At 49.9% G+C, this 124,308-nt stretch overlaps 1 protein-coding gene and 1 long non-coding RNA gene across 5 annotated transcripts; one reads left to right on the top strand and one right to left on the bottom strand.

Moving 5' to 3' along the window:
• The first annotated feature begins 271 nt into the window (after positions 1–271).
• LOC142836710 (uncharacterized) lies at positions 272–1,374 on the top strand. Its single transcript, XR_012908160.1, has 3 exons — positions 272–314; positions 505–717; positions 1,061–1,374. It is a non-coding gene; the product is annotated as an uncharacterized LOC142836710 (long non-coding RNA).
• A 28,759-nt stretch (positions 1,375–30,133) lies between these two features.
• Sh3bp4 (SH3 domain binding protein 4) lies at positions 30,134–112,300 on the bottom strand. 4 transcript variants are annotated; one of them, XM_075951239.1, is made up of 6 exons: positions 112,036–112,300; positions 79,129–79,207; positions 48,707–48,954; positions 39,631–41,984; positions 32,800–32,988; positions 30,134–32,073 (listed from the first exon to the last, which is right to left on the bottom strand). In XM_075951239.1, the coding sequence occupies exons 3-6, from the start codon at positions 48,822–48,824 to the stop codon at positions 31,849–31,851; spliced, it is 2,886 nt and encodes a 961-aa protein (XP_075807354.1). In that variant the 5' UTR covers positions 48,825–48,954; positions 79,129–79,207; positions 112,036–112,300; the 3' UTR covers positions 30,134–31,848. The 4 variants fall into 4 exon arrangements, with proteins under 4 accessions (XP_075807354.1, XP_075807356.1, XP_075807357.1 ...); XM_075951241.1 differs by lacking the exons at positions 79,129–79,207; positions 112,036–112,300 and adding an exon at positions 73,072–73,334; XM_075951242.1 differs by lacking the exons at positions 79,129–79,207; positions 112,036–112,300 and adding an exon at positions 68,251–68,337.
• Positions 112,301–124,308: the final 12,008 nt, after the last annotated feature.

Genomic DNA, 124,308 nt, shown 5'->3' on the forward strand with positions numbered 1-124,308 from the left:
TAGGGTCTCACAGCTCTGAGCCATCCCTCTTCCAGACAGGAGGCAGACTCCTCTTTGAACCTGGCTTTGCTAAGCATATTTACCGTCCTTCAGGAATGGCATGCTTGGAATGTGATTTCATCTTATCAGCCTCCTCCCCAGCTGCCAAGGTAGCAGGAAGGCAGGAGGGTGCCAGAAACTTCTCTTCAAAGCCCTTCACACTTGCCAGTAGCCTGTCCACTGCCCTTCTGGTCTCAACCTGTTGCTGTGGGTCCCTCCTTCCTCCAATGACCTCTGGCCTCCTTCAATGCTGAATGCCTTGGGCGCGGGAGGAGGTAAGAATCAAAGCAATTCTAGAAACTTCTTTGTGTACTTTGATGTTTTGAAAATTCTCTGGTTAAAAGAATATGAAGTTGGGCTTTTAATTAATGAAAACCCACTCCAGGGGACCAAACTGTGGGATTCAGTCAATAATAAGTTCCAAATCCAGGAAGCAGATGTTCTGAGACTCGTTTATTTATTTAGCATGGACACATACTTGTGGTGCTGCGATCTGGCTACGTAAGTGCTCTGACAAGACCGGAAATCCGTCCCGAGGAATTTTATACAAGAGAAGACTCCTTTTCTGCCTCCTGGTTTCCAAGGTTGTACTTTGAAGCTTAACACCTGGCTGGCTTAGCTCCCTCTGCAAGGCAAAGACTCAGTCACCTGACCTGGAGCCCCTACCTCACTTGTTAGGCAAGCCTCCCTAATAGTAGGGAGGGTGATGACGGTTGCCTTGACTCTTGTCTGGTCTTTAAGAAGAACCAGTACTTTATTCTAAGAAAATGACCATGCACTGAGGTACTTACCGTTCTCCTGTGAACTAGCCCCAGGTAAATTATTTTATCAGTATAATAATGATTTTAGAGAGCTTAAGGGATTGGGAGGGAGTCCCAGGGCTCAATTCACAAAGTGTGCTTTTTGCTTTTGGAGATCTGGAGTTATAAAATGAAACTGATTCTCCGGCTGCCTCAGGGACCAGTGCTGTGGTTCATTTAATTTCCTGGATACGTAAAGCTAATCCAGAGGTTTGTTTCAGCTCCTGCACTTGACAAACCTTGGTTCAATTGTGACGGCTGGAAACGTGGACTACTCCCTTTCTGAGAGAGAATGTGTGGCTAGCCCTGACACTTGACCGTTCCTGAAGCTGGTCACGAGGGACTGAAGGACTTGTGTGGTGGAGGCACGTTAGGGGGTCTCCGTGGCCAACAATGAACTTCTTAACCTGCCTGTTACAGTAAGGTCAGTGCTGGCTTCTCCTACAAAGTGATCCAGTCCTCTGGCTCTGGTAGTGATATCATCTGACCCCACAGAGCTGGAGAACAGACTTTCTTCTAGCTGCTGGGGATTAAATACAAGACTTCAATTTCTCCCAAGGGCTGGGTCATAAACACGTAAATTTGGGATCTTGCATTGGCTTCTTCTTATTTCATTTTCTATATTTATTTATATTTTGTATTCTTTGCAGTATTAGGGATTGAACCTAGGGCACAGAGAATTTGAGGCAAGTGCTTTGTTATTGAGCTGTGTCCCCAGCTCTCTGTCTTAGTTAGGGTTCATTTATTGCTATGACCGAAAACAACCTGGCGAGGAAAAGAAAGGTTTACTCCAGTTTACACCTTGTAGTTCTTCATCCAGGAATATGGGGCAGGATCTCAAAGCAGGAACCTGGAGGCAGGAGCTGAAGCAGAGCCATGGAAGAAGGCTACTTACTGGCTTGCTCCTGGTGACTTGCTCAGCCTGCTTAGATAACTCTGCGTCACCTGCCCAAGGCTGGCACTGCCCACAGTGAGCTGGGCCTTCTCACTTCAATTGTCAATCAAAAATATACATCAGAGGCTTGCCAACAGACTAACGTGGTGGAGGCATTGTTCAGTGGCTCTTCCCTCTTCCAAAATGACTCTAGCTTGTGTCGAGTTGACATAAAACTAACCGCACACTCTATTTCCCTTTTTTAAAAATCTTAAGATGAGGTCTCTAGAAGCTGTCTAAGGCTGGCCTTGAACTCACCCTGAAACCTGGACTGGTTTTGAACTTAGGTTCCTTCTTCTGTCTCAGCCTTCCAATCTTGGGGTGAAAGGCCGGAACGGCCTGGCTGGCAGCCACATTCTGTGTACTGGAAAGAGAATGGAGCAGAAAACGCCTGTCTGGAAGGAGACTTAAGAAAAAAAGAATTCAAAATGGAGGTACTTAACAGGTGTTGGGAGGCTATTATAGGGCAGGCGCTCTCACCCGGAAGCAAACTCACCACTGAAGCATTGCTGGCATCCCCCTCCCCCTCCCACAGTACTCTCCCACCTACCAAGTGAGCAGCGGGAGGCTAAGCCATCCCCAAGCCCTTCTTAACTGCACAGCTTCAAATTCCTGACTAGTGGATGATGTCATTGCCAACCCCTTTGAGGTTCAAAGATAAACACAGAGCATCTCTGTCGAGGCTGCTGGAGCCTGTGTTTTTCTAGACTGCAATCCAAATTATCCCCAGATGAAGGCAAGGCTCTTTGTTTCAAGCGGGTTGATTTTCTCTTTTCTGAATCTGCTTTGGGTGTCAAGTCTAAGAAAACATCTTCGAGCAGGCCTCTACCCTAAAACTTCTCTCCTTCTTCCTTCATCTGGAAGATTCCTGTTTTGGATTCAGGTCCATAATCTGCCCTGCTCAATTGGTTGTATGTGATGTGAGGCACAGGTCTGAGTCCATTTGAATTATTTATTTATTTATTTATTTATTTAGTCCCTAGATGATGCTCACGGTTGCTCTGTGCTAACTTTTGAGAATCAATCCTGCCCTCCCTGTGATTTATTCTGTTTTTGTATTTTGCTTCCACAGGAGCCCCAGGCTAGCTTGGAGGTTTACCTGAACAGAGCAAAAGCGTCTTTGGATCCTGTAAGTCAGTACAGCATCCCCACCGTGCTTCCGGCCTCACTTCACTTGCAGGGTTGTGAGGATGAAGTGAAGGCATGTTTGAGGAAGACACTCACAGCTGCACACCCACAGGGCAGACGTGGGAGGCATTTTGGAACAAGCTATGTTTTCGTGTGTCCAGTGTCAGACAGCATGAGACCACGTCCCACACAGGGAGAGCACAGCCCCTTTATAGCTCTATCATATTATCTGCTGAGGTGCTCTCCGGCACAGGCTGACTTCTCCCACAAAACTACTGATCTGGTTAGTCATGTATCCCTTACCACATAAATCATCCAACATTGTATTTATGCTCAAAGGGATAGGTAACAAAGTAAAACTAACGATATTAAATTTCATGATTTTCTTTATATTTATTTTGAGACACAAAATATGTAGCCCTGGCTGGTATGGAACTCACTATACAGACTAGACTGCCCTTGAATTCAGAGAAATTCGCCTGCCTCCATTTCCCAAGTGCTGAGATTAAAGGCGGGCACCACCACGCTCAGATACTAAATTCTTTATGATACATTATTAATAAGTGTATGGTTGTACAACTATGCATATATATGTATGTGTATGTGCACACACACACACACACACACACACACACACACACACACACACACATATATATATATATATATATATATTCACACAAAAACTTCCTGGGTGGAGAAGTAGATTGGGAAGGGTGATGAGCAGAAAGACCAGAAGCCTGATGAAGCCTGCTCTGGGTTGGGCAGCTTAACTCCATATAATTATTGTAAATACCAGGAGCTCTGGCAAGTCTTGAAGCAGAAGCAACACACACCAGATCACCCTGACTTTCTCCGGGATGCACGGACAAGCCTCTTATTTCATGTGGTGCTCAGGACCATCCCAGAAGGCCAGCAGCCATGTCTGAATGGCACAAGAAGCAAAAGCCAGCAATTAAGAAAGTTGCTGCAGAGGTCTTGAGGTTACATATGACTCCTTCCTCCAGGGCCAGCAGCCTCCCTGTGGTCTGGGGGAGGAGGAAGGGACACTGGGGTGACATCAAGCAACCCACTTGGGAAGTCTCCATGGGTGGATCTTAAGCCAGAAGAGAGTAGCAAAGAGCCTGAGAGATAGGTGCCGGGCTCCCCTGGGCTTGGAGGACACTTGCCATGGACAAATGAGGGTTCATGCCCTCAGTGGTGACACTGGTAGTGGTAACAAAGGTAGCCTTCCCCAGTGAGCAATCAAAAGTGCTCCCAGCAGCTTTCAATCTTCATCTGAGTAGTGGCTGCCCTGCCATGAGTCAACTGACTGGCCTTCATGGGAGGGCTCTCCTTTTTGTTAACTGGTGCCATTTCATAAGGAGAGCCTGCCTCTCCATCCTTTTCTAAGGTATTTCTTTAGACTCGTGCATACATTTGAACTGCCCCACGTTTGGCCAGCAGGAGCCCTTCTTGCCAGACATTCTTACACGCTTCCACACCATCTATTCTGAGACTGGAAGTCACTTCAAGCTGACTTAGTCACATCTCTCATGTTGATTTGGATCTGTCAAGTCTCTTTTGGTAGAGATTGGTGTTTAGAGCTCAAACTTGGGGTATCCAGTGTTCTCATTACTGCACGGTGTCACGGAGAGACAAAAGAGGCATTTTATTTTTGCCATGTGTCTACCTGGTGAAGCCTTTACCTCCAGTCCAGTACCTGCTGGATCTTTCTCACATCCCCACCCTGCCACTAGTTTTTTTCCCTTCTCCCATCCTGACACTTCCCAACGCATACCCAAGTTCACAGTTGTAGTACGAGCTGCGGGCCTCTTCTCACAGCCTGGCTCCTGGCCGCCTGGCTAGCTTATGCCCCAAAATAACAACACACAAATTGTATTCATCTAAACACTGCCTGGCCCATTAGCTCTATCTTCTTACTGGCTACATCTTGATTACCCATTTCTATTAATGTGTGTAGCACCCCAAGGTGCACTTACCCGGAAGATTCTAGCCTACGTCCATCCTTGGTCGGAGCTTCATCGTGTCTGCCCCAGAGAGGGGAGCTATTGAGTCTGAGCTCACTTCCTCTTTCTCCCAGCATTCTGTTTTGTTTACTCCTATCAGATGGGCCAAGGCAGTTTCTTTATTAGCTAATGACCTTCCTCCATCACACAGTCTCCTGCTTTTACAGCAGGCAAACTAGGTTTGTAAGGGCCACCCTACTATTGCTTCTGAAGACAAAGACATCGAGCCATGTTCTGCATGCCTTTGCAGCTTCCTTGTCTTAAGATCTACCTCTCTGGGGGCTGGAGAGATGGCTCAGAGGTTAAGAGCACTGGCTGCTCTTCCAGAGGTCCTGAGTTCAATTCCCAGCAACCACATGGTGGCTCACAGCCATCTATAATGAGATCTGGTGCCCTCTTCTGGCATGCAAGCATACATGGAAGGAATGTTGTATATATAATAAATAAATAAATCTTTAAAAAAAAAAAGATCTATCTCTCTGGGAAGAGTCCAGAGGGAACCTCAAAAGCCCACTGAAGTGTGATGTGCTTGTGGGGTGACAGCAATATGATAGGAGGCTTCCTCTCCCCCACCCCATCTGCTTCAGATCAAAAGCAAATAAGAAAACTCGAGTTTACAAATAAATAAAAATGGACAAGAACATCTTGTAGAAAATACATGGAGAGCTTCAGAAAGATGGGGATGACTTCCCAGGGTATTAGAATGGAATTTTTTAATTTCGGACGAAGAGATGGATTCAACATAAATTGGACCAGACTTCCAGAGTGTGAGTGTCAAGTTGGGAGTGTAGGCCCCTGCCCCTCGCACCTATCCCAGCCCCCAGGCCTGGTCTGGACTCCCTGGGGGTGGGGTCAGGACCACTCCCCAAGGCATTTAAGTGACCCCCCAAAAGAGGAACACGTGGTCTCCCTTTCTTCCTCCCGGTGGTTGCGTTCCTGCGGCTTTTCGGTTTCCCCGAGAGCCACCCCAGAGCGCAGATCTCCCATTAAACCTGGATATTTCTTAATTTGGCTTGTTTTAATTTGGCTTGATTGAGAATTTTTGCGTCGTCAGGGAGCTCGTGTTAAGAAATATTTCTAACAGTGAGTTCTTGGACTTTTCTAAACAGTCTTAAATAGAGTAGAGATGAACCCTGAGATAGGTTCTGGGCAAAGTGAGAAAGTAAAAATGTTGTCTGGTGAGGAGTCAGTGGGATACCTCTGCAGTTCAGCAGATCAAAGCCTGAAAGGAACGCTGATTGTCCCCTTGGCTTGTGTGTTGAGAGCTGAGGCCTTGCTTGCCAGACGGTGGGATTCTGAGGAAGTGAAGGACTACTGGAGCTCCGTGTGTGTGTATGTGTGTGTGTGTGTGTTGTGTGTGTGTGTGGTGTGTAACTGTTGCCCATGTGTGCACACGTATGGCCTCACTTTGATGTTGAGAGTCTCCCTTCATCACTCTCAACCTTACTCTTTGAAATGAAACTCTGAAATGACCCCAGCACTTGGCTTTCCATCCAATCTAGCTGGCCAACTTCTCCAGGTATCCCTTGCCCCTGACTTCCAAGTTCTGGAATTACAAGTGGCAACCATTGCATTGACATGGGGTTCTGGAGATCCAAACTCTGGTCCTCACACTATGACACAAGTACCTTATTCACTGAGTCACCTCTCCAGCTCTACTTTCTTTTTTTTTCTCCTTAGAGAGTCTCCTACTGGCCTAGAACTCTTCGAGGAGCTGAGGCCAACTGATCAGCAAGACCCTGGGGTCTGCCTGTCTCCACCTCTCCAATCCGGTATCCTTGAGCACTTCAGTGGGTGAGCATTTCCCCAGCCTGTGGGTCCTGAGATCCTAACTTCTTCAGCGAATTGCCCCTTGGTAGACTTACAACTTGATGCTAAACTTTGGTTACAACAGTGTGTGGGTGAGTGTGTGTGTGTGTGTGTGTGTGTGTGTGTGTGTGTACCCTCAGAGGCATCCAGAAGAGGGTGTTAGGTCACCCTTGAGCAGAAGTTTGGTGAGCCCACCAACATGAGTGCTGATATATGAATTTGGGTCCTCTGCATGGAGTGATGGAAAGTAGGAGGTGGCTTTGGTCAGAGGTACTGGGTCACTGGGATAGTTCTTAGGGATGTGCCTTACCTTGGCCCCTTCCTATCACTCTCTGTCTCCAGTCTACCATAAGCTGAGTTGTTTTTCTCTGTCATGGACCTTGGTCCGTGGAGCTCTGCCCCACCATGGTGGGTTGAGAAGCAAAAGCAAGAGACCATGGATTGACACCTTTGAGACCATAAATCAAAACAAATCCTCACCCCCAAGTAGGTTCCCATATATTTTATCACAGTAATGGGAAGCTCTATACTCCTGGTATGTTTTCTGTTACTATAACCAAGTCCCTGAGCCTACAGATGTTATGCAGAAAACAGGTTTATTTGGCTCACTGCTCTGAAGTTTCTAGAGTTCAGCAACAGCATCTGGTTGGCGATGGCAGGACCGAAGCAGATGGCCTCTTGACAGATGGTCTCATGGTTGCAGGAATGCGTTTGGAAAAGGGATTCAGGGCAGGTGCCAGACTTGATTATATCAACCCATTTTCTCCAGAACTAATCCAGTCCAACAGACAGACTTAATCCATTCATGAGGCGCGAGAGACCATGACCTAATTATCTTTCCCTGGTCCCCATGTCTTAAGGGTTTCACGACGGTAGCACCCACACAGGAACAAACCTGAAGCAGCTACCCTCTCAGGGACATATATCCAAATGATGCCAAAGCCAGCATCTGCTGGGTGTTCAGACTTACTGAGCATTTAAACTGGTGGATACAGGACTGGGCCTATTGAAGGCAGCCAGCAGAAGCTTCTAGGCTTTGGCATGAAGACTCTGCAGCTGTGTTTGGTTGACAAACTATTGTGACCAAAGTTTGGCAGCTGGGTTGCCACCTTAATCTTTTTTTCCCTAGAGGTAATAACATACAAGATCAATTAATGTTATGCAAATCCCACTATTGTAAATATATTTTTCAATTATGTGAAGGTGTGACTGTGTGTGTATATGCGTGTAAATGCCAGTGTCTATGGAGGTCAGAAGCATAGGATCCCCTGGAGCTAAAGTGGCAGGTGGTTTGAGCCACCCGACATGGGTCCTATGTTGGAGCAATATACGCTCTTAACTCCCGATGAGCCATCTCTCCAGACCCAAGTTCCACCATTTTCAGACACTCTAAGATTTCCTTAATCGAGGTTCAAACAATGCAACCTCCTCCCTGAGGAGCGACTGTGTGGGAAACTGAATGGGCAGCAAAATTAAAACATCCGAGCCGAAGTGTCTCTCCAGCTGTAAACAACCAGATGCCTGTGTGCTGTTAATTCAGCCTGTTGCCCCCGCACCCCCCTGCTTCTTGAACCTACCTAGCGAGACCACTATCCATCATCTCGTGTTTCCTTGGAAACCATTGATAAGATTTCAAAACACTTCAAAACAATCTAACTGTTCTCTGGAGATGTTTCCATGGTTGCGGAGAAAACATGGTTCTTTTTCTGGGTGCAGGAGAGGAAAGAATGGAGACTCCCACGCCACAAGCATAAATGGATCTCCAAGACAAGCTCACCTCAAGAGATGTGGACCCTCAGGAGGTCCAGCCTTGCAAGGAGGAGTCCTTCCTCTGCCTTTTTATTGCTTACTGTACAGGGCCAGAGACTGTGCGATCATTCTCCACTTCCTCCAATATAACTAGAGACAGAAACTCTGGGGAAATGTGGCCTCAAAGTGTTTCTTCTCTGTTTCAGTCTCTCTCTCTCTCTCTCTCTCTCTCTCTCTCTCTCTCTCTCTCTCTCTCTCTCTCTCTCTTTCTCTGACTCTCTGTCTGTCTCTCTGTCTCTCCCTGTCTGTTTCTCTGTCTCTGTCTCTCTTACTCCAGTCTGTGTTCTGTCTTCATCCAAAATCAAGGAGAAAAGGAGCAAAGATTTGAAGAACCGCTGGTCCAGGATTTTGAATCTGGCCTCCCTAATTCCTCTGACTTAGGGTAACTATTGCTGTGAGGAAACACCGTGATCAAAACAGCAAGTTGAGGAGAAAAGGGTCTGTTTGGCTTACACTTCAACATTGTAGTCCATCACTGAAGGAAGTCAGGACAGGAACTAAAACAAGGGCAGGAATCTGGAGGCAGGAGCTGATGCAGAGGCTGGGGAGTGCTGCTTACTAGTTTGCCCCCCCCCCCCGCCGCCTCGTAACTTTCCCAGTCTGCTTTCTTATATAGTCCAGGACCACTAGGCCAGCGATGGCACCACCCACAATGGGCTGAGCATTCTCCCATCAATCACTAATTATAAAAATGTCTCACAGGTTTCACGACAGCCCAATCTTATGGAGACATCTTCTCAATTGAGATTCCCTCCTCTCAGATGACTTTAGCTTGTCTCAAATTGACATAAAGCTAGCCCTCACACCCTCCAAACAACCTGTGCGCACACGTGCGGGTTTGAAAGGTGAGCAGGCACACAGCTGGTGTCTCAGGTTACACCTGGAACCCACGCTTCTCTTATTTGATATGTTGTCTTTCGAAGCCGAGCCACATAGAAATATGGCACCCGAGCAGAGAGTGAGGCTTCTCTGCATGGGGAAGAAGGGCCATTGTCCCTCCAAGGAGGGACATTTGTGTGACATTCCACCATCTTCCCTCTGTCTGTCCCGAAATTCTCTTTCCTGTGCCAACCCCTACCCCATCAGACTGTTTTCATGGAGCCAACTCAAGACCAAGATACAGCACAGAGGCCTCATAAGGAAGAAGCTGGGTCATGGAGGAATCCCCTGGGATGATGGAAGGATGCCAAGAAACACCAACCAGCTAGCAGCTGATGAACAAGCCAGCCAATAAACAAATGATGGGACTTCTCAGCCAGGACGTATCAGCAAAGATGTATTAGTGTTATCATTCCGAGGAAATTAGATGGAAACTGATGGGAAACTAAGTAATAGATGGGTAAGGCTGGCTGCCTCTCATTTATCTTAGTGCCACCGCTGCTGTGCGTGGATATGGCTTACCCCCCCCCCAGGGTCTGCTCTGACTAAGGCTTGGTCTCCAGAGTGGTACTGTGGGGAGGTGGCGTGCACCCAAATCTTTAGGTCATTGGGGGTATGAAAACTCACTTGTGCAACCCCAAGGGCAGTTCTTCGAGGAAGCATTTTATATAAGCTTCTTCTCCCATCCCCTGTAACCACACCCCGCCCCAAACTCCTGTTGCAGAAGTGACCACTTGCTTCCGCCATGATGTAAATGCACCAGGGGACAGACCAATAGAACCTCCAGTCTTGGGCTTCAAAGCTCTAAAGCCATGGGCTAAATAAATCCCATTTCTTTGTAATCAGCCCGAGTCGGGGGATTTTTTAACAGGGACAGAAAGCTGGCTAACACACTGCAGGGTAAAGGGTGGAACACCCAGAATTCCTGGCTCCTGACAATTCACAGCACTGTGAAGCACAGCCTGAGCCCTCTTGTCTCTCTAGATCCAGCCCTCTGCCACAGGACACAGAGGGCCGAGACAAACCTGAGATTGCCCCCAGCCACTCAACAAGCCAAATCCAATAGTGAGACAAAGGACCCGGAAATCTTCAAGTTGTTTCCAGCAACTGACGGGCACAGAAAAGTCGGAGGTGGGGCGCCCGCTGTCGTAGTCACTGGAGAATTAGGAGGGCCAACAGCTGAGAGCAGAATAACTGGGGACAACGAGGGAAAAAATTAACAGAAGCGGCTCATTAGAGAGTATTAAGGAATTACCACTAATCTTTCAGCTGTGACAATAGCATTGTGTGTGGTTAAACTCAAATCGCTTATTGATTAGAAGTAAATCCTTAGGGTATTTTTTTTTTTGAAAGATGAATTGACAGCATTTGTCTTAAATGTTTCAAACAAATAGAAATCACTTTTAGGGAACCAGATGAGCTGGAAAGAGCAGAATGAGGGTGGCTGTTGGAATGGGGGTTGGGTAGTAGGAATTCTTTCTATTCTATATTTTGAGTCTATGTTGTTTCTGTGGGTTTTTTTTTTCCCTATCGAAAGGTAAAAACAATAGTCCTCCTAAGCAAGGGTCAGCTTTATCTGACATTCCACCAGCTTTTTATTTTTGATATAATGTCATCCTCGGTTTATTCCTAGTGTCTTATGCTGTTTGTGGTACCATAGACCGGATCTGTTTTTTTACTTTCTGACTTCTTGCCACTACCCATAAGATGATAGGAATTCCAGCAAATTAACCTAATACCGAGTGGCTTGGATAAACTCACACATGAGGCCTAATGATGGGTTTGATAAATTCCCTGGGATTTGCCACATGAAGAAGTCTGTCGGTGAGAATAAGAGCAGCTTGTCCGCTGCCTACCTGCTTCTTTCCCTTCTCTGATTTTTCTTTCCTATAAAGTTTTGTTTTGATTTTTAATTCTGTTACTATTATTATGTGAGAATGCATGTGTGCCGTGTGTGTGTGTGTGTGTGTGTGTGTGTGTGTGTGTGTGTGTGTGTGTGCAAACACATGCTCATGCTATGACATTTGTGTGGAGGTCAGAGGACAGCTTTGTGGCTTTGCCTTTCTCTTCTACCATGAATTCTGGAGACTAAACTCAGGTCATCAAGCTTGTACAGTACGGGTTTTCTCCACAGATATCTCTGGTTCTCCTTCTCACCTTACTAGACTCTCTGTTGTTGTTGTTGTTGTTGTGTGTGTCCCCTTACCTCTTTCCCAATCCCAGGAGGATAACTAAGTCCATTCTTTAAGTTTAATCCTCATTTTCACAGGAACCTTTGCCTTTGATTTGAAGAATTTTCCACTGTTCCCAGTATCGAGCATTCCCCTGGGCAATCAACATCAGATTTTGTCAGATTTTTTTTTTTGTGGTGGTTGTTGACACTCTCCCTTATTTTGCAAATATGATACATTATTTTGCAGATCTCCAAACATTATGGCAACTGTATCTTCCTTTTTAAATATTTTGAACTTTATTTTTATACCCATGAGTGTTTTGCTTGTGTGTATGTCTGTGTATTGTGTGCATAGCTGGTGCGTGAGGAGACCAGAGGAAAGAATTTGGATGACGTGGTACTGGAGTTAGAGATGGTTGTGAGCTGCCATGTGGGTGCTGAGTATAATCCTCTGCTAGAGCAACAAGTGTTTTTCTGTTGTTTTGTTTTTTCCAGATAGGGTTTCTCTGTAGCCTTGGAGCCTGTCCTGGAACTCACTCTGTAGATCAGGCTGGCCTCAAATTCACAGAGATCTGCCTGTCTCTGCCTCCTGAGTGCTGGGATTAAAGGTGTGCGTCACCACTGCCCGCCTCTGGCCCACCTCTCCAGTCCCCAGCTGTATATTTTAGACATAACTCCTACCTGAATGGTGGTTGTCTTAATTTCCCTGCTCAGTTTTAAGCTCCCATCCTTCCCACCTTGACAGGGTCTCACTATATACAGCCCTGGCTGTCCTGGAACTCACAGACATCTGTCCGCTTCTGCCTCCTGAGTGTGGGGATTAAAGGCAAGCACCACCTTACCTGGATGTGTTTAAGGTTTATTTTTTTTTAATCACCCACTTTTAGTAATGCCATATAAACACAGATAGAGACATGTGGGTTTGATGTAAGTGTAGCTACAGAGGCAAGAGTGGTCCAGATGCAGTTGGCAATTGTGGGATTTGTTACTATTTTTTTTAAAAAAATATTTATTCATTTATTATGTATACAATATTCTGTGTGTATGCCTGAAGGCCAGAAGAGGGCACCAGACCTCTTTACAGATGGTTGTGAGCCACCATGTGGTTGCTGGGAATTGAACTCAGGACCTTTGGAAGAGCAGGCAATGCTCTTAACCACTGAGCCATCTCTCCAGCCCCTTGTTACTATTTTTGTTGTTCTTCATGACTGAGAGCCATTGTGCTTCTTGGCTGACTTTCATTTGCGAGCCTCTGAGCCATGATTTCCTCAGAGACGTCCTGCCCACCTCCCAGAGTCCTTTGGCTGGGGCTTTGTATGCTCACTGGACTGCTTGATCCTGGTCGCTAGCTCACTAACACACTTCGCCTGACGCCGAGTCTCCAATTTGGTCAGTCTTCTCTATCTGTAAGCTCAATGATCTTTTCCTCCCAGGCATCTACTCTGACTATAGAGCCACCAGTGTCTGTTTCAAGCACTGTACTTTCTAGCTCCCACAATTCTTTGGGTCTGTTTCCTGTTCTAATTCTATTCTCCCCTCCTATTACTTTTCAGTTCATTTCTCATCACGTTATTGTTCTCCACGGACTTCTTTTGTGAAAGATTTATTCATTGTGTTTTATGTATGTGTGGGTGTTTTGTGTGCGTGTCTGTGTGTATCATGTGACTGCAGTCACAGAGGAGGCCAGAAGAGAGTGTCTTGTCCTCTGTACCTGGAGTTCCAGACAGCTGTGAGCCTGATGCGGGTGTTGAGAACTGAACCCAGGTCCACTAGAAAAACAAGTGCTCTTAACCATCGAGTCATCTCTCCAGCCCCGTAAAAGCTGATTGTAAAGTCTTTCTCTGCTAAATCCACACTTGCCCCACCACACTTAGTGTTAACTATCAACTTGACAGACTCTAGAATCACCTGGAAGACAGGCCTCAGGGCATGCCCGTAGGCGATCTTCTTGATCACATCCATTGAGGTGGGAAGACCTGCCCACTGTGGGCGGCGCCACCATTCCCTAGGCTTGGGACCCTCAACTGTATAAAATAGAGAAACCAAGATGGACACTAGCAAGCTTTATTGCTCTCTTCTAAGAGCTGATTTAGTGTGAACAGCTGCTTCCCCACGCTCTTCCCAGCTGGACCTCCCTCAAATTCCCTTTTAACAGTGAAGTAACACCAACCCTTTCTTAGGTGGCTCGTGACTGGTCATCCTATCACAGCATCAGGGAAAGAAAACGAGGCAGTCTGTTCCTGTAACCCTGCACCGCCTTCTCTCCCCTCCTCAGGTCGGATGCCGGGCATAGCGAATTGGACATTGCCAAGGGACTACCTTCTCTTGTCTTCCTTTAGGGAGTGACTCAGCATTTGGGGCTGGCATGAAAGTATTTTTGAGTCAGGCTGATCTAGTTGAGACGCGTCTTAACATCTTTTAGGGCAGGTGTAGCACAGCCTTGGCCCCTGGCAGGGCTCTTGCCTGTGACTAACGTAGAACCTTTTGAATGGTTTACTGAATGCCCTGCCTGCTTGGTTAAGTCTTCTGCCTGACTGGGCAGAACCATGTGTTCCAGTAACTTTCTAACATAGGGACTGCCACAGCTCTCCCCTCCCCAGGTAGATCCAGCACAGTGACAGAGTGGTCCAAGTACCTGGGCCCATAAAACCCTTCACTCTGACAAAGCTGGGCCACAGAGCTGCAGGTAATGATGTCAGATTCCTGCCATTTTCCATGCCACACCAGATATTCAGTGCTGGGTTATGGGATGGTTTATTTTTAATAAAATATGATGGCAGTTTTGGTCCTTTGAGCAGCTCTAAGCATTGCTGTTGCTGCTGCTTTAAGGAACGTTAATAACGAAGGTAGTGGGCGAAAGAGACAGCTCAGCGGGTAAGAGCGCTGACTGCTCTTCCAGGCTCAGGTGCCACCCGGCAGCCCACAGCCATCTCTAACTTCAGTTCCGGTGCTTCAGACGCCCCCTTCTGGCCTCTGTAGACACTGCACACATGTGGCGCCTAGATATACAGGCAGGCGAAACACCCATACACATCACAATTCAAAATGATAAAAGAGGTGAAGAGGCAGCAGATGGCTGTCTGAATTCTCTGGAAGAAGAAACTCTCTGGCCATTCAGGGCTTTGCATTAGAACAGTGGTTCTCAACCTGTGGGTCACAACCCTGTTAGATAGGAGTTGACCCTTTTACTGGGGCCAGAAGACACAGATACTTACAATTATAACAGTAGTAAAATTGCAGTCATGAAGTAGCAATGAAATTATTTTAAGGTTGAGGATCGCCACATCATGAGGAACTGTATTAAAGAGACACAGCATTAGGAAGGCTGAGAACCACCGCCTTAGATCATAACCACCACCGTTTGGGTCCCTCAGCGTAGACAACCCAGCCATATGCTCTGCCCATCCTCTCTCACTCCCCTCTCCTTTCCTCCCTTCCACTTCCTTTTCCTTCTAGTCACACCCTGCCCAATGCCATGCTTAGTGTGCCCACGCTGCCCCTCTGACTGGCCACTGAGGATGTGATGGGTAGTAGAGTCAGACAGAGCCTCCTCCTGGAGGCTCCTGGGGAGACAATGTGAGGTGACAGTTCTTGTGAAAAAGGCAAAAATCAGAAAGGGAGGTGTGGTGGAGTAATCTTTTTGTACACTGTGAAGGTATGTCTTTGACAAGGTGCCTTCTTATTAGTTTAATAAAAAGTTAAATGACCATTAGCTAGGCAAGAGCTGTAGGTGGGACAGCTAGGCCCAGAGGATGCTGGGAAGGAGAAAGGTAGGGTCGCCAGGAGACATGGAGCAAGACATGCTGGAGGACGGGTAAAGCCACAAGCCATGTGGCAATACGTAGAGTAATAGAAATGGGTAATTTAAGTTGTAAGAGCTAGTCAGTAACAAAACTAAGCTATGGCCGACCTTTTATAATTAATAATAAGTCTGTGTCATAGCTGGGGAGCTGGCAGACATATTGAAAAGGTCCAACTACAGAGAAGTCATGAAGCTAGGAGGGGTTTACAAGCAGAGCTGACCAAGGCCGAGACCAGTGAGGTACCCTAGGGTGCTGTAGGAGATGTCACCTAAAGGAGGGGTGGGAGTAGATGTAAGAAGAGCCATCTCCGTGGAGGCGACTACCTCCTTCTACCCTCAGGGTGGAGCCTGAGGCCAGAGAACAGCTTCTGGTCTATGCCTTCTCAGATCTCCAATGTGACCCTTGTGGCTTCATCTGGTCCCAAGGAGGCCCTGCTTTGGAAGAGGCATGCAGGATAGCAGACATGCTTTTGGTCCCTGCGTTGTTTGATAACAAGACTCGGGCCACTTGTTACTGAGTGAGTGGAATCACTCCAGGCACCACCAAAATTGACGATCAACTCCCACAGAGGCGCTAGGACCCCAACACAGCCCATCTCACTCTGATGCAGCCCACCAGACACTTTTTCACAAGTCATTGGTAAGAAGCCTAGCATATGCTAAAGACGCACACTGCATGAAACATACCTCCTCTAAGACAGGTTAGAGTTGCGATAAGCAAAGAGGATTTGTGTGAAAGAGACCCAGATTCCAATTCACGCTCAGAGCCTAATCAAAGGGCTGATAAGCCCCAGAATTACAGCTCTTCAAACATGCACAACCATTTCCCTGTGTGTGTAGAAAACATAGATCAAAGGCACTTTGGATTATTTAAAAAAAATACTGTCTTGTGAGGTCCCGAAAGGGATGCTGGACCTGAAACTATTCTCTAATAATTTCTAATGAAAGTCCGAGCCAGGAGCTGTGCATTTTGAGTTTCTTCTCGCAGAAACAGAGGGAATTTTACTTTTTCTTAGACTGCATTTTTCTAAAGATAGAGCCAATAAACTTTCCCTCCTACATTATAGTCCAGCCTAGATGAAGCCCAGCGTGGTCAGGAGGGCCATTATGTCTTAATAAGGGGATATTTGAAGACTGCAGTTTCCAGCTACATCTCTTTAAGACTAAATATTTTCCAATTAAGTTTCCATAGTTAATATAAAGGACATGAGCAGGAGGCGGGGAGAATGCTTTTAAGTTTGTGTTTTAAAGAGTTTAGCAGGGCCCGCTGGCACGTGATTGTAATCCCAGCCCTCGAGAAGCTGAGGCAGAAGGATGACTGTGAGATAAAGGTTACCTGGGGCTATCAAAATAGAAAATTAAATTTCTGTTGAAATGTTTATTAGTTAATGGGTTCTTGGTCTTCAGGATTAGACAAATTTCCCTGGGAAATATCCCTAGAACCTTCTTCAGAGAGCGGGCCAGCCAAGAAGTTCACTGGCAGTTTGACGGGCGCAGCAGGACTGTGGGCTGAGGTGTTTGAAGTGCCTTGACCTCAAGAGGCTGGCTGCTGTCACGGACGGGGGGGGGGGGGGGGGGGGGGGGAGCCTGCAATGGGAACTTGAGACTATCACGGGGAAAGGAAGCAGCCTACCTTATGGATTTAGCTGTGTGTTAATGGAGGCGGTTGACTGACAGTCCTGTGTGTCCTGGACACCTGCTTAGTCACTTGAAGATTTTCCTCTCCACTTTAGCTGTGCCTGCTGCCTTCTGGCTGTCTCACTGCGAGGAAGGCGTCCTCCTTGCCTGAGTACCTAGTTAGAAGACAATCCAACCTGCGTTCTCAGACCATGAAGGTACCCAGCAGAGGACTCAAGAAAGATCTTCTGGCCAGGAAGAACAGAAGCAGAGTGAGGTCGGCCTGGGGCCAGGTTTATGGAACTGTTTGCTGATAACAAAAGCAGACAAAGACAGGCTGTGCCTGCAAATGAATCAAGAACATTCAGTTATTGTAAATATTTTTTCTTGTGTCTTGAGTTTTGTTTTGTCTTAAATACATTTGGGGGCTGGCAAGATGACAAGTGAAGAAGGCACTTGCCAGCAAACCTGACAACCTGGGTTTGACCCCTGGGCTCCCCATGCTGGAGAAAAGACTCCTGCAAACTGTCCTGTGATCCCCGTATGTATGACACGGCAGAGCTCTCTAGAAAAATAAATAACTTAAAAATTTTAAAGATCTATTTATATATAAAAGTCTCCCCTCCCCCATCTGTGTACTAGGCAGGGTGGAGCTTGCCTATAGATGCAGCACTCAGGGAAGTTGAGACAGGAGGATTGCTTAAGCCCAGAAGATGGAAACCAGCCTGGGTAACACAGTGATATGTCATCTCAAATAAATAAATGAACAAAGAAACAAGTAAATAGACACGGAATAAAATAAAAGCAAGAGAAAACACGTTCTGCTTTCATCATGAATGTATCAGGATGTCTCAGAAGCATCTTTCAGTCTGTGTAGGGCCCAGCCATGACAAGCTCAATAAAGGCCCGAGTTTCAGATTATCTGGTTCCAGAAAAGACCACAAACTGAGACCACCCAGGCACCACCCAGGAATGGACCATCTAAGAGAAAGTGCCTAATGGTTCAAAGGAATTTCCTAATGTTCCAGCCTTTGTAGATAGGTTCACCTGATGGCCCTTAGCCCAGCACACACCCATCCCCTTTCACTAAGACACCCCTAGACAAATGTCAGCCAGTCAGGGGTCCTGAGCCTTAGAAATCCCTCAGTCCAACCTCTGCTATGATAAAACCTCACCTCAACTGAGCTCGAGGCTCTCTGATCGTGCCAATGCCTTGGACACATGGAGAGTCCAAGTTCAAACTTGAATAAATGCTCTTTGCTTTTACATATGGTATTCAGTCTCTGCGGTGATCTTTTGGGGGTCCCTGCGATCTGGGCATAACAGACAGGAACGTAAAAAGTCAGATATTGTTTTCAACAGTCATGGAACTGCGAATTCTGACCTCTGGCCACAACTGGATGTCAATTTCCAGGCCTAGTTCATCTTCTGGTTCCTGCTTCCCAAACATGGGATCTCTTCTCTCCTGGTTGGCCAGGGAAGCCAGTTTGTCCTGCTTTCCTCCCCGGGCCTTCTCTTCCATATGTGCAGAATCCCTAGTGGTTTGTGGTTACACCCTAAACCTATGCTCCTGGCTGAGAGCTGCCCTGCTGCAGAGCCCTGCCAGCAGAGATGCCATGGGGCTTTGGCAAAACCTCTGTGGCAGAGCCCTTGCTTCCTTGGGAAGGACAGATGGGGCTCCTGTGCCCAGGCACCTCCACCATGGAAGGAAGCCATACCCTGTGGGTGAGTGAGCATGTGGGGAGAAACAGGAGGCAGGTCCCTTAACCCAGACCACTCACCCACAGAGACAATCAGTTAGTGGAGAAAAATGAGTCCTTTCATTCACACAGCTGCTCTGGGTACCAGTGCCATCCTGACAGCTGGCAGAGGGTGCTCTCCACGGGCAGGGGCACAGATGTATTGCTGGCAGGTCTGGGGTGCAGGTGGGTTCAGTCATCATGAACCTTAGATCCTTCCAACTGCTTCTAACTTCAGCTAACAAGCTCCCTTTTAGTTGGCAGATCATAACCTTTCTCCCAACATCTCTTCCTCATTTTCCCCAGCCCTTGGCTAGCAGTTAAGTTTTTGTGGATGATGATTCTGTTTGAGTCTCTAAAAAAATTGTATTGTCAGAAGACAGAGACCAATTTAACACAAAATGTATGCACCATTTGGGGTTTTGCAGACCTCTAAAAGCCACGCATGGGCCCTGGATGGAGGCATAAAGAACCTTGTTCTACGCGTGTACACTCCATTTTGATTATCTGTGGATAGCTGCCTACTCCGTTGATTAACAGCATGTAAATTAGGTGCTTTGATCTTTAATTTTGCAAATTGGGGTATTCTGTGTATTTCTTGGGCACTTACAGCCAATTCCAAATTGCTGTCATTTCATAAATTACGATCTATCATATCTGTAGGATTAGGAAAATAGCATTGGCTCAGGGTAAGAAACTAAGAGCACAAAGGGGTACAACTGCAGCTGGCTTCCCTCAACATGCTAGTCTCTCCCCAGGCCAAGTATCTCAGGGGTCTAGGGTATATCTGTGTTCCCCTTAGTGTAAGCAGGAGTTCTATACTTACCGTCGGATTTGCTCCCCTACTGTATCTTAGAGAACGTTTACTTAACCCACTCATAAGAGCTTAGCCCTTTGCTTGTCATGGCCAAATTGTTCTTTTGCATAGACATGCTACTATCAATTTTCTTACCCAGCTATCAGTGGATGGCATACTCCCCCACGTCATAGGAAATACCCTCAGTTCAGGGAACCACATGGCTGTCTCCTTGTCAGCCATCAGAGTGTGTGGACAGGCGTTAAATTTACCCCACCAGAGGAAATTAAAGTCAAAACTTTGGGGGCCTGGAGAGATGACTGAGCAATTAAGAGTGCTTGCTGCTCTTGCAGAGGACTGATGTTTGGTTCTCAGCACCAACATGATGGCCCACAGCTGCCTGAAACTCCAGTTTCAGGGGATCTGTTGCCCTCTTTTGCCCTCCCTCCCAGCACGTGGTGCACAGACACACGTGCAGGCAAAAACATTCATGTATAAAATGAAATTAAAAAATGTTAAAGCCAGGGCTGGAGAGATGGCTCAGAGGTTAAGAGCACTGACTTTCCTTCCAGAGGTCCTGAGTTCAATTCCCAGCAACCACATGGTGGCTCACAACCATCTGTAATGAGATCTGGTGCCCTCTTCTGGCCTGCAGGCAGACATGCAGACAGAACATTGTATACATAATAAATAAATCTGTAAAAAAAAAAATGTTAAAGCCAAAAGTCCATGGTAAACCCTTCTTTTGGGCTGAGCTAGATGATTCAGTTAAGTAAAGGTGCTTTCTGTGTAAGTCTAGAAATCTGGGTTTGATTCCCAGGAGCCCACATAATGGTGGTGCATGTGTGTGTGCCTGCATGCATAAGCATGTGTGTACGCATGCATGCGCTCACACACACACACACACACACACACACACACACACACACACACACACACCAATGATAAATAAAAACTTAAAAAACCCTTCTCTGCTTACCCCTTCACATAAAGCATACCCAAGCTGGATATGGCCATTTGAGGTTTACCTTTGTACAAAGTTCTTTTTTGTTTGATTTTGTAACTGTGTATGTATCTGTTTGCATGTGTATGTGCCTATGTGTATACATGTCTGTGTGTGCATGAATGTGCTTGTGTGCATGTATGCCTACGTGCATATATGTCTGTGTGTGCATGCATGTGCTTGTGTGCATGTATGTCTACGTGCACATATGTCTCTGTGTGTGCATGTGTCTGTGTGTGCATGTGTGCGCGCACATGTGTGTATGTATATTGAGGTTGATCAGGTGTTTTCATCTGTCATTTTCACCTTCCATATTGAGTCCGGGCTTTCAGCTGAGCCCAGAGCTCGCTCTTGCAGCCATTCCTGCTAGCCAGCTTGCTCCAGACATTCCCTGGCCCCCCATCCTTTGAAGAGAGAGGACAGGTGGGCAGCCATGCCCTCCCAGCCTTTTATGGGAATATTGGAAAACCAAACACCAGCCTTCCTGCTTGTGTGGCAATCGCTTTGTTCCATGAGCAATTTCTTTAAGCCAGAGGCTTCCACTACCTGAGCGAGCAGGCTGTGAGGGTTTGAAGAAGAATGGCCCCTGTAGGCTCAGATATTCAAATACCTAGTCAGTCACCAGGGAGGGGAACTGTTTGAAAGGATTACAAGGATTAGGAGGTGTGGCCTTGTTTGAGGAAGCTGATCTGAGGTAGGCTTTGAGGTTTCAAAAGCCTAAGGAAGCCCAGTATCATTCTCTCTTTCTCTCTCTCCCTCCCTCCCTCTCCCTCTCCCTCTCCCTCTCCCTCTCCCTCTCCCTCTCCCTCTCCCTCTCCCTCTCCCTCTCCCTCTCCCTCTCTCTCTCTCTCTCTCTCTCCTGCAGATCCGGATGTAGGACTCTCAGCTTCTTCTCCAGCACTGTGTCTGCCTGTGTGCCCTGCCATGATGACAATGAACTAAGCCTCTGAAGCTATAAGCAAGCTCCCAATTCAATGCCTTCTTTCCTTGTGGCCATGGTCATGGCGTCTCTTCATAGCAATAGAACAGTCTCTAAGACACCGAGAAAGGGACACGGCATGCTGTGGGAGACAGGCTGTCCACGTCTGAACTTCAACATCATATTTTCTAGCTATGTGAGCTTGGGAAAATCCCTTAGCCTCTCTGTTTCCTTTCTTATTCATGACACATGGACAATAATTGTGCGTACCACATAGGACATTGCTAGGATCCAATCAGCTAATGTCTCTTAAGTGCCATGACCAAGGATGGACATCAAGTGTTAGAGGGTTTATTATTAGTCAGGGTGCCCGTGAAGAAAACTCAGAGGGGAATGGGGAAGGATGTGGGAGAAAATGCAGGCATGACCTGGCAGCCAGCCTACTTGGCACATTGCACATCCAAGAAGCACAGCACACCATGCCCCAGAAGCCAGAACACTGACTTCTGAAGTGGCCAGGAGCTGGCCTGAGGATGTCTGCACGCTCCATGTCTCTCTAATGAGCTTCTCCCACATAGAGACCCTGGGGTGTGAGCGCTCACTGTCCAAGTCGAGGTAATGTGCCCACCAATCACAGTGGTTGGGCGTCTACCATAAAGCTGATTGTTCACGTGCAACAAAGCAGATGCTGTTCCCTGAAACCATCTCCTCACTCTTAACCAACCCATGGGCATTGCTGTCATGTCAGGGGATGCTCACAGCAAGAAGCCAGCTTGCCTTGATACATCCTGCAGAGATGCAGAGACCTGTCTCTTCCTGAAACTGCAGGCCTGCTGAGCCTGGCCCGCTGTGGGGAAGTCACTCCACAGAGTGCTAACTACAGACTGGTCTACATCTAGACCTGGAGAACTGCTCACACTGGAAGCCTACTGAGAGGCCACTGTTCCCCGAAAACAGCCTGCCCGTTAGTCCTGCGTTCACACCCTGAGGTGGCCTCTCTCTTCCCCTGGCCTGACTGGGAACTCACTGTGCTCCTGGGAGTCACCAAGACAGGCGATAAAGACCCCGTTGCCAAGCACTGGGGCCATCTCTCCCTCGTGCGGGGGCGGTCCTGAATCGCAGTTATGTAGTTCCTATCAGAGAAAACTCCCAGAAAACAACGCCCTAGGTCTAATTAAAGCTCAGAGGACATAGGCTGTAAGTGGGGCATGGGGGCAGGGATGGGGCGGGTGTGGGACAGGGGCTGAGACTCTGGTGGGGTCTGCAAGGGCTCTGGATGGAACAGGAGTCACAAGAGAATGCATTCCCCACTCCAGTCTAGGAATGCCCTCTCTAGCCTGCTTTTCCAACCAGTGTCTTAGTACTGAGTTAAAATCAAGCCTGTCCTCATACCTCAGAGCTCCTAAGAATGCGATGGAAAGCTTGCCGTCAGATTCCCCCCACCCCCACTCCTACTCCCAGAATCCAATGTCCTTGGTTTTCTGTTATGCACCTCCTAGTGGGTCTAATGGCGTTCCCTGGTCTACATTGCTCCATTAAAAAAAAAATTATGACCTTGGTTGAAGTCCCTTTGCCTTCTCCACGTTACCTGGTTGGTGACCAAATCTGACTCCTCCCACACGCGGAAAGAAGGGACTATCATAATTATGTGTTATATTTAACCAGAGGTCTGTTGTTATCTGGATGTCTTGCAAAGTCAGATCAGATATTGTAAACGGTTTGTGCTTGCTTTTGAGATAGGGTCTCTGAGTGTAGCCCTGGCTGTTCTAGAACTCCTACCACACTAGCCTTGACCTCACAGCTATCCTCCTGCCTCCGCCTGCCAGAGTGCTGGGATTAAACACATGGGTCGCCATGTCTGGCCTTTGGTGAGCGTTTGAATGAAGCAAGGAGAGGTAGCATATGCTGACTATATCTTGAGAACAATCCTATCCATAACTACAGGGCAAGGCTGCCTGTTTGAAGGGCCACAGAGTGCAAGACAAAACTCACCACCGAGGGACGGGAACGGCTGACCACCTCAAACTCCTCCAGTCATATTTCAAGCAGAGTTCTGGAACACAGAACATGTGTGACAAAACAGAGTCGCTTTGATAAGTGTTAGCTACTGGCTTTGATTTTGAGACCTTTTATATCTGAAGTATTCATTCTCCACCAACAGGCCCCTCAGCGTGCTAAGGAGACATCTCCGCAGGAGACCCTCCCTCTTGCAAGCCTCAGGTTCTTGGTAAACTATGCATTCTCTTGATTTTCTTGAAAACCAATGAGACCTGAGGAGCAGCTGCCTGCACACACTCTGTCTGTGGTCTCCACTGTCCCTAAGGCTTCACAGCCATGGTCACCATCACGCCTCCTTTAGCATCAGAGAAAACCAGCTATGATTAATGTACTGGCTAGTTTTATGTCAACCTAACACAAGCTAGAGTCGTTTCAGAAGAAGGAACCTCACGTGAGAAAATACTTCTACCATACGGGCCTGTGGGGAATTTTCTTGATTGATCATTGTTGTGGGAGGGTCCAACCCACCATGGGCGGTGTCTTGCTCCATGAGGAGTAAACTAGAAGGCTTCACCCCTCCATGGCCTGTGCCTTAGCTCCTGCCTCTGGGTTGCTACCCTGCTTGAGTTCCTGCTCTGACTTTGGAATTGGAGACCTTTTTAAAAGAGTAATATTCATTCTCAATCAGCAGGTTCCTCAGAGTGCTGAGGGTATGTCTGTGCTGGAGACCCTCTGCCTCACAACTCTTGGGGTCCTGGTAAACTATCCACTCTCTTGGTTTTCTTGAAAAACAACGAAACCTAAAGAGCAGCTGCCTGCACACACGTGGTCTTTGATCTCCGTTGTGCCTGCCTTGATTCCCCTCAGTGGCGAACTGTTTGTTACCTGGATGTATAACAGGAACAAACGTTTTCCTCTCTAAGCGGCCCTTGGTCATGGTGTTTCGTCACAGCAATGGGAACCCTAACAAAAACAACTAACAAGGGAAGAAGTAACAAAAAGCCCGACTCCGTTCTGCAAAAGACGCCACAGGCTTCATGCAAAACACACTTACTCTTGTTCTCATAGCTCCAGATAGCATGCATGTAGCATAGCGCCTCTAGCCATCGGAACATCTCTGTGTATTTTGTACAAACCTAATATTTGAAAAACGATAGTGTCACCCGCCCCCATGTCCTGGGAATCGTACATAAATCCCCAGATCTGTGTGAATTATTTTCAACTAGGTCAAGTGCTCTGGAGTCTCTGGCACACATTCGTCACCTCTTCTGCCTTCAATTTCTCAAGTCACTGTCACATGGAGGATGTGATAATTAGGGTTATATACAGGTGCTGGGAAAATGCCTCAGAGAAGGGTAGTCTGATCGTCTTAAGTTTTGAAGGCATAATTACATTCCTAGGCGTTCACTGGCTGCACAAAGAATCTGCCTCCATAAAACACTTTGATTCTCGTGCGCAAGGGTTGGTGTGTAGACGTCAATGTCACAATCCGCTCTGCCGACTTCTCAGTGCCGACCTCACCACAATTCACCCTGTCTGCTTTCTTCCAGCTAGCCTGGGAATCAAACAAGAAAGGGTCTAAATTCTCTAGCCCTCTTCCTCGGAGACAGGAAGGCAGGCAGCCATGCTGGGGTTGCCAGGCAACTACCAGTACCCCCACCCCACTCCACCCCCACCTCCTGATTGTTTGGATATGAGAGAGGGTTTGGCCATTCAGAGTTGACCTGAGTCGCAGCGGCTCCCCACTGTAACCACACCTGCCTTTCACACCCGCGAAGGACGATCTGCACCCTGGGAGTGAGCTGACTTTACACCAGGCGTGCAGAAGAATATGTGGGTGTGTGAAAACTAAAGCGAGCACTTGCCATCCCAATGTGCGAACCTCAGCTGCACTGAGTATATATATGCAACATTACAGCGGAAAGAGCAGGGAACCAAGACAAGCAGACACAGAACTTTCTAGAAACTACCTAGACATCCCCCACACACAGTCCACAGAACTTACACCTGTTTAACAAAACAAAAAGCACCACCAGGTGCACCCAAATGTCTCTGGGAAAACCTAGCCACACTTCCCTCAGAGCCATGGCCTGCCTTGGCTGTTCGGTCATCCAAGAACTGAGCATGTGCGTGTTTAGATGTTCTGGGTGTACCACTCACAGTGCAGGACACACCAAGCGGCTGTGAAGCAGAGGCAGAGGGCTGTGGAAAACAAAGGAAGGACTTTAGCCTGGAAAGGGAACCAGGGAAGATGCCCTCACAGGAGCCTGGCTAGCGGGGCTGAGCTGGGAGCTGAGAATCCACGGGCGACCCAAATGGCAAGAGCTGACTCACATTGGAGCATCTGAAAGGGCACCTCCTCATCCGGTGTTCAATAGTGAAGCATCTATAATTGTCCTCGAGAGAAATAGGTTTCTGTAGCAGGCCTGCAAGCCCTGGGAAAAACTGCAAATTGCCGTGGTCTCGTGTGACCCCATGGTCGAGACACCTGACCCCTGTTGGAAAGTCGGACACTTCTGCCAATTCACTTGCCTGCTCCTACAATTTCTGGCTTTCAAATCAGAGCTCCACACAGTGGAAGCTGGCCAGGAGTATTATTTAGCTGCAACGGAAGCCGAGAATCTGTTTTGAGGGTTCCAGATATAACCAGAGTGTTTGTAAGTGACAGGCACTGTTCAACATGTGTGTGCTTCATCTACCCTCAGCTCACAGGACCACATGATGCATTCTGAGAAGTCTTGGGTTGCCTTCTGAGGTGAAAAATACACGCAACACTACTCATACACACACATATATGTATATATACACACATATATGTATATACACATATATGTATACACACATATGAGTGCACAGATATCTTTAAGCAAACCAATTAAGATGGAAAATTAAGAAAAATGACTTTAGATACTTAAAATGCCAACTCACACACCAATTAATTTCTTCAGGTCTTCCTCTCTCTCCCATTAGGCAGAATATGAAATCAAAAATTTAAAACCACCACCTTCCTAGTCTAGAACAAACATTTCTCTCGAGGACAAAAAAATACTAATATTTTATTTTAAAAATAGGAGATTTTAAAATAACGGGATAGCTGGATAGCTAGTGTGTGGGAGACTGGGGTTTTTAGAACAAGTGGTAGTTTTTGGTTGTTTGTTTATTTATGAGGGGAAAACTGCATTTTTAATTTTCATTATCGTCTGCATTTCTGTCAAGAGTTTATATAGGCAAGGCACTAATGTTTTAGACACTCCAGGGAATTCTCAGATGTTTATGTCTGTGGATGTTTTTGTAGATGTTTAAACGCTTATCACTGCCCTGAGAGTCTGGTGGGATAAGACCTCCGTTATTTTGTGTCTGATTGGATAAAGCCTCCATCAGTGTGCCGTCTAGCATGGGTGAGACCTCCTATTACTGTTTTGAATGTCTGACTGGGTGAGACCTTCATCCGTGTGTTACGTGTCTGGTTAGGTAAAAACAACCATTGTGTGCTGTTGGGTGTGGTTCTGAGACCTCCAATCACTAAGGCTAGTGTCTGGTGCAAATGTGTGCTCTCACTAGGTGGTGCTATTCAACGGACAAAGAAGCATGCTTAAATTTCCAATCGCAAGCTTTGGTACTTAGGTGTAAAGAACGCCTTTCTTTGTTCTCCCAGGTTTTATTTCATGCATTTATATAATAAATAAGGTGTATCTTACCTTCATCAAATCATCAAGGGTTCCATGACACAAAGAGCCAGTTGAGTTCCTTTCAAACTAGTTTACAAAACACCGAATTTTGTGACAGCAACAGGTACCAAATGAAAATGTTTGCCTTTGTGTTCTTGGGGCGCACCGTGCCGAGTTCCATGCCTGCAAGGTTCTTTGACCCCTGCGGATCTGAGCTGGTTCTGATGCATTCAGTTTCCACTTTCTTTTACGCTGGTGGTAAACGTAGCACGAAGCCCGTTATCCATCCCAACAGCCACATCTGTCTCAGCTTCAAATGCATTTCTATTGTGGATAGGAGCGTCTCCCTCATGCAACAAACAACAAGAGACAGACGGGCTGTTTCCATTGAGAGTCCAGTGTGTAACCCGGCCAGGTGGAAGGGAAGGGAAAGCCTAGGCAGCAAGGACTTCTGATGCCAGTCCTGGAATCCCAGCTACTTGGGAGGCGGAGACAGAGGAAGGCAGGCTGTGCAAAGCCTTGGCTCCACAGGGAATTCAAGGATGATGGGCAAGTTAGATTGACTCTATCTTAAAAAGCGAAACGAGAGCCAAGATGTTAGCTCAGTGGTAGAAGGCTTGCCTAGCATGTGCAAGGGTCTAGTTTGAGCTCCAGTAACTGCTCTCAAACAAGGAAGACTTCCGTGTTCCATCCAGGGAGGACAGAGGTCGTAGGAAGTGTACAGGAAGCAGGGTTCGGAACATCTGGAGGAGAGGGAAATGGGGACTGGTGGTGAGAGCTGGTGAGAACTGCTCAGGAAGGTTCTATGACCAAGTCTGAGTTTGGGAGTTGCGGCCAGGTGGTAAATACTTGAGACAGGTGAGAAAAAAATTACAGGAGGAATTACTCAGTGAGCATCCCACTGGAGGTGACAGAGTGGCAATCAGGCGGAGGTCACAGAAGGAATTTACCATGAGCCTGTGGTGGAGCATGCATTTAAGGCAGAGGCAGGCAGATTTCTGAGTTCGAGGCCAGCCTGGTCTACAGAGTGAGGTCCAGGACAGCCAGAGCTGTTAGACAGAGAAACCCTGTCTCAAAAACCACCCCACCACCAAAAGAAACAAATTCACCACAAGTAAAAATCTTTTTTCCCTTGGAATCAGAGCCTATTTTTAAAAAGCTTTATTATTTTATTTATAACTGTGCATGTGTTTGCGTGTGCGAGCTCAGAGGCCAGAAGTGTCAGATCCCCCAGAGCTGGAGTTACAGGTAGCTGTGAGCTACCCAATTTGGGTCCTGGGAAGGGAACCCTGGCCTTCCGCAAGAACACTACGCACGTTTCAGCACTGAGCCATGTCTCCGGCAACCCCCATCTACACTGCATTTTTTGTTTCTTTCTTTTTCTTTTTTTTTTTGAGACAGGGTCTTACCATGTAGACCAGACCAGCCTTGAAGACAGACATTCACCTACCTCTGCCTTCCAAGTGCTGTAATTAAAGGCATGCGCCATCACGCCTGTGTCTAGTTTTAACATCTTCTTTGCTTAGTATCTGGTCCCAAAGGACACCAATCCCCAAACGGCGCAGCAGCAGCTGAACTGAGACACTGCTTTTCACCGAGGGATGGAGGGAGACGGCATGCTGGGGGTTGTGTGGTGTCAAAAGCTAACCTAAGTCCAGCTACCTGCGAGTTATTTGAATTAGAATCAGCATAAATGAAACCGTGACATTAGATTACGGTGGGACCTAATTCCAGCGATCGGTGTCCTAATAATGGGCAAATGAACTAATTAGGGCATTCGTTACCTTCATTTTAGACGTCTGGCCTCCACAATGAGGAGAGGATGCCCTTTCCGAGTTCAGCAGTTTGTTAGGGCTGCTCTGAGCTGGGGAGCGGATGGTTCTGTGGCACAGCATTTGCCTGGTATAATAAAGGCCCTGGTAATTCGCATGCTTGACACTGGGAGAAAAAAAATCCATTTTCCTGTTAGCCAGGTAACGGGTAAGTTAGGGGGCCACATGGGACTGTCTTCGGCAACAACTTAAGTGAGCACTCGGCCATCATCCCAAAATAAGAACAGGTTTATCTGAACTCACAACTCAGGCGTTGTTGGCCCTGCTGCTATGGAGCCTGTGGAAGCTAGGGGGATGCATGGCAAAGGAGGCCATTCAGCTCATGGCCAGGTACAAAAACAAGAGGAAGACTCTGTTCCCCAATTCACATCAAGGGCACACTCCCAGTAACCTAGCTTCCTCGCCATCAGGCCCTACCTCTTAAAGGTCCCACCCCCACCAGTGCCCTGCTGGGAACCAAGACTTTAACTCTAGGGCCTGTGGGGGACACTCAAGATTCAACACTGAGTAGCCAGAATTAACACAGGCGTAGAAGGTGGAGGGGGCTGAGCTCAAAGGGGGCTCTGGCCCGTGTGACGAAGATCCAGGCTGTGCAGATGCGGCTTTCCATCTACGATGCCCATGTGTCAATGCTGGACAGTGTTCCCTGGTCTGGCCTGTCTTTGGTCCAGCTGGCTCCCATTCAGCCTGCCGATTGATGGATTCCACTCTCTCAAGCCGGCTCTCCATGAGCCCCGCTCCTTCCCCCCACCTCCAGCTGGGGTTGTCCCCAAGCCAACACGTCTTGCTCCATTCTTCCTGACAATCGGAAGGGTGCACGAGAGGAGGCCTTCACTGTTCGCTGCCACCGGTAGGCCCAGGAACACGGCCAGCACGCTCAGAAACTGCTGGGTCTTGAACTCAGTGCTGGGGGATGGTGTTACTAGTTCCTGATGGTAGAGGCCAGGAACAAGGAGAGACATAGACACCGGCCTGGGGTGACACTGATTCCCATTTGGTTGTAATGAATGATCTACCCACTCAGGAGCAATTGACAGCAAGAGAAAAAGTCCCCTACACCACCTGCCACACTGTCACTCAGGGTGACTGACGGGAACCTAGTCACTGACTGATCTTTATGCTGGGTTTTATTTAAAGTCTGGCTAGGCACAAAGAGACACATACACACAGGCTAACCAGTTAAAATATCCAAATAAAATTTACTGCAACTTTTGTAGAATTTGTGTGCTACAAGACTTGTTGCATAGGAAACTATTCAAAGCCCCTGAGGAGAAATAGCCACGGTTTAAGGTGCGACTGGTTTTGTTTCTTCTTTGGGGGAGAAGGTAAAGAGATGTTCTCTGGGTAAAACAGAGGCGCAGAATGATGGGCATGTCGGTGGTGATGGGGGAGTTGGTGTGATTTGGTACTTGCAGCATTCACACCTACTGCTTCCTTCTAACTCTGTTGGTCTGAAGGGTCTGAGTCAGAAGTGGAGGACATGTCAGCTCAATGCGGGACTGTACACTGACCCAAGGAAGTCATTAACTTGTTCCAGGAAAGCAGACGGAGGGCAGCCCCCAGGGTCTGCAGCAGCCCCCGGAGACAGCCCGAGTCCTGCCCATTGCCAGAGTCATTTAACTGCTGATCTTTCTGGTATGAGTTCAACTTCCTGTTTCCTCCCCCAAAGCCACAGCTACTGTGTGACCCACCACCCTGAAGTTGAATCCTCCGCAAGCCTCCAACTTTCCCTAGAACATCGCTTAAGGAAAATGTTCCCCGTGCAAAGGGTTACACTCTTGGATAACCAGTTGTTCCCCCTGTACTGTTATTACCAAGGAGATACGAGTGCACCAGGAAGGAGAATGTCCAACGTGAGAGATGAAGTGTGGCGTTTGACAACGGCAGATGGCACCTCTGCAGGCCAGCATGTGACATCGCCTGAGAGGTGACCGTGATGGGCACAGGAAGAGTCATGGGCCGCCAGGTTCTGGCTGGGTACTAGGGTTTTTCCCTCACCTATGACAGAGGCAGAGCCACCCCGAGGGAGACAGCATTCAATGCCCAGAGTGGCAGGGACTACCTTGCTCTCAAGGGGGCATTGTTCTTCTGAACGGTAGCTGCATACACACAGGTGTGACAGGGACCCCCAACTCCAGCTGATTTCTCATTGTTGGCAGAATCTCATGGCACTGAGCTGCTATATGAGGGCTTTGTTGCTCACCAAAGCCCACAGACCAACACGTCCTGTGGATGGCCGCCGAGGACAGCAAGGCAGGAGAAGAAGAAAGGAACGGTAGAACTGCGGGCATCCCCAGTGCCCGTTTACTAAACGTCACCAGGCCCATGGACTTGCCTTCTCACGGGCAATGAGTGGAAAATGTCCACAAGCAGCAAACTCCTTTCCACTCCTGAGTGTCCAAACGCCAAGTATGCCTGGGACTCCGACACACCCATGGCCTTTAAATATCTATATACACCTGGAACATAATCTTAAAAGGCCTTTGAAGAACATAAAAACCTCCACAGCGTTCGCCTTTACTGAGGTGATTTTTTTTTTAAATAACTTTTACAGTCCATTAAAAAAATTAGATACCACCTTTCTCATGTCCTCTCTCTTCTTTTGTTAAAAAAAGTGATTTTTAAATTTCAACAGACATTTCGACAAATAGAAAGCAACACGATTGGCAACAACCAGAAGTAGAAAACCCCCTGGGACCTGCCCCTGGATAGAGGGCGGGGCAGACAGTCCAAGGGCCTGAGTCCCTCCTGGGCATGGCTGGCAGATGGGCCTCTACCTGAGCAGCCGTGGCCCCCTGCACCACCTGGTGATGGTTTGGCCCCCCCGCTGTGGGCAGACGATGGGCGCAGGGTTCCAGCTCTGCTGAGCAGTAGGCCAGGCCCTCCTCCCCCACTCAGATCACAAAGTCATCATGGTCCGCAGGGCTGAAGGCTGCTGCCCTTAGGATGTCCAGCGTGTTCACCAGGATCAGGGTCCCCGTGAGGTGCTTCCAGCGCCTGGTAATGGGGTTCTTCATCTTGTCCAGGCCTATGTGCAGTTCCTGGATGACATCTCGGTAGCTGTCCCCAATCTGGTGGCTCCAGGTGAGTAAGAAGTCGTAGGCGGGTTTCCACATGGCCTGGGTGATGGAGTTACCAGAAATATTAAAACAAACAAACAAACAAACAAAAAAGAGAGAAAGCAGGATCAGAGGATAGTGAGCTACATTGGTCACTCTTATGACATTCACTGGGCGTCAGAGTGGCAGGCGGAGCCAGGGGGCTGGTCAGCCAACAGTGGGCAAACAGTAGTGTCTTCGTGTACATGAGCTGCTAACAGAACCGCTCTTTCCTCACAGTACCCACTTTTGCCCATGCTGTGGAATATAAACTGACCATGTAAAGAAAGAACGCCTTTATGTTTGGCACTTCCTGCTTCCCTGTCCTGTGAGTCGGATCAGTCTCCAGGAACACACTAGAGACACCCTTCACCAATAGGGCACTCTTGGGGCATGACTCTACCATAGCCACCTTTGCCTAAGTTAGGTAACACAGCAGATATTCGACCAATACAGTGAGACCCCAGGGTTCTGCTGATCTCACAGGAGGTAATTTAAAAATAAAATTATCGAGGGAGGGCAGTCCACCCTCCCCAGCCTGCGGCAGAGCAGCCTTCATGTCTTCTACTGTGGGTTTTCAAGACAGGATCCTGAGAACAGTTGCTGGCTCCCACCTGCCAGGGCTGTCATCTTACCCTCCTAGAGTACTAGGAAGTAGATTGCTTATTATTTATTGTACCCCATGGGTCCCAGGAACTGGGGAGGGGGAAAGGAATTAAGCAACCAACAGGTTGGAACCCCACTCACCTCACTGTCCACCACCCCGTTCCTGTCTCGGTGGGGAGACTCGTAAGCGTCCATCTGTTGCTTGGAGACCTTGGCCAGCTTCTCGGCCAGTTCCCTCCAGCGCTGGGCCACCTCGACAGCTGTGGTCAGGAGCACAAAGTCCTGGATGAGTCTGACCACCAGGCCCTGACAGTCCATTTTCAGCAAAGCCTGAGAAGAGGAAGTGCAGTGTGAGGCCAGGGAGGCTGGGCTTTGGGGGTCAGGTCAACCTGCAGATGATGCTCTTTACCCCAAGAGTTCAAGACTGAAGCAGTGTCTGGGTCCCTTGCCTAGCAACCTGGCACCATCCATGCACAGGAGGAAGGAGAAGGCTTACAGGGCGTATGAGTTGGCACCATCTCCAGAACTCATGTCCAGGACCCCAGAAATCGACCTGTGATGTAGGTAGGTCTTCTTTCTATGTGTTACTTTCATTGGTTAATTAATAAAAAAAACCTGCTTGGCCTGATAGGTCAAAATATAGGTGGGTGGAGTAGACAGAACAGAATGCTGGAAAGAAGGAAAGTGAGTCAGTCGCCATGATTCTTCGACCCAAGAGGGATGTAGGATAGAATCTTTCCTGGTAAGCCACCACCTTGTGGTGCTACACAGATTATTAGAAATGGGTTAATCAAGATGTGAGAGTTAGCCAATAAGAGGCTAGAACTAATGGGACAGGCAGTGTTTAGGAGAATACAATTTGTGTGTTGTTATTTTGGGGCATAAGCTAGCCAGGCGACCGGGAGCTGGGCAGCAGGAACACAGCCTGCCGCTCCCTACTACAGACCTGACTTGAACAGACATCTTTTCAGATATAACTTGACAAATAAAACCACAGAGGGCAGATCATCATGGCTAAAGTCCCTAGGGCCACCCGCTTATGAAGTGGTGTTGGATTGATATTCTTTCCAGAGGGGGCAGAGGGAACTAATACTCTTTCCTGAGGGAAGGTCAGTGGTGTCCCAGCCACTGGAAGGCCTGGCTCAAGTTGGCCAAGCACGACTGTTGTATAGATAGCAAGACACACTGGCAGACACTGAACAGCTAAGCCCAGAGCCCCTCAGCCGGAGAAAATAGGCAGAGGCAGAGGCAGGACTCCGTTTCTGGAGGCTCTTTCCATGTTGCTGAGCACGTGGTACTAGGAGTTGAACCAAACATGGCGTCAGAGTGGAAGGGTTTTACCCCATTTCAACCACTTCCCGTCTTTCACAAACTGGTTGATTAATAATTTGGATTCTGATATCTGGAAAGAAATTGTTTCTATGAAAACTAAAAATGTGTTTATGTTCCGGAAGAAAGAGGTATGATTGTGTATATAGTCACATGTGTGGGAGTGGATGCGTGACATACTGGTGGTCGGGGATCAGTCTTAAGCTCTGTCTGATGTGCTGTGAGCACAGAGATAAATTGGTGCAGGAAGGGTCCCCTCAGTTCTATGTGTTGTCCTGGAAGAAACTGCAAATGAACACAGGGCCTAACGGCAAGTCAGTGAGTCATATCAAACGAGCCCGAGTGTCTGTACACTTGGCTGCCTGGCTCTGGAGGTGGCCTCGTGTTCTGGGTAACAGAGTGCGTCAAAATCACCTGCTTTCGATTCAAGTCACTCTTGGCAGGAGTCAGGGAATCTGCTCTTTCCCTAGGGGCTCTGGGCACAGACTACAAAGGTCCTGGGAAACTCAGGCCACTCTCCGGCCTCTGATGGGCCACTGCTGGTCAGGAGAGCACATGGCCAGGTCCTGGGCAGCCGAGGCTCCATTTCTGGGAGTAGCTGACGACCGGATAGGCTGGTGCTGCTGTCGGGAATGAAGGTGTCTCACCTCTCCTGCACTCTGCCTACCCTTGGCTCTCTCTATGACCCAGCCACTCACACCAGTGTGTTAACGTGCCTGCCTTCTCCATAAGGGTGATCTCTGGATACACATTATGTCCGAGCAGCTGGAAGTGCACCTCAGGATTCCTGCTCTGGGGATTCCCAACCCTCATAATAGCTTACTCAGGTATACACAGACATACTAGAAAATACCAAAGGAAATAAAACATAATACGGAGTTCACATAGAATCTGGCTATAAAGCAGGGACAGTTTTAAATCGTGGCTTGTAGCTCACATGGCTTCTGTCCCAACTTCACAGGGGCAGAACGACATTGCCCAAAGGCGGTTCTTGTAGTTTTATTTCTGTTGCTGTGATAAACACCTGATCCAAAGCAACAAGGGAGGAAGGGGCTTACCTCGCTCACAATTCCACATTACAGTCCTTCACTGAGTTGAGAGCTCAAGGGAAAAACTCAATTGGCTAGTCACACTGTACTCAGTCAAGAGCAGAGAGAAGCAGTGCCCTTCCTGTCTGCTTATTGCTCTCTAGTGTTTTATACAGTTCAGGGTCCCATGCCTAGAGAAGGGCACTGCCCACACTGACTGTCAATCAAGACAACCCCCCTGCAGACATGACCACAGGCCATCCTGATCTAAACAAGTCTCCAGCTGAAATTTCCTTTATAGGCAATTCTAGGCTGTGGTCAGCTGACTTAAAAATTTACCATCACAGCAACTGTAGACAACCGGGAGGTGAAGGGGCATGGCCCTGTCATTGTAAGACGTTGTTTACAGTAACAGTCGGCCACAGGCTATGTGGCTGCTAACCTGTTTTCACAAGCTCTTAGGAAAATACAGTAAGCTAGTATTTGGGTTTTTGCTGTTGTGTTTTTTCCTGAGAGGCTCTGGTAAAAACTCTCCTACGCAGCCCAAGGGGCATGGCTGACGGGGTCACACTCTTCACACAGTTAACTACATAGCCCACAGTTCTATCTCTGCTCTCCTGGTCTGAGGGATAAGGTGGGCTTTTCTCCTGATCCATTCTAAGCTCCCTTGCCACCCTTCTGGACTCTTCTGTTTTCCGCTAGCCACCCTCCTTGGTGTCTTGGGGCACCTCCATCTGCTCCCTTCCTGGAGACAACTGTCTTCCTGGCTGGCACCCTACAAACCCGCTCCCTCTTTCTCACACAAATTCCTCCAGAGGGCCCGCTGTGGCCCTCTTTCTGTAAGTCCCACGCTATGACCCAACAGACTGCTGGAGGCTTGGTTCTCGGTGGTGACTCCAGGACCAGCAGCAGAGAGAGCTGACTCTGGGCCCTTGAGGGGCGTGGCTTTCACAGTCCTCCCAAGGTTTTAGTGAGGTCACCAAGAGTGGTTTCTAAAATCTCTTTTCCTCTTCATTTCCAGGCAATGACTTCTTCCTCCCCATAAGAACAGAGACCACAGGGCCCATTCAGGATGCTGTCCTCAAAGAAAGAGTGTCTTACACCAGAGGCATGCTGGGACTGAAGAGATGGCTCAGTAGCTGGGAGCATTGCTGCTCTTTCATGACGATCCCAGCACCCCCATCAGGTAGCTCACAAACGCCTGTCACTCCATCTCCAATGGATTTGAGGCCCTCCTTTGGCCCCTAAGGTTACCGGAGCATGTGTGTGAAGAGAAACATGTATAATAAAAACAAACCCTTTTTTAAAAAGTGTATTCCTTTAAACTAAAAAGCACATTACTGGATAAAGCCCATCATAGTCCCTAAAGACCTGGTTCCTTCGGGTCCTGCCTATGACCCCTTTCTCCCCAGACCACTTAAAACTCATGTGCCCATGAGATGACAGTACCACAGATCTAGGAGATGCACACATGTGCCCACAGTCAAATTGTTCCCCCACTCAGTGTTTCTGTGATTCACAGAAAATCCACAAATATGTGTTCCCACTCAGACTTTCAAAGATACTCAGAAAATTCTGTTTTCTATGGCCCACAGAATACAACAGAAGAAGCAAGATGATCCCAGTGCCTCATAAACAGAACACGTTCAGCATTTTCTTCCTTTCTGAAGACACCCCCTCCTCCCCCATACATACATACTAAACCTCAGGTTACAAAATCAAGTCCCCCCACCCCTGCCAGGCACTGGGCCAATGTCTTCAGGGTCAGTGTATGTCTCCTGCCAGCTGACCCCAAAGTGACACTGGCTATCTATGTATCCAATGATGTTTTTTGCTCTCTGGAAAGAGCCTGTGACTTAGAACACGTCAGACAGGTTTTACAGAGGGTCTCGAACTTCAGTGGTCATCAAAACCACAAGTATCTCCAGTCAAATATGCAAAGGTACCAGAGTGCAGGCCACCCCAGAAGAGTCAGTTGTGGAACATCCACCACAACATCCTACCTCTTGTTGAGGGACACAAGCGGCCCTGAGTGGCATAGGCTGTTGGCCCTTGTTTCATACAGGGGTGGAATGGCAGCAGAGAAAGGAAGCATAGTGTGACAAGAGCACAGAAGGCCCGGATGCTTCTGCGCCTAGGCCATTGCTCACACACCCACCCACTCCCTCCCACCCTCTTCCAGGGTCTCCTCCATGCCCTCCTTCCTCCATAGAGCGTAGGTCTAATGGAGGGCAGTAATGACAAGCACATGCCAATCCCGACTCGAGCAAGCACTGCGAAGAACCAGGAGCACAAGCTTGCTTCGTCAAGGGCTGGAAGTGACACCAGAATGGGCGTCCGAGCGAATGCATCACCAGGAGTCCAGGCAGGAGGGACATCAGCTGTGGAACACGCAAGGGGGACAGTTGGTGCATGCAGGACACAGAGAAAAGCCCACAGGCAGAGGCATGGGCTGCCACAGGCCTGAGGTGCAGGGGAGGAGCCCGGTGGCCATAGGGAGGAGCCTCCAGACTTTGGAGAGACCTTTTCCTTCCAGTCCGCACAGTGACCATCTCAAACCTTCCTACTTCCACTAATTAGAGTTGTCAGGGCAGCAGAGATGCTGATGGTGCAGAGGAAGCTCACAAACAGAAGGGGGCCCTGGTCTAGCTAAGTGACCTGCTAAGTAGGGCAAGGGAAAGCTGGAGCCCGACTGACCCTTAGTCATGAATCCAAAAAACGAAGCAGGTTGCCGAGGCTGGGGTTAGCCAGCTGTGGGCTTTTGACGTGTGGCTAGCCATTAAAATTCAGCTATTCAGGAGGCAATGCCCGAGATAGCTGGTTAGAACAGAACACAAGGAACCTAGGTTTTGTTTTTATTACAAAACTGCCCTTGCCCCAGGGCCAAGTCCCAGCCAAGGCCCGGTTGCTTCTCCTCCAGGCAGGAAGGCAGCGGGGACTCAGAGTCGCACAGGACCCTCCTCTCTCCAAACCTGCCATGATCGATAAGAACCTGACCACAAAAAGTAAATACGAAATGGGCATAAAGCCCCCATCCATGATGTTTGCCCAGAGGAAGGAATTGGGCCTACTCCGGGTAAGCGTCCTTCCGCGGTGGGATGCTGTTTATGCTCCACGGAAACACCTAATTCTCCAGTCAATGATGAACACTGGCAGAGGGCTCCTGCCTGGGGAGCTCCAGTCAGCCAGGGAGGCCAAGGCAAGGGACTCTCCATGACCTTCGGGGAATTTGTTTACATGGTGACAGCTGAAGAGACCTGTCTGCCCCTGGTGGGTGACCCACATGCAGAGCCCATGTTGTCCCCATTCACTTCTGGCTTCTTTCCCAGTGAGACAGCCAGCAAGGCCTACTGGGGCCTAACTGTCAAGGGCCTTCCTAACTGCAGTTCACACTGCCACCTCCCTTTCTGGGGAGTCCTAGGCCTGTTCTTCCCATACCGTGGCGCAATCAAAGGGTCTCTCAGGCCTTGCTGCTCCTCAAAGAGATGTGTGATGATGTCACGCGGAGGGGGCAGGTGGGGATGGGATGTGGAGCAGGAAGGCAGCCCAAGAAGCTGGGGACAGGAAAAGCAGGAAGGATCAAGAGGAGGTCACCAAGGGGTCCTACCAGCCACAGTGACCATCAGCACCTTACAACTTGGGTGGGCTGCCTATGGGAAGCCACAGGGCTGTTCCACTGCCTTATGCTCCAAGGCCCAGGTTGCTGGAAGACCTGGGAAAGTCTCAGGAAATGTCTCTAGGTGGCCTGAGATCAGGGCGCCTCAGAACCAAGCATGGAACTTTTGTTTCCCATGTATTTCTTAGAACGCCTATTCGTTTCATACCGGCCAAGAGCCTGTCCCCCATGGACTCAGATGAACCCCAGTCAGGGAGAAGGTATTGCAGTAGAGACAGAAGCTGGAGGTGCTGGGTAAAAAATACAAAGCAAGAACTCACATCAAGGCAAGGCCAGGATTTGGGACAAAAGGCTTTTGCCCTAAGTCACAGAGTCTGCTGAGGACCTAAGGACACACAGATACCCTCTCAAGACCCAAACAGAGGCTTCTGGATCACAGCCTGCAGCCCCTCCTCCCATTGGCTTTCTAGTGCTGCGATAAACATCATGAACTAAAGCACCTTTGGGGGGCGGGGTGTGGAGAAAGGGTTTATTTGGCTCATACATCCTGATCACTGAAGGAAGTCCGAGCAGGAACTCAAGGAGGAGCAGAGGTGGGAACCACGGGGGAACACCGCTTATGGGCTTGCATCCCACGGCTTGCTCATTCAGCTTTCTTAGACGATTCAGGATAAACTCCCCGCTCATGTCAATCACTAATCAAAAAAATACTCCCCACAGACAATCTGAGGGAGGTAATTTCTCAACTGAGGCTCCCTCTTCCTGGGGAACTCTAGTTTGTGTGAAGCTGACCAAAACTAACCAGCACACACAGGTCCCCCAGAGGCCACAGACAGGCTCATAAATGCAGGAGAAGAGAGGGAGACCTTCTTTAGGGGTCTTTAAGGATCCAACAGCTACACTTCCAATACTATCCCCTTGTGAGCTGGCCCAACATGACCCGTGCTTGTCTGCCTCAGGAAGCTCACCCCAAGGTTTGAACACATGCTGGGCACTCACCATCACTAGCTCCTTCTGGAAGGACTTCCGGTCCTTGTTGTCAGGGTTGTTACAGTCTTCCTTCAGCTTTTCCAGAACAGATGCCACCCGCTCCGCCTCGCTGTCCAGCTCTGCCCGGCAGAAGAAGGTGAGCGGCAGGTTGCCGTAGCCCAGGGCGTCGGCGAAGGCCCGCCAGCTGCTGATGTTCTCCATGAGCAGGGTCCGCACGGAAGCATAGATGTAGGTGAGGAACTTGCAGGGCCGGAGGATCTGCTCCAACAGCAGCGACGTGCTCAGCTCGGGCCCCGAGAAGAGGCTGGGCCGGACCTTGCCGACCACCAGCACGTTCTTAGTGTGCACCAAGCCCACCTTGCCCTGATAGTAGCCGATGTACCACTCCTTGGTCCACAGCTGTCCCTTGAGGCGGATGCGCTCCTCGCTGAGCAGGGCCACCGTGTCGCCCTTCTTGTACTCCAGAAGGTAGTGGCTCTTGTTCTGCCGCACCACGGTCTTCAGGAGCTTGCCAAACTTGAGACTAGACACGGGGCGGTCCTGAAACGTTGGGTACTTGGTGGTGACAACGAACGGGGACAGGATGATCTTCCCGACCTCATTCTTCTTGAGGAACCTCCTCTGCCCGGATGGCTTAACGGCGCTCTTGGGGGGTGGCTGGGGAGTCTGGACACAGAACTGGGTGAGGATGGCGTCCTGATCGTCCTTCACCTGTACCCTCAGTGTGAAGTCGGACAGCTCGTTGGGGTTCTGGGAGATGACGGAGTAGATCAGACGGCTGACCTTGCCCAGTTTCATCTGGAACCCTCTTACCACTTTGGCTTGCTCGTTGGCCTTGACCTCGTAGTTGGTCATGTTGGAGAACATACACACTCTGAGATCTTGGGGCCTGGACAAGATGAACTGGTGCTTGCCCCACAGCTGTAGGGCTACGGGCGCGGGACCGGGAGCCTGCCGAGTAACCTCACTGACCAGCAGGGTCTTAGGGGCACAATCATGTCCAAAAATGGTCACCACTGTCTTGAAGGACGGATGGATGTGCTTGGGACCATAAAGACCCACAGTGACTCTCTTATTGATGAAATCCCACACGGTGGAAGGGTAGAGGATGTTGGGGCCCTGGGCAACAATAGCGAGGTACATGCAGGGTTCCAGGTTGTCCAGCTGTACTTGGACCGTGTCCCCATAGCTGTAGCTGAGGGGGATGGGTACATAAGGCCCCTCCTTCGAGTCACTTCTCAGACACTGCAGGGCCACTGTACTTTTGCTGAAGATGTCCCCTTTCACCTCGGCAGAGACTTTCATCTCCAAGATGATGAAGGTGCTCACCTCCAGGTTGCTCAGCTTCACCTCCACCACGGGGCTGATGGAGCTGGACCTGTCACTGTTGAGCTCCAGCGGAGGATCCAGCAGGGCTTTGATGGAGATCTGCTGCGTCTCCCCAGGGGCTACATGGCCCTCGGGCACATGGATGCTGATGTTGGTGTCGGGAAGCTGCACAGAACCCCCAGAACTATCCAGCTTGCACACGATATTTGTTTCCACAGCTTGGGTCTGGCCCCAACCTGGGCTTTGGCCAAGGAGGTCTAAGTCATGGCAGGATCGGGCCAACTTCCGGTGATTCAGCCAGGCAGTTCGGAAATCTTCTCGGCTTTGGAACTGTTCTGGGGCCGGTGACTTCAAGCCCGTGAAGAAACCGGACGTTGTGGGAGCTTCTGATTTGGCTTGCAGGACGGAGAGTTCTGAAAGGCTGTAGGAACGCTTGCTTCTGAAGAAGGGATTGTCCCGCTTGACCGGCTGCTCCACGTGGAGTCCATTGGTGGCCGGGAGCTCGTCAAAGATGTTACCGGTGCTGTTGGTGGTTGCTGAGCTGGATTCGGTGAAGGAAGATGTGCCCGTATCAAAGAGCAGCAAGTCTACTGTGCTCTTGGGGTTTAGCTCATCCATGCTGGGTTGTGCATTCCCATTCAGAAATGGGTTCGTTCGGACTCCATTCCAGAAAGGGTTGTTACTGTAGGGTCTGCCAGATTCTTTCTGGTCGTCTGTCCAGCCCCCTAGCAGATCTAGCTCCTTGGCGACTTCTTCAGGGCTATCTGGGAGATTGTCAATCATGCCGCTGTCACTCAGGGTAGAATTCCGGTAGTTCAGCGGCTGCACGTAGGAGGAAGGGATGTAGCCCATCTCGGTGGTGTTGTGGGCATACCACCACTCCCCGCCAGACGTATCCAAGACGTAGAGGTGGTCGCCCTTGGAGAACTTCAGGGTGGTGAAGTTGTTTGGGCAATAGTCTTTGATTGCAATCACTTCCTTTGCATTTCCAAAAGGCGTGGGGTTGTCTACTAGCAAGGCACTGGGGGAAGGCACTGCACAAAACAGAGAGGGAGAGAGAGAGAGAGAGTGAGGCCAGGCCTACAGGCACAGGAGACACTTTCAAACTGGGGACAGAGTGAGTGGATGAGGGGTGGGCCAGAACTGGATGGTGTCATGATGTAGTCACCAACCCAGCAAGGAAAGAATAGAAACCATCCTGGGGAAAGATCCATGCGAGCCCCACATGGCCCATGTAATGACTCAGGAGCACTCTGGTATCCTGCCACCTAGCTACTTTCCAATTCAACCTTCTAGCTGGGACAAAGGACCCATAAGAATGTCCCTCAACCACCCTAGAAATGCAGGCCACATGATAGACAGTGAACATGTCCCTATGCTCTGAACACCTCATTTTGATAAAATTTTTTATCTAATTTCTGATCAGGACTGTCACTATGATGAAAGGGAGGACAAACATGACATGCTGGAGAAGACACTGACATTATAGGCTAGGCAGTGGCCCAGTGATGCTATGGGCTAGGCAGTAGCTCAGTGATGCTATAGGCTAGGCAGTGGCCCAGTGATGCTATGGGCTAGGCAGTGGCCCAGTGATGCTATGGGCTAGGCAGTGGCCCCATGATGCTATAGGCTAGGCAGTGGCCCCGTGATGCTATGGGCTAGGCAGTGGCCCAGTGATGCTACGGGCTAGGCAATGGCCCAGTGATGCTATGGGCTAGGCAGTGGCCCCATGATGCTATAGGCTAGGCAGTGGCCCAGTGATGCTATGGGCTAGGCAGTAGCTCAGTGATGCTATAGGCTAGGCAGTGGCCCAGTGATGCTATGGGCTAGGCAGTGGCCCAGTGATGCTATGGGCTAGGCAGTGGCCCCATGATGCTATAGGCTAGGCAGTGGCCCAGTGATGCTATGGGCTAGGCAGTAGCTCAGTGATGCTATAGGCTAGGCAGTGGCCCAGTGATGCTATGGGCTAGGCAGTAGCTCAGTGATGCTATAGGCTAGGCAGTGGCCCAGTGATGCTACGGGCTAGGCAGTGGCCCAGTGATGCTATAGGTTAGGCAGTGGCTCAGTGATGCTATAGGCTAGGTAGTGGCTCAGTGATGCTATGGGCTAGGCAGTGGCCCAGTGATGCTATAGGCTAGGCAGTGGCCCAGTGATGCTATAGGCTAGGCAGTGGTCCAGTGATGCTATGGGGTAGGCAGTGGCCCAGTGATGCTATGGGCTAGGCAGTGGCCCAGTGATGCTATGGGTTAGGCGGTGGCTCGCTGCACGTATGGACTGGGAATGAGGAACACTCAGATTCCAGCGACAGATCATTGAGTCCTTGTTTTCTGTTGGTATGGAAGACAAAAAAGGAGGGGCAGGTTCTTGACAACCAGGACTAGTTCAGTTTCAAAGTCCAACCCACTCCTCACTCCTCTTCAGGTGATAACGATTTTTGCAGGTCTTTTGGAACCATTTTAAATGACTGCTTGAAGCAAGGAACCCCCATCCCCTGATAATCGGAGGTTCGTCTAGCCATGGACTGTGCTACTACCCAGTATCTATTGAACACAGCCTGAAAAGCCATCACTTTGAAAACAGCTCATGGTAAGGCCTGGTCTCCCTCCTCACACCATGCCTGTGAGTACCACAGACCACACCTGGAACAGACAAACTAAGTCATCTAAGTAGAGTGTATGCCTGGAAATATAACATAATGGATGTGTTCAACTCCCATATGTGGCCTGCCCCAAGTGAGACAATTTTCAGGAGACAGGGAAAGCTCTTTCTGATGGAAGCAGACAGGGACCCTCCCCCAGGGAGCCCTCCGCCATGACCTTACTTAGTCTAGAGACATCTGGTCTCTACAGCAAACAGAAAGAAACATTCTTTCCTTCTAAAATTAAACTAAATTGTGCTGGTGCGCGTGCAGGCGTACACACTGGTGCGCGTGCAGGCGTACACACTGGTGCGCGTGCAGGCGTACACACTGGTGCGCGTGCAGGCGTACACACTGGTGCGCGTGCATGCATGCACACAGGTGTACACACTGGTGCGTGTGCAGGCGTACACACTGGTGCGCGTGCATGCATGCACACAGGCGTACACACTGGTGTGCATGGCATGGGTGTGGAGAACAGACCGTAACTTAGGACTAGGTGCTCTCTTTCCATTGTGAGATCCAGAACTTGATGTCGTGTCCTCGGGCTTAAGCAACAAGCCCTCCTAGCCACTGAACCATCTTCCCAGTTCAAATGAAACTTTGTCTAAAACTGACTGCATGCAGAAACGAGCAAAAAGGGCTAAAAAAATTCTCAGCTAACCCAACTTGACAGCTGCTCAATACAGGATGAAGTCCGTGGTCACTGGGTCATCATCTATCACACTGGCTGCCCAGACACCATTTCCTGCCAGGTTCATTTCTCTTTGAAAGGGGACACGACAAATCAAATTCTGTCTCCGTGGCCAAGCTTGGGGAGCAGACAAGGAAGTCACTTAGATTCACAGCCGGCCGAGGGGCACTCACCGGGCTCTTTGGGCCCTGGAACCTGCCCTTCACTCGTTTAAAAGGACACAAAGCCCTGTTTCAGGGCCCTGCTGCTGCCGGTTCACCAGACCGACGTTGAGTTGCCTTTTGGAACCATGTAACCATGGGGTCCCCTATTTTCCCAATGGAGAAAAGACAACCTTTTCAGGAGGCTGTGGTGTGGCCTGATGGTGTACAGCCTGAAGTTGGGGTTGTACATAATCTGCCAGAAAAATCCATCCATTCCCTACTAATTTCATTTTTTCTCTACAACACTTAATACAGGACAAGGGGAATGTTCTCCTTTATTCTCAAAGTTCAGAGGAACAAAGAGACCAATATTAAATTGAAGCAAAGGTATAAAAAAAATCATCAGTGTGCAAAAAGGGGAGTCAAGGAATTCCTGGCTTTCTAAAGGGAAGAGAAGGGCGGGAGGCAGAGACTTTTGAGGAAAGGAGTGTGTGATCTTTAGGGGAAACCACCGTGTCTGTAAAACATGCCGTGCCTGGGACACGGGCTCACAGATGACTCTAAGATGAAAGCGAGGTAAATGAGGAATGAGACAGTCCACGCAAACATGTGGACACACATCCCTTCCTGTAGTGTGAGTTTAGCCATGGAAACGGGGGAAGGGAGAGGAGGCAATCTTCCTGGGTCTGGACTTCTAGCAGGAGGATACCTCTCCCTGCATCTGTACCCCACTCCCTGACCCCAGGTTAATCAGTGCAGAAGGTACCAGGCCCAGGGTTTGTCATTGCAGACTTGACGGGATTCAGGAACCAACACCTCAAAACACCATCCAGAATAATTTCTGCTAGGGAACACGAGGAGAGCGTATCCTCCCTGTGCCTGAGGCCAATGTGGCCCGAAATGTGGGACTCACACAGCTGGGCTTCGACACACTTAGCCCAGACCCCCTGTCCCCACTACTCCCCATGTGTCATCAAACCTGCCTAGAAACATTCAATCTTAGCCTCAAGTTTGGGGTCTTCACTTCCGTCAAAGGGCTCCTGTGTCACGCTAGCACACACGTCATGGTCTGTATGCACTATGGTTGTTAATCTGTCTTTGTTGAGGACGCCATGTCTGAAAGGTGGAAATCTTCATCTCTCAAAGGCATATAAGTACTCCAGGAGCCTGGCACACAGCAGGCGGTCAGGGAATATTTAGGAGCTGACAGTCACACGTCAGCACCAGAACCATTGAATCATGGGGCTGACAAACAGGTCACAAGTCCCCTGGCCTGTGCCCTTCTGCCACCACCTCCTAACAGTGACGAACTAGATTGGTTCCTTTCTCCTGCCTGATGCCATGACAAAACAGGTGACAAAGGCACCCGAGCAAAGGAAAGGGTTCGTTTTGGCTCAGGGTCTGAGGGTGTCAAGGCGGGAGGCATGGTTAGCAGCGTGTGAGGCGGCCTGTCTGCAATCAGGAAGCAGAGAGGAATGAGTGCTGGGGCTCGGCCGGCTTCCTCGGTTTCTCCTTTTTTCTCCAGTCCATGGGATGGTGCGACTCACATTTAAGGGGCGTCTCCACCCCTCAATGAACCCAGTCTGGGAACTGACTCACTAGCTAAATTTGTCTTCTAGGTGAGTCTCAATTCTGTTAAAAAGCAAATGTCAACCATCACATAAATCCTGCCTCTGAAAGGATGAGGATGAATGAAGACCCTGCAGGGAGAGAGGCCAGCTTCCTCTCTGGAAGACCCTGCAGGGGGAGGCCAGCGGCCTCTCTGGAGGTGCGCTATGTGACCCTGCAGGTAACAGGAAAGGGCAGGTGAACAGGAAGAGAGCATAGCCAGTCTGTGTGAAGACACAAAATCACACAAAGCCTTCAGGTTGCAGAGCCCCGGCCCCGGGGAAATAACTGCCTAACGCTGGGTGGCCACGCAGAGAGACGCCACTGGTTGAGAAGGGTATGAGCCATGGGAAAGGCAGAGGGAGCTAGGCACTAGCAAGGCCTGTCTGCCCCTATTCTTCTTAACTTCTATTAACCTCTCCCTGACATGCGGGGCAAGGCTCCTCTGGAATAGGCATCTTAATTTCCCCACCGGCTCTAACCAGAGATGTGGGACAGCTAGGTGGGACTGCTGGCGTTCTGGCTGGCTCAGAGCTTTCCCTGAGCATCTGGGAGGAATTCTTCCCTTGATGTGTCAAGAAGGGATAGAGACAGGAGGGAAGGTCACATTGTGCTTCTGGGGCCTCGTTCTGAATCCCAAGAATGTTTGAAGGAAAACTGGAGAAAGGAAGTGAGCCAGGCAGGGTTAGAGGTCAGAGAAACCCTTCTCTCCCACGTATGTGGCCAGTCATGTCCTCTAGAAATAAAAGATAAAACCCAAAACACCAAAAACAAATAAATAAAACACACATAAAAATTAAATAGTGCATGCCAGCCATTAAAACCTTGTCGGAACCCCTCCAAAGTTATTTCCTGTTGTGCTCCCTTCAAATAATTAATTCTCTTACAGCAATATTTTCAAAATTTAAAAAAAAAAGCGCCAACGCACTAAAGCATGCTTTGTACACAGTCTGAAACACATCAATACAAATTATCATTTTAAGTTTACCAGACGGAAGAATCAGGATGGTTTTACTTAAAATTCTGAGCACTCTCCTCCTAGGAGACATGAAAATATATTTCACTTTTAAAGATCTGGCTCCTGCAAGGGCCAACAGTCTTGCATCCGTTGGGGAACCACCATGGGGCCACCAATTCCCTCCTGGGGACAAGCCTATAGAATCTCCATCCGAGCACCAGGAACAAGAGGGTACGGGGTGGAGGTTCTGCCTCACGAACTCTTCACCAAATCCCATCCTAATGGGATATGGGGCATACCGCCCAGACCGACAACCGCCTTTGTTATAATTCACAGAAAAATTTTCCCTGGGTGTTGACAGCTTCAGGATTCTGGATAAGACATTTTTTACCGCCTGCCCTAAGTTTGTACACAAGCAAAGCATGAATGAGGGTAGAAGAATCTGCAGCGGATGTTGTGACAAGGGTCAGTTTGCCCTTTGATGCACACACTAAGAAAATGAACGTGATGCTACCGGCTGGGATAGGCCAGCATCAAGGCCCAGGGATCATCTGCAGAAACCAGACTAGGCCTCCTCCTCAGTCCTGAGTGACCTTGGATTCTCAGGTGCCCTCTCTGAACCACACTGGCTCTGCATACTGGGGCAAGCTTTCTTGCTTTCAGGACAATAGCATTTGGTTATTTTTAAACACTCAGCTCTCGTGTCTGTGTTTTGAGCACAAACCATGCAGGTTCTGCTCACCTTTTCCAGCCCTCCACCCCCAAAGCTAGAAATAAGAACACGTTGCCCACTACCCGACTGCAAAAAACAAATGTTCTGTTATTTATAGCAACACCCACTAACTCTGTTGCTAAAACACCTTCCAGTTCGTTCCCTTTCTTTCAAAGAGCACGTGCGGCAGAGCTCGGGACTGCGTGCACTAGCCAGGGCAGGGGAGCAGGTAGCTGATGTGAGGGCTGAAGACACGGGGGCTGTAGCTTCAGTCCAGAACCGCTTAGTCTGGAGTTTGCCAAGGGAAAAGGAACAGTTCTCAGGAATAAAGTTCTGAGTGCTCAGCGGGAGAGGGAGGATAAGGAGAGCAAGATGTGCGTGTGTGTGTGCGTGCGTGTGTGTGTGTGTGTGTGTGTGTGTGTGTGTGTGTGTGTGTGTGTGACATCAGCAGTGAACTGTCAATGCTATAAGAAAGAAGGCAGACCATGGTGAACCAGGTGACCAGGATGCTACCAGTGCATCCCAAGGTCCAAGCTACTAGATGTGGTCCAGCAAGGTGACAGTGGACTTTCAGGAACCGAATGACACCCTGGGATACATGCACGTGTCTGAAAGATAGATTTGCCAACGGTCGGAGTCTGTGAGCTAGCCAGCCAGCCTTGTGCACTTGGTAAGTTCCAGGTTCAGTAAGATCCCCTGTCTCAGAAACCAAGGAGGGTAGCATCTGAGTGACGTGTGGACTCCAAGTGAACTTGCGTACATGTGCACCCCCACCCGTGTGCCCCTGCCCACATAATAGTAAGTGCATGCGTGTGCACACAACTGTCTCCCGACACACTCAAAGCTGAGATAAATGGGCATTGTTTCAGGGAGGAACCGAGAGCACAGCAAGGGTTAGAGGGAGGGATACAAAACCAGTTGCCCGAATGCCTAAGAAGCTCCAGGGTTAGGGAGACATCAACACCCCACTGACCCCTCAGCCAGGAGTTGGCTAGGATCTTACCTTTGACATCATTAAAGCTTGTCTCTGAGAAGCCCTCGCTCAGGTCAATCAGAGTCCCCTCTGACTTGCACCGAGGGAGGCCACTGGAGTTGGCAGCCCGGATGCGCTGGGCTGCCATGCTGAAAGTCTTGGGCGGGTGAGGCGCTATGAACTCATGTCTTCTCCTCCAGTTCCAGCAGGGACAGCAGCTGCAGTCTCATAGGGCAGTCACGCTGCACAGCAGGGTCAACTTGGCAGTGTGCTTCTTCCTGGAGGAGGAGAAGAAATGATTTCCTCTGAGTGAGCAGAGCATGGCTTTGGGGGGAATCGTCCAGGAGGAGGGAATCCTCTTTCTTCCAGATCATTCCAGGGAAGAGAGGAGCAATTCATTGCTCTGGCCTGGGAGCAGAGGCGGCATGCTGCCCAGACTCTGTGACCAGTGAGCATGCAGAGACACTCTTCCTAGGGCACAATGGGGTCTGTCAAATGTGTCCCAGCACCTGGCTGGCTATGCAGTCAAAGGGGACAGTCTGGGTCTGTGTGGGACACGGCCACTTCCAGGACTCAGGAAGAAAACAGCCTCTGTCTGCCCAGAGTTGTGGGTCCTGTTGGAGGAACAACCATGGGTTGCTTGGCACAGGCAATACTGAGCCAGTGGTTCTTAAAGCCTTTCCACGGTGATTTAGGGGGCTGCTCCTTGCCTGTGCGTACCCACAGTCCCCACTGGACCTCAAACAGGCATCCAGTCTGCGGGGCCATGAGGGATTTGATGTGTAGCTAATACATGTGATGTGGGGCCCTGAACTGCTATTACTATGTGTGGAGGACATTACTATGAGTTGGGGGAGAGACAGGACTTAAGCACCTGTGGCAAGATGGGGGTGTGTTTCATTGGTTTGGAGCAGACCCTAACCCAGGACTGATGGTCAAGCAATAGCAATGGCAAAGAGTTGATTTCAATGCGTGAGTTTTGCAACATCTCTAACAGAAGCCTGCCTCAGCGGGCCACCATCAGCCACTGCTGGCCCACGGCACTGAAAGGAGACAGACAAATTTTATTCCCACACAACTGGGTCCTTACAGCATGACTTGAGTTCCTCATGGCTCAATACTCTATTTTGAAGATGACTGGAAATGGGGCCCCTGCCGCAGGTGTGAGGTTCTCACACCCACTCTCTATAACAAGGTGATACTTTGTGCTCACCACAGACAGATACTGGGGTTCAACCTGAAGGTCAGAAAAGCAAAGCAGTCAGCCACTGGTTCTTATCTCTATCTTAATCCGAAATGGTGAGCCTGCCTCCAGGAATCTCAGAAGGAGACTGTCTGTGAGCTGTCTCCTCCCATTTTATAATTCTCTCTAGTTCTGGGATTTGAGGAATGCACTGCCCAGTTTCTATGGCAAACTAGTGTGGTTATGGGATTAGAGGTGTGTGTTACCACTGCCTGGTCTGTAAGGCTGGCCAGTGGGGCTGTTTAACTCTCTGATCTTCAGGCAAGCTTTATTTATTAAAATACAAGTGAAATATCACTACACACTCCACTCAAAGGCTCCATGCAGTAAACGAGCAGGCTCTGCTCCCATCTCCGGCAGACAGGGTGACCGGTAGGTACACAACCTGAATCCTATTCAGCCCTGGTGTTTGTGTCTGTCTCCTGGGGTTAAAACCCCATAAAGTAGACTTGGTTGGTTTTTTTTTTTTTGACTATACATGATGCTTCACATGGAATGATGGGGAACAGAAGGCAAGGGCTCAGGGAACGCCACTTACCAGCACCAAGCATCCAGGGACCAGTGGCCAGAACTCCAAGAAAGGCTTCCGGGTTCCCGCCCACCTTAATACTCCAGAAGATGACTGCTTCCTAGCTCTCTGAGCCAAAGGCTCAGTGTCATTTATGGACACTGGGAAAAAAATCAGAGGCTCAGGGTGGGGGCTGTCACTTCAGGCATGGGTTGGAGCCCATATATAACCTGAGCTTGCCGGAGAGACTTTCCAGCTGCACAGTGCCAAGTGTCCCCTAAGGGTGGGGCGCCTAAACAGAGGCAGTTGACCATACAACCAATGTGGAAGGGAAGGTGAGGTTAGGGGTTGTCTACTGGCCGTGACAGCTGATAGCAGATTTTGTTTGGCTCGTAGATGCCGATGCAGCCAGAGATGCTCTGAGGACCCCATACAAAAGATAGGTAACACATTGGCTCTTAATCTACTCTAGGGACACAGGCATTTAGTACTTGTGCCGGCTTTCCCATGTCTAACATGTCTCTTCCAACGACGGAAATGACTCGGCCACTTCTGCCATGCCTCCTCCCTTACTCCTTTTAAGAAGGGGTCGTATGGACTGCCCCACTCCTAGCCATAAGAACCGATTTCATCGAGGGTTAAAGAACCGAAGCCCAGACGGAAAAAAGGGGCACAGCGCTGAGCTCTGAGGCGACCTCTTGGTTTCAGAAAGCTACGGGCTCCCACACAAACCGTCTAAGATGAGACAGGCCATAGGAGCTGGAGCTCAGTATAGCCCTGCTCAAAAGTACTTGGAGCCTGGAACTGGATCAAGGGTAGGTCCTGGAGTGCCCAGTCAAGAACAGCACGCAAAGCGGGTGGGGACCAGGGCTGGATGGGTCAATTACGTCTTTCCCTGGGGTCTTTCGGGGTTTGAATGAGAAATGTCTCCTAGAGGCTTCAGTATTTGAATGCTTGGCCCCCAGTTGGCAGCCCTGTTTGGGGGGGGGGGCTTTAGGTGATGCAGGAAGTACATCACCAAGGGTGGGTTTGAGGATTAAAAGGCTCATGGTACTTCCAGTTCATTCTCTGCGTTTGTGCTTGTGGTTCAACATGGGAGCTCTCAGCTTTCCTGCGCCTGCTACTGCGTCTGATGCTTGCTTGCTGTCATGCCTCCCTGCCATGATGAACTCTTAGCCCTCTGGAGCCGTAAGTCGAAATACATCATTTCTCCCATATGCTGTTTTTGGTTGTGGTGTTTAATCACCGCCACCGAAAAGAGACTGACACTCCTGGCTGGGAACTGTCAAGCAATGTAGCTGAGAAAAACACTGTTTCCTTTGGGAATGGTTATGTGGGTTTAGGAAAGCTGGATGCTGCTGGCCAGGTGCAGGAGCAGAGGACAGTATTGAGGGATCGGCTGGATGGCCTTGCTGCTCCCAAAATCTTGAGCAGAGGAACAACTTACACAGAGGTACCGGGATATTTTTGAGTGGGCATCTTTATCGGGGTGGACCAGGGGTGGACACCAGGGCATTGTATCTACAAGGCCGAGGCTCTGGAGGTTTCCCACAATCACCACAAAGGACACAGAGGTCAGTGGAAAACACAAGCGATCGATACAGAAAAGTGGTCCAGGACCCTCTCGTGACCATCAGATCCAGGCCTCAGGAGTGGGCACAGTGTTCTAAGAAGACGAATCATGGTTGTCTCTAATGGAGGGGACACACTAGTGCCCTGAGCCCGGGAGAGAGACAAAAGGAACGGCAGCAGTTACACAGAGACAAGCACGATATAGAAAACGATGACACCCTCAGAGGCGACATTCAAGAGACAGATAAGTCACCACCTATGGGTGCCCCATCAGATGGAGAAGCCAAGCTCGGAAGTGTGAACACCGGTACTTGGACATGCCTTGTATTCAAACTGGGCACCAGTGGGCTCACTCACACACAGCCCCCACCCTTTCCACAGAGCAGGGGACCTTTGTCCTATGGTAAAAAAAAATCCTAAGAAGGTCAGTTTTTCCCTCTCCAGTGATAGCCCATCCTTGAATCAGATCCTGGCACTGTCAATACCACACTGAGTGGTCCTTTGAGGACATTTTCTTCGAGCTAAGCGAGAGGGCAGTTGGCCCCTCTGGACTTGCCTGGACGGGTTTCTCCTCCTTCCTCGAGGGACAGTCCAGGCAGGTGGAATGTGAAGCCCTTCTTTTTACCAACTCTATGGCTCTGTGCCAGGCACACGGAGAGAATGGTAGCTGCAAGCGCCCAGAGTTACCCTGCATTCTGTACCCATTACCCAGAAGATGGGTCCTTGCTCTCATCGCTACGGGTGAATGCACTCATTTCCCCCTACCTGGGCTTCTCACTGTCCATGCCTGACCCTCCTCGTGCTGACAAGGCATGAGTACCAACCCTCCGTCTCTGTCTCTCACTCACCTTGTGGAAGCAACTGCTCTCAGGAGTCCTTGTGACAGCCTCAAGGCTGGCCACTGTTTCCTTAGCCTTACAGCCAGTGCTGTGGGCTTTACCGACTCTTCACCATCTGTCCTTGAGGGCGTCTCGTTTTCTCTAAAGTCACACCATCTCATTCCCTCCAACCTCTGGGAGTTATTGCTGGTCTCGAAGGAGGCCAAATCAACTTTCCCAGCCCGGCATGCTAAGCCCTCTTGGGTTTGTCTCACCTTCACTGTCAGGCTTGCGGCCTGCCTCTTTCTACTGCACACTCATCCCGACTACATTGGGACCTGCTGTTTCTCAGGCCTGCCTAGAAGTTGCTCTTTCATTTTTCATTCCAGGACCAAAAACCATGATGGCTTATCTGGGCTTTCGAGAAGCCAGGCTTCTCTGTATCCCCTCCCTCTTGGCTCCACCCACTTCCCCAGGAATCTGCAATTTCTAGGTGACTCATGGGTACTAGCTCTCATCAGATCAACCCAGTTAACCAATGTCCTCAGGCCTCTCCCCCCGCCCCCAGCTATTACCATTTTCAAACTGTTTATTTACACTCTGGGCCCTTCAAGGCTCAGGTGGACGGGGCTAGGCTCCCATTCAACACCCTATCTTGGGTACAGGATCACATAGGTGTCTAGGGTTTCCTGGGTCTAAATCCAACCCAAAGGTGGCCTCACACCTTCCCCAGCTCTTACCTCCCACTGGCAGCTACACCCGACCAGCTAAACAATCAGAGGACCCCCCATATCCCTCAATGACACACACACACACACCTGCATTGTCAGGGAGTAACCTCCACCTGACCTGTCTCAGCACGGGCACACCACCTCGGCTCAGCTCAATTACAGAAATTGGCTCCTTCCCGCCAGGCTGCCTGTATCCTGTAGCCCACACCTCAACCAGCACTGGGAGGCTCTCCACCCTCCCTTCTGTGTTCTCAGGAGTGCTGACACCACCTCCAGGCACCACACTACCTGCCTTGCTCCCACCTGCCTCCACGGTCTCGCTCAAGTTCCCTTCCCACAACAGGATCCAGCATGCCAGTGTGTGCTGTTTGGAGGCCTGGAAGGTTCTCCCCAGGCATCCACTAGCCTATCCCCCATCCATTCAACCATCTATCTATACATCTGTCCATCCATTCATCCACCTGTCTGTCTGTCCATTCATCCACCCACCCACCCAGGTATAACACCTGATCCACAGCAAGAGGAATGACTTCACCCCACGCTTCTCCTGTCCTTTTCTCAACACCACTAAAGTCCCAGTCTCCCTTAGCAAGGTGCCCACGGAACACAGACTTACTTGGTCTCTTTCTGTTCCTGCCGTAGGGAATTCCCAAGAGGATGGGGCAGAGGTATGTGGTGGGTATCCCGAATGACCTTTATAGAGCCAAGAGGCTGAAGTGATTTGATGACACACAGCATGTTGAACTTGGGGTGACTTTCCCCCTAAACACTGACAGCCTGGCTGGGTGGGCACCTCGGAAGTAGTCAGACAACCAGAAATGCAGGTGGAAAAAGACACCTGCATTTCTCCAAAGAAAGATGCCTCCATTTCTCAGGCTCCTGGCATCCTTCTCCAGGGCAGCCTATGGCTGCTTACCCTCTAGGTCAGTCTGAGGACACCGGGAAGGGTAGGCAATGACTCCACCCCAACCTTCCAGGCGCTGCTTGGGTAAGGAGGCACCCTCTGTGAGGCTCACTCCTAACTACTGAGGTTTTCTTTCCTATGTGCCAAGGCAGACTTGTTTAGAGACAAGACCCCGGGAGCTGGGAGGTTGGCACGCACTCTGCACAGACAGAACCGCTGACAGATCCTGCTGGCAGCCTCGGGCGCTCCGTGCCCTTCCTGCCGCTGCCAGCTTGCTTCCCTGCACCTCCCAGTCACGGGATTTGCATGTGGTGCTCTTTCTGCCAACACCCTGGCTCCAGGAACAATGAAACAACCCAATCCAGAAAAGGCACCAAGATGGGGGAGTGTCCTGAACTCACAGGACTGCGTGTGACTTGGGCAGAAACCAGGAGTAGCGGGCAGGGAGCCAGCCAAGGCGGGAGGAAACCAGGGCATGAATGTTAGGCACCTCCCTCACAGATTCCGGTTGGATTAAGGTGACCCACCTTTGACAACCACCTGCAGTCTGTGGAGTACTGGGCTGATTTCATCAGACTTTTCCCAGGTTTAAACGACAACAAAGGTATGAGTTTTGGTTTGTCCCTGTGACTTCCATCTTCTGGTTCCCCAAGAAACAGTTGTACTGGGAAGTCACTTGGTTTCCTAGGAGTCACCCTGAGACTAAAAGACTACCATTGCCTTAGTACCCTAGTATCTGGTCTTACAAGGAAGGCAAAGCCATGGGAATTTGCCTCCAAGCCTCGACCAGACTGGTCTAGGTACTGTCCCAAGTGGAGACAGCACAGCTCCAAGAAAACGCTTCCTAGAGAAGCAGGTGAGGAGAACATGCTCCAAAGTTTCCTCCTGAGGGGCTCAACTCTGCCTGGGAGTATGGAAACCCTGCCCACAGCTTGGCAGACAGGCGTCTATTCCCACTTGCCACCTGTAGATAAAGCAAAGTGTTGCCCTGTGGCTTCCAGAGGGGGATCTGAGGACCCGACTCCTGTGCCAGCGCCTGTGTGTTGTGTTTCAGGCATACGAGAGTCAGCGTGGTAGGCAGTAGCGGTCTGCAGCTACAGGAAGATTGTGCTCCGCCACGGAGGGAGCGAGGACAGAACGAAAGAGCAAGGCACGTGTGCCAAGCTGGTTCTGTCTCACGATCTAAAGAAGGGACGTCCTTCTCATGGCCATGGCATAAAGTCACCATAGCAGACCGCTCAGCATCAGCTTCTAGAAAAAAAAAAAAGGGTCCTAAGACTCAGAGGAGAAGAACTGTGTCCCTTGGGGGCAGGGCAGTAACTTGCCCACACTCAAGGACCGCAGTTGGCTGTTTTTACTCTTTTGGCTCATTGGGGGACCCACCACCCATCTCTCAAATAAATACACGGAGGCTCGTTCTTACCTACAAATGCCTGGCCTTAGCTTGGCTTGTTTCTAGCCAGCTTTTCTTAATTTAAATAATTCCATCTTCCTTTGCCTCTGGGCTTCTACCTTTCTCTATTTTTTAATTTCTTTCTTTCTTTCTTTCTTCCTTGGTTGCTGGTTGTATAGCTGGCCCATGGAGTCCTCCTTTTCTTTCCAGAAGAACTTTCCAGAGTTCTCCTTCTATTTATTCTCTCTGCCTGCCAGCCCCACCTATCCTTTCTCCTGCCTCGCTACTGGCCATTCAGCTCTTTATTAGACCCTCGGGTCTTTTAGACAGGCAAAGCAACACAGCTTCACAGAGTTAAACAAATGCAACACGAAACAATGCAGCATACCTTTGTATTATTAAAACAAATGTTCCACAGCATAAACAAACGCAACACACCTTAAAACACTATTCCACAACGAAGGACCAACCCTGCAATGCTGAAGGATTCACCAGAGACTTGAAGGGGAGCCCAGGGGCCAGTGACAGTTGGGAAGCCTGGCTCACTTGCAGCGATGGAGACCAAACAGGCAAGAATGAGCTGGATCAGTGACAAAAAGACAGAAAATTGAGTCGGGAGCATAGGATTGTGGTGGGGATCAAGAGTGCCATGCTGATTGTGCCACAGTGGACAAAGCACCCCCTTATGCCCCATGCTGCTGAAAACCTCAGAGTTTGGAGGCCAGCCAATAAGAGCGTGGCAATGCCTGTCGCCTAGAACCTCGGAGTCACTCATCAGAACCAAGTCTGTGGTCTGTTCCACTGTGCCATGCGGGTGACCAAGCCAGCGTGTGGTGTAGCTACCAGCAGATGGGGGATGAGGAGGGTCTTGTGACCGGCCCAGACTGCATACACTTCCAAGTTCTGATCTCCATTCAGTGGCCAGGAAGAAAAGGCACAATTGTCTCTGAAGTGTGGTTACAGCATTGAGGGATGTTCATTCATCTAACTTGAGTTCAGACTCCATCTGACATGTTACTCAAGTCTGCAAGCCAGTAGGATACATGATTTCCAACACTAGTCACAGACTTCCATATTGGAAAACAAGCAAAAAGCCAACCAAACAACCAAAATAGCTAGATGGAGCGACTTGTGCTTACAATCCAAGACATTGGGAGGCTGAGGCAAAATTCCAAGTTCAAGGCTGACCACAGCTACAGCTACATAGTGAGACCCTGTCTCAGAAAACAAAAATCAGACCACCACATATGTGTAATTTAATAGCACTTCTTAAATACATCAGTCCGCTTGGGTTAAGGCTCAGTGGTTAAGAGGGCTCGCTGCTCTTGCAGAGGGCCCAGGTTTGGTTCACAGCATCTCAGCTGGATGGCCTATAAGAACCTGTAATGCCAACTTCTGCCTGTAACACCTTCTTGAGGCCTCAGGAGAATTACACATGTGGCATTCTCTCACAGACCACACACATGAAAATAAATAAAAATGTTAAAATTCTTAAAAAAAAAACCCTCCCCCCACCGACAGCTGGCTTTGTTCTAAGGATGCTTTCTAAGTCTACCCAGGCAGATTAAAGACATCTTTTCTACTATCCCCTCCTCACGGGATTCTCAGGATGATCTTAGGTAGTACTCTGAGAAGCTCAGGGATGGCCAGTCTGCCCACCTCACAAGTGAGGGAGCCCAGGCTTGGCCATATTGGAAGGGGTGACTCTGAAGCTAACGGGGAGGCAGCGACCTTACGCAGTCCTGAATCTCCTGCGTGTCCCCAAGGGCAGTCCACATGCGCCATGTTCGAGTCTCAAGTACAGGACACACATTTAATTCCAGGGGCACAAACAGAAGTCACCACACCCCAAGCAGATCCATGGCAGTCCACTACAGTAGTCTCTGCAAAAAGCCAGGGTAGAGGGCAGAGTTGTGCCCTCCAATGCAGCATGAGAAAAAAAACCAACATGCACTACACTGCTCGATGCTAAACTGCATGCACACGGAGGTGCTGCTCCGGCAAGGTGAGGACAGGACGCCCTAGGGCTCCCTCCTTAGCCTCAGTTATTACTAAACTAGTGTCTGCCTCTGGCCAGAAGGACTCCACCAACATGTCACCTACCAGCTTTACTAAGTGGCTGACATTGAGTTAGGTCTATGTGATACATGCCTGTATTCACAGCATCAGGGAGGCTGAGGCAGGAGAATCACCTCACATGCAGAGGTCAGCCTGGGATACAGTGAGACCCTGGCTCAGAAAGAAAGAAAAAGAAGGACCATTTAGTGTAGTGAGCAAGTGATACAATTCCTGGGATGGAAGCAGATTTTTCCCCCTGGGGAACAAGTGCCCATGAATCAATCCCTGACCAGCTAGAGCAATGAACCAATTAGAAACCGGGGCTTTGCAAAGGTTTATTTGGGGAAACGGAGAAGCGCAGAGCTCTTGTCCCCCCAGCATTCTATGGCTCCTCCATCTATTTGCCCTCAGGACATTAAGGATAGAGCTAAAGTGTTCCAGATGCTGTGGAAATGGGAGTCCTTAAGCACCCAGCATGAGTGGGGGAAGGGGGAGGGGAGGGGGCAGCGTATCTCTTTAAGAGTACCATAAATATGCATCTCCTTAGAATTGCTCAAAGAACTAAAAGTCAAAACAATGTAACACGGAAATAACCAGTAAATGTAATGGTAAGATCCTAATCTACTTCATTTTCAGAGGTGTACATCTGGCAGAAAAGGGAAATGTTGACCTTTGGTACAAGGGACATTCTCCTTTAATAATGTTAAATGTCTGTTTTCTTATTTTTGATTGTTTAAAGATGTATTTTATTAAGTCCCATTCCCGGTCCCTATCTCCAGCCTTGGCTTCTACAGGTCCTCTGGAACTTGGCAAAGCCACTTTTCCCAGCATGGAGGCAGGTTGTCTGACTGGTGAGTGGGTTCTGAACACTTCAAACTCTCTCATGACACCTGCGAAGGGAATGGACCCCAGGGGGTGGAACCCGAGGTACCCAGTTCTGCCACTGTGACCCAGGGTGGGTCAGTATGACGTTTTGTTTACACTCCCTGCTGCTTGCAACTCCACTACTTAGATGATGGGGCTCCCTGAGTAAAGAGGACAACGTTAAGGCCCAGACTGAAAAGGTCTCAGAAGTGAACCAGGCTGACCAAGCCAACAGCCTCATCTTCAGGTCTGCAGGGGCCTGACTCCCATGGCCTGAAGCCTTATACCCGCTTCCAATTCTTGAAGTGACCCTGATACCTAATTTTACTGCATTTTGAATTATTTTTTTTCCTGCGCGCGTGTGTGTAGGGGTACAGGATCTCATTCTGTAGTCCAGGCTATCCTTAAACACACAGTAGTTCTCCCGCCTCTACTTCCCAATTGCTGGGATGACAGTTGTGTGCCACCACACCCGGCTTTTAAATTATTTTCTCAGGACAGTTTCCTAGATGAGAAAAATGAAGACTTACCAAATGCTTTGCTGGAAGGTTCTAGACATTTAAAACCTCTCAGCAGCGGTGGGAGTTCATTTCCCACCCTTCTGCAGCATTGAAGAAAGGCTCTAACCTACCAAGTAGGATCAGAATATCCAAGTTTGAGTCACTTTCCTTCACCACCACCCAGAACTCAGATCATGACCTGTGATAGTGGCATTTGGTGACACTGTAGCATCAGGTTTCTGTCTGAACGGCGACAAGATGGCTTTGTGGTATGTGTCTCAGAACACACCATCATGTGCCTTTCTTCCTTCCTTCCAAAGATTTATTTATATGTGTTTACCTGCATGTATGTATGTATGTATGTATATACACACCATGTAGTACCTGAGGAGTCCAGAAGAGGGTGTCAGATTCCCAAATGATGCTAAGTTGCCACTGGGCCCTGGGAACTGAACCCAGGTCCTCTGCGAGAGCAGCCAGTGCTCTTAGCCTGTGAGCTGTCTCTCTGGCCCATTTACCACCCTATTGCTTGAGCTTCACCCACTGGCTGGCTTGAAGTCTGAATTATGCAAACGTATCAATCTGTCCTGCCTGGCTTTCCCTGGATGCACAGCACGGCCCCTCTTAATGGAAAATTTGATGAGCACTTCCATCTATTTCCTTTTACTTAAAAAATTGGTTTGTGTACTGACATTAATGTACAAAGAATTTATTTTGCTTCTCGGCGAGGAATGTCACAAAATTAATTAGCAAAGAACTGAGTAATTACTTCTACATGGTGTTCCTGAACAACATGTCCCTTACTGACTAATTCAATGTCACCGTCACACGCTTTAATGCATGCGGACATGAGGGTCTGCACTGGAGCTGACTGCCAGTTTTTGTGATAATATCCTCTTATGGAATTGTGACAGAATTTCCAAGGGCCACCCTCCTGTAAAAATCATATGTACGTTTCTTTTTATTTTAACCTATTTTTCCTTGACAAACTTTAGACTAATTTAATAAATTATTAAATGTACCAAATGTACCCTTGGCTGAGTGTGTTCAAGGATCTGAAAATCAAGGCCAGTCTTGCCTAAACAGCAGGTCTGGGGTCAGCCTGGACTACATGAGACCTGTCTCAAAGAGCCAGTTCACTTTCTGTCCAGAACACATCTCAGGAACAGTTTAAACTGTATTTTGAAGTGTTTACTCCCACTGAGCACAGTTTTTTTTCTCCTATATTTTCAGGGCAGTATTTCTGGAAAGCCAGTGGCTTCTGTGTCTACACACTACAAATTCAATAACTGAAGCCCTGCCTTAGAGAAACCGATGAACGGTAACAACGTGTACAGACCCTGTCTTGGTACCCTGGCCTGCCAGTCTGTCCTGCATGGCCATCCTTCCTTGATGTCCTCATCCATCGCAAATCAGCCTCCTCACTGGCACACAGATTCACCCTAGCTGGCTTTCTCCTAGTCTAGTCAATAACTGATTTAAAGTATTACATTTGAAGCTGTAATGTAAGGAAGTGTTAATTTGGGCAAGTTTGATACCAGCCTGGACTACACAGTGAGTTCTAATCACCCTGTCTCAAAACCCAAACCAAACAGACAAAATAGATGCACGTACAGCTATCGTGGTGTGCGTTTCTAAGCAGGAATTGCAAGACGCCATTCTTTCTTTTAAAAATTCTACTCTTGGGGGCTGCAGAAATGACACAGAGGTGAAGAATGCTTACTGCTCTTCCAGAGGACATGGATGTGGGCCCCAGCACCCACAGGGCAGCTCGCAATCATCTGTGACTCTAGTTTTAAAGGATGTGTTGCCCTCTCTGAACACCACACACACACAAACATGGCGTACATATACACACAATCACATACTTACATATTAAAACTATGGCAAAACCCAAAACCTTGAAACTCCTCTTAGGCTAGGGAAATGTCTCGGTGTACAACCTAAGGTTGATCCCGGGTGAAGGACAGGACCAACTCCTGCGCCATGTCTTCTGACCCCCACGAGTAGTGTATTGCTGAGCACCCTATGACTGGAGATGGAAGCAGGGCCGACCTTTTAAACAATAAATCTTTAGAATCGGCTGGGCAGTGGTGGTGCATGCCTTTGTGCTTGGGAGTCAGAGGCAGGGGCATCTCTGTGAGTTCAAGGCCAGCCTCAACAGAGAGTTCCAAGACAGTCAGGACTGTTTTACAAAGAAACCCTGTCTCAGGGGGAAGGAAGGAAGGAGGGAGGGAGGGAGGGAGGGAGGGAGGGAGGGAGGGAGGGAGGGAGGGAGGGAAGGAAGAACAAAAACTTTGGAATCAGTGCAGCCCCTTCCTCCCTAAAGAGAGGGAATGCAGCCAGGGAACTCAGACCTCAGACGGCTCACCCGGAACACACCCGGAATGGAGGGTGTGATTCCTGGCACACTTAGGGGACCGGCCTCTTCCTGAAGAGGTGGCAACGGTAGGACTGGGGGTGGAGACAGCAAGTTCTGCCCTGCCTGCCAGCTGTGCCACGTGCTCCAACAATTCCCCAGCTTTCCACCCTGTCTGGGGTCTCAGAAACAGCCCTGGCCAGGCTGGACCCTTCATCTTCCCGTGTTTCTATGGGTCCCTGGGACTCTACCTGGGCTCATTGCGGGGACCAGTTATCTGCTCAGTGAGTCAATCTCCTGCCCAGGAACTCACTTCCAAACCACTCTCCTGTAAGCACAGGGGCACCTTGCTGTGCTTTTAATGAACTCTTGCCTCTCTAAAGGAGACCGCTATCCCTTTCCCACCCCAGCCCAAAACCCAGTGCTCTCCTTAGTGCAGTTTGGCTTATTTCTGCCGGGGAACTATGAACTGGACTGGCAGTTCCCTCTGGCAGGCAAGCTCTGCCCCACACAACCTCACCTGCCTCCGTTTCTCTGAACCTCAATTCAATGTCTCTCTAGGAAGATCCCTCGCCAAGGCAGCGGCCTTCACTCAACATTGGAATTTTCTTTCTAGCTCCTATCTTTCTTTCTAGCACCTTCTTCAGGTCTGGCCTGTTTCCTTGCTTCCTCAGAATGCTTGGAGAAAACCCTGCTCCTGAAGCCTCTGCCCCCAGACAGTGCTGAGAGGTACTCAAGAGAAGAAGCTAAAGAAGGTGAGGGCGGGGAGCGGCACAGTCCTGCACCCTCCCAGGTTCCCCGACCTGAACTCTACCCCCCAACCTGGGAACTCCAGTGCCTCAGCAGCCCCGCGGTACTGTGGCAGAGACTTAAGAGGTACCTGAGACACTCCCATTAAGAGCGTGGCTTACAAACCTCAGTATCTTTTCCTTGCCAAGACTAAGAGCGGCTGGAGGAGGAAAATCCTGCCAGCAAGAGCAACAGGCTCAGGAAGTGTACCCACCAGCCCAGAGAAGAACCGTGGGAGGTTATAGCTTATCCACAAAATCGGGAGGGCCTGGAACTGCATGCTGTCAACTCCGCATTCCCCTCCCTCACTCCGTGTCCATGGATTCTTGCAGAACACAGTCATCCTTTATCCACTCCCATGCCTACCCAAAGCACCTACACAACTTGATGCAAATGGCCCCGGGGCCCATGAGCCTGAGTTCTCTCTCCCACTTTCCCACACAAGACAAGCTAAGAATTTAGATTTCGGCTATCTTAATAGTCTCAGATGGTCTGTCTTTCCTTCTTGTGTATGGGATAGAAAGAAATCGGTTTACCCAAAGGAAGACAGGAAAGACCACAGAGGTGGGATGCAGGTGATTCAAGTATTTGTCATTTTCTCTGTGTCCCCCAAATCTATGGCCTTGTACTCAACTCTAGGGAGAGGTCACATGTGCCCCTCTCCAGAATCCCAAGGGCTTTTGGTGGTCATGCTGAAGTGGAAATGGCTGATGGGGGGGGGTGCTGGGGACAGGCTAGCCTTGGCCCCATGCTGTCTGCAGCACACCTGAAGCCTTGGGTGAGAACAAGCTGCTCCCACTCTTAGCACGAAAACTGTCTTATCCTTACGGGACACCCCTGCCTTCTAAGACACAAAGCAACACACAGGGCACATCTTATTTCTGATTCTCAAACATGCCAGGTATGTGCACTCTTCCTTCCCTGCGTCCTCCCAGCACTGCAACCTCTAGGGTCCAGGCTGCCCTGCCTTGAAACTACCCACACGTTTGGGGATTCGGTGCCAGGGGCTATTCTCAGCATCCCAGGAGACCTGTTACATCTTTCCTCACCACGTTCTGGGTGCCAGGAACTGTCTCCCCTCACCTCTTGGTGCGATGACACCAATGTCGCAAAAGTAAACTCCATGCCTGATAAGTATCCTCCATATGACTATGACTGATGCGTGCCAGTGTGAGAAGTCCTGCATCTCCCACAGCCCTGAGCTGTGCCTAAATGACATGGTAATGTGCCCTGGGCACAGCCTCTCCTTGTAGCGCCATTCAGGAGGGCTGCTTTGGCCCAGGGACTCAGAGAGGCTCATGGGAAGTTCCAAAGCTTAAGATGAACTTCAAACCATCCTTGCATCCCCGCAGTACCCAGAAGAGGACCCCAGGATGTATCATTTACTATGTACTCTGGCCAAGTCCATGCCCGAGAGACAGGCAGACCCCAGTGCCCCATGGTCTTATATGAGCCATGTGTGGAACGAGAGAAGACAGGGTACAATGCCTGAAAACACAGCCTGGTGTTAAGCTCGGGCCAGGACAGTGAATCTCTGTAGAAGGCAGGGGCTGTGCTATGTATAACAAAGCTTATGGATGGGCCTTCTGCTTTCTTCCACAACCGGGTGCTGCAGACTGCTTTAGAGGGTACCCCCGGTGCTGCAGACTGCTTTACAGGGTACCCCAGGTGCTGTAGACAGCTTTACAGGGTACCCCCAGGTGCTGCAGACTGCTTTAGAGGGTCCTGGACCTCCCAAGGGCCTCACCCCACCGTGGTTTGAACACCAGGGATGGAACTGACTAGGGTTTCTGGGCACTTCATTAAAGAGGCAGACCAACTTCCTAGGGCATTAGTCCCTTTCTGAGTGTGACCTCCTTTGGCCTTTCTGCCAGGGCGGGCTGAGTGCACTGAGGGTTTAAAGATACTCCGTGTGCCCGCCCTCTCCTCAGTGGCTTGAGAAGTGTAAGAACTGGCCGCCGGCCTCAGATGTAACAGGAACGTAGCATGACGGTGTGTACAGCAGCTCTGGCCCAAACCTAAACTCCAGAGACCATGTGGAGAGGCCAGCAATTGCACACTGTTACTACCCAACTGCACGACCTTCCTTGTGATGACCCAGTAACGATGTCATTAGGGTGGCCCTCATCCAGTAGGATGGGCAGGCCTTGTTTATTAAAAAGAGACAGGCATGGACATAGACGCTGAGGAAGAGAAAACATCCCGCCGGGTCAGGAAACCTCCCTCTGTATGCCCATGATGCCAAGATACGGAGCTGGAGACGTGAGAGGGCTCTCTTCCACAGCTGCCCGGCAACCAACTCTGCTGGCACTGGGCTTTGAGCTTCTGAGGTCTCTGGGATTCAGAGAACATTCTTATCCGGGTTCAAAGCCATCACGGGCGATGGTCACACGTCATGCAACATCGTGGGGTCAATGAAGAAATGTACATGTGAAGGTGATCTCATAAGGGCTGGCGAGATGGCTCAGTGGTTAAGAGCACGGACTTCCAAAGTTCTTCCAGAGGTCCTAGGTTCAATTGATAGCCACCACGTGGTTGCCCCCCCCCCCCATCTGTAATGGGATCCGATGCATTCTTCTGGTATGCAGGTATACAGGCAGACAGAGCACTCACACATAAAAATAAATTAAAAAAAAAGAAAAAAAAGAATATATTACCCATCCATAGATGGCCTAACATATGGGCACACACTCCACAACATTCGCACAGGATGTCACACTTTGGAGAACCACCTTCTTCCCTAAGCAACACATGGCTGTGCCTGGCTATACTCTCTGCAGCCCAGCGAGCCAACACAGCCTGCTCAGAGGCTAAAGCTGTAATTTGTCTGCACAACTACAGTCCATTTCTGGGACCCTGGGTGGCCCTGCTCCCCAGCAAACCTCTCTCCATCTGTCACAATTCATTCAACGGCGTCTCCTAGACACATACCTCTACACGGAGGGTAAAACACCTTGCCCATACTTTCTGAGTGTATTTGCCAAAACCCCCAGCCACTGCCTGGTCCTGCTTGGCACACATTCTTGAGGGGTGAGGCTGACACTGGAAGGGTGCCAGTAATCCCACTTCTAGGTCTGGAGTGGGATTTAAACTATCTTGCTGTGCTACCTCCAGAGTCAGAGAGAGGCATTTGATGATAAGCACATAACGGGGCCTCCGAGGAAGGCTAGGGGAAGAAGCCGGCTGCATGCCGGGATTCCTAAGGAACACATCACTCTACTAGAAAATAGGCTGGAGTAACAGGACCAGAGAATGAGGCCCCCAACGTCCTGCAGGCATAGCTAGATAATGTTCTCTCTACAAAAGTCCTGTTGGGCCCAGCCAGCTGTAGTAAGACAGGCACTGACTAACAAAGTCACACAAAGGGACACCCACGTAGTTACTGCACTAGAGCAGGCACAGGCAGCCTCACAAAAGGAACCAATGGCACAGAACAAGTAAAATCTCATCTCTTCCTTTACTGGCTAGTCATGTCCTAGCCAGTGGACATTCAGGCTCTTAACATATGTTTTCTAGTACAAACTGAATCTCACTCTCATTCAAGAATCAGACATCCTGGGCGACCAGAGCATTGGAGACTGGTTACAAACATGCACCTCTTGTCTCTTAGCAGCTGCTTGTCTCTGAAGCCTGTACGACAAGCAGACTATGTCATCGCCACTCTAAGACACTCACCCCGGCCCCCAGCATCATTGCCCAGACCCAGCAGGGTCCACTCTGTTCCAAGGCCAGCATGGTCTTCTTGCACAGTCCCTGGCTTCTTCCCTGTCAGTAGAATATTAAACCACCACTAGGGTCTCCGTCAGACTATGGTAGGGTACTAAGCCGGGGAGGTAGGCATGGCAAACAAAAGAACTGTGGGATTTGGAGTCGGCTTCAGTGTGAACACATTCATACGAGCCAGGTGAGGAGAGGAGGTTGGCAAGAGAAGGGCCTGGGGACTCACAGATCCTCCCTCGCCATGCTCAGAGATATGGTCTCCTCTCACACACTGAGGTGAGCACTCTCCAAGGCTTTCTTCTGGTAGACATGAGTGCATGAGAGAACGCGCATGAGAAGGAAGTAGCAGGTGGCTCTGCTCCCACACAAAGCACTTTGGGGACCAGCTAGTTATCCCCAGTGTTCTCCAGGATACATGCAGAGCCTGCCCAGCATGCCTGTCTATCACTGACCACTGCTGAATCCAAGAGGAACCCCGGGAACCTGTCCAAGAAGGTCCAGGGCAATCCACATCTTCTCTGGGTCAGCTGTCCCCCAGGGTGCTCTGAGTAGCGGTCAGCATTCCATCCTGTGACACTCTCGCTGCAGCAGAGAAGAAACTGCCAGGGTTCATGGAATATCTTTCACGCTGCTCTGCGCTGATACTGAGGTTGCAGCCGCCTGCCCCCGTGCCCTGTGCTTTACTGTAAAAGGACCTCATTGGATCTGCTGATTTCACTCCACGGCTCTCTGACCACAGCAGGAGCTGTGGGCTCTTCGGGCTCCAGCACCCACCATAACACCTGGGACTTAGCACCAACCCCCCAGCAAAGAGCACATGGAAGTCTAGCGGCTGTGGGTGATCCTAACACTTCCTCAGATCAGGAGTGCTTGTGTGCCCAGCTGATTAGCTCCTGTGTGGGACAGGCTCTAAAGATGTCTCAGAAGACTGTCGAAAGTGGAGGCTCACTGAAGTCACAGCAGCTGGACCGGGCATCTACCAGACACAGCAGAGAGAAAAGCAAAGCCCGGACTTTTCCCCGCCTGGAGGAAGCCACAGTACAGATGACATCAAAGAGCAAAGCCACACTTAGGAGCTGTCCTGTGCCTCCTCACCCATAGGTCCGAGTCCTCACTCTGTGGGCTGTGCACGTGAGCCGACTTGGAAACATGTCTTGGTCAAATTCAGTCAAGTTCATTCTGATGGGCCCTCCCACTCACTGGCATCCCTTTAAGAAAAAAAGAGGTTTCGAAGCAGAGAGAGAACGGGGATCTCAAGGTGAGGATGGAGACAGAAATCGGAGGGATGCAGCCACAAGCCCTGGAGGCCACTGAGCGCCATCATTTGCGGCCACCAGAAGCCAGAGGCACAGAGGTTCCCCAGGATTTCTGAGAGGGAGGGGGACCCTGTCAATATCTCCAATGTAAATGTCTAGGCACCAGGTTATGAGAGAATGCATTTCTGCTATGGTTAAATCTTCCCTTGGCATCTTAGGATGCTGGTCCCAGGACTTGGCAGGCACTCAAGACCCCTAGCTAAAATGATGTGATGTTTACATACACCCTATACACGCCTTCTAGTACCCTTTAAATGTTGTTAGGTTGTATTATTCAGGGAATAACGACCAGGATAAAACTCAGCACAGTAGAATTCTCCCCCCAGAATATTTACTCTGAGACTGACTGGATTTACGAACCGAAATAAAACAGGAAACTAAATTTTTTTTCCAGAACTAGAGATGGAACCTAGCACCTCGCACATACTAGCTCAAGCACCCTACAACTGAACAGGGAGCAGGGAGCCTGGCCTGGTGGCTCCCTGCACAGGAAGGGCAGCTTGCAGAAGCTTTCCATCTGTTGTGTGGCTGAAGGGCCAGGCAACCCTCTAGGGGTCCGTCCGACCCCTCCCTTCCCCCCAAGCAACAGGCCTTAAAGTGCTTAGGTTTTAAAATGCTCCAGAGATTGGTGGTTTCTAAAGGAACCGGTTCTGTTTAAACAAGCGCTGCAAAAGGTCAGCTGTAAAGGCTTGTGCTCACAGCTATGGGAACACAAGTCTCATGCAAATCAGCTGACTTCCAGGCCTGGAAGAGAAATTCAAGCTGGTCCCTCCAGCAGTCCCTGATCCACTGAACCTACCTCATTGGGTGAAAAGATTGTGGTGAGCAGGACTTGGTAAAGGAACAGGCAATTCCATGCTTTCTCTTCTCTCCTCAGAGTCAAGGCACAAAGTGATCTCTGTGGGAATCTGCCTGCTTTTCAGGGGAGCCTCTGCCACCGACTGGAACCCAGCAGAGGTAAGTGATGGGTAACCTACCTGACAGGTTTTCCTGGGACAATGGGCTCAGCCAGGCCTGGGGCCTTCTGGGAATCTTGACTTGTTTTCTTACAATTCTTATGGAAAGGAACAAGGGGAGAGGTTCCCGGGACTAGGGCCAGGGTGACCTAGAGCCAGAGGGCACAGGGCAGTTTCTCAAAGCTTCTCTGTCTATAGCTTTAAAGTGCCTAAGGAACAGGGCTATACACGACAGGGGCGGCAATGGGTCCAGCAGAGACGCAGCCACCAAAGGAGCAACACTTAAAAGTGGCTCCACCTCTGTCAGCTGCAACTCGGTCCTTTGCTTAGGACCTTGTGGTCCTCTCAGACCTCTGTCTGGCTCCGTTGGACCCTACTCTGGGGCCCTCTGGGTAGCTGGAAGCTTGCCAGCTCCCGCGGCAGCAAGGCCTCCCTCCCACCGGTTGGCTGGCCCAGCCCTGCAGTCTAACTGGAAATCTCCTTCCTCCAGGCTCACAAACATCCTCTTTCCTGCCTTTCTGAACCAAGTGTCCACCTCAGGCCTCATGAGACTGGAGAGGAGGGTCAGGGGACATTTGGAGATGCAAGGCCATCTTCCCAGTGCACTTCCTCTTCTCCTCATCCCTGGCTGGGGAGCCCTCATCTTCCTTTGGGGACTTCCCTCTCCTGCTTGCCTTCAAGAGTTCCAACCCCATGTCCATCCTGGTCAGCCTGTCTCTTCACAGGGGGTTGGATCAGAGTTGGGAAGCAAGCAGCCCTAAATTAACTGAATACAGGCACTTGCCCTGCAGGGGGTCAGGCAGGACACCAGGCAGCTCTCTGCCTGTCTGCCCTAAGCGTCCTTTTTTCCTTTGCACCATAAACTTCCGCACATGCTCTGAGCACAACATCAGCATCACATTCAGCTTCTCTATGCAGCAGCCCTCCAAGCACCAGGGCCAGGACAGGTGGCTGCGGCGAGGATTAGCAGTGGAACCAGGAGGGCTGGCGTTCAACAACGGCAAAGGCTAAAGCCTGCTTCTAACTGGAGGCGTCTCTATGGCCAGGGGCACAGAGTGGACAGACAGTGGGATTCCAGCGGGAGCTACAAACAAGTGGGGTACCTGGCATGGGAGGACCCAGTCGGGGGGTCCTAGATGTCCTATGTTGACTGGTGTCAGAGATGGGCTCATTTTAACCCTCGTAACACACTCGCCCCTTTCTCTTCCTTCCTGAAAGAAGACGTGTGTCAACTTCTGAAGTCTCAACACTTAGGCAGAAGGCTGGCCTAGCCTGCTGCGGAGTCCAGGCTGGTGATGGACTGAGGGTGCAGCTCTCAGCTCCACCTTGGAGGACATCACTCAATACTAGGACAAGAACAGCCATCATCAAGGCCCAACGGGAAAGGAACGATGTGCAAGATGTGGGTGGGGTGGTGGGGATGATGAAGGGATACAGGAGACAGGGATCCCCAGGAGAGAAGCCTGGGTATCCCCAGGTGTGGTTGAAAGGAGCCTGCCGTGATTCCTTCTTCCCCCACTTCCTGCGGCCCAGCAGCCTGGGAAGTCTTTTCAAATGGACTCACAGCAGGAACAGCGAGGTTCCCAGGGTAGACTCAGCTGTCACAGCTTAAAGGATGTCCAGAAGGTTGTTTCCTCACCAGCTTCCCGTGTGAGTCACCTCGGGGGCACACCTGGACAATCTCGGTTGTCCTAGCATTCCCGAGGCTCCATAAAAGATGGCTGCTGGGCACTACTGTGACATGCACAGTAGCTGGGGACAGCGGCAAAGGATGGGTGACTGACCCACGTGGTTCACAGCTGGAATTCACCAGCAGACCAAGCCTGAGGGCTTGGGGATTCATGACAGACTAGGGTCAGGGATAAAGGAGGTCGCAGGGGTTAATGGCTAAGGATCTCGGAGAGCTTGGATGTGAGAAGTCAGCTTCAGAAATAAAAAGAAACAACTTATTCTACATCATTCACCACTGCCAAGAGGTAAAAACGACCCGATGGTCACGGAAGAAGGAACAGACTATTCAGCCATAGAAAGAAACGAAATGCCCATGCACACCATAATATAACTGAATCTCCAACAGGCAAACAAAGGGGAAGAAGGGGAAGAATGCACACACCGGAAGTTGCAGGCCGATGCAGAATGTATTCTCAAATGTTCTTTGACTCAGACCGTCCTGGAACACCCAGTGTAAGCAGAAAGCACAAGTGAACCCTCCTCACTCCGTATACTTTTAACAGCTTTCAACAGGGTGCATCTGATAAACCAATCGCGGAGCTGTGACATCCCAAGGCAAACCTGATGAGACGGGGTCAGCAGAGCAAGCAGCTATCCTGAACAGAGTGGGAATGCCTGCGGCATCACCTCCGGGAGTGCCTGTAAATGTGCTGGAGGGAAACGGTGGTTACATTGTGACCACACTGGCCAGCACTTTTAGATGGTCAACAGAGTGATTCTGAGGAGGTGCCATGCCGCCAGGACCGTGACGGGTTAGTGACTGTCTGTCCATGGTTGTACACACATGAAGAATGGTCTGGTAAGTCGCCTGGACCGAGAAACGTGGGCAGTGAGAGAATGACTGCTCTCAGGATCGAGGCAGAGATGAGCAGAAAGAAAACCTGCGGCCAGATACAGAGGTGGCCCTACGAAGAGAAAATGCTGAATGCAGGAGGTGGAGGCAAGCGTCCCTAGGGTGTCACCGGCAAGCAGCAGCTGGTTAGAGGTACCAACAGGGAGTCATAGTGTCTGATGGCGTCCCTGGAGCAACACACTAAGAACAGGGAAGAGATGCCTGCAGCTCTTGCGCATGCTTTCCAGGATCCTATAAAACCAATTCAAAGGCTGAGCAAACCCTGACCCCAGCTTAGAGAAGGACAGGTGTCTGGCCTAGCGCCCCCTTGATACAGACATTTAAGAGGGGCAGCCTCCGGCATCTTGTCACCCCACTGTGGGTGCAATGTCTTTTTACTCAAGGTTCGTCTCACCTGGGTGTGGGTCCACTCAGAGCTGAGCTCCTCACTTCTGTCTTAGAGGAGCAAACTAAGGCATGGCAGGTCATTGGAGCCACTCAGTGCCAGAGGCTAAGGTCAGAGTTCAGATCTAGCCTTCACCCCCAGAACCACTTGGGAAGTGGGATAAAGGGGGAGGGGGGAGTGAGGTCGGAGGGGAGAGGTCTTTCTCAGTAACCACACACCCAGCTGCTCAGTGGGGATGCTGCCCTATCCATCAAGTAGTCTTCTGACACCTACAGCCCAAGGTCCCAGCCAGAGCACAGTTCTGCCAGTCAGCTGTCCTTGGCCCCCGGGAGCTTCCAGGACCATCACTGAAGACCGAGCAGGCCCACATGGCAGTCGTGGGCTGTCCAGAGGGAGGTGGGTGTCCAAAAAAACCCTCGGGGTACTCAATTTGAAGCCCACTCGTATGCCACACTGGAAGAATTTCCAGGTGTTATCTGGAGTTAGGCCAAGTTCAACAATCCACCGAAACTTGGCACCCAGGTGGAGTCAAGGATTCCACGGTGACGTGGGTGCAGGCCACTCTTCAAGAAGCCAAGCTCCCCCGAGACCAAGAGCTCAGAGCCACACAGGAGAGAGGTGCTCGGCATGCCACAGGAGCCAGAGGCTCAGGCACACCCTCTCTGCATTCTGCTACTGCCAGGCAATTTCTTTCTTGAGCTGTGCCATTCCAGAACCTTCTTTGGCTTGGCAACATGTGAGCTCATGGATATTTGAGGGATCCTGGGTAATGGCGCTGAGTCCTGATGACTCAGTCTGGATGGATCTCTCCCAGCTGCCAACCTTCGGTTTAATTGCTGTTCAACCTGAAGGCACAAGTACCTCAAACGCAGAGAGCAGCATGAACGAACGCTTGGCCCAAGCCACCTGGCCTTGAGAGGATCAAGGGAGACAAGCCTACTGGAAATCATGAACCAACAGCAGAGGAGTTTCTCAGCACTGAACAGCCTAGACTGTCTCAGCATGTTCCCCTTGTCGAGTCTGAAGAGAACATCACTTCTAACCCACCTCCTTGGCAAGTCCCCTCAAATGACACTCCACCACCTCAGCGCCAAGAGTTCAGTCAGCTCAGAGGAACCTCTGCTGTCACCTGTTCAGGACCTGCTTCCTGGGCTTGCATTCATGGCTGGAAAGTACCTCCACATTCAAGGACAACCAAGTTCCACAGGGATTCACAAGGCGGGTGGTTCCAAAGGTGAGCAAATTAACATAAGGGCTTTAAAATGCCAAAGAAATAAAATCTATCAAGGATTCAAGCTTGATGATGATCTCTTTCAGTGGCTTCTGGGAGACATGAGACCATGTTCAGCTAAGTTCCAAAGCCTGCTTGGGAGGCTTTCTTCCAAAACCAGGCTATTAGCTAATTTTACAGCCAGTCCTTCAAGAATCTGGTAAAGGGGGCTTAGCAGTTAAGAGCACTGGCTACTCTTCCAAAGGACCCAGGCTGAGTTCCCAGCGCCACACATCAGCTCACAAGCATCTTTAACTCCAGACCAGGGAGATCTGTTTGACATCCTCTTTTGGCCACGGGGGGCACTGTACTTACTTGCTGTGCAGATACAAAATGCAGAACAGCCATAGACACAAAAATAAATAAAACAAGCATTTAAACTTAAAGAAAGAATATGGCAAAGGTGTGCAGAAAAATCACTGTACCTGGGAAGGTTTGCAGGAACAGTAGGAGTTTCGGAGCCCCTGTGAGCCACCCTAGGGTGAGTGTGGACAGAGTGTGGGCAATGTCAAGGGAAAGGGAACAGATGTGCTGACTGAGTGTGCAGTCCAGGGCTGCCGGCGACACTGGCAGGGCACTGGACAGGGGCAGGAGAGGTGACCCCTCAAGGAGACTTTGGACAAGCTACCCGTCTTCAGATCTCCGCTTCTTTACTGTCAGTGCAGTGGGGCTCTGTGGCTCCAGCCCCTGTCTCTGTCCAAGGGAAAATGACAGTCACAGCTGGGTGCCACACACCAAGACAGCAGACCACACTGCAGGAGTGGAAGGTCCAAGTTGGTCCCTTATTGAGAAATCCCCAGTGGCCAGGGCCACGTCCCACAAAGAATATCTGTGCAAAGGCTGGCAGCCACCCCTGGGTCAGGCGTTCCTTGAGTGAGAAGCAGAGACCTGGTGACAGGATGCACAGGAGAGGGTGACCGTGATTCTGCAATTCCTGAAGGGCAACCTCGCTCCTCAAGGTCCGGCTCCCAGGCCCTGCTGTGTTCAGACTCTGGATCTCCCTCGACTTCCTAGTCCCTTTCCTCTCCATCGGGTCTGAGCACACATTCAATCGCCCGTGTTCTTTGAGAATCTTCCCGGACCCTGGCTTCATGTTTACTGTTGGGGAAACCAATCTATGCAAATGCTAAATTAATCTATGTAAATATACACTAATTTATGCAAATGCTATCATGGCTAGAACCCAAAAATGCCTGTGCTTTGAGGACAGCTGTTTGTTTTGTTTTGTTTCTGAGACAGAGTCTTACTACGTAACCCTACCTGCCTGAACTTGCAGAGATCCTCCTGCCTCTGTCAAATGTTGAGCTCATAGGTATGTGCTGTCACACCCAGCTTTGAGAAGATCATTTATAAATTCTTTACGCGGATAATTTTAAGAAGTCAAGAACGACACACAGGGCTGAGTATGCAGCTCAGCTGGCGGAGTGTTTGCCTAGCAAGCACAAAGCCCTGGGTTCAATCACTGGTCCCCAGTTCTGCATAAACCGGTCGTCATGGCGTACATGACTATATAAACACAGCACTCCAGAGGTGGGGGCAGGGGAATTGGGAGTCCAAAATCATCCTTGGCTACAAAGCCGGTTCAAAGCTGGACTGGCTAAGAAAATAAATACAGACTGTCTTTCTTACCAGAGCTCCTGCATCCATGAATTCAAACAACCACAGGTGAAAATATTTAGACAAAAAAAAAAGTGTCTGGGGCCGAGGTTAACCCAGAGACTCCGCGACTGGTCAATGTGCTGAGACTAACCGGCTGTGGGAATTCAGTCATTTACATCCGTCTTCCTCAAGGTCGAGGAGAGGGGGAGCAAGAATGTATGAGCAGGAGAATGGGGAGGGGTAGTGTAAAATGCTGTTTTCGGGGCATCACTTAGAGCACCTGTGGATTCCCAGGAATTGCAGTCACCTCTACTGGCAGGTTGGACATGCTCCAGGGTCTGGTCTCACACTTCTGCGAACAAAGACAGCACCGACTAGACTCAGTAGGTTATAAAAAAAAAAAGAAGAGGACATGAAGTTGGATGTGGGAGTGGTGGTCCAAGAGGACCTGGAAGGAAGGAGTCGATATCATCAAAATTCTAGGGGGACCCAGGCCCCTCTTTTGGATTCCAAAGGCACCAGAACTCACATTTATATATACCCCCCACACAGGTAGAATTAAAACAATTGTCTGCAGCAAACGTGGACAGAGTCTTTCCTGACTGTTACCTCCTCTAGAAGACGCCGTGTAAACTAGACAGCGCTCACCCTGTATCAGGTACTAGGAGCCACGCACGGCTGCAGGGGAGCATGTGGGAAGATGCGGGCAGGTTGCAGTCAATATGACACTGAGGTACAGGACGGGATAGCCTGAGGGGTCCTAGGTCTCATTTCCCACCCCTGTGACTACCAAGGGAGCAGTGCATACTGTCCAAGGGTTTTTTTCTGAATGTCAGTCTGCTCGGGGACTCTAGGAAGGGGGCTGGAGAGTGAGTGAGCTTCTCTGATTAGACGGGAAGGGCCTTCCAAATCCAAGTGTATTTCATCAAGACATTCCAAAGCCCTCACTATAAACAACATTGGAACTTTCCTTCCTTTGCTCCCCTCAACCACACCCCTCCCGTCCAAAGTCTCAAGTATGATGAGAATGTCTCACTTGTCCCCAGGGCCACACCTGCTTGAAGGAAGGTTAAAAGGCCATCAGGACCACTTAAAAGCCATGAGCAGGCTTAGGCTCCTTTCCCAGTCCTGGTTCCCCAGGTCCCCCTTCACCGCTGCTGACCTTGTCCACCTTTAGCTGTAGTCCCTTCCTGAATGAAGATGCACAGACTTCATGGCTATTTCAAGGCAGAGATGTTTTGGAAGATGCCAAGAATGGCCTCCCGGAGACACTGCGGGCCATGAGCCTCTTAAATCACCTGCCAGAAACTATGAGATCACACCTGACCCCAGACAGACCCACGGGCATCCAGAGAGAGACTCTGCACTTGACTGTCACCTGGCCAGATGGGGTTCAGGGTGTGTCAGGCTGGGGGCATAAGTTACTATGACTCAGCCAGTGTCTCCTGCCCTATGTGTCACTTGATCCTAATTCACACAGCTCAATAGTGAGCCCATGACCTCCTCCCATAAAGCCACACCCCTAACGGTTCTGTCGCGGCCCAGTGGCAAACACAGGCTGACGGCCAAGCCTTCCTTCAACATGTGGGTCTGTAAGGGGCATTTGAGACCCGTATGTGTTAGTGACTCTCTATAATGTCCAGACAGGAGACAGCTGCATGGAGTGTCTTCACTTGAACCCCTAAAGAAAAAGTCCCATCACCATGGATCAAAGGAACCCTCATTAAATTTCATTAAATTTCTTAATTGTATATCTGACTTTTAAAGACACTTGCCGTGCTAACATGAAGCTCGCCCGTTAATGTCTACTTTGCAGTTCTCCCTACAGGTCCGCAAAGGGACCAGGGATACAGCACATGCCCAATGGCTTATGCGGCCTCCCAGGTACCATCGAAGGAGTGGGCAGGAGATGGCTATGAGGGCACACAAACCCGGAGAATCCTAGGCCTGGGCTTTGCTATTCCATGATAAGCCTCTGGGCTAAACCTGAATGAGGCCCTCTCAGAGGCTTCTTGGCTCATTGGTAAAGCGGGAAGTGCGTAGAGTGTTCCTGGGGCCTCAGAGAACAGCTAGTGGTCATGGAAGCTGCAGGGCTGGCTCTGAAGTCTACACTCTGGAGCCTGGGGGTGGCAGGACAGCAAAGGGCTCAGGTTCTCCATGACTTCAGGCTCCCTGTTTACCTGTGGGGCTGCACTCTTAACTGTTTTATTTATTTTATTTTTTTTTTGTGTGTGTATATGCTTTTTTTTTAATTTATTTATTTATTAAGGATTTCTGCCTCCTCCCCGCAACCGCCTCCCATTTCCCTCCCCCTCCCCCGATCAAGTCCCCCTCCCTCATCTGCTCAAAGAGCAATCAGGGTTCCCTGACCTGTGGAAAGCCCAAGGACCGCCCACCTCTAACTGTTTTAGGTGAGAGACTAGGAGTAGTCTCGCTGGTAGACAGACAGGAAGGTGGAAAAGATGGGCGGAATCTCTGCTTCTTCCCTACCCTCCAAACTTGGGACAAAAGTCTGGCAGCTTCAAACAAAGGCCTTGCCGGCAGTGGTCTCCCACCCAGCGGTTCCACGTGTTCAGTGCTGGATCAGGACGCGTTACACAGCAGCTGTGGGCCTATCGACCAAGCTATCTTTCTCTCCAAACTGACTAACCTGAAATTGGGAGTGGGGAGAACTTCAGAGACCTAAACAAAACAAAACAAAACAAAAGAAAAAACAGCCCTAAGAGACTGAATTTGCCTCTGCTTTCCAGAGGGCTCTTTTCTCCATGGATCTGCGCGTATTCAAACCCCAACAAAAGCCTTTCTTCAACTGGCGATTCTGTCCACTCCTGGTGTTGATATCTGAGATTTCTCACATGCAACCTCTGGCACTCAAGACTTTTCCTGCAGTTTAGTTCTTTAACTGGCGGCAAACCTATCAGCAAGACCCCTGGACTGAATCACAGGTCCGTGGGTTAGTCACACTGTTCTCAAGGATGACCAGACCCTGCACACCCTGACATGGTCCATCCCTTTAAATGGAACATGCATGGGCATAGGGCAAAAGATTTCCAGGCTAAGCTTTTACACCTATATTGCAGGTGCTCCAAGCAAACCACAGAAATGGCCAGTACCAGAACTCTGGCCATAGAAATCCTGGGGAGCTCTCTATCCAAGCGACCTCCAGGCCAATCAAGCTGTGAGTTTAAAGACCAAGAACATGGGACATTTGTTTTTCTGGAACAAAAACCACAGGAACTGACCCCAAGGTATCACAGTTCAGAGTGCTGGGCTCTTTGAGAGCTGTGAGGACCACGTCCAGTCCCTGAACTTCACCCAAAGATGCATGACCTCAGGGTGAGCAAACAGAGCCTGCCTCACCTCACTGAGTTCTCAGGTGGGAGACACCAAGTCCCGGTGGCTCATTTGAGATGGCAAAGCCACCCTAGGGCACGTCTCCTCCTACTTCCTCTTCCCTGACACGTTGCTGGCCCAGTGAATCCGGCAGAGTGCCAGCAAAAGCAAACCACACAAATGCCACCCGGGCCAGTACTGGGTGTCAAGGTGCCAGCCTCTACCACAGGGGCCACAGCGCAGTCTCTTTAGTTTCCTCCAACAGAGATCAGGATGCCCCCCCCCTCAGCCAGGCTCTACCCTATAGCCAAGAGCAGAGGTGGAGGAGGGGAAAAGCAGCCCCCTCCCCCATTTCCTCTGGGATTCCCTGAGTTCATCCAAAGAGAATCACCAGGGCAGCCACTGACAGTAATTTCAAGCTCTGGCCCCCCTCTGGCCAGTGCCAGGCCAAAAGAACGCGAGGAATGTGACCGGCTCTCAGCTTGTTTCCACAACCCAAACAGATGGACGCCTACAGGGCAGGGAGCTGCACTTATAAGGAAAGGCCTTGCTGCTGGCCACTTCCTGGGCATTCAAACCTACCTCAGGAGCCTGAACGCTGACCCCGGGACTGACAGCGCCCGCATTCTTCGCAGTAGCCCAGGGCACCCAGGCATTCTCCCTACCCTAGTGCACGTGTAGACTCGAACACAGATAAAACAAAGAAGAAGGGGAGAGACACAGAAACAAACATGCAGCTTACTTGGCTTCACAGAAGGGTCTGCGGGTTTAAAGAAAACCCCTAACTAGCCCTTGTAGCCAGTGGAAGGCTTTATATAAACCCGTACATCCTTCAGAATGGAAGATGACACGGCCCAGCAGCTGTCTCTCAAACTCCCTTTTCAGCCTTCTGAGCTTTCCACTGGGCAAGGAAAGACACGAGGCACCTCCATAGCATGTGGAAATTCCTCCCCCAATGACTACTCGGGACAGTGGTCCTGCAGACAGCCAGAAGGGAAAGGTCAGAAGAAACAGGAACTAATCCTCTTCCTCCTGACACCCCTGGAATGGGGGCAGAGGCGCGGGGGGGGGGGGGGCGGGGAGGGTAATCTATAACCCCGGGGGCCAATGGAACGAACCACTCCACACTGGACTTGGGAAACTCGTGTTAGAATAACAGTCCCTTTGTGCAAAGGCAGGACGGGTAACTGGCCCTGCCCCACGCTGCCACCAGAGAAAAAGCTGCTCCACGGGTCTGTCACAGGACATGAATGGGAATTCACAGAAAGTAAGAGGGAACGTGGCCATCCTGGAAATACACAGATGCCAGCTTCAGACAACTGTGCTTCCCCAGCTGGGCACACTGTGAGCCGGAGGCCATCAAGAAAGAGAAGGCTATAAAGGAGATTCTGACAGTAACCTCCGGAAGTTAGTGCTCTCTGCTCTGGCGAGGCTTTGTGTGCTGGGAGCCTTCCCTCCTCTCCGTGGGTGACATACACTCACTGGTCCATGCACCTCAGGCACCAAATGCTGCTGCTATTGGGCAGCAACTTCATCAAGGGCCTGCTTACCTGCTGGGGGATGCTGGCCTCCTGGTGTCAGAGGAAGAACTCCAAGATGCAGCCTTGCATCCAGGTGCAGCTGGAGGCCCTAGGAGACAGAAAGGGCAGTGTGAGAAGATTCTGAGAGTGGGCTCTGTTGGTAGGGTCCCTGCGGGGGTGAGGTTAGATGACACTCAGACATCAGATCCATCACTGTGGGCCACCCAGAGCTGCCCCGCTACGAGGATCACAGCAGCCCCTCTGCGCCAGCCTGCCCTTGCCACTGGCTATTATCTGAGCGGCAGCTGAACCCAGGCAGACTCCAACCCAAGGGAGCAGTGTGGTACCTTTCTGACATACTGGGGAGGAGGGGATATCTTGGTGACACAGTGAGACAGCCAAAGATTGACCACCAGGGTAGATGGAGGCTGCGCGTGCTTCCGCACCCCAGCCGCCCAGACCCAAATGATCACACAAAAACAATGTTAATTACAATACTGTTCGCTGATGGCTCAGCGTATTTGTAGCTAGCTCTTATGTCTTCAATTAACCCATTTCTATTAATCTATGTATTACCACGAAGCTGTGCCCTACCGGTAATGTTCCGGTGTCTTTCTCTTTTGGCAGCTACATGGTGTCTCTTTGACTCTGCCTACTCTCTCTATAGATCTCTGTTCATATTTCCTGCCTGGCTTTATTCTGCCTTGCCATAGGCCAAAGCAGATTCTTTATTAACCAATGGTGATAAAACATATTCACAGCATATAGAGGGGAATCCCACATCACACCAGCAAGGGTAGACTCGACCTTCATGCACCATGTGGTGAGGCTAACGGTTTGAGTCCCTGGCACCATCCACCCCAGGCTCTTTGGAGAACCGGGGTGGCTGTGCAGCTGTGGGCATTTATAGGAATGTAGTCCTGGGCAGGGTAGGGAGAATCCCTTCTGGACACCTTCCCACTTCAAAAGTCACTCCACCTGCAACAGTCCTCATGCACACAGACCTGTATCCATGCCCCAAATCGTTACAGACCAGCATCTGTGTACCTGGCCCACATCCATGTAACACACAACCCCTCCTTGTGTAGCCAGGGCACATGCTGAGATTTCAGAGCACAGACCTCACCCACTAGGGCTTCACTGGAAACACAAACCTCAGATGTGCCAAAAGGTGGGAGGCAGAGGACCCCCCCCAAAAATGCCACATGAGAAAAGAGCTGGGCCTTGCAAACACACCAGCAGCATCTGACATCAGGGGCCCCAGAAAAACACCACTCAACCTGACGCATACCACCAAAAAGGCGTGGACGATGTAAGAAGTGTTCATAAAAAAGAGACACCTCAATCCCAAAGGAGACCGATGGGAGGGGCCATTTAGGACACCAGGCAGGCACCACAGTCCAGCTGTCAGGCTTGCTGGAGAATGGCCAGCCAAGCCGTTCTTAGGTCAAACAAGTCCTCAGTACTGGGAATCCCCATCAGAGAGTTTATAAGACCCCACAATCAAGAAGGGAAAGACCCTGAGCACAGCAAAACCAGGCCAACCCAGAGGTACCCCACTAACCACCTGCCAATGCAGGGCTGAGGAACGCGAGGGAGGGGTTCCTGGGGGCTGCTACGCTCATCTGACAGGACCAGATGGCCCCTCCCCACCTCTCTTCTTCCTGCTCTAACTCTCTGGAAACCCAAGGTCTCTGCGCAATGAAAGGAAGGGTACGACGAGGGAGCCAGGGCCCATCACAGTCATGACTCCTAGGATAATCATACGACCTAACGTAAGTGGATGGAGTTGTCATAAAATCCAGATGTTTCAAGAAACATCACTGTCACCACTGGGAAGAATTTGGGGAACTCCCTATAAACCCAATACTGAGAGGACAGCATTGCCTTGTTTCCAGGAGTCTCAAAGCACCAGTATCTTCTCATGCTGTCCAACGAGAGAGTGTCCAGGCCACCCTCGTCACCTCTCATGGTCCTGGAGGACATGAAATTTCAGAGCTTGACACGATCTGAGTGCTAGAAGGCCGGATGAAGGCTCACGGCCACCATCCCACTAAATTCAAGCAGCAAACTACACAGAGACAGAGACTGTCCACACCCCATTTCAGGATGGTTAGCAAGTTCCTCTGTTTCCACGTTCCTGGGTGACCTCTCCACCAAATTCCCAGCCGTAGTATCTCAGAATGTGACTGCATCTGGAGAGAGAATGTCTAAGGAGGTAAAATGAGATTAAGGCCCTAATCCGTAAAACCAGGTGATGCGCTGCAAATGGTTACAACAATGAATGTGATTCTGGCGATGGCCAAAGGCCTCCATGTGCCACCTGAGCTGAGGCTGGGCCGGGGGGGGGGGGGCGGGGGGCAGCCCCTCACAGCGACCCCTGAGGGAGCCTCCTCTGTCTCTACTCCGCACCCATGCTGAACTCCAGGCACCAGAACTGCAAAAAATGTTAATTGTGGTTCTGTGTCAAAACTGTCCATCAAATAATTCACCCCACCCCACAGGCTCATCTGCAAAGCGACGGGAGAGGGTCACAGGACCCTACTATTCTGGATGCTGCTGAGGGAGACAGACTTAAGACTGCTAAGGTCCTCCCCCACCTCATCTGTTACAGATCTTCAGGAAAGGCCCCACATGGCTCCCTATTCCAGTCAATATACCTCAAGGTCTGCATTCTGTCAACTCGAGCAGACATGTATGGTCCAAGTAAGTCTCACCCCTGTATCCCCTGCCCTCCCGTGGGCAAGTGCTGAGGTTCCAGAATGTATACACGAGACAGAAACAGCTGAGTCTTTGCCCCACACCAGGGGCAAGTATGGCTTGTGAGCTGAACCAAATGTGGCCATCTCTCTCTGTAGGGCCCACTGTGCGTCCAGTTTTTGACTTCCTTCTTCACCTCACGGGCCAGATCCCTCAGAGCCCTCACAGTCCGGCCCACTCCATACTTCTGAACACTACCAGATGCTTACGTATTTTTAAATAGTTGGGGGATGAGTGGAATGAATCAAAAGACGAGTGTTTTGCGAGGTGGGCATTACATGAAGCTCACACCTAGCGCCCTTACCCTGACATCTTACTGAAGAAGAAGTTAACGTGTCAGCTAATGTCCCCTGTAGGGCTTCTGTGCTAAACCGTGAGGCAGCTTCAGAGACCTTCTGGCCCACAAAGCTGAAAGACCTGTTTCCTGGCTTTCCAGAGATGTTTACAGGCCCCCGTTCCATGCCAGGCTACTTACGCAACAGGCACGGGGCCAGGCGGCCGAGGGCTCAAGCCAGAGGCAAGTGGGCCCCCACCCACAGGTGCGGGCCGGAGGCCAGGCGTGGTGCCAAGGGCAGCCAGCACAATGAGGGCAGAAAGAAGCACAAAGGCGAGGACGTGGCCACAGCGGGAAACGAGAGCCTACCCAACCCAACTTCAAAGTTATCCTGAGCTGCTTCCAACCTGGAAAGGGGAAAGGCACTCCAGGGTTCCTTCGCAAAGGAGAGCGGCAGTCCTGACCCCTTCAGTGGCAGGGTGCCTCCCAAAGCCTTCCAAGGGCAGGTCAGCTCCACCAGCCCCCATGACGGCCAGGAGTAACCTGTGATTCCAGGGCCCAGCTGAGCACTAAGCCCCTAGCCCGCTCTCGGGACGGCCGGCGCTAGGAGCCGGTGAACCACTTGCACTTGGTTTTCGTCATTTCTTGGAAAACTGTTCGTGCAGGTTTTGACTTCCTTCTTCACCTCACTGGCCAGTTCCCTCAGAGCCCTCACAGTCTGGCCCACTTCATACTTCTGGACGCTACCAGCAGAAGAGTTCTCATTTATTTTCGGTTTCCCGAGGCAGGGTCTCATGTAGCCCAGGGTGGTCTCATGCCCCAATCTGCCTGCCTTCCCCTGGGGCTGAAGTCTCTAACCTGCTGTATCTGTTTCCACCATCTAAAAGCTACTGAGGGAGTTGCTTCCTCGGGCAGGGTGCAGCCTGTGCTCTGATTAAGACCTGGAAACCTTCCTGGGGAACCAATGAAGAAAGACCACCCATGGGGATCTTGGGAATGAGTAGTTCCCCTGCAGGACTTGATGTATGTACGGAAAGGGAACAGAGGAATTGGTGCCTGTCAGTCACACATGTACATGCGCTTTCGGATAAGCCTGGTGGGTTTGGCATCAGCTCATTTTCCTGCCTGACAAACAAGGCTCTCTCTCCACAGCATGCGAAAAACTCCAATGTGAGTTTGTTTCCTTCCGTCTTTTCAACAAGCACATACACAACCACTTGGAAGAACGGACCTTGTTCTTTTATTTCTTTGAAACAGAAGACACACAACTCTTAGCACCAAGTATACAGCAGAAACTTCCCCAAGTGCTTAGAACTTCATTTCTTAATCTGTACAAGGCTGGGGTTCCCGAACATTGACATATAGCAGAGAACTGGGTACCACAGACCAATACCCACTCCCATCCTGTCCAGGTTCCCGATTCTGAAGTCAACGGGCAGGCCTGAGAATGAACACGGCACACAGGGCCAGCCGACACTTTGGAAGTCACTGGGATAGTGAACCCGGAATGTGTTTTTCCATCTGTCATCTCAGTGACTGTCCTCTGCAAGCCAGAGAGGCGGCTTGACAGGTGTCCCCAGTGTCCCCAGCACACTGAGTGGAAAAGGAACAGAGGCAGGCCAGGGAGAGGCAGACCAGGGAGGGCATCAATGACCTCATCTTCTTGTGGAGGACACGGAAGAGCAGAGCTGGGATTGTGACCCAATGCAGTATAAAGCGAGCATCTGCAACCTCGATAATTAGGGGAGCGAAATGTAAAGACAACAGTCCTAGACAAAGCAGACTGCTGAGAACGGATGTCTGCAAGCAAGGACATAATGCCGTCCCAGGTTGTACTTCCTTCCTTCTGTCAGCCCTCACAGGTGACACAACCTCCCAAGCCTCAAAGTTGGATAAAGTTAAATATCCTGCCTACAGCATATGAAGGCAGCTGTGGCTGGGTCTGGAGAGAGTTCCTGTCTCCACGAAAGACTGAGGGGGCTGCCAAGACCAAGGAAAGGTGACCGTGCTGGAGACCTGCGTTTTCCATGAGCAGGGATTCAAATCCCAGCACTATCATCGAATATAGTGCAGTTCCTCCTCCGGCCCCTCCCGGATGCTGGGCAGGATAATCAGATAACAACATCACTTGTGGTCCCGGCAGCTGCCAGTTTTTACAGAGCTCTGGCCAGACCCTCTACAACTCCTACCAGCCAGCTCCCCCCCTTTCAACCCCCCCCCCCCCCGCCATCAGTACAGCAGGCGCCACAGGGAGAGCAGTCCCCTGCTGACCAAGGACCACCAGAACGGGGCTGCCAGCTGACCTTTCGAGTACTGCTCCCTACAGGTCAAATCTACTCCTTGGTAACCTCTCACCTTGGCAACAGTGTATGAGGCAATGGAGAGAGAAATGCATTCACAGGCCTGAGCCTTTCAATGAGACCCAAATTCTTTCCATGCTTGACTCATGGCGGACCAAGAGTCCTCTTCTCTCTTTAGATTCGAGGGGGGAGGGGCAGAGGGCTGGGGTGACAGTCCTAGTTGAGAAATCCCAGTCAAGGGCTGAACAACTTGGAAAGGGGGTGGGGGTGGGTGGGTAGCATACTTTATAAGGACTTGTGGATCACTTATCTGATAGGTTATCTCAAACCATTCCTTTCAAATACACCACGCCCCCCCCCCAAACAGAAACAGAAAGGAAAGCCAGTGGTGGTGTTTGCTTGGAGCCCCAAACCTGCATCAAATTACAGCACTGCTCTGTGCTTTGAATATCTCGCCCAAATGACTCCTCGAGTCTAAATTCCTCGGAGATGACCACAGTCTTACCCAGAAGATGAAGCAACGCCCCCACTGCAAGAAATACCTTCCTTTCATTTAGGGGGGGGCGGGCGTAGAGGCCAGAGGTCAGCCTCAGGTGTCATCCTTAGGATCTGCCCTTGGTTTTTGAGACAGGGTTTCTCACTGGGACCACCAGCGAGGCCAGGGCTATTGGCCAGTGAGCCCTAGACACCTGCCCATCTCCACCTCTCCCATGCTGGGATTACAATCGCACACCACACCCACCTTTTAAACATGGGTGCTGTGAACATGGGTGCTCAGGTTCTCAGGCTTCTAGTATAAGCGTTGTACAGACTCAACTATCTCTCCAGTCTGTAGGAAATACCCTGTTGTCATTTGCATTTATTCTTTTTAAGACCTGGTATCTGGCCTCTGGAGTGATGGGATTAGAGGTGTGTGCCACCACACCAGGCAATGTCCTATTTTTAAGCACACACGTTATTTTAAATTAAAAATAAAGCAAACCTGAAAAACAGGCAATCTGCTTGTCACTCTGTCCGACTGTAAGGCATTTTGGAAGGCCTTTCGATCTGTGATCCAGGCTGAGCAACCACCCAGCCTGCCGGCTAGCTCCATTTGCCATGATTCCACAGCCTTCTGACTTTGGCCACACTGAAGCAGGCACAGAAAGGCTTGTAATCCAGCACACACCTGTCCAGAGAGGCGGTGCAGACACGAAGGTGGGCTCTGCCTTAGTCTCTCTCCTGTTCTGTGTGTCTGTTTATTCCCGCCTTCCTTCCTCACAAGCCCCATTAACTAGACTTGAAGGGTTAGCACGCTATAAACCCAGTTCCCGCCCTACAGGGCTAGGGCTCATTTGGCTCCTAGGGATGGGAAGTTACAAGATGTCATCAGCTGGCTGTGTCACCTCGTGCTGTCCTCGTCGCTTGCTTTCCTCCTTGCCTCTGTGAAGCAGCAATTTGGCAAGATTATCAAGCGAGCTAGAAATCAGAGAGAGATGAGGCTGAACACAGTAGATGGAAGTTGCCTGCGTGCTTTAACACAAGACAGAATGGCACCCCAAGTCTGGCATCACAAGGACTGTGTGACCCGCAGGGAGAGCAGGCTCCTCTAGCCTCTGGACACTTTAACTCTCCCCCACGTTCTCCTCAACACTGTTGCAGCGAGTCTGGAGACACCCGTCTCCAAGTCAATTGGACGGAGCAGAAATATTTCCTATTCTTGGATGTCGACTTGAATAAACTAAAACCCAAGCACCCGGGCATGCCAGTGAGGGATCCTTCTAGATTGAACTGTTTGAAGTGGGAAGACACACCCTAAAGCTGGTTCCTTCGAGGTGGGAAGATCCCCCTTTAAATCTGGACCACACCTTCCACTGGCGGCCTAGTGAAAGAACGTGGAAGAAGGAAGCTCTCTCTCTGCCTGCTCGCCCTCACTCCTGACAGCAAGTCCACTCCTTCACTGGCATTAGAGCCTACTTCTTTGGGACTCCAGAGTATACTGAAGACCAGCTGAGACAGCCAGCCTCACAGAATGGAAAAATAGTGGATTCTTGGACTTTCCGTAGGGAGACGGCCATTGTTGGAAGAGCCAGACGATAACCTATAATGCACTCTAATAAATCTCATATACTTGAATATATTTGCATATATATTCATTCTGTCACTTCTGTTTCTCTAGAGAACCCCGACTAATACACTTCCATTTCTTGTCACCCTCAGGGGTCAAGAACAAAGCCTTACAGAAATTCACACTACAGGAGACACCACACCATAATGGGTATCACATAGCAGACAGACCGCTGCCAGGGGGCAGCAAGGATAATTCCAGACACTGGGTGCCCTTAATAGAGGTGCTCCCCATTGCCACACACCAGGATTGGCTAGGCAGCCCTAGGATCCAGGCTTCCTGCCCCCAGGGACAATTCCAAGGCATATTCTCACAGGTCCTCAAGAAGGCTCCAGCGTCGTGCAGCCCTCAGAAGTTCATAACACCATTCCTCCAACGGTTCGCCCATTGGTATTTTTCTCTCTCCTCATCTTATCCTCCTGGTACCCCAAATCCCGCTCCTGAGAGCAGTCACAATCTAAAATAAAGGCTCTGTCTTTGGGGGAGGGGGTCACAGTCTAGAACAGATGGGAAATGTACAACTGGCTCCAGGTCACTGGGTTGGTTTTTTGCCAAGACACAAACACGAGGCTCTCCTGGTTGGCTCTGGTCAAAGCTGGAGGGTGACTTAGTATGTTTGGTATAGAAAATCCCAATTCAGAAAGCCAAGCAAATATTTTGTTCCATTATTATGATGCATTAGCACACAGCTAAATCTGAAGGGGAAAGCGAGGGGCCTTTGTGCTCGAATAGTTGGTTTTTACATAAAATCACAATGGATCATCTTACTCATATTGAGTGAGGTAACCCAAATCTAGAAAGACAAATATCATACGTACTCACTCATAAGTGGCTTTTAGACATAAAGCAAAGAAAAACCAGCCTACAAGTCACAATCTCAGAGAACCTAGACAAAAATTAGGGCCCTAAGAGAGACTTACATAGATCTAAACTACATGGGAAGTGGAAAAGACAAGATCTCCTGAGTAAATTGGGAGTGTGGGGACCATGGGAGGGGGTAGAAAGGGAGGGGAAAGAAAAGGGAGCAGAGAAAAATATATAGTTTAATAAAAAAATCACAATGGATGGTTTTCAGGCTGAGGATCACTGGAAGTCATGGGATTGGGGCTCTCAGAGGTGACTTCCTTGGATTCCCGGATGCCCTCTCTCCTGTTACTGCTGTGACATGGTTCTACGGATCACAGCGTTAAGACATAGATGTATCAAATGCCCTTCTAGGGGCTAAAAACCAGTCCCAAGGGTTAAAGCCTACGAGATGGGGTCAGCAGTCTGGAACTAGAAACTCTCTTCTGTTTCTAGTGTTTCCTGGTGTCGAGTCGCTGCCTCTGATTCCAAAGCATACTAGCTTAGTCTGTGTCTGTCATCAGTGCATGGTGGCACCCTGTACACCACCTCTTACAAAGACTTGCAAATGCTTGCATTTAAAACAGAGGTAGAAACCCCGCCGGCTATGTTTGGGCACAGTGTGAGTACTGAAACCTTAGTCTCCGAGACTGGAGCTATAGAGAAGCACTGAAAGCTTTAAGAGAGCAGGTCTAGTAGAAGGCAAACAAAGAGTGGGGGTACCCTCTCTTGGAGTGAATCACACGAAGACGAGCCTGGTCCCATCCTAGACTCCCTCGTTCCCCCGTCTCTCCTGTCTCCTGATGGTCCTGCTGCAGTGCCATGCCCCAAACCGTGTGCTGGAGATGCTGGTGGGGGGCTCGTGAATCTCTTCTTTACCAAGTAAAACACCAAGAAACCCTGACACCTCAGGCTCCTTCCATCTGCAAAGGCCTCTTTGCCCTATCAGTAAAAGTTATGGACACACACACTCTCTCAACCGTTGCATACTTTACTTGCCCAACCCCCACTCAGCTTCACCTGCCTCTCCTTCTGGTAAACACAGCTCCCCTTTTCCTCACCCCTCCTCCTCCAGAATAAATGCTCTATGAAGACCTTTGCCCTGTTCACTTGAGCACTGGAAAGCCCCTGGGTCCTAGCGGGCACCCAGAAACTCTGTGTCCCATGGATGATTCTAGAATAGTCACAGTGCACATGTGTGGACACGGACTGCGAAGTCCTCACGCTCCAGGTGTGGACAGACTGCTGAACCTGGTACCTGAGAACTCTGTGTTGGGAGCAATCTCCCCTAGACTAAGCAGAAAGTAGAGGTCAGTAGTCAGAAAAGTTGAGGTGCATTGCTACACGCCCCTTTACAACTGCCTTCTACAAAACAAATAAAATTAAATTCTTCTTGTGACCTATCAAAAGGAGTTGTTTGACAGCATTTTTCCCTTCCATTCCAGTATCATGCTGCAAGGGCTCAAAGCGGGTGACGCCCACAACAAAGGTCTCCATGGAAACCGCTCACCTCCCTCCTGAAAAATCATGACTTCACCTCCCATTCCTCCCAAACCCACTCCAGATTGTTACCCTAAGAGCCTTTGTGCAAACAAACACCAGAGCCTGTGCCTGAATGGCAGGAAATGTGGCGGGGTTTTTTTCTTCTAATTTTAACTTGCTCCAGGAATGTGTGTGTTCTGAACACTCACTCAGCCAGGGGCCCACATTCCTTTGCAGCCCACAGAAAAAGCGGAGCCCGAGCAGGGCTTTCTCGGATGGAAACCACACTCCACCTCGACAGAGCTATGCTCAGAAAGCCGAGTCCAGGGCCTGAGCACTCAGGTCATAGCTGGAAAAGCCTGGAAAACAACCCTGCCAACTGTCCCCTGGGACAGAAGGATTCCAGCAAGCCTCTATATATTTTAAAGGCCTCTGTGGGGAGTGGGGGTGGGATCGGGGTCCTTGAAGTGGGATCGGGGTCCTTGAAGTGAGAGACAGATGAAGAGCCAGTATTTGCCATGTTCTAGAAAACTCGAATTTGTAGGGCTCAATGAGAAAAGTAGACCGAAAAACACGCCAAGAATCCTCTGGTTGGAACAAACCGGAATAAAAACATGAGTTTGGGGGAGGGGTGGCAGCTGTACCTGCACTGAAAGTCTATCAGATACACTTTGCTCTGGGCTGACCAGCTCTAGTATCACAAGGTGGTCAGTGTGGAGCTCAGGGGAGAGGGACGGCTGGGGTGCAGGGAATTCGGCTTCCACTGGCAGTGTACATGCTGAAGACAGGACAAAGCCCTCCCCTGTAACATTCTATCATCCTTCAGGAGAAGAGGGAGAAGTCAATCCAAAAACAGGCATGCCACAGACAAGCCCATGGTGAAGGTGGGGGAAAAATCAGCTATGCATGGTGCAGGTGAACCCAAGGGCAGGCTGGTGGGCCAAAAGAAACGGAACACAGCAAATGACCACGAGCCACAGAGGCTGACCATCGTTTCAGTGGCTCAGGAATCAGGGTTGGTTTACCCGAATGAAGAGACCCTTTTCTCTCAGGGTCTCAGCCTCTCAATCAAGGCCGAGATCTCATCAAGGCTCAACAGGAAGGAATTAGCTTCCTGCATCATGTGGTTGGAGCGGACAGAGGCTTGTGGCTTCCCCGCTGGCTGAGAGTGTGAGGCCACCCTCATCCCAACCACAGGGCAGTTTGTGCACAAAGTCAACAAGTTACCAAGCATTCTAACACATCTAATCACAGAAGAGACATCAACCTTTGGTTGTATTTTGCTTTGATTTGACACAGAGATTCATATAGCCCAGGCTGGGTCTAAAACTCCCAAAATAGCTTAGGATGACCTTGAACTTCTACTTTTCCCGATTTTACCCAGAGTGTTGGGATTACAGGCATGCCTGGTCTAATGGTGCTGAAGATGGAACCAAGGCCTTGTTCATACTGAGCAAGTACTCCACCAGCCTTGCTCCAATCTAAAACATTAGCATTCCAATGAATTTTATTAGAGGCAGAATGTAGGCCAGCCAGAGACAGGAGGGAATAGCAGCCTGAACTCAGTATGGTATAACTGCAATCATGCAGAGGAGGGTCAACATACAGCCCAGGAAAAGGATGGCTCTCGACGCTTAAGATCTGCCAGGCTAAAACTGACTGAAGTTAGGAAGATGGCTCAGCAGTTAGGAGCATTTACTGCTGTTCCAAAGGACCAGGTGTCAGTTCCCAGGGCCTTCATGGCAGTCCACAACCATCTGTAACTCTCTCTCCAGGTAATCTGATGTCCTCCTCTGGACACCAGGCACATACATGGCATACATACATGCAAGTAAAAACACACTCATAGTCATATTTTTTTTTGGTTTTAAATCTTTTCAAAAATAATTAAAAAAAAAACAAAAAACAGCTGAGGCCCGCCAAAGCTAGGGCTGAAGTTCTCTGTCTGACCTGGCAGTGGCTGCATAAGCCTGGACAAGAGTTGTTTGTTAAGATTCTTCAATGACCATGCCAAGATATGCAATTATATATATATATATGTGTGTGTGTGTGTGTATACATATATGCAATTATGTATATACATACACACATAGACATATGTAACATATATACACACAAGCATGCATACAGATACACATGCACACACACACATACACACTCACACAAAGTTTAGGGAATCACCTGGCTTGGTCCCTTGCACCCCAGGGAAGTGACAATAGCTACTGAGAACACTGAGAGCCTACAACAACTCAGCTTGCTTCTTCTGCACATCCCCGATTCCTGTTCATTTTGCTCAGAGAAAGAAGCAAGCCAGCTCTAGCCCACAGCACTGCCTGGAAATCCTCTTTGCCACCTCAACAGTGGCCTCGGATTCTACTCTGAGGTGAGACTGCTCCTCCCAGGCGGGATTAGGGTACTCGAAGATCACCCCAGCTCTTGACCTTCTACTAAATATAGGTGCCATGGCTATAAAAACTCAGCTTTTCATTGGACCAGGGCTCCCTGGGGACCCTGAAGCACTGTACTGCTGGGGTGTTTGTACCTCTCTGGCAACAAGAAACACCAGTTGACTGTTGGATGCTGGGCATCACACAAAGCTGCATTCTGTTTGGAGGAGTGTGGAGTCAATCACGCCAGCACTGCTCCCCAAAACAGGCTTGAGGAGAGTTGCCAGTCTGTCACGAGGAAGGAGAGCAGGAGGGGTCCCCAGTGAGTGCCCGATGAACCAGGCGGCAGGCATGGGACTCTATACAGTCAAAGGTCGGAGGGTCTGGTCCCTGCAGTGAGGACACCTGTGCCTGCCCCTCACACCTCAGCATCATCAGATACTGGCTGAGCCAACAAACGTGGTCCTTCTCTGGGTGGTTGAAGAAGGGTGGCATAATTACAGATCAGAGGAGGGAAGTGTTGCGGGGAGCTACAACAGAAACTTCTGTGACCGCGGTGCATGGCAGCCCGGGGACTGAAAGCCCTGCAAGCCCCCCTCCCCCCCAACACTCAAGTCTTCTCTGAAAAAGTGCTCCACAAACCTCCAGGCTTTTCCTAGAGGGCATACCAGGAAGAGCCTGGGTGGGAGGAGGGGGTTTTATCTAACTGGCCTCCAATGTAAACGTTAGATTCAGAGAGCAGTGTTGCCGGCGTGAGGAACAAAACGTGATGTTGGGCTGTGAGGGAAGCTCGCAGGGGTAGGGGGGTGAATATGAAGTTGGGTGCAGCCAGCTCAACAGAGTGGTCCCAGGACATCAATGCCTGAGGCCCCAGCCTGGAAAAGAAGGTGGACCAGGGCCTGACAAGTCTGGCGGCACACCCATCACAGTGCCTCTGAGGAACACAAGGACAGAACTGCAGCCAGCTCCCCTTTGTGTGGCATTCTATTCTGTGGCTCTCTTCTAGCAAGGCCGATGCCAGCCTACACCGAGGAGTCACAGGAAGGCCACAAGGGGGTCTACCCACTGACACTCCCCTCAACTACAACATCTCAGAGGCCCAAGACAGGGGACTAGCCACCCTGACTTGTCCTCTCCCTGCAAAGATGGTCACCATGACCATGGAAGCCATGGGCTGTCAGCCGCTGTCCCAACTGAGAGGCTTCAGATGTGGAGGCCAGAGCGGACCTGGCCAGGATCGGAACCCAGTTCCTTCTCTCCCTCCTTTGGGAGCCTTCCACAAGCCACAGGTCTGCCCATCAACAATCCTTCAGCTCCTGACAGCACAGACACTATCTCACCTCGCCCAGCAGGTTACTACGGACGGGGAACACGTGAGAAGCACTCAGAACTCTGTACAGTCCACGTCAGTGCACCCAAGTGTCTTTGCTGTCCCCCGTCCCAGACCTGCTGGGCTAAGATGTTTACAATATCACTAGGTCCCTTCTGGGCAGGCAAGAAAGACATGAGAAGTGCTGGCCTGGAAGATTCCAGCATGTGTGAGCGAGGTCCTGCAAAGAAACAGTCTTCGTAAGACTAGGACCTTAAGTGTAAAGTCCTCTGCGATACACCCCGCCCCCCCCCCACCAACACACGGGCACGCTCACAAATACTTACCTTAAAGACCTGAGCTCACTCTAGACACTGACTAACCGCATTTAACTCAACAGGTGCCTCGATGTGACTCAGTATCTGGGTAAACTTTGCAGGACAGCTAATCCCATTCTGCTTTCCATCCTCCCACCCCTAAGTCATGAGCAGGATTAGTGAGAACCTTGACAGATTCCCAATAAACCTGCCAGTTCACTGCAAGGCCTGGTGCCCTGGGCTCTGAATTCCAGGCAGTTTATTAATTGTCTTCAGCGCTCCTCTCCCTTTCTCAAGTTCACTCTCGAAGAGATGAGCCGAGCATTGCTTTAAAGGTGCTCAGCTCTAAACGTCCAGGCTAGGATAGAACAAGGAAGCTGCCCATGGGAAGAAGACTGAGGCCCAGCGCAGACAGACCCAGGCTGACTGAGCACAGCTCTGCAGAGAAGGGAGACGCTGGACCTCCCCACTAGAGTCTCCTCACTGTCCTGTCTGCTCCAGGGTCTCATCCGGGATACCACACATCATCTTGCTGCCACTTGCTGTCTTTTTAGGCTCCTCTTTACTGTGTAAATTCCCGACAAGTTGCTGTTAGGTGGCCTTGACGGTCTGAATCCAGGCAGGTGCTTTAGAAGGCTCTTTGCAGCTGGGACCAGTCTTGGGTTTTCTTCACTAGTCCTACGAGGTGATGTGTCATTGGCAGGATGCTCGCACAGGGGAGACGTACATAGTCATCACAGCGGACTGTCAGCAGGATTTAGCACCACTAGGCAGACTGTGGGCACCTGCCCAGCGGGTCTCTCAAGCCCCTTCTCCAAGCTCCTGGCCCCTCCCTGCTCACAGATGTTCCTGCGCCACTGCCAGCCAGAGGGGCCCAAGTCCCAGCTTCCACGTGGATTATGCAACAGGAAGCACAAATCCGTGGATGAAAACCCTGGCTTAACCACAGGCTGTAATAAATGTGAGACCTTCAGTTCCCGCACACCTGCCCCGACACCTGGATGCACTTGAGGTAGCTACTCAGTAGAACTGGAGTGGGCTGTAAGCTCACTGCCGCCTCAGCGGGAGTGGTGAAAAATATGGCTAAGGTGATGATCTGGCTTGTGTTTATCCCAGAATAGCTTCTGGAAGGGGGGTTTCAATACCACCTGCCTTCCCCAGACGCTTTACGCCAATCTAACCAAGTGGGTCATGTGGGGGACGTTCTCATTGTACTTCTGTTGCTGTGACAACAGCAACTTTGGGTCAAAGGGACTTATTTGAGCTTACAGTTCCAGGCTATACGGTCCATCCTAGCTGTGCAGATGAAGCAGCAGGAACCTGAAACAGTGAGTCACATCCCATCAATAATCTGAGCAGAGAGCAATCAACGCACGCGGGGTTAGTGCTCACCTAGCTTTTCCGACTGTATTTCGGTCTGGAGTCCCAAACCAGGCTGGGCCTTCCCATATCAGTTAAGGCAATGACATCACCCGCAGACACGCCCCATAGACCAACAGATCTAGAGGAGCCCTCACTGAGAGTCTCCTGATGATTGTATAGCATTGACAATTAAAACTAGCCATCCCCTGCTACATACTAGCCTGAGACAGTCCTCCCTAGTAGTGCTCTAAGTCTGTGGGTTTCCTTTGCAGGGGTAAGCTGGGTCCCTAACCACTAGAAGATACAGCTAACCACAGAGCATCTCAGGCCCCAGACACTGCTGTAGGTCCCTGGGCTGTGAGAACAAGCTCAGGGTTCAGACACCAGCTTCTGGGACGGGCTGTGCTGAGGATGTAGATGACGAGGTGAGGAGACAGAACAGACATATGCACACACTCTCTCGAGAACACACAGAAGTTAAAAAGTCTCAAGCAGCAGATCTCCCGGCTCCAAGGCAAACTACCTGTGCTTGGGCAAACGTAGTGTCTCGGTCTCTCCACATGCTGATGCCTCGGAGGTCAGATTCTAGAATTAGGGAGAGTGCCCAGGTAGTCGATGAAAGACGGGTGACAATGGGTTCCAGGTAGGGAGGTAAAGGACATGGCACTTAGGTACAGCCAGGGTTCTGGGTTCATATCCCACTGCTGTGACATCAGTGGGAACTTAAAGGCCCTGGGCCTTGCTGAAGGGGAGCAGCGAGCCAGAGCCCAGAGGCCTTCAAGTCGCCTGGCAGCTGCTGCCGAGGTTTAAGAAGCAGGGAACCAATTCCATTTCATGGTAACAAACCAAGCCACGGTAACAGCTGCCTTCCAAGGAGCTCTCATATGCACACACTCACCTTCAGGATTACCGCACTCCCGCACACAACTGACTCCTGAGACTCACTGCCCACTGCTAGTTCCTGAACCCCCTGCAAAAAGGCAGCTGCCTGCAGGACTGGGAACAGCCGGCTCCACGGCGCAGGGCCATGGCTCGTGCTAAGCACGCTCCACACCACTTCTAATCGGGGTGCTTTCTTATGATCCCCATTACAAATCACCGTCCCCATTACAAATCAAATTGCCCAATGTAGTGAACAGGCAGGGCCTGTAGTCGTAAAACTCAACCTCAGTGTAAGATGCAGACTGCCTCAGATCTTTCCATCTCCCCAGTGCTAGTCAGGGTCTGAGGAAGGAAGGACCCCAGGCTTTTCCCGTGTTATGAAGCTTGCACCTGCCTGGGCTGTGGGCACCACTAAGTGACACTGTAAAATACATCAAGGAATAGATTCCCCCACCCCCACCCCAGATCACTGAGTAAACCTCTGTGAGGCTGCACTAGTCAAAAGTCAAAACTCTCACACAGTTCCCTGGGTTTCCACAAGGGTCCCGCACAAACCAGAGATGGGACCTGGGATGTTCTTCTTCATCCTACGGCTGTGTCTCTGGGCCGGAGAGAAGCTGCTGAAACCTGAAGCCCCAGCCGACCTGGGAAACCACCAAGGCACGCAGTCCCTGTCTGCAATGCGTACCTCAGACCCCAGGCTGGAGGAAGGAGCAGCGAGGAGAAGACGTGAGGAGCCTTGCTGTCTGATCAAGGATGGGGCTGTCCACATCTTCCCCAGCAATGCAGTAGCTTAGGTCATGACTCCGTGAAAGCAACCAAGCAGAGCGAATGGAGCAGCTCTGTGGCTCTTCCAACCCTGAAGAGGAAAGGTGGGCTGAAACCGTCACTACCCAGAGTGCACAGGGGCAGGCAACCTCATGTGCTTAGTGAAGAGTCTTGGCGATGGTCAGAAAACGATTCCCCCCTGAACGGATGCACAGGATGGACGGCCTGCAGGTGAGCTCAGTGTCCATTAGGGAATGCTGTCTTTGTACCCTGCCTAGGAAAAGTAGCTAACCACAAAGGACTCCATTTTGAAAATAATGCCTGTGTGATTTATCTCATTGCAATAGTTACAGATTTTCAATTTCTTCTGCCAATTTATGTTTTCCAGATCACTTAAACAAACACAGCAGTCTCGCAATGCTTCACAGCACCGAGAGTTTTATGCGCTCAGATCTTGGGGGTGAGACTCCATGGCTGCTTGTTCTGTGTGCTGCCCACCGCCACCAGCATCCATGCTGGCCCTAAACAATGGCTCGGGCCTGAAATTCCATCCCTTAGGAAGTAGATGCAGAAGGATCAGGAGTTCAAAGTCATCCTCAGCTACATGGTGAGTTGTGCTACATGAGATCCTGTATCAAGAAACAAACAACAAAGGCCCCGTTTGCAGGGGTTCCAGGTGGCTTCAGGCAGCAATGGCGGAAGGAAGTTTGCTCCAACCTTCCATGGAAGGTTGTGCCTATGTGGAGGCTGCAGGGAAGGCAGCCTAGAGAGGAAATGAGGGAAAGCCAGCTGCAGACTCTGCATGCCATCTTAGGAGTCTTTGTTCACTCTGTGACACTAAGAGGTTCGCAGCCCCCTGCAGGACGGGAGGAGGGCACTACCGAATCCATGCTCTCGGTTCTTGGGAAAGGGCCAAGACTGCAATGGTGTGTCCACATGTGGAGGGTACTGACTGTGTCTGCTGCATGAATCCAGGAAGTCAAAGCAGGAAGAACAGCTGGAGGCGAGGCTTAAGACACCAGACTAACTCACTGACCACACTGCGGCTCACAGAAGGTTGTGGCAGGACTGCCAGGCCCCAGGAAACCCACCAGCGTTCAGGCTAACACACCATCTCCACGCTTCAGTGAAGACAGAGATGATGCACTGAGGCAGAGAGACCAGTCATACTCCAAAGCCACTCACAGATCAAGGTTAAACACTCAAAACGAAAACCACACACAAAGCACTGCGAACACCGACAAACTAGATACTAGAAACAAGAAAACACCTCACAACACTAGCAGACACAACACTATCAAATGAAAACTACCCGCAGGGCCCACTGGGAAGAGGAGAGGAGGTCCAGGGCGTTACCCTGGGCTGCAGTAATCTCCACGGCCTCTCCTGGTTAGTTTCTATTGTCAGCCTGACATAATCTAGAGTGACCTGGGAAGATGGAGCCTCAACTAATTACCCAGAGCAGATTGGCCTGTGGCCTTGTCTGGGAGAGACTGCCTTGATGACTGATTGACGTGGGAGGGCCCAGCCCACTGTGGTCATCACAATCCCTATGAAGAGGAGAGCTGGACTATACAAGAAAACGTGCTGAGCATAAATAAGCCAGGGAGAAAGCCAACAAACGGCATCTTCCACAGTCTCTGCGTCCAGATTCCGACTTTGAGCTCCTGCCCTGGCTTCCCTCAATGACGGGCTGTGTTCTGAAAGTATAGAGAAACACAGCCCCTTCCTCCCCTGTGCTGCATGTTGTCACAGTGTTTAGCCACAGCGACACCAAGGACACCAGAACACTGTACCTGGACTACACAGACTAGACCCAGGGCAGCTGGCCTACCTCTCAAAAGAATAGAGGGAGGAAGCTATCAGCAAGGTGTGAAATACAGCCACCAGCCACACAGACCCCTCTGTCTATACTAGTGTGGGAGGCTCTAGACAAGGGCACCCAGCAGACAACATAAAGCACAACCCCAATTCAACTGCGCCACACCAAGGGCCCCATCACAGAGAAAACACAAGTGCTTTTCATGTGCCCAAGACTAAGCACAAACGTTGCCAACCCCAAACACCCTCTCTGAGCAGAGCTCGAAGACTACCCAGAACATTCTATAGACCATCACTAGGTTAGAAGAAGAAAGGTCATTCTAGAACATCCTGTCGGGCATCATGACTATCTCTCGGTTAATTTAAGGAGGAGGCTCTTTCTGGTAGACCACAGTCCAACATGCCCCCCTCTTCACTCCTTCCAACGAGGATTGGCAAAGAGACCCAGGTGGCCCAGGTCACCCTCAGGGAAGGGGTGGGTTTCCGCACAGACAGTAGGAAGCACTCTGGTCCACTGAGTTGGGAACTTCTTGCTGGTAGGTGATCAGAAGGAACAGCATAGGGAGATGTCTTTGATCACTGAGGTTAAAGTTGACCACTGAGGTTAAAGTTGCCTCTCCGACACCAACAAGACATAGCAGTGTGGGCCATGACCCATGGCCTCAACTGAGAAGCAGGCTCTGATGGATCTGAGGAGGCTGTGAGGAATGCAGCCAGGGTCCCATCATACAGGAGTACTTGGTTTGGCATCACGGCTCCGAACTAGGTGACTACAGTGACAGCAACTCTGTGATGCTGGAGAGAAAGAGCAGTGAGAGCCGATGGGAAAAAGGAAAAGGGATGGCAGGAGCCGTGAGGTGAGGGCACCACGCTGGGCACAGCACAGAAGAAGTCTCTTTGACCATGAGAACGAGGTTGGTGTCACAGCCTAAGTTTCTGGAGCAGCGGGATGGTGGAGAGTAGCTGCTGGACACAAACCGTCCCAGAGACCAGAGCAGAGGCAGCCTGGGGGGGGGGGGGCGCAGCAGAGAGGTGAGAGATGGCAAAGCGAAGCAGCGTGAAGGAGAAGGTGGAGGCTCCTCTAACACCTCCATGCCCCCTCAGCATCACGATCCCTCATCCGGTCCAGCTCTGCCTCCTGCCTTTGCTCCTCAGATCACACCCAAGGACATTTTTCTGCCACTCACCTCTCACCCGAGACCCCAGGTCCCTGCCTCCCACTGTACTGTGGTGGTTTGAAAGAAAATGGGAGTAGCACCATTAGGAGGCGTGGTCTTGTAGGAGGAAGTGTGTCACTGTGGGGGCGGGCTTTGCGGTCTCTTGTCTCAAGTTTCGCTTGGTGTCACAGTCAGTTGACTTCCTGTTGCCTGCAAAATACTAGGCTATTTCTCCAGCAACATGTCTTCCTGCATGCGGCCACGCACCCTGCCACGATGATAATGGACTGAATTTCTGGACATAAGCAAGCCACCACACTTAGATGTTTCCTGTAGAAGAGCTGCCTTGGTCACGGTGTCTCTTCACAGCAACAGTGACCCTAACTACAACGGTGCTCCTCAGACTGGTTCCAGCAATGGCCTGCTCACCCTGGAATCTGGAGGGCTGGTACCCAGACTGGGCAGAACAGCAACAACCTGATGAAGACATGAAGACAGCCTGGCCTTCACTGCTGGCTTCTGCAATTCTCAGCTCCAATGGCTCCCTCAACCCTCTGACTAACTTTTCTTCCTTTACACAATTGCAGTAAAAGTCCCCACTCCCTCAATGGGGTCAGAAAAATAGTTTCCATGCAAAACACGGAAGATACTAGACAGCCTGTCTGAAATGTTAGAGGCCCTGTCTATCTCTACAGTTACCCTGGCACAACAGAGATGGGTATCTAAGAATCAGGAGGAGAAAATACACACACTTGGCCTCTCAGCACAGTGGGACCACGGTTTCCAATGGTTCCACTCTCAAGTCTAAAGACAGTTTAATGAAGCAAAGCTTCGTATTCTCTGCAAGGCGGGTGGTGCTCACATTGGTGGGTTTCAAAGAGCCTGCCATCCATGAAAATGACTTAATTTCTGAAACTTGAAATTCTTGAAGACAAGAATTCGAACAGTAGCCACAGCTCAGGGAACCTCAGAAGTCAAGTGTGAGAGGCAGACAGTGGCAGGGGGTTAGGCACAAGATTCAGGCGCCTAGATTAGCCATGTGTGCCTGGTGTTTTCAGGCACAGCATTCTAGGTTCCGGCATCATTATTTGGCTTCAGTTCTTTCTCGGTAAACCGGGGTCAGGACCAGTCGGCCCTGTGAGAGTCCCCGGAGGCTGAATAAATCCAAAGATCCTGCTGTCGTAACTGCCTGGCAAGACCTTGTAATACCAGCCACCACTTCTCTGGCCCTCTCTGCTCCCATTTCAAAGGCACACTTTGCTTTGTTTCCTCAAACAGCAGGAGTGACCCACCGTCTCCATGTCTCCATGTCAAAGCTATGACCGAATCGATTTTTTTGCATGTTTCTTTCCTGGCCGTGTTTGCAGAGCTCTGTGGAATGCTTGCCAGCAGTGTCAACTGAAGACAAAAGACAACCACAAACAAACGAGTACTCTCAAAGTCATGATGCCCAGTTTCCCATCATCCCCTAAGCGGCCAATCGGGGATTTTGCTCTGACAGTGTCAATCGTCACCTGTTGTTACTCAGCCTCCAGACACAACACTGACAGTAGAAATAATCGCTGCCATCCTCTCTCCCCGCTCAGAGGAAATCATTCCTTCTCGCCATTGTAAGAATCAAACTCACGCTTAGCAAGTAGTCAGTTTCCAGGAGAGTTTTCTAAAAGGTGTGTACGACATTCTTCTTGGGTTTCAGGGCAGCATCCTCTGAACCCTAGGAATGTTACAATTTTACCCTGGGGATGCTTAGGACTGTGGCTTCTGGAAGCAGGCTGTATTCAAGGTTCCCAAACAAGACTCAAGTATCTAGGTGTCTGTGTGTTAAACAGACATCACTCTGGTGGTCGGTGAACTACAAGTTAACGGTAAAGTTTGGTCCAGGAAAGACTGTCTTCCTAGATGACTGGCCACCCGACTGATCAACTTCAGATAAGCCCTGTTCACAGGCAGGCTCAACATAGCTTTTCCCATTGAGCGGAGGCAATAGGGCTATACAACGTCAAAGAAAGGCTGTAGGGGAAAGGCTCTCCAACAGAGGGTTTACATTTTATGAAAATCTCACCACAGGACTGAAGGGAAATGCACCACTTGTGTGGTATCCATGTGAGATTGCAGGCAGGGAGCCAAACTCCTCTGTACACCGAGACTGTGATGAAGGGACCCATGGATTCAGTCCTTTTCAGGGTCACCTCCCAAGCTTTGTCACCCCCTGGACTGCTCATCCCCTGGGCAGCTTGGCCTCTGGCCTTTCAAATCATGCTCTCACATCTAATCAAATATCCCCAGTGTCCTCAAATAAAGTTCAAAGTGGACGGAAGCCCAGAAGGGCCTGTCTGACCAGGCACCTTCCTCTGGCATCCTTCCCTGGTATTCTGGAAATTCTATCACCATGGTATCCCTTTTGGTTCTTTGGATTCCCCAAGCCTGGAAACTGACTACCCACTGTCCTCCAAACTCTGCCCATACCCTCCTGGGCTACGCAACCCTTCATGTCATAAACATTCTTTGGGAATCTTCTCCTGCCCTGACTTTAACCTGTGAGCCTTCCTCTCCTCCCCTGTATACTTTAACATCTCTCCAGCGACGGGCAGACACCCAGTTAGAGCTGTCTCTGGGTCCCGACTCCTCTACCTACACAGTGGGTGAGTGAGTTAAAGTCAAATACAGCAGCAGTGGCGGGGGGGGGGGAGGTGCTGGTGCTGGTGGTGGTGTGTACCTGGCACTCAAAACCAAATAACAAAGCAAAGGAGCCCTGAGAGGTCCAGACTGCCAGCCAAATCAGTCCGTAACCCTCCATCGGGTTTTAGAGGGCCCCCAAAATGCTGCTTCATGTTACCAAAAGGTTGATGAGTCACACAGACAGCCAGTGCCAAAACCACTCTCAGGAGACAGGCCAAAAAATATTCCACCTATAAATTGGTCTTCCTCTCTTGCCAGACTGAAGCAGTCCTGTGACACCAGACTGCAGTGTGGAGACAGAACTGCGGCCTGGCCGCCAGCAGCCTGGACCAGGGAACTTCTCTCAATGAACTCAGAGGTTCGAAAAGTCATGTCGACACCATTCACAACGCAGTCTCTCTGAAGAGCTCAGGGCCTCGGCTTCCGAACCTAAACATCTGCGGAAGTCACTACCTGCTCCGGTCCTAGGTGGAACTCTTCCCCCCACCCCAGAGTCCAAGAGCAATGCACCTTGGGGAATTAGCCCCTAAGAGGGGTGGGGAAGGGAGGCCGCCATCAGTGGCATTGCCTGGCGAGGGATTTATTGTACAGGGATGCTGGCCACCAACAGTCAATACGATTGAGAAGTGCTTTACAGATTCTGAACAACATAAAAGTAAAACTCATCCTCAGAGAAGTTCAGACTGAAAGACGCAAGCTTATGTTAATGAGATGTTCCCTGAAACGCATATAATCGGGGCAACTATTAACTGTGTGGTCACGTGGAAGCAAGCATGCCTTTAATACCAACACTCAGGGCTCTGGAGACAGCAGCAAGAGGAGCTCCCATGAGTTCCAGCAACTTGGTCTACTCAGCAAATTTTAGGCTAGCCAGGGCTACATAGCGAGACCCTGTCTCAATAAAATAAAACAAAATATACAGGGTAAACGCCACCATGAACCTGATGTCAAAAGCAGGAACACAAATCCTGTTTATCAACCTGAAAACATCAACTTCAAACATGCAGTTTTAAAAAAAAAAAAATCCCGGCATGCCAGGAGCACCAGCATTCACATAAAAATGTGAATGGCTCCATCATGGGGTTTGTGGACCACCGCTGACGGAAACGTCCTCCCCTTTAGCACTTTCATTCTAAAAGGAGCATACAATTATTGAGTAATGATGTGAATTCTTCTTTGTGATACGTTTTAGAAAAGAAAGCATCTATTTTGTCAACAATTCATGCATCTCTAAAGCATTCACAGTGGCCAAAAGATGCTTCCCAACCCCCGACCAAAGCAAGACCCAGGCACCGCTAGCAACATGCTTCCATCCTCCTAGGGTCTTGCTACACAGAGCAGACCAACCTATGTCTGGGGCCAGGAGAGCAAACTGCAGTAATCTCATCTCTCTTTTTCCTCTTCCTATCCCCTCCTCTACTTCTACCCTGCTCCTCTTCTTCCTCCTCCTCCCAGAACAGTGAACAAAGGGTAAGTAAACATGCTTGCTTTTTAAAGGTCAGATGGAATGTTCAAACCCCAGCACTCTGTTCTGACGATGAGACGTTCCTGACCAAGTCACCCCGGTCACTCCGCTGGTCATAAAACGTTCCTCTATTCACCCAGTATTTGTGAACAAACTCCATTGTGTGAACAAGACTCATGAGAGACTCCCCCCAAGCCAGAAGGTACCCCGAATCCACCTGAGACAGGGTGTGGATATTTCTCATGATCTCATTTGAAAATCCCAACCTTAGGTCAGCCCTGAGGTCACCACTTACAGACCCACCGTCCAAAAGGAAGCCTGCAGGTTTGTGATGGCGAAACCCAGGTTTTTCTGCACTGTGACACGCCTCCCTTCAAAACGAAACAGGCCCAGCGAAAGGCCACCGGAGAGGCCCCTTGGGAAAAGGAACTTCTCAGATTCTAGCTCACCAATGGCTCCGTTCGGCTATTGTTTGCTACAATGGCCTGGTGCGAATGCAGTATGCGAGGGGAACCCGATAGGTAGTCAGTTATTTAATTCCCAGCCGGGATCTTCCTGGACGACTTCAGCTTATGCAAACTAGCCTGTTTCAGATTTGACTGACCACAAAGAAACAGCTACTGACCGACATGTCGCAATGCCCGCTAGAGGGAAAAACCCAACCAACTCAGAAGAATCTGAAACCACAGAAAAACTCTTATGTTAAAACGCAGTTATTCCAAGTGAGTGTCACGGGTGTCGCCAAACAGTGACATATCGTTTGCCTCTATCCGAACAATTCTGAGAAAAACATGGAAGAAAACAGGTGTGCGCAGGTGTGCACAGCAGTCATTGCGGCGGCTGATGGCTGTCGGGGTTGGGTCCTGCTGTGGCCCATTGTCTTGCCTCCCCTATGGACTTGGAGAGGCACCAAATTCAAATGCCATCTCTTGGCTCCACCCCAATAAAGGTATGGTTCCCAGTACCTGCCAGGAATAGAACTGTTCTCGCAAAGACCTTAGGGACAGATTTCTGAACTGAAACACAGCAACAAGAAAAGACCAGTTCTGTGAGAGGATGTCCTGAGAGAGATGGAGCTAAGGGCAAACTGTAGCAGCCGGCAGGACAGGGCTGCGCTCTGCTCACCCTCTGAGCACCGCCGGGCTGCACGGGGACACTGTGGGCCAGCACGCTACGTGAATTTTTTATACGCACGACATTGGTAGCTATGAACTGTTTTCTGCTAGATCGTTGCATAGTACCTCGACTCTCTGTTTATGCATGGGCCACATGTAAGCTCTTGACGCTGCTGCCTGTCAGAGCCGTAATTCTTGGTGAATTTCGAATGGACCACTCTGTATCCTAAGGCGATTGAACAGTCAATCTAATTTACAAAGAGCAATAACATACACGGGTAAACAGAGGCAGGGTATGCCTGTCTGGATTAAAAATTAAATTGCTTACAACTCTGGGATGGCCACTTGACAGCATCTGTAAGTAAATTGATTATTATTCATAAGCCAGAATACAAAAGCCAGAAATTACTCTGGTCATATATATTCTAAGTTTTAGAGTGCCGAGTTGCCCAAGAAGAGAAAATTAGGCTTGTCACTGTATGGCAGGGCAAAATCACCACTGTGTTTCACTTCGCCGGTATACACACACACACACACACACACACACACACACACACTCATCTGGCATGCTGTGGCTGAAAGTCTACTGTACTGTACAATAGAAGATGCATTGATTACAAGATGTAAGGACGGAGGGAAGAAGCTCGGTCGGTAAATGAGTTCAATCCCCAGAACCCATTTGTGACTAAACACAGAGAGGGACAGCATACACTTATAGAGGCAGCGCGAGCCCTGGAGCTTACTGCTGAGTTCCAGGCTGGTGAAAGGGAATGCCTCAGAAAGCTAAAACTAAGGAGACGGTGTGTGAGGAATAATACCCAAGGCTGTCCCCTGGCTTCCATACATACAAACGTGTTCACCTGTACAGATATGTGCACCCACACACAGGTATGTTACCCCACCACCACACATACACATAAAGGCAAAAGGGCACTGGAGAGGCAGATAAATAGTACAGGGCAGCTCTTGACCTTGGGAATCCAGCTCTATTGGGCCTTGGGGACGAAGGCATCCCATGACTAGTGTTCTTAGAACAAGAGCTCCAGCCAGCCTTCCACTAAGGCAATGCAGAAAGTTGCAGACCTATTACCTAGGCAGGTACTTGGGGGTTGTTTTTAACCTACTGATCCTAAAGAGCCTCTCTCGCTCCTTCCCTGGGACCCTCAATCCTATTGGCCATGTGATGCCAGACCCCGAAGATCTGAGAGCCCTTTGGTCACCCCTGGCTCCTGCTACTCTGTCCATCAGCTCACCCTCAAGAGATGGTCCCGCTCGAAGTCCCCCCTATCTCATAGCACAGCTTCTTCAGGCCTAACCCGGACAATTCCAGGCCTCATCCTGGGATTCTCAGTCCCCTTTTCCTATACAGCACCTGACCCCCACCTGCTTCTGCATCAGCACACATTGGCCCTCCTGTCCACCTACACCGGTGACCCCAGGCATCAGTTTTACATAAGTCTCCTGAGCCCTTCTTCCCACAAAGCAGAGAAGAGCCCAGACCTGCGCCCTCTCCTGCGGGTCTTCTCTCCCCTGCCTGTGACCTATTGTCTCCTTCACAATTTTACCCAGGGGACTCCAATGCCTCTTCTCAACCAGACCTGCTAACCAGAGCTGGCTGGAGCCGAAGGTATCTTGCTAACCATAGCTGGCTGGGGCTGAAGATGTCTTGCTAACCACAGCTGGCTGGGGCTGAAGACGTCTTGCTAACCGCAGCTGGCTGGGGCTGAAGATGTCTTGCTAACCATAGCTAGCCGAGGTTGAAGGACACTTTACTCTCCTGCACATAATGCTGCTAAAGAAAGCTCTTAGTTTTAAAGTAATTTTACTGCTAATCGTGGCAGAGAAAACATATAAGCCGCCAATAATTTTAAAAAGTCCCTTGATGGAGCCCTGGACTTTCTCCTTTACCAACATAACCCTCAGGAAGGATGCTGGGATTCCCCGCCTCTGCTTTAACATGCAAGATCCCCTCATCATACACACCCAAGGACCAAATCCATCCTACCCAGTCTTCTTCCAAACCAGAAGAAACAGCCAAGACCAAACGAGGGGACATCAAGAGACAGCTGAGGAAACTGCCCTCTGCCTGCCTCCCCCAAGAACACAGCACTTCTCTGAATAATCTACACCAGCAAAAAAAAAAAAAAAAAACGCCTTCCCCGTGCCCCCTCCCCACATACACACACAATGCAAATTCAGGATTTGCTCCATGCCTTACCCTAAGCAGCCGGCTCAATTTTCTTCTCACACAAATTGTATATAACAATGGTAGCAAAGCCTGGGATCGTGTGAGCATTACCTGGGTACTTCTGTAAGTTACTGATGAGCTGAGGAGATGGCTTAGTGGGTAAAGTGCTTCCCTTGGAAAACAGGAGGACCTAAATTCAGTTCCCACGATCCACTAAAAAAGCTCATCAGGACTGTGCACTCTTGTAATCGCAAGGCTAAGGAGGCTCACTGGTCAGCCCCATCTGCTTGGTGAGTCTGAGGCCACTGAGACCTGGTCTTAAAAATAAAAAGTAAGGTGGAGAACTGGAGAGATGGCTTAGCAGTTAAGAGCACTTGTTGCTCTTGCAGAGGACCCGGGTTCATTTCCCAGCATCCACATGGTGGTACCACCTGTAGCTCCAATCTTAAGAGAATCGGACAGCCTCCTCTGACATCCTTGGGAGCCAGGCATGCATCGAGTGCACATACATAGATGCAGGCAAAATAAAATAAATAGATCTAAAAATTTTTCCACAAGTGGGTTACTCCTTAGGATAACAGCAAGGTTGATATGCCTGGCCCCCAGCTGTAAAACATTTGCATGTGTGCACACACACACACATACGTACATGCACATACACAAACACACACTCAAACAAGCACACACATACACTAAACTCTGTAGACCTGGAAGGCCCACACCTAGAGCGATTATTGGTGGGAGTGGAAAGCACATTGTCAAGTTCCCTGGTGACTTGAAGGCAGCCTGGGTTTTGAAGCTCCCTTGCTGGTGTTAGGTTGCACTGTGTCTCTCAAAACCCTCTGCAACATTTGCTTCCAGGCAGACCCTGCTCAAGCTAGGCAACTATGTCATCTCACTGAAAGGGTTGGTGGAGGGGCTCGGCACATGCAAGGTGAGCTGGAATCAGGTTTTTCATTTTTTTTCTTCTTTCTTTCTTTCTTTCTTTCTTTCTTTCTTTCTTTCTTTCTTCTTTTTGGTTGGCTACCACATATAGTTAAACGTGTAGGAATTTTGCCAGCCCACGCTGTGAGCTTAAAACCAGCCAGGGTGGGAGTGTTTACACCACAGAAATTGGCAGATGGTACCATCCAGGCTCTTTGTTTTTCTTCCCTGGAGCAGGTTCCCAGCACACACCTGGCTCCTAGCCTCCTACACCGGAAGCTGGGTAAACAGGCCCTCAGATTTCAGGGGGGTCCTGAGATCTGAGCTCTTCATGGTGGCTAGGAGAAGGCTGAAAAAAAAAACTGAAGCCATAAAAAAATTTTTTTTTCAATCTTTTCAGAAGAGTTGGGCTAACAGGCAGCCCCAAAGTTCTCCTGGAACAAGTCTCCACCGAGCAGATAAGAATAATCTCATTAACATGTCATTTATTTGGCTGTAAAAAGGAAGGTGGAATCCTTATCTTATGTTTACTTAACAGTCGTCCTACAATCTTAACTCTGTGAGATCACCAGCCCAGGACACCTCTCTCGGTGGTACAAGGGCGGGCTTCTGGTTGATTCTGCCTGGCTTCTCCCCACTGCAGAACCTCAGATCTTCCAGATACATCAAGCTCTGCCCTGCAGACAGGGAGGGTGAGGACGCCCGCTGCAGGAGTGGAGGTGCGCACTGGCTGCCTTCCAGAGGCCGAGGTTTCATCACCTTCCCGAGTGTGAACTAGTTCATAACTGTGTAAGAAAGACGGCATCCAGCTATTTCCATGCCTGTTTCTTAACACTCCCCGGATGCATGACTGGGGTGTTTTGTTTCTTCATTTCAGCACTCTGTGAGGGGCGATGGAGGCCTCTGGAATACACAGGTCCAGGTTCAAATCCCGGCTCAAACATGCACCCAACTATGGAGGCGGAAGAGTTAGCAGAATTCTGCCAGTCTTCCTGTCAATAAGTTATTTGTGCGGGCTCCCTAAAGTGCCTAGAGGAAGACTCCAAAGAGCACAAAAAGTGTCACTGGAGTTCTCCGTGTGACGTTGTGCGACAAGGCTTTTCCTGGAGAGACGCTACACAGGTCTACTCACCCCGCAGGGAGCCCACCACAGACAAAAGTACAAACACCACCAAAATCCAGCTTGGTGGACCAATGAGTTTTATTGGGGCTACTTACAGGAGTGTGAGTGTGGGGTTCCTTACTTACAGGAGCAGAAAATTACTCAAAGACAGCCCCGCCCCAACATGGGTGGCGGCTCACAAAAGCAGGGAACAGGGCACAGCCTGCAGGCAGTTCAACAGGTTAAAGGGTGTCCTTTCTAAGTAATTCAGTCCGTCTAGACCTCTTGCAGGCAGCTGGTCTGATCTTGCTTGCAGCTAGGCCCATCTGTGAGTGACACTCAGCTTTTATTGCTTACTCCAGAAAGGGGCCTAGTGAATCTGGTCAGTTTCAGGGACTTCCTGAAGCTATTTTGAGTTGCTTACCCTCCTGTTTAAGAAGCTTCCCTGCAGGATGCAATGGAGGCAACAGTCACACAACAGATGTCTAGTTCTCTTGAGTGGCATCAGGGCTTGCTGACAGTCGAAAGGGCAGAGTACCTGGCAGGTAGGCAAGAGACTAGATGGGCTTCTTAAAACTCAACCCCAAATGCCTCTTCACTTCTGAAAGGTTGTGCAATCTCTGCCCTCTAGAGGCTCACATCTTCTCCCAGGAGCCAGCCTCCATGCCTGGGGTGTGGAGTTATGCAACACAGATGTCCCGGGGCCTGCTGAGTAGCTGGCCAAGGCTTCTTGCAGGACACTGAATGCACATGCATTGTTCCCTGGGTGTCTTGGGGTTTGGTCAATAATTCTCTGTCACTCCTCAAAGTGGGGCAGCTGTACAGCTTGTGTTGTGCAAGTTTCTTTGGAGCAGGACCTATCTGAAGCCACTAGAAGCTGTGTTAGAAATGGGGTGGCCCAGGGCTGTGGGAGTCAATGTAACTGAGGTGAGCATGGCTATCTGCCGGTTATCCCATCCCTGGCTGGCGGATTATAACCTTGGGACAAAGAAAAGTTGATGCTTATCTCTAGAGCCCTGGGAAATGTCCCAGGGATCTGACTCCAAGTCTTAGGAGAAAGATGGTAACACAACCCCATACAGGTGTCCAGGCCGAAAATAACAAAGCAGCGGGAAGGCTGTCTGCTTGCTGATTCCAACAGTGAGTTACGATGCTGTGCCCTGAGCCAGGACTGCAAGTTAGGAACACAGTGGCTCCGGCCTCCTTCCGGTGAACAGCTCTCAGAGAAACACCAATGGCCTTCTCACCCAGGAGGTGCGTACCCGCGTGTACACACACACACAGACACACACACACCTCCCACATGGTTTCCAAGGGCCAAGGGCTCTTAATTGGCTGGGAACAGAGGACTCAAACACAGGAGGCCTCCCAGGAATCGAGGGCGTAAACCCCATTCATCATTCATTCTCCTATCTCATTCTCAGACTAGAAACCAACCAGAGAATAAAAAGAAAGTCTATGCAAACAGCCCAGAGGGGAATAATTCCAGCCTGCTGCTGGATTAGCAAACAGCAAAGGAGAAATTCCAGGAAGACGTACTCCCCCAGTCCCCGACTTCTACCTTGGCCCAGAAAATTAACAGCACAACTTGTGTTAACAATAGCAGGAATGAAGGGTGCTTTTATCAACAATTTATCCGGCCAGGTTTCTGGACCCTTCCAAGCCCCTGTGCCTGAGCTCACATCTGCAACCAGACCCAGGCCACATCAAAGTGCTGGGGGCTGGAGGGGGGGGGGCAGGGGGAGCAACAATTAAAAACGAAACTATCAGAGGGTCACCAGTGACACACAGAGAATCTTCCAGCTGGGCTCTTGGCTGGGAGACAGGGTGAGGACAAAAGGCAGCCTGTGTGCCTCACCTCTCTGTCTGGGTCCCTATTAATTGTTCTTTAAGAACATTAAAGGCTGGTGCCAGGACCTGGGGACAACAGGAAAGAAAGGAAAGTCCACAGAGGCCTCACTGGCGTGGCTGCCGCCGGCCTTGGAGCTGGTCATTGTTCAGTCGGTAAACACGGGAGACAAAACAAATCTCTGGAAAACCAGGTTGTACGCTTCATATATCCTCCCAGAACCAACTGTTCCCTCATGGAGGATGACCCGGGCAGGCATTTTACAGGACAGTCCACAGCTTTGCCTGTAGCTGGCACCAGGACTCCCTGACTTCAGGACATCCACCCATCCTCCCAAGTCCAGAAGGTGCTGCAGGAAAGCCGTCTTGAGAACCCCAGCTGCTCCCAAGCTTCCCACTTTGAAGGACTTGGCCTGCACCGATAAGGAAATAAGAGTGTGTTCTGGGATCCCTGGGGCCTGCCTGGATCTTGCTTCCAGGGCAGGGTAGCCAAGCTCGAGGTAGCCTGTTTTACAGGATGACACCGTAGAACAGCTAAATGCTCCCCAGCACATTGAAATACAGCCGCTGTCCATCTAAGGATGCCAAAACGCTCCGCAAACCACCCATTATTTTTTTTATGGTGGCCTAGGAAGCAGACTGGGAATCATTACTGTCATATTTACAAGGCTCGACACCAAAACCACGAACAGGGCTGAGGTACCGGGTCTCCATTCTCTCAAGCTATACCCACCATCTCATGGAAAACCCCAGCACATCAAAAGGGAGACTCGTGACTATCAGAAACAGCCTTTGTGGTGAGGTACGCCAAAAAAACCAAACTTTGGACACTCGAGACAATCAGAAGGGTGGGGAGGGTATGGTTTCATGCAAGGGTTTTTTTGGGGGGTTATGCAAGAAGGCGCCAGGTATAATCCAATGATTAAATCTACAAGGTTGTGACACCCCCTCCCCACGAATGTGGAATCAGCATGGGTCTGTTGTGTTGTTTATTTCTGTTCTGGACACTCAATGCTTTTATAATCAGAGCAAAAGTTATGCGAACTTTATTTCTGCTGCTAAATCACAAAACAGCACAGAGCACCAATCAGCTGCACTAACAAGGGGAAGAACAAACATGAATAAAACCCAGGACGGTATTCCCTTTCAAATCTCATTGATCCACGAGGCTCCACAACCTTCTGTGCACGCAGAGCGGCCAGCCAGCTCTCCACTGCTCCTCCCGTGGGGCATCTGCTGGCGCCGGGAAAGGGCCAGCACTAGCAAGACCCCAGTCCGCACCGTGAAGCCCTCCACTACACACTGCACCTCCAGATCCCGGCTAGAAGACTCCCGGCCCCCAAACTGGGACCCTCTAACAAGACACACTCGGGGGCGCACAGCGGCTTCCCGGTAAACAGTACTTGCAGAACAACGCTCCTCTACCCCAGCCGGCTGCTCCCACCCACCCGCGCACCCCGGAGCTGTCACCTCGAGGGTGCTCGGTCACTAGATCTCCAAGACAGAAACTGGAGTTTTCAATTTCATCCTCCGGGAGGGCTCTCTGAAGAAGTTGAAATGTGCATTGTCACCAAGTTTAACCCGGAGCCGCGCGCCCTTCGCTCCTCCCCAGAACTGTGTGAGTAGCACCCGCGACCCCTCTCAGCCCTCCCTATGCCCCAGGCCCTAAAGACCACGATCGGCAGCCCGAGCCGGGCCGTGACTACAGAGGGCAGGGCACATGGAGCTCTAGGGATCTGGAGCTGCTTCGGGCTGGCCGCACCCCTGAGCCCAGGATGCAGCCCGAAGCCACCCCGCGCGCGGGGGTAGGGTGCGCCGTCCGGCCCCGGGTTTCTCGCCGCGCCTACCTGGCTCGCATGGCGCCTGGCGGGTCCTGCGGCTCCCTCGTCGTGTGGGGCTCGCCCGGCCGGGGGCGCGCGCGGCTCCGGGAACCACGGCGACGGAGATCGAGGGGCGGAGGTGGTGAAGTGCCGGGACGCCGCGACAGCTCAGAGGGCTTGGCTCTCGCCCGCGGGCTCAGAGGTGGTCTGGGCCGGGGCGGGGCGCGAGTGCGGGCGGGTCCCGGGCTCAGACAGCGGGCGCGAGGAGGGCGGAGCGCAAGCACGGACCGCGGGAGGGTTGGGGCAAAACTGGGGGCGGAGCGGGAGCGAGAGGCGGGGTCAAGCCCAGGCTGGGGCGTAGAAGACCCGGGGCGGAACTTCACGCTAGGGGCGAGTCTCAGGCGGAGAGGCGGGGCCTAGGTGAGGCTGGGGCTAACGTGGGCGGGGCATGCTCGAAGGGGCGTGGTCAATTCCAGGCTGGAGCGAGTAGGGGCAGGGTCTGGAGCTGGGGGGGAGGAGGCAGTGCTTAGCAAAGACGGGTCCGGGCTTCAGGGGGCGGGGCATCACGGAGGGGCGGGGCCAAGAGAGCCACGTCTGGTTGAGAGAAGCGGCTCGGCGGACTGGCGCCTCCACCGCCCGCGTGCAGTTCCCGCCAACGCTCCTCCTTGTCTTCCTCCTTAACAACACCAGCTGAGGAATCCGGGTTGGATCCTTAGGGGACTTTGCCCCTGGGCCCAGAGTATGCGCCTCCGACTGTCTGAGGGAGACCTCCGGTGTTCGGTTTTGGGGGAGACTCTTGTCCTCCCGCCCAGAATCAAGCTTATTGAAGGCAGTGGTTAAGCAGTTAAGCGGAGAAAAAACACGGCTTTAGGGAACAGCTACTAAGGGAGGAGAGCTGCCCGCTAGGCAGTCTGCAAACTCAATACGTGTCAGCATATTCACACTCCCTCTGCCCAGGCTCCACTGGCACAGAAGGAGACGCTCAGTGAATGAAAGCACTGCGAAGCAATGGAGCAAAAGCCCACGCTTGGCTGCTCGTATGAGTCGTCTCATGGGACTGGACAGTGGCTTGTAGGGTTGAATTGCCTCAGTGAGGCCGAATCAGCCTTCCGCCGCCGTGATAAATGGTAGGGAATGGAAGCGGCAACTTGGAAGCCGGAGCAAGCGTATCTTTAATGTCACAGATCCAAATCCGGCAACCCATTGAGTCAGTCCTCACTGCCATCACCGGCGACAGATACCGTTTAAATTTTCAAAGTGACTTCAGACGTTAACGCAGATTGTCGTATCTGTCAAGACCGCATGGGGTGTTTTGAAATCGGAATTCCAGCCAGGAGTTTTGCATCGTATCCGTGTTCTTTATGCTCCCCTTTCCCTCAACCCTTGCACTCGGCTCTGGGAGCCTCCCTTGAGAGGAATTAGGCCTTTTCCACTCCAGGTACAGTCCTGGTGGATTCGGGTAGACAGATGGGTCAGTCTAGGGCTCAGACGGTGAAATTTAGTATTCTCTTCTAACGTGGAAATCATCACAATTACTCTTAAAATATAGCTGCAGACCTTAAAGGAAGCAGTCTCCTGAAGGTTCAGGTAAAGCCTGGCTTAGCCTAGGTGGAGGGGGAGGGGACAAAGCATCCAGACTGTGGAAGGCATGTCAGGAACCAGCCTACTGTGCTGGGTAGGCTAATCCTCTCGGTGACTCACATACCTATATGAGTATGAAAATTAAATACAGAGCGTAAGTCTCCGCAGAGTGCCTAGCACAAAGTAGCTGTCACTAAGTTTTAGCTATTTGTATTACTGCTACTCCAAAGGACTAACGTCTGTCGGAGACAGGGAGGATATTAATGACTATGCGCTGGGGATAAAGCTCAGTTAGAGTTTGCCCAGCATGCACAAGGTCTGTGTTCATCCTTAGCATTAAATAAACGGGGGTGGTGTGGTGGATCCAGCCTGTACTCGAGGACTGAAGTTCAAGGACGTTGAAGACAGAAGGATCAGAAGTTGAAGGTCATACTCCACAACTTAGTAAATTCAAGGTACATAAGACCCTCTGTCTTAGGGGCTGGAAAGATGGAGCAGAGCTGCCCCAGAGGGCTGAGCTTCAATTCCCAGCTCCCTTGTGGCAGCTTACAAACATACATCTAACTGGAGTTCCAGGGGATCTGATGCCCTCTTCTGGTTTCCGTGGGCGCCAGGCATAGGCGTGGTACACAGACATACATTCAGGCAAAACACGCATTTACATAATATCTTTAAATCAATAAATTAAATTAATAAATAAATCTTTAAAAATAAAAGATCCTGTCTTAGGGCAAGAGGCGACCTGTTCAGTTGTGTGTCACATACCGTAATCCCAGTGTTTGAGAAGGTGAGGCAGGAGGATTGTGAATTCGAAGACAGTTTAGGATCTATAGCAAGACTGGAGGAATGCTTATAAAGCATTTATAAACACGGGTGAGTTGTAAATGATCAAAGGTATGAAAAGATGGAGTGCCGAAACTGCAAATAGCCCAACACGTGAAAGGCTCCTCGGCTGCACCCACCGACGAGGAAGCTCAGAGGATACAAAGGAACAGCAACGAGGTGAGAAAGCCCAAGTGTGACCTGGGCAGTGCCCTGACCACTGGGAAGCAAAGGCCGGAGACACACCACAAGTCAGCGGACGGAACGGGGCAGAAATTCAGACAGCAACATGAATGAACTCAACACTGCAGAGCGCAGGAGCTCCCGCTTTGTCCACCCGGCCAGCAGAGCATGGGATACAGAATTCAAACCTGCCTGCCTCCTAGGTGAGGAGTGGACTGAATCCAGGGTCTAGAAGCAAAATAAGGGAGAGAAAGAGAAGGCCGCTTCTTCCTGCCTAAGTCAGATTCGACTTTGAGAGAACTAAACTGGGGAGAGAGAACACTGTGTTTAGGTTAAGCCATCTGTGAAGCATTGTGTGTTCTGGAAGGAATGAGGTCTCTAGATACGCTTCCTGCTGAATGCGTGCTTTGTGCCTCTGCTGGTTGTTTTTGTTTTTTTTTTTTTTGACTTGCCCTTATTTTAAAGATCTCTAAGACAAAAAGAAGGGGAAAATGAGCCACCTTGAGCAGTCACCATGTTCAAGTGTTCGTCAAGCATGACGGGTGCAAAGGGGACAGCAAAAGTCAATAACCCGGGTTTCTCAGTACAAGAACAGTGCTCGTTTGTCTCATGAATTAAAGCGTTCCGAGAGCTGGGCACATTGCCAAGCACCTATAGTCCCATCAGTTGGGAGATAGAGGCAGGAGGATCAGGAGTTCAAGGTCAGCTTCTCTTAAAAGAGTGTGTTCCAGGTCAGCCTGCTCAAAACACAAACAGAAGTAAAAAATGTTAGCGGCAAGTGTGGTATGAATGGAAACATTGGTCCTGAATGAAACCTTTTCTTAACATTTCATGATGAAGGTAGATTGCTTGTCTGTAAAAGTTCATTGTAAGCTTTGGATGTCTATCAAGACTATGTACATGCAAACCAGTCGGTGGTGGCGCACACCTTTAATCCCAGCATTCAGGAGGCAGAGACAGGCGGCTGTCCGTGAGTTCGAGGCCAGCCTGGTCTACAAGAGCTAGTTCCAGGAGAGGCTCCAAAGCTACAGAGAAACCCTGTCTTGAAAAACAAACAAATAAACAAATAATCAACCTATGTACACGCACACAACACATATATATGAATTTGATACATATACTTATATTTATAGATATATACATAAACATATACAGAAAGACAGAGTGGTGGGCTATCAAACCTGATTGTGTGGGCTCATGGGCCAACTTGACCTCCCGATGGCTGGGTAAAATGAGGCCATGCCATCTGTGCCTGTTTTCTCATCCTAAGGTAGGCACCACTGGGCAGGTGAAATGGCTCAGGAGGTAGAAGTGCTTGTCATGTGAAGCCTGACACTGTGAGTTCAGTCCCAGGGACCCACATGGTGGAAAGAGTTGACCTCTGGCCTCTATACCTATGCTGTGACAAGACATAGCCCTCTTCTCATAATGAAATAAATGTAAAAAAAAAATAGAGATAGATGTGATGCTTGCAAGGATTAATTGAGATAATGTGTGGATATCGATTAGCACAGCGCTGGGCACACAATACATCACTTCCAGATAACCACCTGTTATTTACATACACATAACCTGACAAATGATTCTTTGGTTCACCTTAAATCCAAGTGAGTGAGATGTCCTTTTCAAAGGGATGCCCATGGTGCTTTTAGGAAACAAGTTGGTGACACTGGCCAAGACGGTGACTTGGGGGAGTTCTGCATAGGTCTCTCTGCAATCATGTACTCAATGTGTTGTAAAAACTGCATTTTGGGGACGCCTCATATGTTGTTAAGCCTCGAGTCTGAAATTTACCCCCACACAATCACATTTTGAACCCTTATATCTAGCTCATTGATGCTATTTTGGGAAACCTTTAAGAACTATGGCCTAGCTGGTAGAAGTAGGCCATTAAGGATGGGGCTTTCCCTGTGAGAGCCTGGCCCCAGGTTTCTTGTCTTCTGTTCTGCTTCCTGGCCACCCATGATGTTAACAAGCCTCTCCCACACTCCCTCCACCAGGTGCTAAGCTGCACCCCCTTTTCTGAACCGAAACCGTGAATGACAACCTCTCCCTTTTCACTCATTCTCCCTTGTAGGTATTTTCTTCCACGGATTCGAAAGTTACTGGCTTCTGCCATCTAGACCCGGGAAAGTGAGATGCAGAGAAAAGACACTCAATGACCTATTACTAACCCAGCTGCGTCCCATCCGCGCCAAACAGTACTGCCTGTGCTCCATGAGAGTAATCAGCAAAGCCACTAACACACGTCCAGGATCGCCAGCTCGGACCAGAGCAATGCCAAGTGGCTCTCGCAATCCTGAACTCTACAGACATGCTCTAGTATGCCATCGTCGCTCTGGCCACCTGGAAAACACACTTCACACAAGGGGGTGGCTGCTCCGGAATCAGAAGCAGGCCCATCAATAAAGCATCTCTCTGTCTACTCGGGGATGTGCTCAGCCATGAAATAGAAAGGATAATATTTCTTTAGAGGAATGAAATCAATACGAACCAAAATAGCGGTGCGGAGGGGAAAACAGGGTTGAGAGCTGCTAGGGAAGGAAGAGTCACTCTTTTTTTTGTAGGAGTTGCCTAACTGCTGGTAGGTTACCCCTTTCTTATTGGACCCCATACCTGAGAACAGGTGGACAAGGCTCGCTGGACTTAGTGAGTTAGTGAAAACGCAAAAGCAGAGGGCATGAAGTTAGGAGGGAGATCTGAAGAGAGTTAACAGGGGAATGGAAGATAGATATGATTGTATTTCCATGTGTACATGTATGAAATTCTCAAAGAATAGATAAAAGGGCATATGTGACCTAGTTACAGAAGGGCTGAAGGCATATAGTACCTGATACTCTTCCAGCAGAAAATACAGGTCATAGAATAATATCTGGGGAGAAAGCTACACGTCCAGCAGCCTACATATAAAAGAGATTGATTCACCTGAATGAATGAAAAGAACTTCAAATTGGGGGCTGGAGAGATGTACTGCTCTCCCAGAGAGGGCTGGAGTTCAGTTCCTGGTGCCCACATCAGGCAGACCACAACCCCTAGAACTCCAGCCCCAAGGGGATCCAACACCTGTGGCCTCCACAGGCACCCCCACAAATGTGCACATGCACGTAATTAAAAAGAAAAGAAATGGGTTTGTTTATTCATTTTTTAAAGAAAGAAATTCAAAGCTGCTGTCTCTGGCTTTGAGTGTGCAGAGAGATAACCTGACCTCAATCCCCCAGAATGCCAACCACCTCCCCACGTCCATTCCACAGCCAGCATGGGGAAGGAACCCTGAAGACAAAGCTGTTTTCTTCTTAAGAACCCTGGCTTTCCGTCGGTAACACCTGTCCCTCTGCCTAAAATCCGCGTGGAAGAGACTGTCTCTAGCCTAATCTGCAGGAAATCCATCTATTTTGTCTGTGTTTATTTGAAACTGAGAATGAATCTACGTGATTCTTGGGCTAATATTTGGAGTAGGAAGTTAGGTTTGTAACAGCTAACATTGCAGCTTAGCCTTTCTTAACTGCCCTTAAGAGTCAGCTGTGAGCTAGGTGTGCTGGAGCTCATATGTAATCCTAAAACCCAAGGGCTCAGGCAAGAGAACCTCAAGGCCGAGGCCAGCCTGGGCTACACAGCAAGTCCTTGCCTTAAAAATTCAACAACAAAATAAGCAAGTAAATGGACCAGGAGCCATAGCTCAGTTGGTAAAGTACTGGCATGCACACAGCCATAGATTCAGTTCCCAGTACTGCGTAAGATAGGTGCCTGTAATCTTAGGCAGGGATAAATAAATAAATAGTCAACAAAATTAAAACATAAATCTTTTAAGCTGGACATGGTGGCTCCTGTCTTTAATCCCAGCACTCAGGAGGCAGAGGCAGGTGGATGTCTGAGTTCAAGGCCAGCCAGGTCTACAGAGCAAGTTCCAGGACAGACAAAGCTACACAGAGAAACCTTGTCTCAAAAAAAAAAAAAAATAGGTATTTTAGGAAGCAGTTTTCTCTCTCTCTCTCTTAACACCCACACTTAAATCTGTGTTAAACTTTTTCTTTATAAACTTCAACTTCACTTCCAAAATTAAAACAATGAAAGTCAGCTGCGACTCTAAAAATGTAATAGCCATAGCACTGAGATCAACTGTATAGTGACTCCAAGGGACACAGCTGAATTATCAGAATTCAGATCTGAGGTTGTACTATCCTAATGCTGTGATTTGTCACTGTAATTAGTATAATAAAGAAGCTAACTGACCAATAGCTGAACAGGATAAAGCGAGGCAGGAGAGCCAGGCTTGGAGGAAGAAGGGTGAAGTCCAGAGTCACCAGCGAAGGCAGAGGGAGCAGGAGATGACATGCTATGTTAATAAAGGTACTATCACATGGCAGAGCATAAATAAGGAATTACGGGTTAACTTAAAATATTAGAGTCTGAGCTATTGGGGGCTGGAGAGATGGCTCAATGGTTAAGAGCATTGTCTGCTCTTCCAAAGGTCCTGAGTTTGATTCCCAGCAACCACATGGTGGCTCACAACCATCTGTAATGGGGTCTGGTGCCCTCTTCTGGTCTGCAGGCATACACACAGATGGAATATTGTATACATAATAAATAAATATTAAAAAAATATATAGAGTCTGAGCTATTGACCGAGCATTTATAATTAATATATAAGTCTCCGTGTTGGTTATTTGGGGCAGGCAGTTGGGGTGAGGAAACTTCCACCTACACCTTGTCTTACTTTGCAAACAAATTCTATAACTATTTTAATCATGAATCCAATATGAAATTCGGCCAAAAATGTTACATATTTTATTGCCATGGGATGAGAGATAAAGACATAGTCTTTGCAGTAAGCTGTGATGACTGTATGCTTATTTCTTTTTTTAATATTTATTTATTTATTATGTATACAATATTCTTTCTGCATGTATGACTGAAGGCCAAAAGAGGGCACCAGACCTCATTACAGATGGTTGTGAGCCACCATGTGGTTGCTGGGAATTGAACTCAGGACCTTTGGAAGAGCAGGCAATGCTCTTAACCTCTGAGCCATCTCTCCAGCCCTGTATGTTTATTTCTTAAAGTGAGAGTCTCACTCTCACTTTGTGTGTGTGTGTGTGTGTGTGTGTGTGTGTGTGTGTGTGTGTGTGTGCGCGCGCGCGCGTGCGCGCGTGCAAGCTGTGAATAAAATCCAGGACCTCTAACGTGCTAAGAAATCCCTCTCCCACTGAGCTACATCCAGAACCCTTCTTTGTATATTCATTCTCAGATTAAACAGTCAGACACTCATCCATAATTCAGATATTCACATTTCCTCATTTTCATTACATTCCAGGTACGCAAGGGAAAAACGCATATTTCAAAATCAAGTAAATATATCCTTTCTAAAAGAAAAAATTCTACAAAACCAGAAAGGTCTACTTGGGCTGCCAAATATGACCCTCTAAAGAGCAGCTGCCAGGGCTACTGAGGAAGAATTTATTTCTCACCTACCATGTGCTGACCCTGGGCAGGGACAACTCTGAGAGAGGACAAGGCCCAGAGAGACAGGCACATCTGCTCATGCCGCTGGGATTTGGGGATGAGGAAGGAAAACGTCACAAGCCCCTGATGGGTGCCTTAAAGAAAACCCAAAGACCTGTGAAGAACAAGGAGACTGCTCTGGACATTGGGGCTGAAGCAGGTCCTAGGGAAGCCCACTGGGGAATGGGAGGGGAGATAGCAGGCGGGGGTGTCAAGGGCAGAGCCCCATACCCACCCCAGGGTGGAAAGAACTAGAACTGTGCTTGGTTATAGAACTGAAAAGAAACCAGCGATGTGGGAGAGGTCCTAAGGTGACCGTGTAGGGAACCAAGGGTCGTGGGGCCTCCGGACACTGCTTTATGCTTTGCTGCTTCCTTGCCACCGCAGAGAGCACCGCTTCGCCGAGACTGGAATAGGACACTCCTATAGGAAGGGACATCTGATTTAGTCAGGAAACAACGGGTGACCTGTTCGCCATTCTAGGAAATGTTTATTCTTCAAATTCTAAGATGTAGGGACCATCCGTCCTTTTGGCTGTCCTTACACAGACACACACAGAGACATACCACACACATATTCACATGCATACACACACATCACATGCATACATGTGCATACACACCACACACACCACATGCACATTCACACACATACACACCACACACACCACATGCACACATGTGCACACACACTATATATATACACGTGCACACACACACCACACATACACACCACACATACACACCACATATACACACCATACACACTTACCACATACACCACACACACACCTACACACACACACCACACACACACACACAGGTGTAGAAGCACTGGATTCTCAATCCACAATTCAGAAAGTCCATGCAGAATTCAGAAAGGATGAAGGCTTTATGGAAACTCCCGGAAATAAATCTAAATAGTCATTACATCTCTACTTTATTCACTTGAAATGACTGTATCTAGAGTGTTTAATCTGTGCCGAGCGGTGTGCTAAGAGATAGGAAGCCCAGGTTCTCATTGGCAGGCAAATGAAGCAAAGGGGAGGCTTATCCAGTTCAAATGCTACCCAGGTCTAGCAGAGGAGGAAATGCTGCCGTTTCTGGCAGTCTGGATGAGACAGGAGAGCGATTATGCTAAGTGAAGTAAAGCAGGCGCAGAAAGACAAATACCACACGTGCTCTCTCATCTGTGGGATTTAAAACAGCAGACGCAGAGATGAAATTGCTAGTTAGGGAATCGGCGTGGGGGTGGGGAGCTGTGGATCGGAGGATAGAGCGCCTCATCGCAGACTGGAGAGATGGGTAGAGTTGCTTTTCTTTTCCAAGCTCTGTTGTGATGTGGCCAGTAGAGCTGTGTTGATGGCTAGGGCTGATTGTCAACTTGAAAGCATCCTGGATCACCCAGGAGATAATTAATTAATTAGTTAATTGGCCTCTTAATTAGGTTAGCCTATGGCCATGTCCTGTTGGGTTATTTTGATTAGGTTAGAGGTGAGAAGCCCCACTCTGATCTTGTTCTGTAGAAAGAGGAGACAACGAGGGACAGGAATTCATTTTGCTCTGCTTCCTTAGTACAGGTTTGATGTGGGTCAGCAGCCCCCACGAGCTCTTGCCACCCAGGATTTTCCTGCCACGCTGAACTGTATCTCCAAGTGTGAGCCAATAAAAACCCTTTCTCCCTCAAGTCACTTTTACGAGGTGTTTCATCACTGCAATAAGAAAAGTAACTAAGAGATAGTAAATAACACTGTATAATATACTTCAAAATCATGAGATATAATTTCAGATATTCTCAACACACACACATACACACAGAGAGAAGCATTTGGGATGGACATGATAACTTGCTTGATTTAATTATGTATATATCCATATATCACACCAGCAAAATCTATCTCTAACTTATAAATACATATAATTTGTCAATTTATATTAAAATGGTAATTGTCTGTGACTGGAATACAATCAGTTTGTGTTTTTAAGTACTATAGACTTCCACGGATGTAATTTCTTTGGAAAACTCACTTGGTGTATTGCTTTTTTCCCCCCTGAAAATTAAAGAGAGAGGAAGAGAGAGAGAATGTGTATGTATGTGTATATGTGTGTATCTGTGAGTGTGTGTGGGGGGGGGTATATGCACGTGAATGAAGTTCCTACAGAAACCAAGGGAGGGAGTTAGATCCCCTGGAGCTGGAGTTACACATGGTTGTAAACTTCTCAATGTGGGTGATGGAAATTGAACTTGAGTCTTTTGCAGAAGCCGTGTGTCCCTTTATGTACTACTATAGTACAGTTTGTGAGTCGGGCAAGGGGCTGGAGATTGAAACGCACACACACAGACAGCCAAGAATGCTCCTTTATTGTTTATTGTTTATTCCAGGGCAGCTTATATAGGGTCTCCTTGACTAAATGGCTACGCCCTAACTCTCAACTGCAAGCCCACCAGAAACCAATTCCCTGTCATCAGGAGCTCCTGAGGGTCTCATGCTCAGCGCAGCTGCAAAACAAGTTGTTTGCTCAGAGCATCTGCAAGCACAGGAAAACAAGCTGTTTACTCTGGCAGGCTTGGGGGGTCATAGGAGATTCAGGGTCTGAGGGTCCACAGTCCCCAACATCTCCCTCTTTTTTATATAACTAGACCAAGGTCTGGACAGACATGGGTATAGCACAAATATGCAGCAATAAGTTGGAAAATGCCCTAGCGAACATAGTCACTGTAATTCTGGCTGCTGTGGTGGGGGCCGCAGCGATGATGATAGCGGCCACTACACCGCAGTGATCCTGAAGTTTCTCTCAGCTGGGACAGCTCAGCACCAGCTGATTAGAGGCAGTCGTAAATGCTGACCTCGAACTCCAGATCCTCCTGCCTCTGCCTCCTTCAGCAAATCCTACCCGGCATGCACCACCAGAACCGGCCAGAGTGGCTCTACCAGGCTGGGCATCAAATGGGCCTGGGTGACGCACCTCCTGCTGCTGCTGGGAGCCAGGGCAGCAGACAGGCTTGGGGCCCTTCTGTGGCTGCTGCGGGGGGGGGGGGTCACTTGGGTCCTGCAGGAGAGCCCGCAGCTCATGCTGCAAGCTCTTGGGCGTGCAGAGCCCGGGACTGCTGCCACCTTCCTGTGCCTCCGCCACCTTCTCCATATGCCATGCACGAGCAGCTCAGCGGGGTCTGGGCGGCTCAGGTCCCCTTGGCTCCAGCACTTGCCATGGTTGCCAACATGCCTCACTCCCACCTTGGCTCCTGGCACTGCTGCCTCGGTTCCACAACTTCCAGTAAACAATCATTTGGGGAATTTGGGCATCGTTCTCTCTAAACTACTTCCTGCTGTTAGTTGGGTGAGGTAATTTTTTTGGGGGGGTGTTCACAGCAACCTTTTGGGGGTTCTTGGTCCATCAAACCACATTACCCTGGAATGATTCCTCAGGTTCTCATCTTCTATGGAAACAAAATCAGAACCTCTTTTCCAAAGCAACAAATCCTTAGATCCCAATTTTAAAGTTAAGATACCTTTCTTAGCAGTCCCCAGAATCAAATGTCTCCAGTCAAAAAATTAAAAGAAAATACAATAATACACACAATCCAGATTCTCTGTGCACATTCCATCTTTTCAAAGTCTTCAATTCACCCTCCCACCTCCTCTTTATTACTTTCCTACTGGACGATCTTCCAGAGGGCATCCCTCAGAGTCCCTAGTTTCCAATCTCAGCTGTGCCTCCTGTGGAGCCTGCACCACCTGGAACCACTATCGGGCAAGAGTCTGGGAATGAAAAAACACATAGACACATACCCATCTTCAATCCACCCTCACCATTTCTGAGGGTGATCTCTCAGGAATCCCTAGTTCCTGGTCTCTCTGGGGGCCTCCATTTGCAGTGCACAGTCCGCATTATATGCTAGGGGCTATAGTAATGGCTCGCGATTTGGACAAGGGGCTGGAGATTGAAACAGATACACAGAGACATGGATAATGCCAAGAATGCCCTCTTTAATTGTGTTCCAGGGCAGCTTATATAGGGTCTCCTTGACTAAATGGCCACATCCTAACTCTCAACTGCAAGCCCACCAGAAACCACTTTCCTGCCATCAGGAAAACCTGAGGGTCTTGTGCTCAGAGCAGCTATAAAACAAATTGTTTGCTTAGAGCAACTGCAAGCATAGGAAAACAAGTTGTTTACTCCTGCAGGCAAAAGGTCACAGGAAATTCAGGGTGTA

This window comes from Microtus pennsylvanicus, chromosome 17 (genome assembly GCF_037038515.1).
Source record: "Microtus pennsylvanicus isolate mMicPen1 chromosome 17, mMicPen1.hap1, whole genome shotgun sequence".
Taxonomy (NCBI): Eukaryota; Metazoa; Chordata; class Mammalia; order Rodentia; family Cricetidae; genus Microtus; species Microtus pennsylvanicus.

What these genes read in the sequence shown, in the direction of transcription:
- Sh3bp4 (XM_075951239.1), bottom strand. Translation starts at nt 48,824, where the DNA reads ATGGCAGCCCAGCGCATCCGGGCTGCCAACTCCAGTGGCCTCCCTCGG. An exon ending in AAGCTTTAATGATGTCAAAG is followed by an intron (nt 41,985 to 48,706) that starts GTAAGATCCTAG and finishes TGTTTTGTGCAG; the next exon opens with TGCCTTCCCCCAGTGCCTTG. An exon ending in ACGGGGTGGTGGACAGTGAG is followed by an intron (nt 32,074 to 32,799) that starts GTGAGTGGGGTT and finishes TCCATCACCCAG; the next exon opens with GCCATGTGGAAACCCGCCTA.